Source organism: Talpa occidentalis, unplaced genomic scaffold, assembly GCF_014898055.3.
Source record: "Talpa occidentalis isolate TD23 unplaced genomic scaffold, MPIMG_talOcc4v2.1 talOcc4.3, whole genome shotgun sequence".
Taxonomy (NCBI): Eukaryota; Metazoa; Chordata; class Mammalia; order Eulipotyphla; family Talpidae; genus Talpa; species Talpa occidentalis.
This window is the reverse complement of record NW_023603184.1, coordinates 150,960,725-151,095,580: the sequence shown is the minus strand read 5'-3', so window position 1 is coordinate 151,095,580 and position 134,856 is coordinate 150,960,725. Positions and strand designations below refer to the sequence as shown.

General features: G+C 68.2%; 1 protein-coding gene across 3 annotated transcripts; it reads left to right on the top strand.

Annotated features, from left to right (window-relative positions):
• Positions 1–13,500: 13,500 nt before the first annotated feature.
• On the top strand, positions 13,501–119,290 carry HDAC4 (histone deacetylase 4). Of its 3 annotated transcripts, none has more exons than XM_037524288.2 (26): positions 13,501–13,606; positions 61,800–61,871; positions 75,243–75,487; positions 79,800–79,950; positions 84,719–84,839; positions 86,454–86,575; positions 87,978–88,109; positions 89,711–89,823; positions 90,526–90,642; positions 90,716–90,914; positions 91,178–91,395; positions 94,259–94,516; positions 95,136–95,322; positions 96,885–97,018; positions 99,905–100,025; positions 102,945–102,991; positions 105,624–105,731; positions 106,280–106,335; positions 107,044–107,131; positions 108,869–108,988; positions 109,440–109,537; positions 113,133–113,251; positions 114,364–114,497; positions 117,307–117,391; positions 118,199–118,340; positions 118,599–119,290. In XM_037524288.2, exons 1-26 carry the CDS (start codon positions 13,585–13,587, stop codon positions 118,636–118,638), a joined length of 3,249 nt encoding a protein of 1,082 aa, XP_037380185.1. In that variant the 5' UTR covers positions 13,501–13,584; the 3' UTR covers positions 118,639–119,290. The 3 variants fall into 3 exon arrangements, with proteins under 3 accessions (XP_037380185.1, XP_037380186.1, XP_037380188.1); XM_037524289.2 differs by having other exon boundaries at positions 13,540–13,606; positions 84,719–84,833; XM_037524291.2 differs by having other exon boundaries at positions 13,540–13,606; positions 99,905–100,010.
• The last annotated feature ends 15,566 nt before the right edge of the window (positions 119,291–134,856 follow it).

The following is a 134,856-nucleotide window of genomic DNA, read 5'->3' as shown; positions in this document are numbered from 1 at the left end:
AAATGGTATTCCCGGCTTCCACAGTGACAGTTTAATAATTAGGGGCCTAATTTTAATCTGTTACGTGGGTGCGGGCCCTGCTCGCTGGGGAAGCGGCTGCTGCCGGGGGGCGCTGCGCCACGCTGGCTGTCGGGAGGCGTGGAGACGGGCTGGGGGGCCGCTGCGCCCGGGTGGGAGATCTGTGGGCTCCCAGCGCACGGGGTGCTCCCCACTGCCTCGTGCCCAGGTGGTGCCCTCCGCGGCGTCGCTTCAGCCCGGCCTCAGCTGGGCCCCAAGCTGGGCTTGTGCCCCGCAGCCCTCTCCCCGCGGGTGATTTTGAAACCACTTGGGGACTCCTCCTCTTGCATGTGAATAAAGTGTAAAAAGGTTTTCCTCTGCTTTTCCTTTCTTTCTCAAATTTGAAAAATGGGTTTCAGTTCCCCAGAACTCCCCTGGGCCCACGGCGGCAGGTGTCGGGAGATCAAGAGCCGCGAGAGGGCCGGAGGAAGAGGGGGTGCTGCTGCGTTGTGACCTGAGTTCCAGGCGACGCTGGGAGGCAGCTCCTGTGGCGGAGGAGGCGTGGAGGGCGCTGCCGGCTCCTCTGGCCCTGCCCAGCGCCGCGGCTCTCGCCTGGTGGGGCCGCGCTGTGGGCTCTGGGCTCTGGACTCCGGGCTCCGCGCCGGGCCCTGGGCTGCGCCGGGAGCGTCTCGCGGGCGGGGATCCCTGACCTGCCCTGCGTGCGGGCGGGCTGCTGCTCGGGCGGGCCCCAGGCATGTGAGCAGGTGGCCCAGCGGTGCTCTGCGTGGACCTGCCAGTTGACCGCCCACGAGGCACTTTCCAGGAGCCTTTGGGACGCCCTGGCTGCAGCGCCTGGGCTCCTCCCACCCCCGGCGCCCCGCAGGGGGGGCTCCAGTGTGGCGCCGCAGCCTGTCCCTCTCCTCCCTGAACCACGGGCCCCCCTCCTTTTTCACGGCTGACCTCCCGGGCCACACTGGAGTCTGGGTCTGCACCCCTCTTCTCTTATCCCGGCTGCCCCTCAGTCAGCCTCTGCAGGCTGTGACTGCCCCCCGCACCCCAGCCCGCGCCCTCTGGTCTTGGGTGTCTCCCTGAGTCCTGTGGGGGCAGGGCTGTTGGAGGGAGGGTCTAGGAGCTAGCATTTTCTCAGCGGCATGGCTTTGGGGAGCCCTTAGGAATGGCCTGAGTTTGAGGGCCAGGGCCACTCACTAGGTGAAGGAGGGGCAGAAGGGATGCTCCTCGCGTCTGCGGCTGGTCTCCCTGGCAGAGCCCAGCTGGCCTTGGCAGCAGTGACCAAGCCGGAGGCCCCTGTACTGCTGGTGCCCGTGGCAGTGGCTGCTTCTGAATGAGGGACACCGCTGGGGGCCTCTCGTGAGCAGTGAGGGGCAGAAGCCCAGCCTTCCTGCCTCACCCTCCAGGGAAGCCGCAGCCGGCCCCTCCCCATGCCAGCCCGCGGCAGCCTGGTGCCTCCTGGGTGCTGCGGCTGTACCCCGCCTCCGGCGCTGTCCAGGTGACCGCAAAACGTGTGTGGAGACCTCGTTATTTTGGGGTCCTACTTGTATCCTTTGGTGCTTTTAGTCATTTCCTGAGACAAGGGCGGGTGGATGCTGGGCCTCAGATGTCAAATGCCCTGGCAGGTCTGCCTTTCCTCGCCGCACCGGTGGCGCGCACACCCGTGCAGGACCGGTGGCAGCTGCGAGCAGGCCTGGGTCCTGCGCAGGGGCGGCCCAGAGCAGGTACTCCCAGACCTGGTGAGTGAGGCTGGCGGCGGAGGGGGCGCCCTCCGGCGTGGAGCCCTGCCCAGGCTCTGCCCTGCGGCTCGCAGAGGAGCTGGGCCCGGGGCGGGTGGGGTGGCCGATGTGCGCCGGGGGGTGCCCTGGCCTGGACTGGCTGCCTGGAGAGCTGGTCCTCACCCTGGCTATTGTCAGTCAGTCACTCAGTGAGGGGCTGCACCGGTGGCGCTTCGTGCGTGGCCCATGGTGGATTTGGCTGGAGCCTGAGGGTGACTTAGAGTAGCGCCTGACGAGAAAGGCCCAGCACAGTGCAGAGACTGGACGGGAGGCCCAAGGGGTGGCCTGAGTGCAGCCATGCCCAGCTGCTCTGCCCCTGCCCCTGCCCCTCGCGCTCCCACTCTGCCTGAGCTATACCCCATCCCTGGCCTGGCCACACCCTGCCTGCCCAGACACCCCACCCCATGCAGCCCCACCCCGCCCCACTTTGCCTGAGCCACGCCCACACTTAACCCAGGCCCTGCCCAGGCCACGCCCCTGCCCCTAGGCCTGGCCAGTGCCCAGCCTTCCCAGCAGCTGGCCCACTGGGGAGCAGACAGGAAACAGACCACTCCTGCTGGCCCGGCCCCCACCAGCCCTGCGGCACTGCACCACCATGATCTCCCCCGCACGCCCAGCGCCCCTGGGCCGCCTTTGGCCAGGTTCAGGCCGGCGGCTCTCCTCAGGAGCCGTCCTTCAAATGTGCCTGGTTGGCCTGTCTCCCGTCCCGGTGACCGTCCCCTGCTTAGCGCCCTGGGGAGTGGCGCCCTGCCTGTCTTCCCTGCGGTTTGGGGTTTCAGGCCTCCCAGGACTCAGGGGTGTTCTCATCTGCATGGAGGTTCCGTCCCTCCTCCCTGGATGTGTGTCTTTAAAGGTCTAGGCTTTCAAATCCTAGAACTGTGCTTGTGTTTTAAACCTGTTGACTGGGTGGCCCAGAGGAGAGGTGGGTTCAGCTCTTGGGGAGCTGCCGCTTGCGGGTTCAGGGAGGGCCCATCTGGGAGGGGCGCTGCCCGCCCCACGGCAGATGGTGCTGAGAGCAGGAGGCACAGGATGGGACGCAGAGCCTGGGCTGGGTGACGGGGAGTGGGCCTGCACGTCAGAGGGCCCCCGAGTCCTGACAGTGTCACGCAGGTGCCAGCTGTGCAGCCCCCACCCCTCCAGTGTCGCTGTGTGGCCTGGCTGCGCAGGCCTGCAGGCAGAGGCCCGGGGCGCCCGCCCACGCCGCGGCACAGCCTGGCCGCATGAAGGGCGAGCAGCTGGCTGTTGGCGAGTGACCGGGTGGCACCTAGTGACCCCAGATTTAAGGGGCCCGTGCTCTAAAATGGGGTCCTGCCACCCGCTGAACAAGGGCAGAGGGAGTGCATGCTCAGCGCAAAAGATCCTTAATAGGGTCGGCGTGCGGGAAGGGAAGAGGGTGTTTCCTGTAGAAGTTCACCAAGAAAACACCCCCATTACCCCAGAGCAGGGCTGCCATGGCCCGGAACTCGCCGCAGACAATCCGTGCACCTCCTGGGGCTGGAGGAAAGGGGCTCGGAGCAGGTCCCGAAGGGCCAGGACGGGAGCGAGGCCTCCTGCAGAGAACGGCCATCCCAGCCCCGGCAGCCCTCCCTGCTCGTGTCTCCTCCACCCTCTCCCGCTCCCGGGGGCCAGGCAGCAGCAGAGAAGCCCACGGCCTCCTTGAGCCGCCTGCCTCCGAGTCACAGGGCTTCACCTGCCCCTCCTGCCCCGCGCCCCAGGAGCGGGCCCCGGGGGCCTGCCTGCAGGTGGGGGCAGGAACATGTCACCTCCCCTGACAGTCTCTACCATTTCTATGGTGACTGAGGTCTGGAGGTGGACAGGGGACAGCCTTCTCTGGGGTTCAAGGGTATTCAAGAGAAAATGACCATCAGTCACTGGACTTGGGGGTCACCAGTGCGGCAGCATTCTTCATTTATAGAAAACAGTTGACAGGTCCAAGCTGGGAGGGAGAACTGGGGTCACTGGCCACACTAGGTGCTAAGGAGGGCCTGGACACCTCAGAGAACAAAAAAAAAAAAACAAGGACAGGCTTAAGACAGGTTCTTCTGCTGACCAGCACAGCCCCAGCCCGGAAGACCAGCTCAGCCACCCCAGCCCCACTGACCAGCGCAGTCACCCCAGCCCTGCTGACCAGCGCAAGTCACCCCAGTCCCGCAGACCAGCTCTGCCACCCCAGCCCCGCTGACCAGCGCAGCGGCATCGCATGAGCTCGGGCAGGACAGCCCAGTGGCAGCTTTGCTGGCTCTGTTGGAGCCTTCTAGGAGGAGGCGTAGCTGTGCTGGTCTGTGGGGCTGGGGCTGTGCTGGTCAGCAGAAGAACCAGTCTTAAGCTTGTTCTTGTGAGGTGTCCAGGCCCTCCTTTGCCCCTCGTGTGGCCAGTGACCCCAGTTTTCCCTCCCAGCTTGGATCTGTCCACTGTTTTCTATAAATGAAGAATGCTGTCGCGCTGACTTTGCAGGACAGCCAGCCGTGGTGGGTCTCCCGCCCGCACTGTGCCTCGGGCAGCTTCTCCCCTGAGCCTGCCGAGTGTTCTCTGGCCTGAAGCCTGCGTCAGGTGCTTCCGCCCCTCCCTGGTGGTGTCTGGGCCTTCAGGCAAGCCCGATGGGCCCTTTTCTCTTGGCTCTGCTCAATTTCAGCCCCCAGAGACATTCCAGTCAAAGCTTTGGTAACGAATCATGCCTTCAGTTCTCTGTTTTAAATAGGGAGACATAAAGTCATGCCTTCAGTTCTCTGTTTTAAATAGGGAGACATAAAGTCGCCCCCTGAGAGTGTGCGAGACTCGCTGCCGTGAGCAGGGCGACACTTCCCTCCCTTCTCCAGAATAAGACAGTTAATTTGCAGAAATGCAAATTAACATTGAGCGAACCGGTCAGCCAAAGGAAGAAAAACAGTTGTGCTTGAGTCACAGAAAGAAACCGAAGTATCACGTTAAACAGAAACTTTCAGAATTGTGCTCACGTCCAGCAGCCCAGCCCCGGGCAGGGGATTCTGGGGTCTTTGTCCTATTAATTTCTCCAGACGTAATTTTTACAGATATCAAAACTATCAAATAACCCAAATAAAAAATCTGACCATATAACAGATAAGGAAATTTGTTCAACATTATAACTTAAAATATTACAACAATCAAAATTGACAAGCAATTTCTTTGTCAGACCCTTACAACCATAGGTGTTTTAGAGGAGCAGTGCTCACGCTTATGTGTGCGCCAAGGCCAGGCATTTCTCCCAAGAGCCGGCGCTTCCCATCGAGTTCCAGCTTACTCTGGAAAACACCAAATAGGTACAGTTCATCTAATGTCTTTCCCATCAGGAAGGGGAGACGTTTTATGGGGTGTCTCAGGAGCTCTGCTGACATTCGTTAAAATTCCTCTCATCAGTCAAATAAAAGATGCCCAGTTTTTCCCTTTCGGATTTCTGGGAAGCTTTGTCCTAAGTGTCAGGAAAGAAAAAAACGTGGAGTTGCAATCAGCGCTCTGACGGCTTTCTCATCCCGAAGCGGAGGGTCAAACCTTCACTTTTATGTTGATCCCGGAACTGGAAATTTTCGCTTTCAGAGTACAAACTCCCGTTTTTACCTGACGTTAAGGGCTCATGCGCCTGGCGTCAGCCACCACATAGACAACATCTTCCGTGCAGCTTCGTCGGCACGTGGGTTTCAGACCAACCCATTCAACTTCAAATTAGTTTCCATTATGTTTCTGAGCTCAAAACTTATCGAGCTTCAGAATTTAAAATTTTATTCTTGGAGGCCCCCAGACACGGAGGGGGCGCACCCCGGGGGCCTCGGCTGGGTTTCCCGTGCCACGGAGCCGACCCCCGACTTCCTTACTCAGCGCTGCCTGCTGGAAAGGAAGGTCGACTCCTTCCAGGGGGCCAGGTGGCTCGCTCACCTGGACCGCACAGCCTGCAGAACAGCCCAAAGCAAAAGGGAGGCAAAAGGGAATTGGAAGGCCTACAACAAAACTCCCCCAAATAAAAAGTCTGAAAATTCAAAAGAAAAGCAAAAATCACAGCAGAGTCGGAATCAGCCCCTGCCTGCGACCCAGCATGACGTCCCCTCAGGAGCGAGTGCTCAGAGCGGAGAACCAGATCGCCCAGCCCCGCCCAGTCAGGCCTTGAGTGAGGAGAAGTGAATCGCACGCGGACACGTGCAGGCTCTGTGCCTTTTTCTTTTTTAGAAGTTTATTAGGATTTTTATTTATGCTACAAGAACTGGGGTGCAGGTCCGAGGTGCGGGTTGAGAGGACTTACCAGAGACAGTGGGGAGCAGAACAGGCAGTTCCACTAAAATCCACTGCTGAGGGGAGGGGCAGGGAGACGGGAGGGGTCTGCAGCGCCCTGCGGGTCACCTCCCTGGCTGGAATAGAACTCAGGCCGCAGGGTGATAGCCTGAGACTTAGCCCCCAGGCCACCAGGGAGGCCCTAGTCTCCATACCTCTAATCCAAGTTCATGCAGCGGTGGCCATGGGGCCACCCAGCACACCGAGGAGCTGCCCTGCCTGTGGCAGTGCCTGGGGAAGGGCTCGTTTACCCTCAGGGCTGATCACCCTGGATGACTTTTTCCTGAGTTGAAACCAAATCTGTTAGTGTGTAACCAGGGGCCACACCGGGACCCCAAACTTGAGGGGGTGCATCCTCTAAAACTGCACCTCCAGTGTCCGCCCCCAGCTACCCCCACAATGGTGCCCCTGCCCCCGCGTCACTGTATGGCCTGGCCTGGCTGCGCAGGCCTGCAGGCAGAGGCCCGGGGCGCCCGCCCACGCCTCGGCACAGCCTGGCTGCATGAAGGGCGAGCAGCTGGCTGTTGGTGAGCGACTGGGTGGCACCCAGGGGCCTCAGATTTAAGGGGCCTGTGCTCTGAAACGGGGTCCTGCCACCCGCTGCATGAGGACAGAGGGCTCGCATGCTCAGCGCGAAAAATGTTTAATAGGGTCAGCGCTCGGGAAGGTAAGAGGATGTTCCCGGTAGAAGTTCACCAGTAAAACACCCCCATTACCCCAGACCTGCCCCTCCTGCCCTGCGAGGGGCCCTGGGGGTTTGGGGGCTGCCTGCAGGTGGGGGCGAAGCGTGCCTGGTGAGCAGGGGCCTCCCCTGGGGGCTTGATTATCCCCAGCAGTGTTTAGCAATTGCTTTGCCTTATTCATTAAAATAGAAATACTCCCTCTTTTAACAGCGCCTGCATGGAGGAATGGAAGGCGCCTCTGAACTCTGCCCAGGGGGACTGGCCATGGGGGAGGGACCCCAGCACCGCCCAGCCCCTGCCCTTGTGCCAACAGCCCGGCTTTGACTGTCGTGTCACCCTCCCCTCCCGGGAAGCCGCAACCTTGCTGCAGTGGGCTGTGCCCGGAGTCGCCCGTCGCCAGCCTCATCCGGTCTCTGTGGCCTGGACGGGGCGCATCCCGTGGCCACTGGCCATGCCGGTGTCTTCCTGCTAGCCCGCCAGGCCCTGTGGAGAGCGGTGTGGGGGCGCCTCCTGGCCCGCCCTCCCTCCCCGGACCCCAACGCAGGGGCAGCCTGTGTGTGTCCGTGCAGCGCCCGCATCTCCCACTCCATCTGCGCCCCGCTAGCCGCCTTCTCCCTCTTGGGCGCTGGGCCTGCTGGGTGCCTCCCTGGGGGAGCCTCCTGGGGGGCCTCTCCTGGCTGTGGCCCTCGGCCGGCAGGTCCCTGTGGCCTCTGAGGGACGGGGCTGCCGACCCCTGTGGAGAACAGCGCTGTTGCCGCAGAGGCTTGGCCTGGAGGCACTCGAGACCCTTCTGCATTTGGCTGTTGATGAAGCTCGTTGACCTTTGAGTTCATTTTAAGGAATTAAGGTCAAGGGAAGGGTTGACAGCGGGTGTTCAGACTTGAGGACCGTCTGTGCTTCCCGTCTGCTGAGGCTGCCCCGCCTCCTGGGACGCCCACCCAGCCCGCGGTCCTGCTGGTTCCGGCGCCCCGTGTCCTGCTGGCTGCGGAGCTCCAGCTGCCGGGCGGCGGGACTCACGTTCTTCGTCCACGGGCCGGAGAGTCTAAGTGAGCCCTGACGGGGCAAATGGGCCGCGAAGTGGGAGTTGCTTGGGTCTCTGAAGAGCCAGTTTTTTCGCCCCTTGGACGTGCTGCGTGTGGGCAGCGGTGGGCTGGTGGCGTTGCTGGGCAGCTGGGCGCCCGGCAGGGTCAGCCGTGGCGTCTGGGGGTGGGGGAGGGGAGAGCCTGATGTTCCGGGCCTGGCTGGACCCAAGTTCCACCCGGCTTTTCAACATCACCGTCAGGGACAAGGACCCCGTGACGCAGGGGGTGCCGCTGGGGTGGGAACCCTCTTGCCTCCTGCCCCGCAGGCGCGGGCGGCTTGGCCGCAGCCCTTGGCTGGACCGCCTCACTTCCTTGGGCCCGTGGTGTCGCCTGTCGTGCTCTCGCCCTGGGGTCAGCGCCGCCAAGAGGCCGTTTCCCAGGAAGGTCTGCGGGCTTTGCCCAGCTGTCCGCAGCCTCCGGCCTCCCTTCAGCTCTTGGCTCGGGGCCAAGTCGCCGTCCCCTGGTCCTCAGGACGGGCTCGGTGTGCAGCTGGGAGCAGCTGCCCAGGCCAGGCTCACGGGCCCCGAGCAGCCTCTGCCAGGCCAGGCCTTGGTGCTGGCCCCACCCTGGAATATTCTGCTCCTTCCTTTATTCGTCTGTCCTCACAGCAGCGCCCCGGCTATCTGGGCGATGGTGACCCTGGCGCCCCGTGGCCAAGTCCTCCCCGTCTGTTTTTCTTCAGGATGCGCTTTAGGTCGTCGGAGCCCGTGCTGGGGTTTAGAACACCTGGGGGGACTCGGGTGCACGTGGGGGACAGGGGTGCAGGAGCCGCGTGGTCCGGCCTGGCCCTCGCTGGCTGGCCGCGATTTGCACTCGCAGCGTCTCTAGCTGGCCTTTGGCCGGGGCTGCTGCTGGGCGCTGCCGGAGGAGCGCGGTGTCTGTGTCGAGGCTGCTTTCTGTTGCTGCTGGCGTGGGTTTCTGTCTGGCCCCTGCACCAGCCTCCGTGAGGGCCTGAACGGTCTCCGGGGGTCGCGCTCCTCTGCCGTGAGCCTGTCGTGCCCCTCAGGCCTGTCGTTTCTCGTTCCTGCCCCGTGGCCACCAGCACCCCTGCCCGGGGAAGGAGGGTGGGGGCGCCTGAGTCCTCCCGGCCCGGGGAGCGGCGCCGCGGCTGAGAGGTGCCGGCACCCCTCCCGGGGTGCCATTTCTGGCCCCCCTCTTTGCTCTCTTGGGTTGCTCCGGCAGCCGCAGCCCTGCTGAGCCGGGAGGATGGCCGAGGCGCGGAAACAGGGCCTCCTGATCCGCCACTTTTCTCTGTGGTCACTTAATAGGATTTTAAACGGAATGTTCTCTGAAGGATTTATAGTTTCCCTCTTTGGAAGGTTTATGGTTTATTCTGTGAAATTGGGTCTGTTACAGTTTCCAGGGGCAGCCGAGGGAGGGAAGAACCAGAAGGTAATCCTAGACTCAGCGTTTGCAGGAGGAAGCCTCAGCCGCGCTCGAGCTCGTGGGGCAGGGACTGTGGGCACAGGACCGTGGGGCAGGGACTGTGGGGCAGGGGCCGTGGGCACAGGGACTGTGGGGCAGGGGCCGTGGGCAGGGACCGTGCATAAGGGCTGTGGGGTAGGGGCTGTGGGCAGGGACGGTGGCAGGGGCCGTGGGCAGGACTCTGTGGGGCAGGGGCCGTGGGCAGGGGCTCTGTGGGCAGGGGCTGTGGGCAGGGGCCGTGGGGAGGGCTCTGTGGGCAGGGATCGTGGGAGCAGCACCATCCCCTGGGTGTGTGGCAGAAGTGAAAGTGAGGCCTGACCCTGGGCGTGGAGCCGGTGCCGGCTTGTGCTCCCAGGGTGTGAGGGAGGCGGGCCGCCGGGGTCTCAGCACCGCTCGCCCTCTCCTTGCGGGCTCCTAGTTCAGGGCGCGGGGTGGGACGTGCAGGGCAGGGCGCAGTCGGGACGTCACGGCGTGCGGGCGGGTGTGACGGCTGCGGAGCTTTCGTGGGGCTCTGGGGGTCGCGCCAAGTGCTCTGGGCGGCCTGAGGCGAGGCCGTGCCTTGACGCCGCCAGCCCTCCTGGGAGCAGCCCTCACTGGTTCCCGCGTGTCGCATGGCGTTTGCGGCCCTGGATGGAAGGGGAGGCCTGGATCTCCTTTCCCCGACGTGCTGACTGGCTGCCCCGTCCGTTTAGCCAGTGACCGTTGCCCTGGGTGGCCCAGAGCCCTCTGCCTAGAGAGATGCTAGGGGGCAGGGGCAGCTCCGGGGTCCTGGGGCCTGTGCCCCGGTCTGCACGGCCACCTCGTGGCTGTCTCTGAGGGGCCTGCTCCTTGCGGCTGCTGTCGGCCCGGAAGGCGGCCGGCGCTCTGGGGCTGTGTCCGGTGCTCCTCCCGGCTCTGTGCTGACCCCTCCTCTGTGGCTTGGTCATTGCATTGCATTGGGGAGACGTGAAGCCTCCTTTCTGCAGCATCTTCGGTGCCCCCGGGGCTCGGGAGCCCATGGCCTGGGCACCGAGCGCTGTGCTTGATCTCCCCCGCTCGCGTCCTGCCGTCCGAGGGACGCTGGGAACCATGGCCCTGTCCAGTCTGGGTGCCCGGCTGGCCGGAGCGGCTGGCACCAGTGGGTAGGGCTGGGCATGTCCCGGGTGCTCCTGAGGCCCGTCCGCCCCTGCGGCGCCCGGGCCTGCCCCGTCCTCCCCATGCCCACGATCAGAGGTGGAGCTCGCTCAAGGTCTCCGTCCTGGGAACATGGCAGCGGCCTGAGGTTCCCCGTGGTGCACAACGCCTGGGTCCACGCAGCGGCCAGGGCGCAGCGCTGCCGAGGGGTTCCGTACCGTTGACTTGGGGGTCCGCGGCCCTCCTGAGCAGAGAGGGCACCCGTCGCACACCCCTCCTAGGCGCAGGCGCGTCCTCCCAGTGGACGGCAGCCCGGGCCCGGGCCTCAGCCCTGTGAGTTCCAGCGGGGTGGGTGGGCAGGGCTGGGCCAAGGGAGGGCAGCTGGCGCCCTGCAGGCTGCGACCGCTGACGGCCGGGCTCCTGTGGCAGGGGCTGTGCGGCGCTGCCGGTGCTGGGAGCGAGCGCCCCCACGGGGGGTACCCACCTTCCCAGACGGAAGAGCGGCCCTCGCGGGCAGGGTGTCCGGGACTTTGTGCTGGCCCGGCCTCCCCCTCTCTGCCACCCGCTCGCACTCAGGAGTGCGCGGCGTGTTCCCTCCGTCTCCACGTGTTTTTGCCCCCGACTCTGTAGCTTGGGGGCTCCGATTCTTCCTCTGTCCTCTCACCGCCAGGCTGTCGCCGCCTTCGGTCTCGGTCCAGTCCCACACTTCCTGGGCTTTTAATTCAGCAGTCATTCGTCACGTCTTGTTGCAAGTGGCGGTCATGTTTTTACTAGCGGCATCGATCGTTGACTTGCCCTGGCTATTAAATCGTAGTTTGGGGTCGTCCGCTCCGACTTTGCTTCTCCACACGCTGGTGTCTCGGCGCTCGGCTCTGAGCGTGAGGCTCTCAGAGACACACACCTCGCCGGGCTGAGGGGTCTGTGTGTGCCGCGCCTGGCTGCGCCGCCGGGGGAGCTGCTGGACACGGCGTGGCGCGGGGCTGTCCACGCCACCTATTGGCCCAGCTCAGGTTTGGACGAAGGCTCTTCTTACCTGAGGGTAAATAACAGAAGTCACCCCAGGGCCCTCAAAGAGGCCAGTATGAGGGAGAAGGGAGATACCCCGAAATCAGAAGACAAGTGGACCTCTGGGGCGGGTCTGCTGTTGACCGGAGAAAAAAATTCTCAGACGCCTTGGGCTGGCGGAAGACCTGGCGGCACAGAAAGTCACGGGGGACCAGCCAGCTGAGGGGAGCAGAGGGCGGTCTGGGGGAGTCTGCGGGAGCAGCGCCAAGGGTAAAGCTGACCCGGGAGCTAGTGGCTGGCGCCCACAGTGCAGAGCCACCCCCACCATGCCCACGCTGGCCGAGCCAGCCCCACACAGGCCAGTCTGGCCCCCACTCCCGAGGGCGCGAGATGCGGCTGAAGAATGACCGGGAAGCGGAGCTATGTGTGCCGGTGGGTTCACGTTTGGGGCAAGTGGAGGAGAGCCCCGGTGGATGTCGGGGGCGGGAAGGCCCCGCAGAATCCTGACGTGACAGTGAGAGAGGGTGTCATCAAAACTCAGAGGCCCCCAGGCCCGGGGACTCGAAGGGCTTCTGCACCCAGCCGCGGGGGTCGGGGGCAGAGCATGGCGGTGCCAGGAGCACCCCGCCGCGGAGGAAGCGCTGCTGCTGTCCACTGAGAGAGCATCCTGAATCTGCAAGAAGCGAGCCACACGCTTCCTAAGGGAATAACAGGCAGAGCAGTTGTTCCAGGGCAGGGGAGGGCACCCCGAGCCCCAGACCTGCCCGCTCTAAATGGGTTCTGCGTCTGCTGCGTCCAGGCGAGACAGCCCCTGGCGTAAGACCTGTCATGGGGAGGGACCTGAGTGCAGTTAGTGTACATCAAGACCAGAGAAGAAGGAGAATATAGTTTCCAAATCCAGCGCCCCAAGTCCTCGGTCCCCTCGTGGCTAAATAAATGTCCAGTCAAACAGGGCTGGCCCACAGCAGGGCCGCTGAGGCCCGAGGCCTGCCCACATCGAGTTCACCTCCTGGTGGGGCCCACAGAAAGGGCGGCCCGGCCCGGCCCAGCACGTCTGGGACAGATGGAGCAAAGTCAAAATTGAAGTCAAGGTAAAGGCCGCCACTGTCAGCCTCCCCCGCCGCTACCCGCGGCTCCGCCTCCGTCGGGGTCTCCCTCCGTGCCCCGGCGCCTGGTGCGAGTCCCAGGCCGACACAGGGCTCGGCTTCTTCACTTACCCCTGCTCCGGCCTCCTCCTGCCTCCCCTCCCTTCGCTCCTGCTTCCTCGGGCGGGGCAGGGGTGGGCCCCCTCTCATGGGGACCACAGCGCCTAGCGCCGGAATCCGAGCTGCAGATCATGTGACTGGAAACCACCTAAGTGCCCGCCTCAGGGATCACCTGTCCCCTGGGCTGCGGGCCTGGGGAGGCGCAGGGGAGGGGCGGGGGGGGGGTGCCCAGTCACCGGGACTGGCTCGGGCTGCGAGGCCGCAGGGCGCCTTCTCCGTTCATTTGAGTCTGAAAGTGACACGTGCGGGCGCGGGGCGTGTCTGGGACGGCCCCTGGAGGGGCCCGAGGCGCCCGTGGGCCAGCCGGCCCAGGGCTGGTGGGTGAAGCGCTGGGGTTACGCTCAAAGCCGGGGACCTTGGGAAGCGCCTGTTGTGGGGTCAGCGGGCAGGGGCTTGCCGTGGGCTGGATGCGCCGGGGTGGACAGGGGCGCAAGACGCCAGCCTGGACACCCGCCGGGAGCGGCCACTCTCTGCGACGGCCTCACGGACTTTTCCCCAGAGAGTGAAACAGCCCGAGGGCTGGCGCCTGGGGATTGGGCGCTGGGTCCGGGATGGGAGGCGAGGAGGGGGCCGGGGTCCCGTGCCGCGCCGGGGCTTCCTTGCACGCCTCTCCTGCCAGGACAAGTCAGCTGGGAAGGCCTCGTGTGTGCCCGAGCCCCGCGCAGGGCACCTGCCCCGCGTCCCCGCCCGTCCTGCTCGCGGGGTCTCCGTGGGCCCCTCTGGCGGTCAGAGCCCCAGCGCTGCCCTTAACCGGTCTCTCTCTCTGCCCCGCAGGCCCCCACCCCGGAGCCCGGTGAAGCCGCTGCGCTGGGCCTGCGCGGACCTGGCCGGCGCCTGCCTGTGGCCGTGGCTGCCTCGTGCATCGGGGACTTTGGAGTCTCTGGAGCTTTCGTTTATGTGGAAATTTTGAGCCATTTTGAGTCTCTTCGAGGCGTGGACGCTGCTAGCAATGAGCTCCCCAAGCCGCCCAGGTGAGGAGGGGGCGGGGCCGGGGGAGCCCACGGAGGCTGGGGGCCAGCCTGGGGCTGTGACCCACTCGCCATCCTGAGTGGCCGACGTCTCCTCTGATGCCAGGAGGGTGGAGCTGGGCTGAGCGAGGGGCCAGGGTCATGGGCCTGGAGAGGTGCCTTCGTACCCGGCCCGTGGCCAGGGTGGGTGGGGGTGGCCTCTGGGGCGGGGCCACTGGGCTCAGCTCATCCCATGGGCTCCAGGGAGCTAGTCGGCGGCCAGCCAGGCCGGAAGCCACGTGTCTGGTCTTGGCCTGAGCCGTGGACACGCTCAGGGTGCTCTCCTGGCAGTCACTGAGCGTGGTTGTGACGAGCCTGATGTCCTGCCTGTCCTGCCAGAGGGCCTGGCCCCGAGGGGAGGCCGTGGCCTGCCAGGACAGGTGTGTGGCGGCCCCAGGCACCTGGCGGCTGTGAGGCTTGGCGGAGTGGAGGCCGAGCTCAGGGTCCAGCCTCTCCCTCTGGGTTCACCCAGAGCCTCGGGCCCCAGCCAGGGCCATGTGCAGCTTCTGGTCCTGCCTGAAGGGCCTGTTGACTTGACTGTTCTTGTGCAGCAAATGGGAACACGTGTGGGCCTGAGCTGCACCCAGGGCCCCTCGCCTGGCGCCGGGCCGGGGGTCCTGCGTCCCGGGGCTGAGGTCAGGGGCGTCTGTGGAAACCTTGCGTCTGGCATAGTGGCGTACGTGGGATCTGCCTGCCTGTTTTCTCCCATTTTCACGTGTCATGAGCCTCTCTGGGTGTGTCCGAGACGGGCTCGCCTGCTGACACGCGTGGACGGGCTCTCTGCAGCATCCCACAGAGCGGTCATTTGCTGGCCGCCCGCCCTGTGCCCGCGTCTGTGAGTGTTCCGTGGGGCAGTCCTGGGAGGTGGGACCCTGGTGAGTGGCGTGTGCAGGGGACACGTGAGGCTCCTGTCTGGGCCCTCCCGGGGGCTGGTGGCCACTGTGAGGCCGCGGCTCTGGTGCTGGCAGGCGCTCCTCGGGCTTCCTGCGTGCCGCTTGCTGTTTCTGTCGCGTGAGAGACTCGGCCTCTGGACATGGCGCGTGGGCCTCTGGGCGTGCACGCTCGCCTGCCCCGGGAGTGCCGGCACATGCTCCCGCTTCCTCCGTCCCACCCCTCGCCTCGCCTGCTCGCCTCCGGGTCTGCAGTTAGGCCGTGTGTGTCGTGCCCCCTGGGCGTTAGCGGCTGTGGCTCGCGCTGACCCAGGTCTCAGCAGAATGGGACGGTCTCTCCGGCTTTTCTCTGCCCTGAAGTGCGTTCCGTCCCCCAGACGTCCGGGCCGGGCCCTCTGGCTGACTGACCTCCCTCGCCGTGCCCGGGGCCCTGCGGTTCACCCCTTGAGGGCCGGCTCAGAGCGGCTGGGTTTGCCTCTTCTCCTGCGCTGCCTCCGCCAGGTGTGTGTGCGCGCCAGGAGGCTGTGACCGTGGCCAAGCTGGCTGAGCGGCTCCTGCGCCCTCTGTGTGGGCGTCGGCCGTGCGGCTGTGCTTGGGGCCTGGAGCTGGCTGGGCGTCCCCTTTTCTCTCCGGTGCTCAGGTCTCAGGGGTCACCCTGCCTCCCAGAGCAGCCTCCCTGAGCCGTAGCAGGGGCCTCCAAATAGTGCCTGCCCCTGCCTGGAGCAGCGTAAGGCCCGCAGGACCCACGCCGCCTTCTTGGGGCCTTGGCTGTGGCTCGGGCTGCCTGTGGATTGCGCCCCCTCCTCGGGGTGATGGGACAGCCCCCTCCCCCACCGATTGTCCGATCTGCTGGGCCCCATCAGAAGTGAGTTTTCTAGGAATTCCTCCAAGTTTCTTGTCAGGGTGCCCTGCCCCCGCCCTCCTGACCCGCGGCGTGTCTGTCAGGGCTGGGTCTGGGAGGACAGAGGCCTGCACTGCGAAGGGGGCTGCCGGCCGGGCCACCTTCTTCCCCGGGAGGCCAGTCCCTTCTCGGCAGCCCCAGTGTGGCTGCACTGGGGCCCCTCACCCTGGAGCCCTAGCCCCCCCACTAAATGCCTCTTTGGGGGGCCCCCCCGCCGCTCAGCTGTACCCCCTGGTGTTGGGCGTGGTGTGCCTCCTGGCTTTATGGCTGTTCTTTCTGGACTTTGCCGGAGCCAGGCCCAGGCCCTCTGACGTAAAAGCTGCTAACTGTCGGGGTTTTATTGCTCCGATGACTGCTTCCAACGACGCGAGCGGCCCGAGGAAGGCCTGGATTCATTTAGCCGGAGAGAACTCTCCCTTGATAGTACGAAAAACGAAAGAAGCTTCTGAAGGAGTCCCGTTGCCTCCGCCTTCCCCGGGGCTGGGCCGAGACAGGTCAGGAGGCTGCGGGAGGACACGGCCTCTGCTGGGTGGGCGCCTCCTGGCCAAGCCGGAGGGTCAGGCCCAGCGGGGCCTGTGCCCGTGCATGCGTCTGCCTGTGGGTGCTGTGCCTCAAGGACGCTGGCCACTTGGCGTTCCTCAGCAGGGTTTTGACGCCCCGCCCCTCAGGGCTGTTGGCCGTCCTGCTGGGGCATTTTTGCCTCGCGAAAGCCCCGAGCACCCCCACCAGCGCCCCAGGATGGTTCCCGGGACCTGCCTGTGGTCAGAGGAGCCATGCCCTTGGCAGAAGACCGGCGGGGCGGGCGTGGCATCGACCTCTCATGTGTCCCGTGTGCCCACATCTCAGCGCAGGTGTGTGTGGTGTGTGTAGACACAGTGATGATCTGAGGGGACTCGTGTTTTAGGACCGGTGTGTAGTTCTGGCTTCTCAGTGGCCTGTTCGCCTGAGCTGCCCGTCTGCAGAAAGGGGCTGAGGAGTCTCCGCCAGCACCTGGCAGCGGGGCGCTGCTCCTGCTTAGCTCCCAGTGTGCCCTGGTCAGGGGCGCTCCAGGGCCTGGGCCGGGCTCCGGCCCTCCGTCTCCTTCCTCAGCTCGTGGCCTGGTTCCCTCCGCTCAGGCTGCCCGGGCCTGCCCGCCATGGGGCGGCCTCAGGGAGGCGCGCCCTGTGCCTGTAGAGCTGTGCTCTGCAGGGACCGGCAGTTCTAGGAATGTGGCAGGGTTTTAGTGGAGGAGGTGGGGGGAGGCCCCGCTGCAGCACGGAGAAGCCGTCTCTTCAGAGCAGCTGTGCGGGTGGCTTGTGGGCCCTGAGCCGCAAGAGGCGCCTGGAATGCTGGGAGCCAAGAGTGGCCTTGACTGAGGCCCAGGCCCGGCTTTCCAGGAGAGATGGCGGCCGACAGCCTCCGGAGCCCAAGCTATGGCCAGGAGACAGGCCCGTGTCCACGCCCGCCGGAGACGGGGCGGCCATGACATTGGACATGAGCATCCTGTGACCTTTCTTCGGGCCTGAGAGAGGCCTGGGGCAGGCTGGTCCCTGAAGCAGGGAGTGGACCACCTGCAGACCACAGGCGGGGGTGGGGGGGGCACCCAGGACTGGAGGACGGAGGCCCTGGGGCTGCTCTGTGTATGCTGAACCCTATATCCCAGGGCGAGGCCTCCCGCTTCTGCACCTGCCCAGCCTCTCGCCCGGCACCGGCCTGTCTTCCCCAGGCCCTTGTTATCCAGGATCTTAATCAGTCAGGGTTTGTTCTGGAAAATCACAGAGACATACAACTTCTTTTCAACCTACTTAAAAAAAAAATCCTCAAATTGTGTTTTGTCTTTTAGAAATCAGGACGCCTCATGTGAAGAGCTCTGGAAACTGTCAATGGGGCGTTGATGGTTTGTTTTGGGGATTCTCTGAAGAATTTTACAGTTTGTGGAGCATTTACATTTAGGTTGTGTTTTTCAAAGCCGCCATTGTAGAAATGCAAATTTCTGAGTGCTGAGATGCTGAATGCTGGATGATTAATGGCTCTGAGATTGGGGAGTGAGTGGGGTCCAGAGAGGGCACAGTCACCCATGGCCTTTGAGGGAGGGGCTGGAGCAGGGCGCGGCGGGTGCAGCGGAGCGCTGGAGCCCGGTGGGCGAGCGTGCAGACCCTGCCCGCTGGCGCTGGCTTCTTCCTGCCCGGCCCTCAGGAGGCCAGAGGCACAGCAGCTGCTCTGAACCCAGCTGCGGGTTACTACTTCGTGCAGGTGACCCTCCGAGGGAGTGGGAAGCGGGAAGCTACGCTTCTGTCTTAGAGGTGAGGGCAGCGGGTTGGCCGCCGCCGAGGCCTTGTCCTCAGGTCAGGCAGCTGATCAGAGCCCAGCCTGGAGTGGACATGGCCAAAGCCCCCTTTCTGGGCACCAGCAGGCACTGCTCCAGCCCCCGCATGGGACTCCCAGGCGCGCCCCCTTGGTCCAGTGTGGTTCAGGTGGTGGGAGCGACGGCAGGGGGTCATGGGCCCCAGAGGGAGGGGGGGTTGGAGGAGTCAGCTGGGGGGGGGGCAGCAGGCTGGCGCTCACCTGCGGGGGTGCAGTAGAGGCAGGACTGGGCCTCAGGCTGGAGCAGGGGGGACGCCCCTGGCTCAGGACCACGTGCTCTTGTCCCCTCTCGGTTCCAAACCACCCTGTGGCCTGGAACGCGTCCTGGCCCCATGTCCCCCATCCCCCGTCTGGGGCGCGTGGCCCTGCAGCACCTGTGCGCTTGGACGAGCCCGAGTGTGTCTGGTCCTCAGCCGAGCTGCTCGCCAGTCCCGGGCAGGGTCCGGAGCCGAGTGGACGCTTGGCCTGCCTGGCTGGTGGGAGAGGTTGAGGGTTTTTACTTTAGTTCCACTCAAGAGCCTTTTATTTGCACACTTCACGGGAACACGGGAAAGAGCAGGCGTGTTTAGGAGGAGGACGGCGATGCTGTCCCTGGGACGGGGTCGAGCACCATTGCACAGGCAGAACCGCGTCTGGTCAGCCCCTCGCCTGCCAGTCTCCCGGACGGGCCGTGGCCTCCCAGGGGCCGGTGTAGAAAGACCCGGATCGGCTTCTTCCTTGCGGCCTCCTGTCCCCTCGTCCCGCAGAGCGAGAGGAGGCAGCACAGCGCCACTGGCCGCGGGCTCAGCGCTGGCCCCCAGCAGCCCCTGCGCTCGCGCCTCTGTGGGACAGGCTCCCGCGTCAGGGTGGCCTTGAGGGACTCAGACCCCTGCCGCCTCGGGCCTTGTCCCCTGCCCGCTGTGGCCCTGCCCGGGGCTGGGAACATTCCCGCCGAAGTGCACGGGGTGTGCAGACGGCCCCACCCTGTGCTTGCGCTGCCGCCACTGGGCCGCGGAAAGGCGGTGTGAACCCGACGGCCTCGGCTTGCATGGCGTTGGAGCGCGTGTCCGGCAGCGACTGTGACGTTGGCTTCGGTCCCGACGCGCCCCTGGGTCACGAGTGGGGTTTTCCTCGCACGTCCCCTCTCCTGGGCTGCCCCATGAGCTCCCCTGAGGGCTTGCCGCGGGGGCCGCGTCCCGTGGGCTCCAGGCCAGGCAGGAGCGGGTTGTGCGGGGTCTGCTGCTGAGGGGCTCCGCCAGAGGGCCTCCCTCCGAAGGGCGACAGAGGCCGTCCCAGTCCTCGGTCCGTTCCTGTCACATGCGGGCGGTTTCGCCAGCCGCGGTCCTCAGTCCTCTGGAGACTGGCCTCGGGCCGGCGGGTCTCTCTTGTGCCTGCAGCCGGGGCGTTGGCGCCGCCCTGTGGGATGCGGGTCCCGGTTCTGCTCCTGGCGCTTGGGTGTCTGCTCAGGGCTGGCTCCCACCTGGCGCCTGAGCGGACCCTGAGCGCCGTCCCTCCCTGCGCTGCTGGTGAGCGGGTGTCCGGGCCCTGGATGGGGTCTCAGCGTCCCCCGCCCCGCTCACTCACAGACGCCAGCCTGCTTGCCGGGCTCATGTGCAGCGGCCGCGCTGGCTGCCCGCCTGGCCCTGCTTGCTCCTGGGTGGGGTCTTCCCTGGTCAGGATGCCACTGCCGTCGCCTCCTCAGACGACGCCCTGGCCGCATGTGGAGTCCCTGGGATGCAGGCCCCAGCCCTACCACTAGCGGCTGACCCGCTCTGGAGCCCCATGCCGCCCTGGCTGCTGCGGAGTCCCGGGGCTGAGCACGCCTGCTCGAGGACAGGGCACTTGGCCCACCTCTGGCCGTCCATGCACGGGGCGCGATGGGCAGCGGGTTTAGGGTGTTGCGGCACAGAAGGCAGGAACCGGTTTCTCATACTTTACATCCTGACACCTGAGCTTGAACATCAAGTTCTAGTTTTTATTTACTTTTTTAAAAAAATATTTATTAGTGCATACAAGAGTTGGGGTGTAGGCCGGAGGTGTGGGGGGGGGGGTGAGAGGATTCACCAGAGACAGAGTGGGGAGCAGAACAGGCAGATGACTGAAGACACTGCTGAGGGGAGCAGCGGGCGAGACAGGAGAGAGAGGTCTGCTGCGCCCTGTGGGCAGCTCCCTGGCCGGGGATCGAACTTGTGCTGCAGAGGCTATAGACAGCTTCATAGGTTGCGTCTTAAGCCCTTGCATCCCAGGGAGGCCCTCTAGTTTTTATTCATTCATTTTTTTTTTAAATATTTATTTATACAAGCACTGGGGACAGTCAGAAGCGCGGGAGGATGAGAGAATTCACCAGAGCCAGAGCGGGGAGCAGAACAGGCAGACTGACGAAGTACACTGCTGAGGGGGGCAGCGGGCGGCAGGAGAGGTCTGCGTGCCAGGTGGGACTCTCGCCCGTGGCCAGGGATGGAACTGGCGCTGCAGAGGCTGCGGGCAGCTTCGCAGCCCAGCGCTCAACCGCTGCGCCACCAGGGGTCACGCCTCTGGGTCACAAATGGGGTTGTCCTCGCAAGTCTCCTCTCCTGGGCTGCCCCGTGCAATAGTGCCGCGGCAAGCGGCCCACCTCTAGTTTTTATTTAAAAACAAATATGACTATACCTTGAGCTGGAAGTCAAGCTTGCTGCTTCCTGAGTGCCTGCTGGTTGCTGAGGCTCCCAGCAGTTGGGGTTGGCCCTGTGCATCACGTGGAACTCGGGGGCTCTGAGGACAGGGTGGGGCTGGGGCACGGTTACTGGCATGGGGCAGAGAGTGCGCCTCCTTTCTCCACTCCCCCTCAGCTTGGTGGCAAGGGAGGCACCCTAGGGGGGGTCCCCCAGCGGCAGGCCTGGGGGATGTAGATGTTGATTCAGCTCGTGGTGGGGACCTGCAGCTGAAATTTCACCTCTCTTTCTGGGTACCCTGCTCTCCTGTGGGCATCTAGTCTGTGGGTGGCGCTCACCACATCTGGGGTGCCGTCCGTGTCCCCGAGGGTGCCATGGCTCCGGGGATGCTGTTCTGCTTGCGCAGAGAGCACCCTGGGATCTGGGCACCAGAGGCAGCTCCCCAAAGAGCTCTGGCTCTTTGTCTCCAAGTCTAACCCTGGCACTGGAGATCTGAGGGGTGCCCCTCCCTCCCCCAGCCCACAGAGATGGCACCGCTTGTCCTCTTGATCCACCACAGTCCCCAGCCTGGCCAGTCCTCCCTGCCAGCCTGTCCCTCCGGGATGTAGCCCTCGACCTTTGTCTTCCTGCCGTCTTGTCCCTGCAGCCAGGGCATGCCTGGGGGCCTTGGCCGCCTCTATGCCCTGCTTGGTCGGCGCCCGCCTCCTCCGTGCCCCACTCCTTTGCACCCCCCTCCTCTGTTCTTAGGTGACCGTTGAACTGCAGCGCAGTGGCCCGGCTCCGCAGGCACACAGACCTGGCGCGGGGCCTCCCGCCACAGGCTGCTCACTGCTCCGGCAATGGCCTCCACCAGCCTCAGAGCCCTGGAGGTACCCTCCCCTCCCCACCCAAGGGTGCTGCCTGCCTCCCCGACCCCTGGGACTCGTGTTGCCTCTCTTTGAACTTCGTGTAAATGTAGCCCCGCCACTTGCCCACTCTGCTCTGCCCTCTTCACCCCGCGCCTGTACGTCAGTCAGCGCGCCATGGCTGTGTCCACTCCCTGGGGCCCCGGGGCACCTGGCTGGGCTCTGCTGTCTAGTCCTGGGGCTGCCCCACTGCCCTTGGTGAGGCACGAGGGTTGAGGGCACCGGGGGCCTGCTGCTGCCAGAGCCCTCCTGCCCCGTCCACTGGGCCCCGCGCGTCAGCTGGCATTTCTCTGCCCAGGAAGGGTGTGGTGCCCCCTCTGCATGCTGGACGCGGCCCTGCCCCCGCTGGGCGCGCCTCCTACTGCCAGGCAGAGCCCCCGGCCGTGCTGCCTGCGCCTGTCGTCGCCCCGCGCCTTCTTCACACTCCCCGTGAGCAGCTGCTCCTCACGGCAGTGCAGCCCCCTCTGGCCCCTTTCACTGACCTGTGCCTGCCCGAAGGCCACGGGGCTGGTGTCTCTGCCTAGAAGCTTCCCTGACTTGCCCTCCGCTTGCAGCTGTGGTCCGCGCGGGCCTGATTCTTGCTAAACATGGCAGAGGTGAGCGCGATGGTCACTTGTGGGCTTGGATGGCCAGGTGGCCCAGCAGCGTTTATGGGAGACTGGTCCTGCCCACACCTGGCCCTTCAGCCTGGCTTTTCCGCCTGACGCCCACCTCTGCTCCGTCCCTGCACCGCCCCCCGGCGTGTGTGCTCGTGGTCCTCTGCAGCACCTCCGCTCCATCTGCGCAGGAGCGCCACGTCCTCTCTGCCGGGCGCCCTGTCCTCGCACGTCCGGGGTCTTCGGCCAGCGGCTGGGCCGAGGTGGTGGCGTCCAGGTCTTGCGTGAGTCTCAGGCGCGTTTCTCCAGCGCGCATGCCACGCGAGAGACCTGCCGCGGGTTTGGTGCGCCACTCGCGGCCCGGCCGTGCGGGAGGGCTGGGCGGGCTGGGCAGGCTGGTGGGCTGGGCGGGTGGGCAGGAGGGCGGGCGGTTGGGGGGGCCGGGCAGCCACTGCCACTGTTCTTGGCGTGCCCTTGCCGCCTGAGTGGGCGTGGACCATACGAGGCCGCAGACGTCAGATCTTTCCCTCTGTACAAAAAGATGGCGCGTTCACTGGATCCAGCGAGTCCATTGGTCCTCGGCTACCCCGTCGTGGTTTCCTGGTTTCCCCTCTGGCGAGCGCGCCGCCTTCTCCGGACTGGCTCTGGGGTCATTGAAGCCTCCGTCTCTTCATAAACCCAGCCACGGTTCTGGCGCCGCCAGGCGCTCTTGCTGGTGCTGGGCCTTGTCCCGCGCGGGGTGGGCAGCCGGGCCTGCCCGGCGCCGTTTGCTGCTCGGCCTGCGGGCTGCCGCCGTCGGCGCCATGTTGCTTCAGCTGGTTGTTTTTTGCGCCGTCCTCTCGAAGCGGGCGCGCCTCAGCCGCCTCCCACCGTCGGGCCCGGTCCGCCGGCCCTCTGGGCCCTTCTGGGGCGTCCGTGTTGCGGGCAGTTGCTCTCCCCGTGCCTGGACGAGTCTCTGCGGAGCGTCCGCTGCGTGTCCGTGTGAGATCCGTGACGCCCCCGCGGGCCGAGGCGGGCTCTTTGGGCTTGGTTTTCCTTGCCTCGGTGTTCACGTGCTTCGTTTCCTCCAATTTTTTCCCAGCCCCTGGGCATTCACGAATGTGCGGGTCCAAGCCGCTCCGGCGCGCTGGGCCCCGCGTGACGCGTGGGCGGCGCCCCTCCTAGGCCGCGAGCGCGCGTGGCGCTTTCTCTGCGGTCCCTGCGGTCGCTGCCCGCGGCGTGTGCGTGGTTTTAAAGAAGCAGGCTTGGTTTTTCTGGATGTTCTCCGTTGAACTTCAAAACAAATCCATTTCTGCTCTCTTTCCTTGTGTTCTTTGGAGTTACTTTGCTGTTTTGTTTTGTTTTTTCAAAGCCAAATGAGGTCGGTGTCTCCCCGCTGAGCCTCCCAGACCCCCCTTGGCAGCACCCGCACGACTGGCGTCCCCGTCTGTGCCTCCCGCTGCATCACGCGCGCTGTTTAAGGTCAATTTTCATTGTCACTCGGCTTGGAATGACCCTAATTTCCTTTTTATGTTTTCCTTTGACCCATGGTTCTCTGGAAATGTATTTTGTTCCCGTCATTTGTGGATTTCTTAGTTTCTGCTTGTGTTATTTTAATTCCGGCGTGGCCTTTGAACCACGTTCGATTTTGGACGTTGTTTGAGTTTTGCGTCCCCGCCGGCTGCGCGGTCGCTTGTGGGTGGCGGGGCAGCGCCGGCCGCCGGCCTGGCCGCAGTGCCTGTGCTGACCACCCGCGTGGGGCTCCTGCCGCCCGCTGCCGTCCGTGACCGCTTTTCCCTTCGTGGCAGAGGACGGCACCCACATTCCTCTGCCGTAATCGAGGACTGGGATTATTTTGCCTTCAGTTCTGCCAGCTTTTGCTTTTGTGTGTTTTCACGCTATTTTAAGCGCATGCAAATTTAGACTCTCACGCTCTCTGGCGGGGCGGCTCCTGCTCCCTTCTCGTGAACTGTCTCATCTCAGTTCCCGTGAGGCCGGCCCGCTCCTCGGCCTGCCCCGGTGCCGGCTCCCTGGGCTCCGCGGGAAGCCGCCGGCGTGTTCACCCCCACCTGGGCCGCTCTGAACCCACGTCTATGGCCAAGACACCGGGGCTGCTCACGCCTCGCGCAGATGCCGTTGTTATAGAGCAACCCCGATATTAAACGGGTTCCTGGCTGTGGGTCCTCACCCGCGCGCTTTAAAGGGACTTATGAATACTCCACTGCAGACACACGCCAAAGGGTTCATAAAAGGTTTATTTACAAGAGGAAAGGAAAGAAGGAAAATGTACACCTCAGGGAGAAACTAGGGAAATAAAGTCTTTCATGCGTCCTACCCGAGCCGCCGACCTGGAAACCCAAAGGCCCTCTCCGAGCTGGCCGGACGCTGCGAGCTGGCGGGGAGCCAAAAAATGGAGAGAGCCCCAAAGCCCACGAGTCTGCCTTCTGTACCCACCTGGCTGCTGAACCCCACCCTCAGGTCCCAGCCACCTTCCCTTGGGTGGGGATGGGATGTGGCGTTCCCAGTGTCTTTGGCTTTGGCCTGGGGTGGGGGTGGCGTCCACGAAGCCTGTGTGGGATCAGCTTTAGGACAGCCTTCTCCCCCTAACACCGTGGCAGCACCTGCGCTCCGGTGGACTCGCGTCAGCGGCAGTGGCGCCGAGTGTTTTATGGAGGTTCTCTTGTGAGCCCCCAGCTCTGTGTGCGAGCCCCTTCCAGCCCCCCCGCCCCCCGCCCAGCGTTTACCGAGGGGTCCCCTGGCCCCACGCGATGAAGAATCGTTTCCGTATGTAACTCATGGGCTTGGGCGGGAGCTGCTTTCCCGCCACGGAGGGCGAGGCTCTCGCCCCCAGGGGCTTCACTGTCTGCCGGTGAAGGCTGTGTGGGTGGCGACACCCAAGCCCCGGCTCTGGCTGTCAGCTCCCCAGGCCGGGCGGGGAGCTCCCCGTGGCGGGGGCCCCGCATCTTCTCCCAGCCTGTCCTGCCTCAGCTCCGCCCTCGTGCTGGCCTGCAGGGACCGTCTCTGGGGGCCGGTTTAGAAATGCTTTACTCCATGTAGTTGCTCATTTAAATCACTAAAAGAGAAACACACATTCAGGGACTGCTTGGGAGCGCGGTTGTCCCGGGGCCCCATGACGAGAGGCCCTCGCGGGGTTGCGAGGAGGCCGCTGTTGTGCTGTTCCCTCGGCGGTGACAGCCACGGTGTGAAGGTCAGCGCTCAGCTCTGGTCCAGGGGTGGCCCCGTGCTCTGTGCTGGCCCACACGGCCCTGGAGCCGGGCGGCAGTTCCTGTGTTCCCGTGCTGTGTTCCGGCAGCCCCCTCCCACCGGCCCTGCCCGGCAGACAGGGCAGCGCCATCCACCTGGACTCCAGCTACCTTCGAGGCTTTTCTGCTGTCAGCCGCCTCCCAGCCAGCAGAGGCTCAGCCCTCACAGCCGCCTCTCCCATGGGGAGGAGGGGGCAGTGACAGGTGGTGACGGGGTCGGGGGTATAGGCCGGAGCGGGGTGCTGGCTGGGTGCCGTGGCCAGGTGGGCACTGACCCTGCCTCTCTGTTCCGCGTGTGCTGTGAAGGTGATGGTGGGCTCAGCCCCTCCCCCACCCCGTGGAGTGGGCCCTTGGGGCTCGGCTTCCTTCTCTGGAAAATAGGACTTGTGAGGCTTCACCTTGAGGGCTCGGCAAGGGTCCAGAGAGGCGGGCAGGCAGCCCAGCGCCTGGCGGGCCCAGGATGGCAGCTGCTACCACCCTCACAGGAATCTGGAGCCGTCGGCAGCCCAGGCCGGGCCCGGAGCCTCTGGCAGGGCTCCGTGTAGCCGCCCTCGCAGGCTCTGCCCTCCTGGGCTCAAACACTCGTGTCCTGAGGCTCCACCGTTTCAGGAGAGCTTGGGCGCCCGTCTCAGCAGAGGCCACTGGCCCCGCCGCCCCCGCGTGGGCAGCATGGAGAGGACAGGGGCGGGGGCGCAGGAGAGGGGACTGCAGCCTCTCTCCCCTCCAGCCTGGGCTCGGCGGCTCCTGCCAGAACCCCCTGCAGCGAGACAAAGGCCAGGATCAAACTTCGGGACTGTGACTTTTTGCTCATTTGGTGACGAGGGAGAAGGGCCTAACAGGCTGGGAGTCACGAGACCGTGGCGCGTCCCCAGAGGGGCGCCTGCAGGTCTGTGCGGTGCGGCGGCCCGCCTGGCCCCTCAGCTTCAGGCCCTGCGAGGTCTCGGCGGGGGCTGGGCCGGGCTGGGCCGGGGCTGTGTGCTGGCCGGGCTGCCGGAGGAAGGAGCTCAGCTTACACGCAGCCTTGCAGGCCGGGCAGCCACCGCCGCCGCCAAGTGGTTTCTTAAAAAGAATTCCTCCTCCCTGGATGGATTCCTGGCCTGCGGCGCCCAGAGCGCTCACGTCAGTGCGTCGTCACGGAGCCGGGCGTCTGCATGAGACATAAACACCGCGTCCAGCCCAGAGCGCCTAACGCCGCCAGCTCGGCCGCCCGGAGCCGCGGGCCGGCAGCTGCCTCGGGCGGGCCCGGTGCTGCTCTGTCCAGGGCCTCCTCGGGGCCAGCGCGGGCGCCGCTGTTGTGGGGAGGGTGCGGGCACAGCTGTGATCTGTTTACTGAAACGTTAGCCTCCTGGCCGCATGCCTGAACCGCGGCCCGTGCCTCCGTCCCGGGGGCCGCCTGACCTTTACCGAGGCCGCGCCCTGCTTGGGAGGTCACGTCTGGCCAGGAAAACCTGGCTGGGCCCAAGGCGTGTGTGCAGCATGTGGGGCTCCCCAGGCCCTCTCAAGCCCCGTAGGCGAGGTCAGTGCAGGCCCCCGGTGCAGCCTGGCCTGACCCTCTCCCTCGGAGGTGCTGCCCGCCCTCGGAAGGGCCGGGGCTCCTCGTCCTCCTCAGCCACTGGCTAGCAAGCCCGGCCCCCGCCGGTGAGAGCCCCGTGTCCCTGCTGCCCGGCCCCGGAAAGGCAGGACGGGGCCAGGCTCTTCCTCGGGGCCTGCCCAGGTGGGCGTGCGGCGGGTTGTCTCCAGGAGCTCGCGCTCCTCGTGGCCAGGGGAGGCGATGGCCACCACGGGCACAGGGAGGGGTCCTGAGGGGGCCTGGGGTGACCCAGCAGGAGAAGGGAGGCCACAGCCTATAGGTGCTGGGGAGCAGGCGGGGAGGGGCCAGCAGGGGCGGGGGAGGGCGCTGGGGGATGCAGAGCTGGGCGCTGGGTGGGTTTGGCCCTTGGACTGGCCAGTGGGCCTGCGGGCTGCCCAGTTTCCGGGCCGTTGTAGGTCATGCGCGTGCAGGGGGTCGTCCATCCCCTGCTCTGAATCCCACCTGTGATCCAGGGGCGGTCCCCACAGAGCCCCAGGTGGCCTCAGGGCTGAAGCGGCCGCTGGCTGCGGGAGCCGCCCTTGTGCGTGCCCATGCCTGTGCATGCGGGGCTGGGAGGCGGCCGTGGCTCTGGGGGGTCCGTGATGCCAATGGCCCCGAGGGTGTGCAGCTCGCTGGGTGTGAAATGGGGACAGGCTGCCTCTTCCCAGGGGCAGGGCACAGAGTCCTGCCCCAGCTCGGCTCCCAGGGGCCGGCGGTGCCCGGCTGCTGGTCTCCCCCTGCGGGGGCAGGGCCGCCTGCCGGGGAGGGGAAGGCGTGCCCCCTCCAAGGACGCTCCTCTGCGTGGGGACGCTGGGGGGGACATGCGGCCCCTGGCTTCCCCCGGGCGCTGTCCTGGCAGGTCTGAGACCTTCACTTTAGCAGCAGTTCGTTGACCCAACACTGGCTTCACAGCGTCCCTGCAGTTGTAGGCCGCAGGCACCAGCCCCCGCTGCTGAGGGATGTGGCCCGGCCGCTCTCTGTGCCTACATCCAGGGCGGCCGTGGTCTGGCCACGCCTCTGTGGACACCACCTGCGGCTGTGTCTGCCTGCCTGCCGGCGCCTGGGAGAGGCTCGGCAGTGCGCAGGGGCTGGCCTGGGCAGCGCAGAGGGCAGCAGCGGCTGGCGTGGCTGGAAGCCCACAGAGGCCGCTCAGCCAGCTTCAGCTTCGCCCTTTGCTTGTGAGGCCCTGATGGCCGCCGCACACCGTTGCATGCGGTGCCCTCCGCTCTCAGACCCGGGCCTGTGTCCGCCGCCACAGTGGATGCTGCTGCCTCCAGACCTCCCGCTGAGGCAGAGCACGGCCAGCACAGCCCCGTCCACCCTCTGTGCACAGCGGCAGGAGGGCGTCCCCTGCTGTGCGGCCTCCGTCACCCCAGGTCCAGGAGCGTTCCATTGTCCCAAGCAGAAACTGGCCCTGTCGCGCACGACGCCCCTGTCCCCCAGCCTGCGCCGCGCGTGCTTGGGCCCTGGGCGAGCAGACACCGGGCATGGGGTGGTCGCTTTGAAAACCTGCACGGCTGTTTCCACAGTGGCTTTCCTTCCTGCCCGAGAGGGTCCCGGCGCCCCACCCCGTGGTTTCCTCCCGCGCCGCGCAGTGGCAGGCGTGGTCTTCGTGCACTGCCAGATGGCCCCCGGGGCCTCTCCCTGAGTCTCCTCCGGAGGTGTCTGCTCAAGTTCTTGGGTCGTTTTCTAACTGGGCCGTGCCTGTTGTGAACCAGAGGGTCGCGAGGGACGCGGATGCCAGGACCGCGTGCGGGTGGTGTCTGCGCGCGCCAGGGGCACGCTCCCTTCCTGGGCCAGGGGTGGGGCCGCCGCCGTGGCTCGAGGCTCCTCGGAGAGGACCTGGCTCAGGACTCCTGCTCCCGGGATCGCACACTCTTTCCCCAGGCTCGTGTCCCTGGGGGCGCCCCGCCTCTCCTCCCTGCGATTCTGTCGCGTCCCGGGGCTGACCTGCGTGTTTGCTTATGGCTGGTGCCCAGCGGCCTGCCCTGCCCTCCCCAGGGCCTCCCGAGGCGCGCTCCGGCCTCCGCTCCGTCGCTGGCGAGCTCTTACTCGGGCTCTTCAGGTGTTTTCTGCAGACGCGCTGCGCCAGCCATCCTACTTTTGTTTTCTCTCCCTGGCTGGCGTCCTTCTGTCCTTTGCGGGCGGTGGCCGTCAGCGCCAGGTGGACCTTTGTCTGGCCCTCGAATAGGCTGCCCCCTGCCCCCACGCCCCGCGGGCTGTGAGTTTACTCTTCGTGCGCTTCCTGCACGCGCTGCCTCTCACCTGCGTTTATCCTGGTGTTTTTGGACTCCCTCAACCGGGGTCTCAGAAATTCGGGGGAAACTTTATCCCTAATTTTCTGTTTTCCTTTTAACTTTTTATCATTTTAGACTTACAGGAAAGAGGCAGGAGCGGTGCCGAGAATCACTGCACTTGCTTACACCGCGTGTTGTCTCGGGCCGTTGCACAGTCAGTCACGGCGACCGTCGCCTGCCCCGCCGGTCCCCGGTGTCGCCTGGGACAGCGGGTCAGTGGCTTCGCCCAGATGCGCGGATCGGCTCTGCTCGGCCCCAGCACGTCACCCCTGGGCCGGGGTGGTCACCGCCCTGTCCCGTCTGGCCAGCCGTCCTCATTCTGCTCAGGGCCCAGCCGGAACCCGGGGCCTGCTTGGTCAGTGGACCCGTGTCCCGAGGCTCCCGGGGACAGCCTTGTCATCTTGGTGTTACCATTTCAGGGGAGTCAGGGCTGCTTTGTGAAACGGCCCCCATTGGGGTTTGCTGGTGCTCCTGATTAGATTCTGGGGTTCCTTGCTGGCCAGAGCCCTGGGGTGACCAGCGTGTCGTGTCTGGTTCTGGCGAGGGTGGTGCTGCCAGGCTGGCCACCTCCCTTCGCACTGGATACTGCTCTGGGTCAGTCGGGGCCCAAGCACCGCCGTGAGCCTCAGGGCTCGGGCCGCCTGCTTCTGTGCAGGCCGCGGCCGCCGCGCCGTGTGCTCAGCATTCCCAGGAGAATGCTCGCGCCTGTGGCTCCTCATGTGCGTCTGGGCTGGGCTCCTGGCTTCACTGACCCCTCACGCCTCCAGGCCTGGCCTTTGGGGGCCCCTCCTGCCGGCTCCTCCGCAGGCCCCTTCCTTCCCGATCCCCCCGGCCTCTCTCTGGCAGTGAGATGGACGGGCCCCTGCACCCCCTGCCCAGCCGCGGGGTGCGCCGTCTCGCCAAGGAGCCCCGCTTCCATGTCTGGGGACTGGAATCCGGAGAGCAGGCAGGTGCCTGGTTCCTTCCAGACCCATCAGCTGGGTGAGCAGGAGGCGCGCTCACCGCCCGGGCCAGCCACATCGCACCCGCCCCAGCCCGACACGGCCTGCCTTCCTCGAGCCTGCGCTCTGGCACCCTGCCCGGCAGCTCCACGGCGCCAGCCCCGGGACGCCGGCAGCCATGCCGGCCGCGCCTCCCTGAGGAGGACCCTGCACACTGGGGTTCAGGGTCCGTTTCGGGCGGACTGTCCATCGGAGGCCCTTCTCCCGCCCACTGGGCCGCGGCATCCTGGCCCGTGAGGCTCTCCCTCCCACGCTGTTCACTTTGCACGCGTGTGAACCATGGATCTGGCCCCTCCCGTGGGAGGCTGCACCACGCGGTGCCCGGCCCTTCTGCCCCAGGCCGCCCCGCCCCAGCGGGTGAAAGGACGAACTTCTCTCGCCTTCTCCCGCGGGCTCTTCCGCTCCGGCTGTCCACCCCCTGCGTCCTGACAGCCAGGGCCCGGGGCAGCTCCTTCCCAGAAGCCTCCGGCCAGGACGGCGGACGTCGCTCTGGTCGGCCTCGGGGATGAGAGGTGCCAGTCAGCGCGGCCGGGCTCTGCTGTCCTCGTGCCTTTGGCCTGCTTCCTGCCAGCATTTGGCCGTTGTCCCCGTGACCTCGCGGAGGCCTTTGTTAGCTTCTGTCTCGGAGACGGCCGTGAGCGGCTCCCCAGCTTGTCGGTGGTTTTGTGACGCCTGGGGCTCCGTGCCTCAGACTCCTCCGATGCCACCACTGATGCCACCTCTGTCGAGTCCCAGAGTCTGCTGGGGCCGACGTGCTTTACTGCCCCTCGCTGCCCCTCGCTGCCCTGGCCTCGGGCGCAATCCTGGCGTCCCTCCCTGTCCCCCGCAGTCACGCTTGTGTGTCACCTTGGATCCAAGTGTCCTGTCCAGGGGCTCCCCGACTGCCCCGCGCCCCGGGGGCTGGTCTTCCCTGTGCCGGTGGCGGCGGTGGCGCCCCTGCCAGCGCCTGCCGCCCCCCGCCCCGCTCCGCCAGCGCTTTGCTATTCCCCGAGTGCGTGTCTCCTCCTCCGCCGCGTGCCGGCCGGCCTCTGCCCTCGGCCCCCGGCCCCTGTGCAGCCCTGCCTCCGCAGCGCGCCACGCACTCTGGTTGGCGGGTCCCCACAGTTGGGGTCCGGTCCCGCTCTGCTGTGTGCTGTGACTCTCACCCCGACCCCGCTGTGTGGACGCTCTGGGCTGCGAGTCCATGCAGGGGTCCTTGGTGGGCGGAGGCACGGGCGGCGGGGCTGGCCGTGGGCGCTCTGGGCAGAGGAGCCTCCATGAGAGTGTCCTGGTCGTGGGCCCGGGGCCAAGGGAGTGCTCGCCGGCCCCACGCCTCTGGGGCCCAGCCCCGCCAGGGCCCTGCCGCCACTCCCTGGTCAGCACAGCGGGCCAGCTGTGAGTATGTGGCCACGCTGGGCACTTCCAGGTGTGGCTGAGCTGCCCTTCGTCTGAACTGAGGGTTTCTGCTCACGCACTGCTGCATGGCTCTGGTGGCTTCCAGTAGGACTTGCCAAACAGCCCTCGCCGTCTGTCCGTGCCTGTGGGTGCAGCGTCTTTGAGGGGGACTTGTGAAGTCGCGCTTTCGGAGCTTATTCTCAGGAGCCCGGCTGGGCACAGGGGACGCACCCAGCCAGGTGCCCCCGCGTCCCCCGGGGAGAAGCCGCCTGTGGCTCAGGCAGCCTGGCGGGCATCGTCTCCCGGTGCAGGCCCTGAGGTGTTGGAGGTGCCGTCCTCTCGGTCGTGCACCCCCACCCCCAGCTCCACCTGCAAGCTGCTCACAGAGCCACCCTGTGGGCACAGACCTGTGCTCACGGCTGCTGCCCTTCCTCGTGTCCTCCCTGCCGGCCACACGCGGGCAGCATGCCCTGCAGCTTTCCAGGCGGTGCCGGGTGTCTGAGTGGATGCGGCCAGCTCCCCCAGCTCCCCGTCCTGCTGGGCATGGCCTGTGCCCGGCGCTGCCCAGGCTGCGGGCTCCACAGTCCCAGAGCAGGGAGCCTGTGGCCCCATGGCCAGGAGGGTGCTGGGCACAGAGAGCTGTGGGCCCGGCACCCCAAGGAGCATTGTTTCCTTCCCTGTGAATGGAACCAGCACGGCTGCCAGGAAGCACGAGAGCACCAGCCTGGCCGTGCTGAGCCGAGCCCTCCCGCGGCAGGAACAGGCATCTGGGGACGGCTGCAGACCTGACCACGGTGTGGCCCACAGAGCCCTGCCCTCCTGGCTCCTGGATTAAAGTGTGGCCGGCGGCGAGCACCACTGATGCCACCTCTGTCAAGTCCCAGCAGCCTGCCCGGCCTACTGCCCAGGCGAGGGGCATTACTGCGGCCAGTGCACCCGCCCAGGGCTCTCGGGAGCCGGGGGCTGTGGGGACTGTCGCTGTAGGGACACAGCCCCCGCTCCGGAGAGGGTGTGGGCAGGCAGACCAGTGGCTGTGTCTGTTCCCAGGCTCTCCCCGCCCCACCCGAGCCGTCCAGCTGCAGCTGTGTGCAAGGCCCTGGCTGTGGGCACTGGCCTGGGGATGGGCAGGCCCAGGGCGGCCGTATCCACGTGAAGCACCAGGGAGGAGGCCCCTGGCCCTCCTTGGGGGTCAGTCCCCGGCTCTGAGCGCCTGGCAGGGCCCAGCGTCTGGGAGCTCCTGCGGGCCTGGCCGTCTTCACGGTGCGGAGCGCCAAGCCCAGGCCCAGGTAACGCACGTGCGTCTCCCACCTGATGCAGAGGGAGAGAGTGAAATGCGGCTGGTGCTGTAGCTGGGCAGGGCCAGGCGTGCTGCTCCTGGCAGACGTCTGCCTGCTGGCCCACGGGCGCGGCCCCACCACCTCTGGCCTTGGGACGTCCAGCGCGCCCCGAGTCCTGTTGCCACGCGTGTCATCTGCCTGTTCTGTAACGTGGCAAGCCGGGGTGAGATTGGAACCAGATGTCGTGGCAGAGCACAGGGCTCTTGGTGGTGAGCCCCAGGAGGGCAGGACGGCCCCTCTGGCGCTGCGGGGGGCTGGGCAGACCGGCGCCAAAGGGGCTTCTGGGACCGCTCCGTGCCTCAGCTGGACGGCATGTGCTGGTGCGGTGCCGTGAACCCCTGTTCTGGAAAGCCGGGAGGGTGCCTGTGCCCTTAGTAAGTGCTGGTAAGCCGGGGTCTGGTGCCTGGCTGTGGGACCTGGCCGTGGGATCCCCCGGCCTTTTACTCCCCACGGTGACCTGTGCGTGGTGCTGACTTCTCTGGCTGCCTGGGCCCGGGGAGGGCTTGGGTGAGGGGCGGGACCCGCGTGGGCTGGTCGTGGGCCGGGTGGCGCGGGATGGGGGTGGGCAGAACGCGTTCTGGGGGCACAGGCCTGGGGCACCTGAGGCAGAGGCACTCAGCGCAGGGACGCAGCTGCCCGCTCCTGTGCCCGGCTGCCTGGACCTCAGGCTGTACTCATGCTCCTCGTGGACTGCGCCTCGGATCCGGGACAGGAAGTGGCTGATCCCGGGCAGCTGCAGACCGAGCAGGCGGAGGCCCCTGGAGACCGTGCCACAGATGTGGCCGTGGCCCCCCAGGCTGCCTGGAAGCCCCATGGGGGGTTCTCAGGGAGCAGCTGGGCTGCAGCGGCAGTGTCCCGGGGCAGCCTGTGGCCCAGGGGCTGTGGCTGCCCAGCCTGGAGGGCGGTGGCCTCACTGGCTGCTCCTCGGTGGGGTGACCATGACGTGCCTGTCCGTGGCACTTCCAGGACCAGGCCTGTGCTGAGCGTGTCCACGCATGCGCTTACGTAATCCCCGAAACTCACCTGTAATGCTGATTATAAATGAACCCCACTTCACAGACGAGGAAACTGAGGCCAGTAGGGGCATTGCCAGGGGACTGCTCTGGGGTCCAGCCCTGGCCAACCCGCGGGCCTGTGTCCGTCCCCTCCCGGCTCGTCAGGCTGGGCGAGGGGCGGCGTCCTTGGTGCAGTGAGAGCGGCCCAGGGCAGGCCCTGATGCTGTGAGCAGGGCTCTGGCCGTGGTTGGGCCTGTCGCGTCCACCACAGCCCCCACGGGGCTCAGGGAAGGCTTGTCAGCCAGCAGCTGCGGGGCTGCGGGAAGGGGTCTGAGCGCAGACAGCGCCTCCTGGAGGCCCACAGGGGGAGCCAGGAAGCAGCAGCCGCGTGCGCCTCTCCCACCTCCCCCACTGGGAGCCTCTGGCGCAGCCTGCGGGGCCCGCCCAGCTGTGCCCCCGGGCATCTCTGCAAGGCCACAGTCCTGTCCAGGCCTCAGCCACTGTCCTCTGTTGCTGAATATATCCCTTCTGCAGTTTCCAGAAATAGTGCCAGTGTCCCTAGGGGTCCCTAGGTGCCTCAGGGGGGCTCCCCTCCTTCTCTTGGTCCGGTCAGGGCTGGGCGGGGAGGGAGCGGCGCGGCGTGGCCTGTGGGGGAGCGCCCTCTGGGCCTCTGCCGCGGGCACACTCGAGGGCCCACAGTGCCCTTCCCTACTCACAGACTCTGCTGCTCCCCTGTCACGTGGGATGCAGCGCTTCCTGGGCTGGGGGGCAGGGGGCTCAGTTTCCCCATGTACCCCAAGTGCCCCATGTCTTGCACAAGCACCCTCCAGGAGGTTCTTTGCCAGGAGGTGGGTAGGAAAGGAGACTGGGTTCGCCTGGCTTTTGCCCGGGGCCTCGGGGGCGGGTCCTGCCTTAGTTCTGCCACCGACTCACCCTGCTGGGGCAGCAGCGCGTGGGGCGGCGGCACACCTGGGGCCGTGGTCCTGTGGTCCGGGAGGCTGCAGTGCGTGGACGTGGGCGTTGCCCAGGTGTCGGCGGCTGGCGGAGAGCGTCTGCGGGATGGAGGAGCCTGCCCCGGGTGTTGTCGGCACGGCCCGCTTGACCGCGAGAGAGGAGCAGGCGTACGCCCCAGCCCGTGGTGACAACGCCGGCTGCTCCTCCGCGGGGACACTCCCCGCGGGAGGTCCGTGTCCCTGGTGGCCGGGTCGGGGTCTGGCTCCCCGGGTTTCGGCCGTGGGGAATCCGCGGCCGGCTCATCCGTGCCTCAGCGGCCCCAGTTCTAGTGCCCTGGGGCGGTGGATGTTAGAGGAGCATGCTCGAGGGGGGGCGCCTGCGAGAGTGTGATGGTGAGTGTGTCTGAGCGTCCCTAAGTGCGAGGTCCACGCTTCGAGGCCCGGAAGACAGTGCCAAAGGCCGCCCTGCTGCACTGTGCCGAGCCGGGAGCCCTGGTTTACTCTGTGTGCAGATCTGGACCTCACTCTGGCGTTCTCTCTGGTAGTCGTTGGCGCAGAAACTGTAAGTGAAAAAAATCTGTTGCCCTTTGCTGGGCCCCGGTAGAGCAGGGCCGCTGGCCGCCAGTGCCTGGTGCTGGGAGGGGACACTCCAGGAGCCCTGGCCCCCAGAGAAGGAACTCCTGACCCCCAGCCTGGTGCGCTGGGGCAGGCTGTCTGGGCAGAGGTGTGAGCGGTGCCCGCAGCAGCACCAGTGTCGACCCTTGAGGCCAGGCTTCGCCTCAGGCCCACGTGTGGTGGTGCGGGAGTGGGCGCTGGGCACAAAGGCCGGGTGAGAGCACAGCAGCGCCAGGTGCCCACGGCTGGGCCCGCAGTCCTGGGCCTGCTCGGGGTGGGGGTGCTGTCCGCGCTGGGCCTCGGCCGGGCACTGAGCACGGGCCACGCCTGCCAGGGCCTCGGCCGGAGGAGGATGCTGAGGTCTGGGGACAGGCCCCGGGGCTCCTAGGCCACAGGTCACCTCCAGGCCTGGCTCAGCCCGGTCACATCTTCACGCCATGTGGTCGCGTCCCCACCCTGCTCAGCAGAGGGGAGCGGTCGCTCGGGATTTCAGCCCTGAGGAGCGACAGCACAGGGCCGGCTCCGGCCTCGGCTCTGGCCGGGGCAGCAGGGGCCTGGCCTCAAGCCAGAATCTCTGAAGAACCAAGACGTTTTCACACAGAGGAACAGTTTGCTTCGCGGTTGACATTGAGGTGTTGTCACCCCGTCGTGGCGCCCGAGACCGGGCGCCGAGATGCCCGCAGGCCGGCCGGCGGCGAGCCTGCCTCTCTGAGCCTGGGCAGCGGGAGCTGTGGCCTCACCGCGTCCGTCTTGCATGTCTGTGCACCCGGCAGGCCACGAGGGCCCAGGCCCCAGGGGCCGCGCCGAGGAGCCTCTGTGCAAGCTGCGGGCGGCACCCGTGGGCGCTGGGCCCCTGCGGGACCCGCATTGTGTGATGCAGCTTCCCGAGGGCAGGGCCGCTGAGGTGGGCCAGACGCCTGGCGGGGCCTGAGGCTGGCGTGCGGGACCCGGGGCTGCCACCTGGGGCCTGGAGGCCCCGCTCTGGGGGATGGGGGGCGGGTGCTCTCTCACACGAGCTGCTTCTGCAGATAGCTGGGCAGCCTCGGGCCAACGCGAATCCTTTCTCGATCAGCAAACCATGGGGCTGCAACGCGCTGGTTTCCTCAGCCAGACCCGCTAGGGGGGCTTTGGGGGAACAAAGTGTGTGCCCCCTCCCCATCCCCCAGTCCTGCACCCTCGCCTGTCTCACCCCCAGTCTCGCCCCTGGGGTCACACACTGACCCTCTGCCTGTAAGTCAGGCACCCGTGGGGCCCGACACGCCTCCCCCCCCAGGGCCTCCCAGTCCCCTGCCGGGAGTGCCCTGCCAGCACCTTGTGGGTCTTACCCGCACCACCCCACACACCCGCAGCCGCAGCCCTGAGCCGCCCCCAGGATGTTTGGGGAAGGCCGCAAAAGGACCAACCCGTCCCATTGCCTCCTGGGAGTGGCCGACGGCCGTGGCTGAGAGACCGGCCAGGACAGGCCGCGGGTGACGTGCGCGTCCCGGCCGGTTCTCTTCTCCAAGAAGCAGCAGTGTCCTTCCCACGTGGCGACAGCCGGCCCAGCAGACCCCGGGGCTCCGTGGGCCTCTCCCGTCTCCATGATGGAGCAGGCGCCCGCAGGGCCCCTGGCCTGGCTACCGCCCGGGGTGGGCTGGGGAGGGCTGGTGCTGCCTCTGGGGCCCGGGGGACAGATCCGTTCCCTCCGCCGGGGGCGCGGGGGTAGGCCTGTGGCCGGCCCTGAAGTCCTCTGGGACTCCGCGCGCCCGTCGTAGGTGAGTCGGAAGCCCCTCCTGCCCGCACCTGCTCCCGCACTTCTCCCCTCCCTGGGGCCGCTCACGGTCCTGGGAAAGGGGTGCCCGCGGAGGGCGTGGGCGCCCTGCTGGGTGTGCAGCCCCAGGGCATCCCCCCTGCTGGAAGCCCGTCCTCTGCCAGGGCGCCAAGGCCCAGGCACTGCTGGCTTCCCAGGAGAGGCTCCGGGGGTGGACGGCGGCGGCCTCCAGAGCGTGGGTCACCCGCATGTCGCTCGCGTGACCAAGGGGCTGAGCATTTTGTTTCTTTTCATTGAATCCTTGCTGCGTACCCCCGGAGGCCGCGCCGCCCACACGCGGACTCTCCTGGCGACGTGCAGCCCAGCACGAGGTGCAGGCTGGCGCCCGGCCCGCACTGTGGGAGGAGAGGCCCCCCGCCTCCCTGGCCGGCTGCGCGAGCGCACCCCAGCTCCCTCTAGCCGTGGCTGGCGCAGGCACAGTGCAGGAGCTCAGGGGTCCGTGGGCAGGGTCGCCTGTGCCCCCGTGGGGGGGCTGCACCCGCTCTCAGCCGTGACCCTGTGGCGTGGCCTGTCCCGGGCTCCTTAGGCCTGTCTGGGGTGTCGGCTCTGCTTAGGGGTCCCGAGAGAACAGAGGCCAGAGGGGACGGGGCTGGGTGTGCGGGCCTTACTCAGCGCAGGGTCGCAGCCGTCCTGGTGTCCGCCAAGGTCCCGCCGGCCTTCTTCGGGGCGACGCCGGAGCATGTGCCGCCCCCAGCCCTGCAGCGTGGGCGCGAGCCGCTGCGCCCCTCCATGCGGGTCTGTCCCGGAAACTGAGAAGAAGCTTGCGCTCCCATGGGGGAGCCCGCCGGGGCCTGGCCCTCGGGCAGCTCTCAGCTGAGCTGTGTGCCGTCCACCTAGCGGGACAAGCCCCTGGGGAAGAGCCGCGCCCGTCCAGCTGTCCGGGGAGCTGGGAGCTGGCTGGCCCCGTCCTCGTCCTGCAGGCCTGGGCGTCCCTTTTGTTTCGGCAGGTGGGGGGCGGGCGGCGTGCACGTCCTCTTGATTAGAAGAGTGAGTGGCTGGTGGTGACTGAGTTTGGAAAGGCCCTGCCCGAGGCCGAGTGCAGCATGGCGCTGCCGGCTCCGGACCTGTTTCTAGAATATGCCGTGGACCTTGTCACAGCCTCAGACATGCAGGCGGGGCGTGCAGGGTGGAAAGCCCCCAGGAGGCGCCTCCAGGCCTCCCCCCACCTGCCAGTGCTGTAGTCATGAAGCTGAATTAGAGATAATTGTCCCGCTAATTGCAGGTTGTCCTCTGGCTGTTCGGCGGTGCCCGCCCCGGCCCGGAGGCTGCTCTGCCATGGGGTGCAGGGTGCAGCCCTGCGCCCGCCACTCAGCCACGCACGTGGCGCCTGAACCCCGCCTGGCCTGGCGGCTTGACTGCCCCACCAGGCCCCTCTGCGCCCGCTCGGTGTCCTGGCGGCTGGTGCACTCGCTCTTGTCACGGCCAGAGACCCCTTCAGCGTGGGAGACGCGGCTGCGCGAGGAACACGCCACACCCGCTGGCCCACCAGTGACCACCGACGCTGTGACAGGCGTGGTGCTGGCTCTGTGTGTGTGGTGTGGTGTGTGTGTGGTGTGGTGTGTGTGGGGTGTGGTGTGTGTGTGGTGTGGTGTGTGTGGGGTGTGGTGTGTGTGTGGTGTGGGGTGTGTGTGGTGTGGTGTGGTGTGTGTGTGGTGTGGTGTGTGTGGGGTGTGTGTGTGGTGTGGTGTGTGTGGGGTGTGTGTGTGGTGTGGTGTGGTGTGTGTGGGGTGTGGTGTGTGTGTGGTGTGGTGTGTGTGGGGTGTGGGGTGTGTGTGTGGTGTGGTGTGGTGGGTGTGGGGTGTGGGGTGTGTGTGTGGTGTGGTGTGTGTGGGGTGTGGTGTGTGTGTGGTGTGGGGTGTGTGGTGTGGTGTGTGTGGGGTGTGTGTGTGGTGTGGTGTGTGTGGGGTGTGTGTGTGGTGTGGTGTGGTGTGTGTGGGGTGTGGGGTGTGTGTGTGGTGTGGTGTGTGTGGGGTGTGTGTGTGGTGTGGTGTGGTGGGTGTGGGGTGTGGGGTGTGTGTGTGGTGTGGTGTGTTGTGTGTGTGTGGTGTGTGACTCCTCGTGCAGCCACATCCCTGCCTTCCCTGCTCCCTGCTGTCCCTGCACCCCTAGGCCATACATAGGTGCTCGGGTGCCTGGCGCTGGGGGGGCCTCTGGTGTGTCGCTGGCCATGTCCCGCAGCCCCGGCCTGGCCTGCCCCATTGAGGGTCAGTCCAAGGTGGCCGCCAGGGGTTGAGCTGGGGATGTGCAGCTGGAGTGGACCTGGGCGGGGCCGCCATTGAGGGTCCACCCTGCGGTCGAGTTAAGCGCCTCCCATGGCGTCCGGCTCTGGCTCAGCGCGTGGACGTGTGCGGGCTCCAGTGTCGCAGCCCTGCTCGTGCTGGACGTGCCCACTAGATGAGCAGCCTGGTAGCGGGGGTGGCAGGGCATGCTCAGCCGGACTAGCGGCGCTGGGGTTCGGGATGTCGGGCAGTCGTGTGACGGGAAAGGCATGCTCCCGGGCGGTGTCCTGGGGGTGCAGCCTCCGTGTGCCCCACCGATGCCCTGTGGGCCCACCCTGTGGGCCGGGCAGCTGGCGGAGGTCCCTCGCTTTCCAGCACAGGAGCTCCCGCCGGGAGGCCAGGCCCAGGAAGGGCAGGTCCCGCTTTCGTGTGCAAGGCGGGCTGGGCTGGCCCCCGAGAGTGGTGAGGTCTGGGGCTGGCCTGGTGGCGGCCCGGGGCTGTTCTGAGGGCCCCTGACCTTCTCCCCAGCCTCCAGGCCTTGCGCTTCCCGAGAGCCCCTGGGCAGTCCTGGGCAGGGCCTGCAGTGCGGGGAGGGCAGTAAGTTAAAGGGCCAGGTCCCCTCCCCCCACACAGCTTGCGTGGCCACACCGCGCGACTGGGCTCTGTGCTCAGCAGAGGGGTGTCCTCCTGTGCCCATCAGCTCACGCGTCACCACAGCAGCCTCGTGTTCCCGTGTGCAGGCAGGGGCCTGAGGCCGCTGCTCCCTGCCCCCACCACTTTCTTCTCCGCGGCCTGGGGTGTGAAGGGGTGCTTGCGTGTGGAGTTCTCCGAACCCCAGTATCCAGGGGCCTGGGTTGGGTGGGGTGGGCTGGAGGAGGAAGAGTGCCCCGAGCCCTCCTCGGGGCCACCCTCTGCGAGGCGCGGGTGCAGGCGGGGCGGGCTCTGCCTCAGGGCTGTGATGGGGGCGCCACCCTGTGCGCCTAACCTCTTCTGTGCTACCTCTCTGACCTCCGACCTCGCCTGTGCTCCCCCCGCCCGCATGCAGGCCCGCTGGAGCCTGCCCTCCTGGCAGCTCCCCCTTGACCTCCTGTCTCCTTGGGCATCGCGAAGGCTCAAGGGGACAGGAAACATGGGGGAGTTGTTGCCACTCCCGGGGCGCCCGAGGGTGCGGCTGCTTGAGCTTCTGGGGGCGGCTCCTTCCCTGCCCGCGGGCGTGGGCGCTCCAGGCCAGCTTGGCCCTCCAGCACCTGGGACGCCAGGGGCCCGCAGCGGCTTCCCGAGCCGTGTCCCTGCGGGTGGCTACCAGGGTGCTGGCTTGGCTCTCTCGGGGTGCTGTGACCATGGCCTCGGCTCTGGCCCCTCAGTGATCTCACCACCGGGGCCCTGGCCAGGTCTGGGCCCTGCCCGCCCTCAGGTCAGCCCCGTCCCCGGTCTGCCTGGTCTCTGCTTGGCCCGTCCGCGCGAAGCTCCCCTGGGGCGGCAGCTGAGGCTGTGGGCCCTCCCCCCCCCCCCCCCCGTGCGGTGGGGCATCGGGGGCGTGGCGGTGTGGGCAGCACCCGTGCAGGCAGCTGAGCCCGGGCACGAGGGAGGGGCAGAGATGACCTGCTGGTCACACCCTCAATCTTGGGGGCGTCTGCACCTCCACGTGGCCCTGGGCTCTCGTGGGGTCTGGTGCGAGGCCCCGAGGTCCGCCCTGGGGGAGAGAGCGTGGCCCTAGGACGGTTGGCCTCCAGCTGCCCCGTCCTGGCACCGGCCTGAGCCTACTGCCCCTCGCTGCCCGGAAGGAGCTGGCGCGTGCCTCATGGGGCCCTCCGTCCTCAAGCCCCCCCGCTCCCCGACTCTTTCCCAGCCCAGCCGGGCGCCGGGCCGGCCTCGCCCCTTCCATAGCCCCTTGGGGGTGCTGGGCACAGGGATTCCCAGCCTCCGGTTTCCTCTCCTCCCTGCGAGCTTCCCAAGGCAGGGGGCCCTTCCTGCGCCTTGTCCTGTACCGCCCTGGCACGCCAGGCCCCGCCCCGGCCAGGCTGGGACCAAGGGCCCCAGGACAGGCCCTGGGCGCGGGGAGCCACAGCCAGTGCGCCCTGCGTGGCCTGCGTGTCCGTGCCTCTGCCGCCACCACAGCTGCCGCGTGTGCGCCGCGGGAGGCCCCACACCGGGCCGGGGCCGGTGCTGCCAGTGACTCAGCAGCTCCCGCCCACCCTGGGTTTGGCCGGCTCGAGTCACTCGCTCGCTCCTGATTTGCGTCAATCAAACCACATGTGAGGAAAGCGGCAGCGCGGGGCCCGCCAGGGACAGCCTCGGCCGGTGGTCTGGGCTGCAGGCCCAGGGTGGCTTCCAGCCTGGCTGCGCCCCGCCCCCTCCTGAAACCTCCTCAGCCCAGCGGCCAGCAGGCCCCCCTGTCCCCTCTGGCGCCCTGGGGCGAGCAGGGCCCTGAGCTCCGGGAGGGGCAGGTGCTGGCCAGCGGCTCGCGCGTCCTCTTGGTAAACAGTGGGGGGGACAGGCTCGGCGCCCCGCCCCCACCCGCCACGAGGCTGCCGTGTGTTTTTAGAGGAGCCCGCCGGACTTCTGAGCCCCTGCACCTGGCACAGCCCCAGGACGGAGCTCGCCGCTCCCCAGGAAGTGGGTGGCTGGGTGCGGGCCCAGCGCAACGTGCCTTGGCCTGTGGTTTGCTGCGTTTGTCTGAAGTCGGCGGATGGGGTTCTCGCTGCTCCTGCAAAGGCGACTTTTCTGATGACTGAGTTTAGACAGTAGCTGGTGTCCAGGCTCCCCCAGCCAGGGCCCCCCCCGAGAGCCCCGTCACCATGAACCCAGACCTTTGCCCTTAAATGGGGTGGGACCCAGGGGCCCTGGTGTTGAGCCCGGTTTCCACCCGCTTTGGCCACGCCCGAAAGTGGACTTAGGTGCACCACGTGGTTCCCAGGCACCCACAAGTTCAGCGCCCCCATGGGCCCGGAGGGCACCGAACCGCAAGCACCTGCGTGTGTGCAGCAGCCTGCATGAGGCCGCCGGCCGGCCCGGGCGTCCAGCCCCAGCTGTGCCGGAGGCTCTTTGCTGCAACATTCCCGCTTGTCCAAAGAAAGAGGCGGCCCAGCAGCCCCCGCACCGCCGCCCCCAGTGCCTGTGGCCCACCCCCGCGGCTGAGGATCAGCGCCTGCTCGCGCCAAGTCCGGAGGCTGGGGCTGCCCGGCAAACCCGGCCTGCCCCGTCCCGCGAGCGGTCCTGCGTCCCGGTCCTGGTGCGGCGAGGCCGAGCCTCCCCCTACAGCTGGCCAGCAGGGCGCACGTGCCCCCCCCCCCCGTGCCCCTCCTCCTCACCCCCTTGTTGAAGACTGTGACTGGTTACCCAGGGGGCGCCAACCCCCAGGGCCACGGCGTGGCCCCCGGCCTGGGCTCCACACTGGTCAGAGGAGGTGGACTGGGGGCTGGGCAGTTCCAGTGGTGGGACCAGCCCTGGGGGTTGGCGGCTCCGATGGCTGTTGCCAGCCCTGGGGAGACAGCCCCTCGCCCGAGTGTGTGTGGACGTCAGGCCACGGGTCCCCGGGAAAGAGCCTTGTCCTCTTGGCCCTGCTCGTGGCTCGGAGGGGCAGAGCTAAGCTGCGCGCTGGGAGGGAGACTGTGCTGGCGAGCCCAAGCGCTCAAGTCCAGGCACTGGACTTGCTGCCCTGGCTCTTCCCTGCCCAGTCCTGCCCACCCTCATGCTGCCTTCCTGCTCCCCACTGTCCTGCCGTCCCCACCTTCTGCAGGTAGACAGCTCCGGCGCTGGAACGGTGCCCACACCGGGGGAGGGGAGCTCCTGCGGGGTCCTGCGAGCACCACCTGGCTCACGTGTCCCCTCTGCACTGTGGGTGGCATTGACAAGGTCAGAGGTCAACCTGCAGGCTCTGGGGGATGGCACATGCGCAGGCATGCAGGCCCAGACTCCTCTCCACCCTGGCTCCAGCAGGACAGGGGAAGGGGAAGCTGAGGCCGGGCAGCAAGTGTGGCCCAGCGCCCTGGGGCGGCTGTGACAAAGGCCTGGCTGTGGGCGAGCCAGGGCTCCGCCAGTGGCGGTGGGAGCGAGGGGCTGGGCTCGGGCCGTGGCTCGGAGCAGCCTCGCCGGGCATGCTCCACCAGCTTCCGGGCGCGTGTGGCCACAGGAAGGCCGCATTGGCCTTGGCGCCCGTGTGCCTGCCCACCCAGCCCCGGGCACTCTGCGCCACTCCGTGTGTGCTCCGGTGTGTCCGGGGTTGCTCGCTGGATGGATGGCTGGCGTGTGGCCCCTCGTGGAGACGTGCTTGTGGCCCGTGCTGCCGGGACGCCCGTGCTGCCGGGACGCTCGTGCTGACCTGCCTGTCAGTTACTGGACATTAGCTCTGTCTGTCCACAGCCAGCAGCAGCCATTGGTCCTGCCGCGCAGAGCTCGAGGGTTGCGTGTCAGCCGGGGGGCGGCGGGGCTGTATGGCTCGTGACCTCACGCTCCACTGTCGGGGCCGGCGGGCTGATCCACAGCGCGGCCCCTGCCTTCCCACTGGCGGCCAGCCCTCGAGGGTGCCCCCAGCTGGCCCACGGGGCCCGCGCTGGAGCTCCCGCAGCCGCCACCTCACGCGCTAGGCCCGGGTGTCTTTGGGAAGAGGCCCGCGGGGCACTCGCCTGGTCCCGGCGGAGCGGGAAGGGGCTGTGTCCTGGAGCTGCGCTGCTCTGAGGGGCCCGGGACGTGCAGCGTGCTCTGTCTGTTTCTGCGGCTGCTCCGCCCCTCTGGTGGTTTCCTGCCCAGCACAAAGCTCTCCACTCTGCAGGCCCCGCGTGCGCTCCTGCTCCGGGCCCAAGGGCGCGGCCGGCTCTCCTCAGGCTGGGCATGAAGGCCAGCATCCTTCTGGGTGCTGCCTCCGGGTCAGCAGGGCCGGAGCCCGGGCTGGTGTTTCCCGCAGGAGTTTTTAACTGAATGTCGGAGGCGGCAGCCGAGAGCCCTGCGGGCTGCACGGAGAGAACCGGCTGTCCTCGGCTGCCGCCCTCCCCCGGCTGCGGCGGGCTGGGGTCGTGTCGCGGGTGTTCATCGAGGGTGGCCTTGCTGGTCTTCCAGAATATAGCCCGGCGTGGGGCGCTCTGCCCTCCCGCACCCCCTAGATGGTTTTCCAGGACAATGGGGAGGCCGCACGTCAGGGCCCCATGGCCTGCACCGATGGGTGGCCTGCTCGGGGCACGCGCCGTGGCCACGCCCAGTGGAGACCCCACCTTGGGGGTGGCCGCCTCCGCCCTCCAGGGCCCAGCGTGTGCTCCTCGCCAAGAATGCTGCAGGCACCTGCATCCCTGCAACGGTCACCCGGCACCCTGACGCCTTGGCCGAGCGGCTACTCCATCCAGCTGTGCATCCCTGGCCCTCAGGAGTGACCATGTTGGTCTCAGGTCTCAGCTGGGCCCTCAAACAGCATGCTCAGGCACGAGGCCAGGTCAGCCAGAGCCCAGCCCAGCAGGTGTTCGGTCTTCGGCTCCACTCGGCCTTGTGCCCTGGGAGGCCCCCCCTCCCGGCCGCCTTGTCTCCGCGGCCCCGCCTCCACGCCGCAGCAGCCTGCGCTCTTCCCGTCCCGGGACGGCCCCGCCTCGGCCGGGTCATCATCAGCTCCTCGGTGCCACCCGCATGTCGCCCTCACACAGCCGTGGGACAGATTCCTGCGAGTGGTTGCCCACAGTGTCCCCCAGGGCCCGGCCCTTTCTCAGCGTGGCCGTGTGTGGTGCCAGGACGTGGCTACGAGGGCAGGGGGCGGGCGCCACCGGTGCCGTGAGCCTTCCTTTGGCCGCCCTGAGCAGCTCCCCTTCAGCCCCAGCCCGGGGAGGGGAGGCTCGCAGGCCCTCGCCCCTCAGCTGGCGGTGGCCATGGGGCGCAGAGGATGGCCTTTCAGGGCAGGGCTCTAGGGACCCGTGCCCCCCCGCCCCCACTCCCCCACCTGGCGCCTGGGGAGCTGGGCCTACATGGGGGCGCTGTGCGGGGCCTGGCTTCCAGAGTGCAGCGCCTGTGGTCAGCGGGGCTTTACACCCACTTCGGAGAGTCTTGGTGCCCTGGGGTCTTCCCTGCCCTCCTGCGGGGGCGCCTGGGCTACCTAGGCCGTGACGTCCCCTGTACCCGCACAACCTGCTGCATTTCCAACAGGTCAGCACGTCCACAGGCGCCTGGCCTGGATGAGAGGCCACTCGGCCAGCGGGGTGTGGGCTTCGTGCGGGCCTCGTGGTCTCCAGTGTGCGGTGAGCTGTCACGCAGCAGCCTTCCAGGCCACTGCTGAGCCCACCCTCTCCTGGCCCAGGAAGGGTCCCACGGTCTCCCCCAGGGTCCAGATGGGAACCTGAAGGCTAAGTCATGTGCCCAGGTCACTCAGGGGTAGGTGGCCAAGCCAGCCTCCCGTACAGGCATGACGACCTCGCTGACAGCTCGGTCACGTGCTTCCCACGCCCTGGCCTGGGGGGGCGGGGGCCGCCACCGTGAGCCCAGGACGTGGGGCGGGGGTGGTGTCTAGGTGCTCACGGACAGCACTGCTTTGTCACCTGAGTTTAGGGGACCTCACAGGGCGTTGGCCCTTGTGCCCTGTGCCCTTCCGGGGATGCCGCTTGGCAGGTGACAGGACAGTTGTCCCAGGAGCTGCAGGGCATTGTGGGACTCACCTGTGTTCATGTCAGCCTCCACGCCAGTGCTGGGCAGGACCTGGACGACCGGCTCTGAGGCCTGTGCAAGTGGACAGATGGAGACCTGGAAGCCACTCGGCGCCCCCTGGCTGCAGAGATCAGGCGGGAGGGGCTGACCGCCCACCCGGCGGGCTCTGGAGGCTGTTTTTGCCGCCCAAGGCTTCCCAGAGAGCGGTTTCCGTGAAACCACACGCGGAGGCCGCGCCTGACTCCGCCGAGAAGGTCGTTGTCAGATTCCTGTGAGCCGGGTCTGCACAGGAAGCCATGGGCGCGGCGCTGGAGGCCCTGGAGGCCCTCCTTCCCTCCGGAGGCCTGCGCCTGGGCTGTGCACCTGTGAGGTACCTGCCCGGTGCGCCTTGCGCCCCACGCAGGTCGGCTTGCCCCTCTGCACCTGCCTTCCGTGGGGGCCTCGGTTGCACCGCAGCCCTGCCCACTGCAGAGGCTGCACCCCAGCGCCCCACGTCCTGCCTCCGCCTGCCACGGGGAGAGCGGCCTATCTGGCCCTGGGCTCCGCGACAGCCTCTGGCTTGTGCGCCAAAGGAAACAGATCCATGCTGCAAGGGGGGCCAGTGTCCCCAGACAGACACCAGGAAAGGGGCCCACCCAGGCAGGGCAGCCCCTGGACCCTCGGGCCTGGCCACCTGGGCCCACGCCGAGGGCCTCGCCATGCGCTGAGGTGCGAGCACCCCTGTTCCGTGGTGGGGCTGTCCCGGCCCTGCCTCCTCGGCGGGGGGGATGCTCAGGGGAGGTGGGCCATGGTCTCCTGCCTGCGCCTGGGCACCGCACCCCTTCTTCCAAGACAAGGCCTGGGTCTGCCGCGTGGCTGTCCTTGGGGGTCTCGTGTGAGCACGTTCTGCACAGACGCTCAGGGCCCGCCCTGCAAGCTGCTGCTGCCCGCCCCGTCGTGTGCGGAGACGTGGGTTGCGTCTGGAGACGCCTGGCCTTGAGTTTGCAAACCCAAGCCTGCGTGACCTGCAGTGGGCTGGCGGCTGCATGCGGGCGGGGCGGGCGGGCTGCGGGCTGCTTCCCGCTGTGGGTTCTGGTCTGGAGCAGGAGGGAGCGCCCGGGTGGGAGCTGAGTGGCCGGGGAGGCCGTAGGCACCGCCTCCAGGGACCCCAGTGCAGGCCCAGCCGCACCTGCTGAGGGGCCTGAGGCAGCAGGAGGCGAGGCGAAGCCCCGGGCCGGCCGCCTGCTGGGGCCGTGGAGTGTGGGCCTCACTCTCTGCCCTTGGAGGGCAGGGGTGGCGCCGCGTGGGCCCTGTGTCCTCTCCCGGCCTTCTGGAAGCAGCCCTCCAGCTGACTCCGGTGAGCTGGTGCCTGGGGCCTGCCTTGTCCCCCTTGCTGCTCCCCTCCCCTGCCCCTGTGCCCCGGGCCCTGTCTCCTGACAGCGCCACCAGCAGGCTCAGAATTCCATCCGGGCGGCGGCGCCCAGAGCTGTGCTGCAAGAGGCCTGGCTGCACTGCCGAACCCTGACCTCTGCTCCGGGGTGTTCTCAGCTCTGGTGGCCTCTGCTTGGGGGGTGGGCGGGGGCTGGCCAGGGCTTCTTGGCTTCTGGCAGTAGGACAGCTGGTCAGTGGCCCCCAGTGTCCTGACAACTCTGCTTTCTAGGTGCAGGGCCGGCACTCAGGGCACAAGGCGAGTGTGAGGACTGAAGGACGTAGAGCGGGTGTGTGTGCGCGCGCGCACATGTGTGTGCACATATGTGCATGCGTGTCCTGTCTGTGAGGGCACGTCCTGATGCTCTGGCTCACGTGACTTCATCTGCAGAGAAGCATCACCTGCCCCCGCCCATCCTGGCTGTTCTGGGGCTTTCCCTGCGTTCTTTGCTGGTCACAGAGGCTTCTAGAGCCCCAACCGGCCTGGCCTTGCCGTGAGAGAGCCCCAAGTCCAGCCTGGCTTGCTCCGCCTGGCGCCTGGATGGTGTGAAGGCAGATTCTGAAACAGGCCGCCTGGCTCGCTCAGAGTCTGTCCTCCCCAGTGCCTGTGGACTCGGGGGGGCCCTTGTCTGCCACTTGGGGCAGAGCAGGTGTGACGGGGTCACGGCCTTGGCTCCCGTTGGCACAGCAGGGACACCAGGCCTGGGCGCTCACCTGCTGCTGGTCCTGCTGCGGCCTCTGCCCCGCCGAGTGCTCCCTCTTCCCGTGCGTCCTTGTCTGGCTTGCATGGAGTGGGGGGGCCAAGGGGTCACTCTGTCGCTGAGCCGGTGCCCAGGGCCTCTGGTTTGGAGCCACGGCCGAGTCCCCGTGCCCATCTACCTCATGGCACGCCAGGGCTCCCACCAGGAAGCACTGCTGTTGAAGGGCGCGTGGAGCCCCACCTCTGGCAGCATTCCTCCGGGTCCCGAGTGCCCACCCCGGGCCACAGCATCCTGGCCAGGCTGGCCTTTTTCTGCAGCGGACCCTGAAGGGCACCTGCAGGCTCATGCTGGGCTCTCGTCAGCAGCTGCAGGCCCGGCACCCGGGCCCCACGAGGGCTCAGGCTGCCATGCCCCCGCCGGGCACGATGGCGCCTGGCTGACTGAACGCGGGGCCCCCCTGGCCCCTCGGTCTCCCCCCGGCCCCTCGGTCCTGCCCCCGGAGCTGCCCTCCCCTGGGCCACCGCGGAGCGCCCCCGCCGCGTCTCCCGGGGCCGTGCTTTCGCAGGAAGGCCGGCGCGGCTCCGGGGCCGCGGAGGAAGCAGTGGGCGCTCCCTCGGGGCCCGCGCCAGGCGTCTGACGCTCCGTGGCTCGCGGGCTGGGGCCGGGTAACAGCTGTCGAGAGTTTCGTCACGTCCCCTCAGGGCCTTTCGCGGAGTGGGCGGCCGCCCCAGGACCCACGTGGCCAGACCGCCCTCCCGCCTGCTCTGCCGGCCTTGGCTCTGCCCCGCGGCCCAGGCGGCCTCTGGCCCAGGCACCCCCGGCGCCCCCCTCCCTGTCCTCACCTCGGCGCCCCTGGGCCTCCTGTGCTCAGCGAGTCGAGTTTCTGACGTGAGCGCCGAGCCCTGAGGGACGTCCTGGCACCCGGCTCTTGCCTTTCTTGACCTTTTTGGGTGGCCTGGGGGACCGCCAGGAGGATGGAGGAAGATGCCCACGTGAAGCTTGGTGGCCGCCAGTTCCGGTGTCGAGGCCGCGGGAGCTGTGGCCCTTCACTGAAGGGGGGAGCCCTTCCTGGCCCGTTCTCTGCAGCGACCCCCGGCTGTGCCCGGCCCTCCACATGGGGAGCAGGCTGGCTCAGGGCTGCCCGCTGGACAGGACCAGTCCCCTGCCTGGGGAAAACAGACCCATGAGCACGGCTCGGTGGAAGCCTGGAAGGGGGTGGGGCCAGGTGAGGCCACCAAGGGTAGGGGCCCGGGCACCCCGACTGGGCAGGGAGCTGCTTTCTCTGCCCACCAAGGGCTCCTGACTCAGTCCCACGGGTGCTGGGAGCGTGGGGCTGGGTTCTGAGAGGACCACGTGCCCCGTTCTGCAGGGGCATTGGGGGTGCTGTTGGGGTGGCAGCAGGGTGGCCAGCAGGTGCTGGGCACTGTGTACTGGGCCCTTCTTGGGACAGTGACAGCCCCTGGCAGCTTCACGTGCGGAGATGTCTTTCATCCTCCCATGAGGCCCAAGAACCCCATTTTATGAAGAAGATATTGGGCCCCGGAGGTGAGGTGGCCTGATTAGAGCACAAGGGGGGCTGAGGCCACGTCTACCCCCTCGCCCGTGTCCTGCCCACCAGGGGACAGGTGCTTGGGTGTGTGCCCGAAGGGTCTGTCACTGGCCCCCAAGACAGGCCTGGGTGCTGTCAGGCCGCTGACCCCTGGAAGCCCAGCAGTTCCAGGCCCTGCGCCCGAGGGTGGCCCGGCGCACCGCCCCGGGGCCTGCTGGTCCCCTCCCTGCAGTCAGGTCCTCCAGACCCTCCCTGCGGAGACCTGAGCCTGTGGCGAGCCGTCTCATGGCGTCACCAGCCCGAGAGCAAAGCCCACGCCCTGTGGACAGGCCAAGGTAGCGCGAACGGGGGTCCTCGCACAAAGGGGCAGCACGGAGAGCGCAGCCTGCCCACCTCCCTCAGCGTCGGTGCTGCGGCCAAGGCAGCCGGGGGGTGCCGGCGGACACACTTGCTCGTGAGGCTTGGGGGCGTGACGCTGTGTGGGTGCGGGCCGTGAGCTGCGCCTGGGAGGGGCGTGGGCTCCGGTGAGTTCCTGAGCCAGGAGCGAGGGTCACCCCGTCTCTTCAGGCCCCCCTTTCTTCAGCTGCGTTTCTCTGTTTGGCGCAGACTGTCCCTGTCGTCTGTGACATCTGGTCTCAGGTGTTTGATGCTCTGATGCTGCTGTCACCGGCAGCTCTCGGTGATTTTCGTTTTCTTATGGTAATTATTTTAGTAATTTTTTATAGGTTGCTGGTACACAAAAATACAGCAGGGTTTGTATACTGACCTTTGATTGACCTTGCCGAATTCTAACCTGGCTCTTCTGGATCCCCCTAAGCTGAGTGCAGGTGACATTGTCTCCCTTTTCCTCTCCCCTTCGCAGTCCTCTGTTTCTTTTCCCTGCCTCAGGGCACCCGCGGGGCACTGGCCTGGCCAGTGTAGGCTCCTGGGCCCCGAGCGGAGACTGCCCTTGCTGAGGCGCTTTCCGTGGCTTCTGCTGGTTCTGGAAGGGCCGGTCATTGGGTCAAGAGTGTGCCGTTCTGTTCCTAGTTTCCTGTGAGGTTGCTTTTTTTTTTGCTGCTGAATTTTATAGCACTTCCTGGTCTCTGTTGATGACATAATGCTTGTAATTTGGTTTATGTGGTTAAACTCTCCAATTTAAAAAAAAAATTAGACTAACCTTTAATTTCTGAACTAAACCCATGTGGACCGAGATACAGTGTCCTTTTTATGTGTTGTCAGATTCAGATTTATTTTATGATACTTGCTTTTGGATTAGAGTTCGATTTATGATTGCTTGTTCTTATAATTCTAGTTTCATTATATATCTAATATTGTCAATATTTGCATGAGGTTTTCCCAGGATTCCCTCGTTGCTGTTTTTACAGGGTTTTTTCACCTTGCTCTGCTGACCCTTGGCCAGGCTACTGTTTGTTGGGGTGCTGGCCTGTGCGGTGTGGGCCTGAAGCATCAGGTTTGCCCAGGAGACGCCAGTAGCCCCCCTTTTGCCCGGGCTGACCATCCAAGTCTTCCCCTTGCATTCTCACTGGCAAACTTTCCATTTTCGTACTCTTGTATCTTCTTTCTATTTCATTAAATTATGCCTTTCGTTCCTTCTTTTTATTTTGAATTTGGTTTGCTGTTATCTTCTACCCTCCTGAAATGAAACCCAAATATGTGCATTTTGAGGCCCTTTGTGTTCCATTGTGACTCTAGCTTTTCTGCCCGTCTGCGGTGAGACTGGACCAGGTGCCCTATTTCACCTTTATTTTGCATTTGTGTTATTTTGAAATCATGTTTATCCATGAAATATTGATGTTCACCCACCCATCTAGCTACCCGCCCCCCTCCTCCTCCTCCTATCCACCCATCCACTCATTTAGCTGTCCAGCTGTCCGTCCATCCATCTTCCCACCCATCCATCCAGCCGTCCACCCACCCATCAACCCACCTACCCAGTCTCCGTGGTTGCTGAACTGGTCATTGTTTTAGGGACATAGAGACAAAGAATATCAAGTTTTGTCCCGATCAGAAGCGCCAAAGCTCTCTACCTTGTGGTAGAGGCAGGAGAGTCTTGGTCCTATGGCCTTAGTTGCCAGTGTTGGCAGGACTGGCCCAGGAGGGACTGCACCAGGAGAACACAGCAGGGTGAGGTCCAGTTCCCTGAGCGGGGCCAGGGCAGCTGTGGCTCTGGGTCAGGCCGATGATGGCAGCCTGATGCTTCCCAGATTTTCCCTCCCAACATGTGCTGTTCTTCTGAGTAGATTTTCCCAGCAAAGGGAATTTTAAAAAAAGCAATCCTTATTTTCTCCTTCAAACTATTAAAAAAAGAAAAATCTCACACAGAGAGCCAAACCTCTCCAGAAGTAAATTCCGGAATTCATTCTTGGATTTGTTTCTTTCTAATCTCAAAGATGAAGGAGCCTCCCCGGAACCCCACCACACTTGTTCGTGCTCTGTTCTCCTCAGTGAACTTCTTTTGTGACTGGGGCTCTCTGGAAATCTGTTTCAACTCTAAGAAGCAGCTGGAACACACTTGAGCTGCTCAGCACAAACTACAAAGTGATGGCATTGACGGTGCCAAACAGATGCTGTTTGCATTCAAATAAAAGACAAACATAATATTTGCATTAATAGAGAGCCTTTGCAAAAGTATTTGCATAAAGTGGTTTATCCTTTTCCAAGAACTGGTTACTTTTAACTAATTTCTGAGCATAGCGAAGGATAAGCAATCTTTTGCTGATTATTTCTCACAAAGAGTTGCTTTTGCACAAGTGTAGCTGATTTCAAAGAAGGGCTCTCCGACATGCAAATGTGGTGTCAAGTGGAAGGCTGCGTGATTGCTGTCAATCAGATTCTTGGGAGCTTTTTGTGTTAAATAGTGGGACTGATGAGCTATTACCCTTTTCTCAGTAGCACTAAACTCCCTTTCTTCAAAGACTTGCAGAGCATTATACAAACTGGACCACATTTCCGCAGTCACCTGCGGCTTATAATGCAAAGAAGCTGGGTGGTTGGTTGTGCAGAGTGCTTGGTACCTGTGTGTATGTCATGTCACAGGCAACGGTGCTGCCTCCTATTTCATTAATGTGGAGTTATTTAAGAGTAAATCTAATAAGTCAGAGCAAAGGAGAAATGATAGTCTGTTACACAGAATTAAAGCCAGAAATACATGTTGTAAGTCCTGCATAGTTATTAAAAAAAAAAAAAAAAGAACCAGTTAGACCATAAGATTCTTCACTGCAGCTTGTTTAATTTTAGGGTTTACATTGTTGTACCCACAGGCACATGAAACCAAAGTTTGAGGAGACAGTGTTACACATAATGAAAATTACACTCAGGAAACCTTGTATTAACTTAATATTCAGTACTTACATTTCCTTACAAGTTCACTATTGTTTTAACTCACTGGTGCTTCTTTAATCTTCCACTTTGAATTTGCTTTCATCTTTCTGATGAAATTGTTAGTTGTTGGTTCAAGCAGTGGTTTCTGAGAGGTAAAGCCTCTTGATTTTTTGTTTGCCAGAAAAAGAGCCTTTTCCTCCCTTGTCTTGAAGGATAGTTTAGCTGGGTATAAGTGACATGTTTTTCCATCAGGAGTTCAAAGCTATTTTACTGTCTTCTGGCCTTTTGTTGCTTGGAAAAGTTAGTCATCTATCCAATTGTTGTTTCATCCTAGGTAACATGTCCTTCCTACTTTGGCGCTTTTATAATCTTCTCCCTCAGATGGATGTATTCACTGTTTTGTTGAGATGTGTGTAGAGGTGGATTTGCACATATTTATTGTGTTTGGGGTTTTGCATCAAGTTTAAATATAAGGACTCTCAATGTCTCTGGAATCCTGGAAAAGTCAATTCATTATCTTTTTGAGTATTATCTATTCTGCATTTTCTCCACTCTGTATAGAAGCTTCTACCACTTGGATGTTGGATCCTTTCTTTCCTCCATGCCTTACTCCTCTGCCCTCTTTATTGTGCTGCATTCACATTAATTATTTCAATCTATCATCCAGTTCATTATTTCTGTCTTTTGTTATATTTAATCCGCTATTTTGAATTCTAGAAAAAAATTAATTCTATTAAATAACTTTTCATTTCTGTTTCCAGGGCTCCTTTCTTTCATTATAGTTTCTTCCCTTCATTTAATTAAATTTCTTACTTTCTAACAAACAGGCATGTTTCGTAGTCTTTTCCATGTTGTTTTAATATTTATAGATATTTTGGACTCATTTCTGTGTTTTGTTCTGTGTTTGGCTGTCCTTGCTTAGTGGATTGTTTCCATCTATCATTTGTAATTTTCAATTTTCACTGTAAACTTGTCTTCAGCAAGAGAGTTATTTCCCTCTTTCTTTGCCTCCCCCCTTCCTGTTTCTCTGCCTCCTTTCCTTGGGTGTCTCATCTGCCGTGGATTGTGGATGTAACCCTAGAAAGTCATTTTTCTTTGCTTTCCTGGGCTTCAAGGCTTCCATATTCTGTACTAATTCAGCCCAATTTGTACACCTGGGATTCCAGAACTGTTCAAGCGAAGTGACTCTGGAGGCCACCCCCAATGGGCACAGGCTTAGGGCTCAGCTTCCTGTGAGACTCTTCCCAGCAGCCGCCTTGCTTGGGGGGTGGAGCTGCCCCGCTCCCTTTCAAAGGCCAGTTAACCTTATAGAGCCCTGTCCTTATGCAAGCTCTGGGTCCAGCTCTCTGCCCAGGACAAGTGCATGGCCACCTCTCCTGCCACCCTGGCCTGGTTCTGTGATCTGGCCCCAATACTGGCACCCGGTCTCAGTGCCCATGGCAGGGTGTATATCCCTTCTCGTAACTGGGGTCTTTTTCTTCTGAGCTCAACTCTGTATCTAAAATTGGGGTGGGGTTTGATTCTGTCTCACAGCCGCCATTTCTGTAGGTCTGCAGCACAGGTGCCGGGGCCTGCAGCCATGACTCACCTCATATGTGGCCAGGTCTGCTCTGGACTTCAGCAGATCTGTGTTTCCCATGGGTCCTTGCCTCAGGTGTCCTCGTGCCTTGCAAGCCTCAAGCTGTGCCACTGTTGTTTCCAGGTGTCCTCTCCACAGGCTGCCCTGCTATGGCTGTCGGTATTTTGATGCTGGGTTACTCTTAGCCCCGGCAGGGCTAATCTTATGTACAGGTTTTTCACGACTGAGGTTTTGGGCATAATCTGTCAACACAGGTGTAAAGCCAAAGACACCAGTTGTTGATTGAGAAAGGCTGCTTGTTAGGGTGTAATTCGGATTTTCATTGTGACATTGTGGCAATTCTACTCCTTGTTGCAAACTGACAGAATGGGGGACCCTCTGGGGGCCAGGAGCCGGTGCAATAATCTGCTCCAGACGCGGCCGAGTCGTAGGAGGGCCTGGAGGTGTGTCGTCAGCAAAAGGCAGCAGTGAATCCCAGACGCCGTGTCTGCTCCCTCTCTGCCCTGGGGAAGAGCGAGGGCCTTGCCCGAAGCAAGAGCGGCCGGATTGCCCCTGAGCCGCAGGGAGAGTAGGCCTTGCGTCCCTGTGAGCAGAGGGGAGGAAAATGCTTTCATTTCACTTTTTATCTTAACTTTAAATCCCTCATTACAAGGCGTATGAGACAAGGGCGGGAGGCTGAGGCTCTGGACAGATCTGTCCTTGGACCTGTGACGCTGCCTACATTTAGGAAGTGTGCTTTTTCACGTCCTGGCTCCTTGACCACGGCAGGCGTTCCTCAGTGTCCGAGGACCACATCTGTCCAGGGAGGAGGGCAGGGAGGGCGCCCTCCACATTGCTCTCTGAGGCCAGCGCTCCCTCGCTGGCTGCCCACTCCTTTCAGCCCATGGTCTTCCTCTCACTCTCTGAGGGAACTGGGAACTGCCCGCCCTGTGCCGGAAGCCAGGTGTCCTCTCACCCAGCCTTGTGCTGTGGGCTGCGCTGTGGGCAGCATCATCTTGCCCTCTCGGGCCAGGGAGGGGCGAGCATCGTCCCACCCGTTTCCCAAACGGGGACGATGAGGCCCCGTCCGGCAACTCCTGTAAGGGCCAGGCCCGGACTCTCGGGCCCACAGCCTGTCACGGACGTCGGCGTCACACAGCAAGTCACTTCTCCTGGCGGCAGCTCTATTTTTAGAAGATTAAAATAGCACAGGAGCCGCTCAGTCACCCTGTTTTAGGAGCTGAAGTTTGTCTCGCATAGAATCAGTCACCAAGGACGTCGTGACCCGCTTTCGTCGTCTGGACATGGGGGGAGTTGGGGTCCACAGGTGGCGAACCCATCCCCCCACCCAGCTGGCTGAGCAGGCTGGGCCCCGTGGCCAGCAACGCCGATGCGTGACCTTGAGCACGCTGGCACCTGCCGAGGCCACGGCTGCTGGGGGCCAGTCCGGGTGGCCCTGCTCCGGCGGGGACGTCTGTGCGCAGGGGCCGAGGCACTCCCGGAGGCCGGGCACGGGTGGTGTGGGGTGACATCTCGGCGGGGGCACATCCTGCTGTGCAGGGTGAGGGGGACGCGGCTGCAGTGAGGCGCCCCCTGGCAGGGCAGGTCCCCGCACTCACCTGGGGGTGCTCCTGGCCGGGGTCTCGCTGGCGTCTGGGACGCCACCGCCGGGCCTCTTCCCTGGCCCTGCGGGCACAGCTGAGGAGACGGACCAGCCTTTCAGGGGCCTTGAGACCCTCCGAGATGCCGCTGCGGGGAGCGGCTGGCAGAGGGCCGCCGGCCGGGAGGGCACAAGGACGGCCAGGCTGGGGAGACCCGCGAGGCGGAGTCAGGTCGGCTCCCACCTGGAGCCAGACGCGGCCCTGCCGGCTGGGTGTTTCCCTGAGGAGGTTTCCAGACCGTGACGGGAGTGGCGGCGCGGAGGGGCTCACGGCCACGGCCTGCTCGGGCCGTTTCCCGGAACACGCGGTGTCAGCGACCCCCTCCTGCCCGCGGGCAGACCCCGTCCTTCCCTCGACTTCCCGCCTGCCTAAGTGGGTCTGCCTGGCAGCAGCCCCTGCTGCTCCGGCCCAGAATCGAGGCGCACCCCGGTGGGCCGCCCCTCCCAGCTCCCCGGTGGCCGACCGCTGCCTGGCGTGGCCCCGACGTAGCCTCTGGCTCTGTCCCTGCTGCCGCTCTCCCTTTTGGCCCTTCCCTGCCATGTGGCGGCTGAAATGAGCCTTTAAAGCTGGAGCCGGAGTGTAAGCCTTGGGGAGTCGGGGGATGATGGGGGGGGGGGGGGGGGGGGAGCCGAGCCCCGCCCGCCCCGCCCCACCCCGCCCCGCCCCGCCGCTTCTGCCCGGAGCAGCGCACTCGGTGCCCCAGAGTCCCCCCGAGCTGCCCAACGGCCCCCTTCCTGAGCTGCACTCTGACCCCTCAGCCCGCAGGAGAGCCGGCTGCGTCCTCCCCTGACCTTGCCTCCCGCGAACGGCGTCTGTGTTCCCCGTCTCCGGCCCTGCCCGCGGGGTCGGTGTGGGGATTCCTGTGCTGCTGCTGGGCCCCGGACCCGTGACGGTCACGCCTTAGCTGCTTCAGGGGAGTCGCGGGAGGAGCGAGTGGCCGACGGAATGGGCAGTGTGACGGGCCCTTGGCTGGGCCTGGTGGTCGCCCGCATGTCTCTGCAGCAGCCTCGGGGGCTGCAGGACGCGCGAGGTGTGAGTGAGGCGGTGCCTCCCCAGAGAGAGTTCTGGCCTGCGCCGTGGCGTGTGCTCTGGTTCAGTCCAGACCCTACCACCGCCACCCCCGGCCCCGGGCGCTCGTGCTGCCCCGCGGTGGGGCGCGCAGGTGGACCTGCAGCCCCCTGACCCTTGAGCTGGCGGAGCCCTGTGAGAGCAGGAGGCTCCCTGGGCCTTCCTGCCCGGCGCCGCGCCGAGCGGGCCCTGCCCTGCGGTGGGGGGCGCTTGTGCAGGCCCAGCGGCGCGGGATGGCTGGCCCAGCCGCACTGTGCTCCATGCGCGGGGCCTCTTGGTCCAGCCGGTGTGGCCGTGGGGTTAGATGCGGGCGGCGGCGGCGCTGGAGCTGAGCGTCAGGCCCGTCTCTGCTCTTAGCACCGCCTGAGAGTGTCCCTGTGAAATTCCAAGCACGTGGGGAAAGAGAGACTCATTCACGGTGTGACTGCCCCCCCCCCCTTCAAACATCCCTCGCCGCTGCTCCTCCGCCTTTCATTTTCCCGAGGATCTAGGCCACTGCCGCCAGCGCAGACCGTCCCGACCCCTCCACAGCTCCCCGCAACTCCACGCCCCGGCTGCCGCAGGTCAGGGTGCACACAGGGCTGGTCCCAAGGGGCCCCCAGCTCCTCGTCCTGCTGCCCGCCCGGGGGGCAGGGCCTCCCAGAGGCTCTGACACGTCCTCGCGCGCTTGCGGGGAGCCGGGAGCGGAGCTCAGGCCAGGCTGCCTCAGGGGCTCGCCTTGGCATTTTAAAAGCCGGCCTGACTTTCCTGAAGGAGAAAATATTATTCCTCAGAAAACAAGGGTGTCCTTCCTCTTCCGCGCGCTCGCGGCACACAGAGGCGGCGCTGGGCACGCCAGGACTCGGCCCTCACCTCGTTAAAGTTTAATTCTCATCAGTGGACAGACACGGCTTCACCGTGGACTGGGGCGCGAGCCAGTGTGCACGCGGAGTGGGTGGGGGCTGGGCTGGGCTGGAGCCGCCCAGAGGCGCCCGCTGGGTGGGCGCTGCTGTGGGTGCTGGTATCTGCACCCTGGGACACTGGCAGCGGCAGCCACGGGCAAGAAGCATGGGGGGAGGCCTGGGGGCTGAGTCTGGGACCCTCGTGCCTCCTTGAGGGGTGAGGCGGGGCTGTTGTGTGGCCTGCTGAACCCCGCTCACCTGCGAGCTGGCCCTGAGGCTCCTGAGCCCCCTTTAAATGCTGCTGCCCCACAGGTCTGGTATCCACTGCTGGGTATAGCAGGGCTGGACTCCCGCGACCCCGGCAGGTGCGGCCCGAGTCTGTGGCACCTCACCATGTGGGGGGCTACACACCACCATGCCCTGCACTGACCCCCAAAGGTGGGGCGTGCAGACCCTTCAGCAGACTGGGCTGGACCTCCCACCCGCCCCCCCCAGAGCTCACACCCCTGCCTGCGGTGCTGGCCATGGCCTTAGGCATCCTCTTCTCGCACTGTCCACTAACCACAGGCCCCACTGCGAACACCCCGCTGGGGTGGCTGCTCCCAGCTGGGGGCCCTGAAGGCAGGAGGTGGCCGCTCAGCAGTCCCCTCCGACGCGCCTCAGCACTGTGCGGGTCTGGGGAGTGGAGCCTGCCCAGCTGGGCGCGGCCTCCCGAGGACAGGGCACAGCTGTCAACAGGAGCAGCCTGACCTGGGCGCGGCCCGGCCACCCGTGGGGACACCCACACCCTGGTCCCCGCGGGCTTCTCTGGCCAGCGCTTGCAGACTGTGCCTCGGGGCGGAACTCGGGGGCTGGACTCGGAGCCAGCGGCCATCCTGTGTCACGCGTGGACTGGGGCGCAGCCCTTGCTTCCCTGCGCGGGAGCTGTTGTCTGGCCTGGGGTTGGGTCTGGGTGTCGCTGCGAGCATCGCCCGGCTGGGCGCTGGCCTTGGAAGAGGAGGCGCGGGGGCTGCACCCAAGGGTGTCGTCTCGGGCTCGCTGCCTCCCGCGTCCCGAGGCTTCGCTTTGGCGGGTTTCATGTCTCCGCTGGCGGAATCACTACGATCGCAGCTAACGCATCCTGGCTTCCCAGCCTGGGAGTGGTGTGGGCTCAGGCTGGACACCAGGGCCGCAGCCGTCTGGGCTCCTGGTTGGGTCCTCCCGGGGAGGGGGCGGCCCCCAGTGGCCACGGGCCCTGGGTGAGGCAGTCGCGCTTGCTCTGTGGGCGCGCGTGGGCTCCCACCGCCACTCCTGTGTGCCCCGCCTTTCAGCAGAGGCAGAGAGCGGGACCACGGCGCCTCTGTCTTTTCCTGGCAGCTGGCCGTGGGCCGGGCGCCACGCCTCACAGCATCCCCCCGGGAGCGACTCCTCCCGAGCGGCGGGGTGGGGGCCTGCGTGGGGTCCCGTGCTCCCAGCCCACTGCCCTGTGCCTCCTGGGCTCCACCCCGTGGCCCGCCGCAGCTCGTGGGGAGAGCGAGACCTGGGCGGGGTGTGCCAGGCCTCCCTCCGTCACTGGGGCCACCCGAGGCGCTTCTCTATGGTGAGATTCGGCTGCTCCTGGGCTCGAGGTCGCTCCGAGCCTGGGTCTCTGTCTGAGTCGGGCCCTGCCCGTGTGCCCAGGGCTGGTCTGGCGCCCTCTGTGCCGCGCCTGTTCATGCGTGCCGCCTGCCCTCGCCGCCCTGTCGCCTGCCCTCTCTGACGGCACCGGCGTGTCTTGGCTCCTGGACGGCGACGCCGGGCCGAGGGGACGAGGGGCCTGCTGGCGGCTCCGCCGGCCCGGACAGCCCTGGGGCCACAGTGTGGCGAGCAGGCAGCCCCGGCGGCCGTGTGGGGCAGCTCCCGTGGCTCGGAGCTTGGGCGCGGTCATCTGCGCCGTAGTCTCGGGGCCGCCGCTCCCGGGGCCGCCGGGCCGTGTCCCTCCTGCCCCGAGGGGGCGCGTCCCGCCCCGGCCCTGCCGGGGGTGGCGGGGCTCCTGGTGTGCGGCTGGTGCCACGTGCAGTCCATTTCTCCCCTGGCCCCATCCAGTCCCGGAGTTTCCCGGGTGAGCCGAGACCCAGCCCAGCCGTCATGGCCTCCAGATACCCGCGGGGCTCGGCCCAGCCCCAAGGCGCCGAGGCGGCTGCTCTGAGACGGCTGCTCTGAGACGGCTGCTCTGAGACGGGCAGGGAGCGGTTGTGAGCGTGGCTTTGGAGTGACAAGACCTTGGGCTCCCTGGTGCCCAGTCCAGGGCCCAAAGCAGTGTCCGGATGGGCTGGGGGCGGCCCTGCCCTGCCGGGGGGCCGGCTTCCTCCCTCAAACGGGGCTGGCCGGCTGCGCGCTCCTGGCTGCTGGGGCTCTGGGGCTTTCACTCAGGCGGACGCTTGGGGGACACGGGGGAGGTGACTGTGGGGGACAGTTCTCGGGGAGTGGATAAGCGACGCCCCAACTGTGCGGCCTTGCTGGCGCTGTCCCGGTCCTGCCGTGGGAGTGGCCGCTGGGGGCTGCCCCAGGCCTGTGGTGCTCCGACCTGCCTGTACTTCCCGTGTTTCTCTCGGAGATGAATGTCTCATCTCGGTGTGCGTGAACCTGGGAAGATGGGGCGCCGTGTCTCCCGCGCCCGAGGCCCTGTCCAGGGGGCTGTGGCGGGCAGCTCAGTGGCCTCCCGTGCGCGCCGGGCCCTCCGGAGTGCCTGGGGGAAGCAGCGGGCGCCTGCCTGCGCCTGATGGCTGCTTCCCCGCGAAACTGTGGCCACCGGGCTTTGCTCACTCAGGCACCTGACCCCACCGTGCCTGGGTCTTCTCGGCATGGCCTCGCGCTGCCCGCCGGGCAGGGCCCCCTGCAGTGCTCGCTGAGCCAGCATCCCTGTGCGTGGGCGATCGTGGGGCGGCTCTGCCCGCCCCTCCCCGGCGCCCGCGGGGCTCCCTGGCTGTGCTTGTCCTCGACTTGGCCACCTGCGGCGTCCCATGGCTCCCCACGTGGCCTGGCGTTCATTGGCGTCACAGCTCCTGCCAAAGGGGCCCGGGCCGCCCTGGGCACGACCCGCTTCTCCCCAAGCCAGTGGAGCCGGTGCCACCTCCACGCGGGACCTCGCAGCCTGCCGGGCTGACTCTGCGGGAGCAGCACGAGCCCCGCCCGCCGCCCGCGTGCTCTTCCTCCCGGGCGAGCGGGCGTGGCGGCCGGGCCCCTCTGGGCTGCTGGGGGGGTCCTGGGCCGGCTCCAGCATCTGCAGGGGGCGGGGGGCCCCTGCAGTCTAAAGACAGGTCGGGAGGGAGAGGCTCTCCCTCGCCAGCGCCTGCCCAGCGTTCTCTAGACGTGGGCGTGTGTCCTGGTTCCCGAGGCGGCCAGCGCAGGCCTGCGGCCGTCTGGGCCTTGGGGCTGCTGGGCTCTTGGGCGGCGGGGGCGGGGGCGGGGGCTGTGCTGCTGTTTCTGTTATCTGAGTGCATGTGGGCCCAGAAAAGCTGCGATAACCCCGTGGGGATAGCCAAGAGCCTTGGGCCGAGTCCCGGCGCCCAGGGTGGGGCTGCCGTGCGCCAGGCCGCCTCGCTTCCTCTCAAGGGCCCTGCGTGCTGCGGTGCCTCCCCACGCGCCCGTGGCTGGTCCAGGCCGTCCTCCTGAGAGCAGGACGGACGCCGCCCGCTGGGCCCGAGTGTTTGCTGGGGACCCGGTCGCTGAAGCCGATGCTCTCTCTGTCCTGCAGATGGACTGTCTGGCCGAGACCAGCCCGTGGAGCTGCTGAGCCCTGCCCGCGTGACCCACATGCCCGGCTCGGGTAAGTCCGTGCTCGGCGGCTTGCGTGGTGAGGGGTGGGCGGGCCCAGGGCCCGGAGGGTCCAGCACTCCCTGATCCCGCAGGGCTGTGTCTTGGGGTGAAAAGGTGCGGGCCAGAGGCGCCCCCTGGGCCCTTTTAGCCCCAGCTCCAGGGGTGTCTCCTTCCCGTTTTGGGGGTCAATGGGGTCTCACCCAGGGCACAGCATGGGGCCACGTGGCAGAAGTGCTGCTTGTGCAGGCTTTCTGTGGGTAAACCGAGTCCCCAACACCGTCTCCAGGGGGCCCACTCTCCCTGGCCCGTCCTTGGCCAAGGACATCAGCGTGACCCTCAGTCTCGGGCTCCACCCAACGCCCCTCGTGGTGCAGACCTACGAGGTGTGGGTGCGCCCCCTCCTCGTGCTGTAGGACTCCCCCGCTGTGGCCTCTGACTCCACCTCAGAGTGGGGGTGCTCCTCCCTGCAGGCCAGTTCCAAGGATGAACTCGAGGCTCCAGGCGGCAGGGGCTCTGCAGCGGCCTTTGGTGGGCAACCCTGCCGGCCCCTCCTGGACCCGCCCCCCAGGCCGCTCTGTGCCCCTCCGTGGGCCACCGGGGCAGGGAGGCCCCCACCTTCCTGCCGTGCGCTGGCCACGCTGCTGTCCCCACCCACCCACTCCGACAGGAGGCCGCCCGCCCCAAAAGCGGCTCCTCCCCACGGCCAGCGTCTCGCAGAGCCCCGCCACACTCCCGTCCCTCCGCCCATGGCTAGGCAGGCACCTCTGGACCCTGCGCCCCAGGCGGGCGGGCATCAGTGCCGCAAACCCCGTCTCTGCGCCCAGCTTGCAGCCCGCAGTGACGTCCAGCCTGTGTTCCCCAGGCTGCTGGCGTGGCCGAGAACGGGGTGGATGTGCCCTTCCAGGCGCCTGCGGGGTGGGTGCCCAGGGCCTCAGGCTTCGGGACAGACCCTGGGTTCCGGGCTGGGGCAGAGGGGACGCCTCCTGGCCAGCCCCCTCCCTCCCCACCACGGCCCGTGCTGAGGCCGCAGCTCCTGTGTGTCCTCCGCAGGCCGTGCCTGGAGGGGCCGCCCTCCCGTCCCTTGGAGATGGCGTGTGATGCCCAGTGGCCAGGACCTTTGGTCAGGGCGGCCCCCGTGCCGCTCCCTCTTCCTCAGGCAGAGCGCCTGACCCGAGAGGCCGCGCATGGGCAGGTGCCCGCGAGACGGGGGCCCTGTGATCTCTTGGTGGCCAGAGCCCACCGGGCGGAAGGACAGCACTGCCGGGGGTGCATCCGCTTGGGCTTGGTGGCTGTGCCCTCCTGGCGGGGCAGCGAAGCCCCGGGGAGCTGCGGGGCAAGAGGCACGCTCTTTCGGCTGCTCCCACCCGCGTGTCGCGCCGCGGAGAAGTGTCAGCCGCATGAGGGCTGTTGCATGAGGGCTGTCAGTTGCACGAGGGCTGAAGTTCAAAGTGAAGACTCGGAAGCCATGCTTTATGCCGTGGGCGAGACTCGATTTCTGAGGCGTTTGCCCGTCCCGCTGCCCGTTGCTCGGTTCGCAGCCGCGCAGTCCCGGCGCTCAGCGGCCGTGGGCAGGGGAGTGCCCCGGCCGCCCACGCCTCACCCCTCGCCTCCGGCCCTTCCTCGTGCCCCTGGCCCTGGCTCCCGGGATGCCGCGGGCCTGCCCGCCCCTCCAGGCGCTTCGGGCGCCTTCTCATGCCGTCTGGACGGAGCCCCCAGCTGGGGCATGAGGTCACCGGTCAGAAAGTCCAGGCCGTGGACAGGAGCAGCCCGCGCCGCCCGTCTTGAGGCCTAGGGCCCCCGCGGACCGCTCTCTCTGACGGCCGCAGAGTCTTGTCGTGCCAGATGGGAACGGTCACCCTTGGCCCCCCAGGCCGGGCAGGCTCTGAGTGTGGCTAGTGTTGGCACCCCCGCTGGCTAGCGCCCCCTTCTCTTTGCGGAGCAGGTGTGACGTCGTCTGCTGGGACTCGTCCTCACCGGTGCCCGGTCCTGTGCATGGTGCCGCAGCTGGGGCGGGGCGGGCGGCCTGGGCACAGGCCGGGGCTGGGGGGTGAGAAGGTCACCAGGAGGGGCGACTGTCGGGCCCACCTGGGGCCGTGAGCTTGGATAACGGGGAGTGTTTTGTGTCTGGGTCAGTGTCGCTTCTTTTTAAGCACTAGACCTTTTCCCGCGTCTTCAAAGGTGGGGGCAGCAGGGGGGTGCAGCTGGACGTGGGCGCCAGCACGGCAGGGGCGCTCCCGCTGATGGGGTGCCGGGGTGAGGGCAAAGCTCAGGGGATGGCGGGTGCCGGCAGGGCGCTCCTCCCCAGCACCCACTGGTGCCAGGGGGCGTGCCCAGGGCTGCCCTCGGTCACCCACTCACTCCTGCCAGCCTTAGCCGCTCTGGCAGAGGGGGGTCCTCGGAGGCACAGTGGCTTCCCAAGCTCACCAGCCTGTCCACTCGGGGGCAAGGACCTACTTCTGTGTGGGGGCGTGTCGGGAAGAAGTGGCCGCTTCGGGGAACGTTGTGCACCTCCGGCCTCAGGGACAGGGCGCGGCCCTGAGCGGCATCTCCGGGGTTCTCAGGCGCAGAGGCTGCCGTCTCCCCGTGCACGCGCCGCCCTGCAGCCAGTGGCTTTCTCTGCAAGGATCTATGCCAGAGCCGGACTTTTTAAAAGAAAACACTGGAATCCTGCAGGAACCGGAGAACTTACCCAAGCCGATAGAAAGTGAGGTCTGGCTGGGGCCGCAGGACGCACGTACCTCTCGGCCGCCCGCGTGGGGCCTGAGCTGCTGGGCACCCCAAGTCCTGGCGCAGGTGCCAGCGGGGCCTGCGCTTCCCGGCCCAGGCCTGCTTTGCTGTTGGGCTGGTGTGGGGGAGGAAATGCACAGCCAGCGGGCGCCAGACGCAGGGACGGCGCGTCAGCGCACCCTGGCTGGCCCGGGAATGCGCCTGGCCCTCCTGTGTGTTTCCATGTGAACCTGGCATTTCTGGGCTGGGGCGGGGGGCGGGGGGGGTGCAAGGTGGGATCGCAGTCGCCTCTGGGCCGCCCCTGCATGGTGCCCCGCGGCTGGCGGGAGGCCGTCCGTGTCTGCTCGAAATCGAGAGGAAGTGGACGTCTGGGGCGTAAAGGCATCGTGGGAAGAGACGTCCACAGCTGGAGCGGCTCAGTTTAAAGGAGTGTTGAGTTTCCCGCTCCCCTCCTGGGGGCTGGCTTGGGGTCTGTGGCTTGCGCCCCATCCCCCTGGCCCGCAGGAGGGCGGCGGCTGCGGCAGCCTCCTGTGCCCCGGCCTAGCAGCTCTGCGCTCCTCTCCTGGGCCACCCTGCCCTCCGCGGGCCCCGCACCTGTCGCCGTGAGTCCATCCGTCAGACACGGGGCTCTTCGCCGGGGTTTGGGGCTTGAAGTCGGAAAGCGCGGGCTCCCTTGGAGTGGGGCCTCGCCCCTGCCCGCAGCCCTCTCTGGGCCGTGGCGCCGGCCTGGCTGTGCCTGGGTGCGCGGGAGTCTCTGGTGCCCTCCACACCCGCCCGGGGTCGCCACGAGAGCGGCTCTTGCCGCTGCCGCCCGTGTTGACCCTGGCTGACGGCAGCTACCGGGGCGGCTCTGTGCCCACCCCACCCGTCCCATCCGCTCTCTGTTCCGCGCCCCCTGTGTGGTCCTCCCGGCACAGCAGCCGGTGCCCCGCAGGACTGGCCTGTCGCCTGCTCGGCGTCTGCTCGGGGCCGGCCCTGGCCAGCTGGTGTTTCGACCTCAGGCTGTGGCCGGCTCCTCCCACCCCGGCTCTTGGCTCTGGCGCTGCCGGTGGCACAGGAGGACACTGTTGCTTTACTTCCTGCCCAGCCCCACTTCTGCGCCTATTCTCGGGCAGGCATGTGCTGAGCCTCAGGCGCTTGCTTCGGGCTCCCTGCGGGCGCTGCTCTGCAGCGCCCCGGCCTCTGCTGGCCCCTCGACGGCTCTGGCCTCTTGGGCACCTGGCAGGGATGCCATGTCCACCTGCACGGCTGCTCCCGGGCTTGGCGCCTGCGCGGGCGGCTGCGGCACGCACCCTCCCACCCCTCTCAGCTGTCTGAGTTTGTGAGTTGTGGGGTTATTTTTGGTTCAAGGAAATAAAGTGCCCACGCTGCCACTTCCCGATCCAGTCTCCTGACGCGGCCCCGGCGCCTCCGAGACGCGAGAATGTTGGGGCTCTGGGCTTCTCGGTTCTTACCCCATGCTTTGGCTTGTTTCTCCACGTGTAGAGGATTTAAGCCGTGTCAGGTCGCACGGTCGGTCCCGGAGGCCCGTCCGCGGGCAGCACGCGCGGCGTGGACAGGCGCGCCCTGCAGCTGCCAGCGTGGTCTGCAGGCTCCACCACCCTGCAGATCGCCCAGGACTCTGCTGGGTAGACAGCGTCTGGGGCCGCCTCCAGCCCTCGGCAGCGAGAGCCTGTCCTCCAGGCCAGGGCGAGGCACGGCCCCACACGCGCGCAGATCCTGCCGCTGCCGCGTCCTCCGGGTCAGGCGCTGGGGCATCTTGTGGTGGTGGAGGACGAGGTGGGTAGACCCTGCGCCCCGCAGCGCTTGTGCCTGCTGAGACTCGGATGCGCGTGAGGGGGCTCAGAGGGCGCCTCTTCTTGGGAGCACCGCGGTGAGCAGGTGGCAGCGCTGCCGAGTCCTGGCCTCTGTGTCTGCTGCTGGAGCCTGGCCAGCCGCCTGCGCCTAACGCGGCCCCAGGGGCAGCCTTCTGGACGCTGGTGGGGGGCTACGTCGCCCCGGAGTGACAGGGCAGGGTGAGGCGAGGGCCAAGCCGCGGAGCATGGCCCTGGGGCACATTCCCCACCGGAGCAGGGGGTGTGCGGGCTGGGGCGCGTGGAGCCGGCGTCTGGGGGAGCACGGGGCGTGGTCCTGCTCTCGGAGGCGGCGTTCAGGTCGCCGCGACGGGCGCAGGCGTGGTCCGCGTGTCCCGCGTGCGGGGCGGGGCCGGAGCAGGCATCTCGGCCCAGACCCAAGCGCGCCGCGGACACAGGGTGCGCACACACCGAGGGGCTGCCTGGCTGTTTAAGCAAATTAGGGTTAAGCGTGTAAAATGTGCTTAAGACGGAGTCTGGAGCGGCCGGGGCAGGCCATGCCGTGGTGAGCGGGTTGGGGGCTTGGCTATCGTGCTGGGGGTTCAGTGCACGCCCCCAGGTTGCCTCCTGAGGGCTGCACCCCTCTTCTTGGCCCGTGGGGGCTTCTGATACTCCAGTGACACTGGAGTACCCTCACCGCCGCCTGACCAGCGGCCCCTGGGCCGGGCATCGGGGCTCCGGCCTTGCCTCTGTCTCTGTGGTGGCGGGAGGGGACGCGGATGAGGTCCTGGCACTTGCCTTGCCTTGGGGTCCCCTCTCCCGGTCCCCACGTTTCTTATCAAATCTCGGCCGGAGCCGCGGGTCCAGGTGCCAGGCACTCACCTTTCTGCCCCTCGGACTTGGCGCCTCCGCCGACCTGTCCAGCTCTGAGGGCCTGAGAGCCGCGCCCGGCCCGCGCCTGCTGCTCTGGGACCTGCTGGCCTCAGACAGATGTCCCCCCGATTTCACATCTCAGGGCTGGGGTTTCCCAAGGCTGTGTGGGGATGCTCCCCATCCTTCTTGGCTGGGCCCCCGGTGAGCTCGTCCGTCCTGGCCCATCAAGCCCAGCCTGGCGCCTCCTGACCAGGGCCTCGAGCCCCGCCCATCCAGGCGTCCACTAGCTGCTTACCAGGCACCTCAGCTGAGATTCGTAGGATGGGGCCCCACTCGCCCCAGCCTGCTCTCCTGGACACAGGGGCGCACCCTCTGCCTGCAGAAGCCTCGAGGCGTGGGCCTGCTCCTCTCCCATCCCACACTCGGCAGATGCTGTCAGGAACCCCTTAGACTCTGCTAGGGGGGCTCGGGCCTGCTCTCCCGGGCCTGACCCTGGGTTGCGCACAACTCGGCAGGTTTCCCGAGTGCCCCTGGGCCGCTGCTCAGCGGGGCGAGACTCTGCGGTGGGCCCGGCCAGGTCAGGAGCCGAGTGCCGAGCCTGGTGGCCTCCAGGGCCTGCTGCCCCTCTCTGGACCAGGCAGCGTGTCCCACCCCCACCCCCGGGCCTCTCTTCTGGACCCCTAGCCTGATCTCAGTCAGGAGGCCAGGGGTGCTTGACAGCCCCCCACCTCCCTGCCCTGGTTCAGAGCCTGTGATGGTGCGACTGTGGCAAAAGGTCTTGTCCCTAGGATGGGAGCGCGGGCGGGCCGGCTGCGGGGGTCCAGTGGTGACGGATCCTCCAGCGAGGCGGGCGGGCATCGGAGTCGGGGGCCGTGAGTGGAGTCAGAGGTCACACGAGGCCTGTCCCCCGCCGCTCCCGTCCCTCAGCGCCTGAGCCTGACTGGATGGCGGCCTCCGTCAGGGAGAGTGGCCTTGCTGTGAGCCCCTGAGGGTTAAGGTTGATCTGGGCTCCCTTCCAGCCTTGCCAGGCCCTCGGGGTCTCTGGCCTAGTCCCTTGCTTCAGACACAAGGGTCATCCCCGCTGGGGCCCACTGTGACCTTGCTTCACCCTGGCCCCGGTTATCCGCTGACCTGGCTCCAGATGCATCTTCAGCTCCAGCCTCTGCGTCTCCCAGAGCAATCCGTTCTTTGGGAAGGAGCTGGTTTCGGGAAGAGGCGTCGGCTGCGTGGGGTCCTGGTAATGCTCAGGGCGCAGCCCTGGCCCTGGCTTCAGGCCGAACCCCCAGGAAATAGAACTGTTGTCTCTGGTGATTTGAGCGGCTGTTAGGGCCTTTAAGAGCATTTTTGTCTGTAAAAGAGGTTTTATCCACACGACCCTGGACTCAGCGGCCCCGACTGAGCTTTATCTTCTGCGCTCGGTGCCCAGAGTGGGTTCTCTCGCCAGGCCGAGGGTCCTGCCTGCTGTAGACTTGTCTGGAGATCCACTTGCTTGTTTTGAAAGACGAGGCCTGCCGCCCTGGGAGATGTCCCCGAGGGGCGCAGGGCCGCTGGTGTCTCCACCCTGACAGCAGGGTCGCCCCAGCCCTCCCCGAGCGCAGCTGCTGATGGCAAGGGTATGGGGCTGGCGGACCCTGGGGCAGCGTCTCCACGGGCAGGGGTGTGGGGCGGGCGGACCCCGGGGCTGACGTCTCCATGGGCAGGCCCAGTGGCCCAGGCTCCTCTTCCCAAGGTTGGCATGTTGGTAGCTCCCCTCCTCCAACCCCGCGGGGCAGGTGGCCGGGGCAGGTGGCCCGGCCAGCCCCGAGCCTTCCAGAACCCCGCAGCCTCTGGAAGCCGGACTTCCCGTGCTGCAGCACTGAAGAAAGATCATTGCTTCCGCCTGTCAGGAGTTTTCATTTCAGGTTACTCTTGGGTTGGTCAGTTTCAAGTGGAATCTAAACGAAGGTCCTGAGAGCCGTGGCTGAGGTGACGAAACCCGGAAGATTCACCATCACGGAGCCGTCTGTCCTGGCCGTGCGGCGCGGAATCAGGGAGGTCACGGAGGTCACGGCGTCAGGGGAGTCACAGAGTCACGGAGGCCACGGAGTCATGGAGGTCGTGTCTTTTTTCTCCAGGGCCTGAACTCGCCTTGCAGCCCCTTTCTGCAAGGCCTGTCCACAGAGAGGCCTTCGGCTGGGCGTGCGCACGGCGCTACGGTGGGCTTCCGCAGACCTCTGGGCCGGGGCTGGCTCTCACGGCCCCTGGCCCGTGGGGAGGGCTTGTGTGTGCTGACCCTGCTCCGCGCCGCGCAAGCGGGCAAGGTGGAAGCAGAGCGGGCCCCGCCCTCGGAGGTCAGGGGACAAGCAGGGAAGCCCGCGCAGCCGCGTCTGCAGGCGACCGGAGGAGCCGGAGGGAAGAACATGCCTCAGCGTGGACGGGAGGAGACGGGACGTGATTCCAAAGCAGACATGCCTGCCTGGCCCGCGGGCAGCTTTCCCCAACAGGAAGGTTGTTTCTGGTGAAAATATGAATTCGGGAAGCACCTACTTTTCTGGGTAGTTAAGGGAGGATAAAAACGTCTCGTGAGCCTGCAGGGCCTCCACCGACCTCAGCTGGAAACAGCCACGTGCCAGCGCCACCGTCTCAGGAGAGCCCCTGGCTACAGCTCGGGAGGCCGGTGCCCCGGACTGCGCAGCCCCCGGCGGGCCCTGCTTGGAGGCAGGGGTGCGGCTTTCCCGGCCCTCGCTGCGGCCCAGGTGGCACTGCTGGGCCGTTTATTTCAGCCGCTGGAAGGATCTGCCAGCGACCTTTCCTGATCTGCCTCCGACCACCTCCTGTCTTCCGTCAGACCTGCTCTAGGACACTGGTTCTCTGGCTTCGGGCGCGTGTCCAGTGGCTCCTGGGCATGCTGCTTCCTGCGCCTCTGCCGCGAGGCGAGTCCAGAACCCGTCGATCCTTCGGGCTTTTGAAATGGACAGGCCAGAGCTGGCATCGGCGCCCACGGTTCCACAGGCATGACTGCCTAGCGCGCCTCCGGCCTTCCTCGCCGGTGCTTGTGCGCTCACAGGGCGGCTCCGCCGCGGCGGCTCCGAGAGTGCACGGCGCTGGCTGCTCCTGTCCCGTCCAGCGCAGGGGTCTGCATCCTCCCATCAGCACCGGCGCCAGAGGTCGCGGCTCCCGCTCAGCGCAGGCGGGCGGCTCCCGGGCCCCCGGGGCGGTCTCCTCCCCCTCCGCTCTTGCTGCCCGTGGGTGACGCTTCTGGTCTCCTCCTGGCCTCGGGCGTCTAGGAAAGCGCGCCAAGGAGCGGTCACGCTCATCGCCAGAGCGTCTCCACACGCCTGGAGGTGCGGGAGTGGAGCCGTGTCGGGCCGCCCCCGGGAGTCCTGCCCTCGCCCCGGCCTGGGCGCCGCCGGCCCGCCCGCATCTGCCACCCTCGCGTCCCCAGCCGTGTGCGGTGCCATCCTGTGCGCCCGCTCGGTGACCCCGGCCCTAGGGGCCCGCGGGCTTGCCCTGGCGCATCTCGCGGCGGTGCTTGTCCGGGGCTCTTCGGCCCTCCCCGGGCACGGCCCCGCGACTCCGCACCCCTCGTCCCGAGCCCGCCGTGGATGTCGGGACACGGGCCGTGCACCCGCGGAGTCTTCAGCTGCCCTGCGTGCCGCTCGCTGTCCCGTCGCGGCGCCCCTCGCGGGTCTCCCCTCCTTCCCGGCGGGCTGCGCGCAGCCCCCCACCCTGCTTGCAGGGGTCCTGCCCGCGCCTCCCTCCCGTGGGCCCTGCCTGCGCCCGCCCTCCTGGGCTCTGGGCGCCCCGGGCCGGGACGCGGGCCTGGACCCCAGCGGCAGGACAACCGGCAGGTCACGGTGGGCGACCAGGAGAGCGGCCTGAGCGCCGGACGCCTTTGTGCTACCCGGGGCCGTGGCCGGTGGGTGAGAAAGGAGAGGCGCAGGCCAGCGCCGGGACAGGGCCCCTGACGGTCCCGTGAAGAGGACCACTGCCTCCCCTGGCCCACAAAGGGCTTTTTATTTCTTTCACAAGGGAGCGGGAGCCCCGCCGCGGAGGAGGGCGCGGGGCTGACCTGAAAGCCCGGGAGCTGCAGCTGGGGGAGGCGGGGCCGCGTTGTGCCGCCCTCCGGGTTGGCAGCGCTCAGGGACTCTCCAGGGTGCTCCCGGGCCAGCGAGGACGGCCAATTTGCAGAGAGCGGGCGGCCACGGTGCGGGCAGGCGGGTGGGTTGGGGCCGCGGGGCGACGGAGGGGCCATCTGAGGGGGGCCTGGGAGACGGCGTCTGCCCCCGGGACTGGGGTCCCAGCCGGCGCTGCCTCCCGCCCGCCTCCCTTCCTGTGCCTCGCGAGGCCCCTCGGTGTTGGGGCTGGTGTTTCAGCCTGAAGTGAACAGCCTGCCCCTCCCTCCCTCCCGCCACGAGGGGACACAATGCCCGTCCTGCCGTCCACCCTCGTGGCCTCAGTGAAAGCGCACAGTGGAATCTTCCAGATTCTGTGTCTGGCCGGTTTTATCCTTTATGCCCTCAGAGGTCTGTGATTGATTTTGCTAAAAATAACTTCTCTCTGGTGCCGGCAGGCAACTCCGAGCAGCCCCTGGGGGCGCAGGGCCATGGGAGACCCTCGCTGGTGTGGGGAGCACCCCCCCCCCAGGTGACTGAGACACAGGCTGGCTCTGAGCTGGGCCTGGGCAGCCCGCGGGGCGGGGGGCTTAGACTTTCTGCCCGAAGAAGCTTCTTGAGCTGCAACATCAGGGTGTGGTGTGAGTTGGGTGGAGGCGAAAACCGACCCGGCGTGGAGACACCCGAGGAAGGGCCCCACATCCAGCAGCCTCTTGCGTGCCACAGGGAAGGTGCTTTCCTGGGCTGCGGCCGCGCCTGGCCGCGCTTGTGGGGCCCTGGCGGGCTGAGCCGCCACCCCAGCCCCGGAGCTTCAGTGCACAGGGCTGCGGCGTCTGCGGCTCCAGGGCCGAGACCCAAGCTGAGCCGGAGGGGAACCCGGGTCAGCCCCAGCGGGACGCGCTGCGGGGGCCGCCGGAGCCCACAGACACTACAGGAGCAGGGCCTGGGCCCCGCCATCCTTCCGAGGCCCCGTGCGCAGACGCCGCCCGGCCCCAGCCTCCCCCACCTGCTCGGGCCAAGGGTGCCCAGCGTCTGCCCCGCCCCTCCAGGCGCTGGGCTGGAGGAGTCTCGGCCACGCCGGGGCGGCCCCTGCTCGTCTGAGTGCGTCATTCCCCCCGGGCCTCGCGCCAGCCTCTCCCCAACAACAGCCGTCCCTTCATTCCCACCAAGGGCCCGAGCGGCCCGCAGAGGGCCTGACCGCGTCACGGGGGCCCGTGCCCCCTCTGACGGCCGCGCATTCAGAGGAGCGCGGGGCTGGCGGCTGCCGCGAGGAGCTCGTCCTGCTGGGCTGCCGTTCCCGCCGGCTGAATCCCCCTTTGTGCCCTGCTGACGTCAGCGCTGCTCCCGGGGCACGGCCTGGCCGCGGCTCCCAGGCCGCCCAGCGCTCCCCGGGGCCTGTGCTGGTGGGCTGCGTGCTTTCAGCGGGGCGGCCGCCACTTACATCGGGCCCTTTGCGTCAGATGCCCCCGCGGCTTCTGCCCGGGGCCCCTGGTGTTTCAGCAGCTTCGGCTGGGAAGTGGCGGGGGTCGCGGTGGGCGCCCGCCTGGTGAGCTGGCGTGCGGGTGCGCGGGGCCCTGCCGCCTGCTGGGCGCCTGGGAGTGCAGCCCTTCTTGGGGACCCTCTCTGCTCCCCGCACACGCCCCGTGTGCGGAGGGTGGACATGGCTGCGGCTGCTGTGGCCAGAGCGAAGAGCCGGTCATGCTCTCTGCCTGCTTTGTTTCTGCTGAGCTGGAAGTGACAGACGCGGGCTCCCTGCCCACCTGACGAGTGGGCATGGGGGCGAGGCTGCTACAGAACGTGGGCGCCCCGTTGGCCTCAGCACCCGCCTCCCCTCTCCCTGGACACCCCATCTCTCAGCAGACTCGACTCACTGACGGGGCCTCGCCTGGGAGGAGGCTGTGGGTGGCATCCCTGGAACTCCCAGGATGGCACGTCGCAAATGGACCTGGGTGGGTGCTAGAGCGCAGCCTGCCCAGGGTTGGCCTGGCCACCTGAGCTGCTGGTCAGCCTGCCGTGTCCGGCCACTGCCCTGGGCCTACCCACAGCCACCACTACAGGTGGTCAGCGCCAGCCCCCCACTGTCAGCCCAGGCCCTGTCTAGCGTCCCCCTGAGCCCCCACCTAGACCCGGGCCTCTGGGGCACTCACGCTGCACCCCCTGTCCCAGGGCATGGGCCGTGGGGCCCTCCCACCTCCATCAGCCCCACACCCGCTGCAGCTGGACCGGGAGCTGCCCCACACCTGTGGTGGGTGTGCCCCTGCAGAGTAGGTTCATGGTCATTCAGAGGTGGCAGCAACTAGGTGTCTCTGGGCCTGGCCCCTCGGGGCCAGGAGCAGGAGGTGCTGAAAGGAGTGGGCTTTGTGGCCAGAGACCCCGGACCTTGGTGCCCTGCAGGACTGGGCCCGCCGGGCCCCCGCAGTGCAGGCAGCAGTTTTGGGTTCTCGCGCTGGTGCCTTCGCTGAGCCGTCGCTGCCGGACAGACAGGCAGCTGGCCGGGCCTGTGCGCACCAGCACCACGCTGACCCCTGGCAGAGCCCACCGGGCCTGGCGCCTGTGGGCCCAGGACAGGCAGGCTGCAAGGACCCGGCCCGCAGGGGGAGGTTTTGTGGCACTCGGCCAGCCCCGCCCAGGAGGTACCCGGGGACCCACGGCCCTGTCCCTGCCCTCCGCGACCTGCCCGGCTTGTCTGCCTTAAAATGCCCCTCAATCCTCCAAACGCCAAGTCCAGGACAGTCACAGGCTGAGAGCAGGGGCGGGCAGAGCCGAGCCGGGCCGCGCTGCCTTTTGTGATGAAGCGAGCCCGGGCCTGGCGCTGTGGACTTCACCATCCCGGGCACGGCCGCCGCACAGGGCTTCCTGGGGTGTCAGACCTATGCACCTCCTGGCGTGGCCCCCCCGGACGCGCAACCGGAGGAGGGTGCGTTTGACAAGTCAGGGGTGGCGCCTCCTGCTTTTGGGGAGAGACGAGAGGTCAGGCGCCGCTGGGTGCTGCTGCCGGCTCTCAGAGCAGGAGGGTTTGAACTGCAGACGAGCAAATACCGAGGCTTCCCCGTGCCCCGGCCGATCTCCCCCACCGAGGCCTCACGCTCCTGGTCACAGCTGCGCGCCGGTGTCGGTAGGTACCCAGGCCAGTGTCCGTGGGCCCCTGGGGCGCGGCGGCGATTCTGCCTCGAACCAGGCACCCCCCCGCACCAGCCACGCCAGCCGTGGGTGCCCTGACCCCGAGCCCCACGCCCACCCCGGGCAGGCATGCCCCTGGGGACGCCTGGGCAGGTGGGGCTCTCGGGAGGGGGTGCAGCGGAAGGCAGGCTGCCCCTACTCAGCTCTTGAGGGCCCTGGCAGAGCCCCGGGATGGTGTGTTTGGGGAACTGGCGGGGCGGGGGTGGTGTCCTGGTGCTCGGGCTGTCTCTAGCTGCACCTCTGGTGCCTCCCCCGTGTCTGCGGCCGGGAAGGGGCGTGGCTCTGGGCCAGCAGGTGCTGTGTGGGCTTCGCAGCGTGGGCTCGCGGCCTCTGGGTCCACTGTCCTGCGGGGCCCAGCCGCGCCGCCCCGCGGCTCTCGCACTCAGTCCTCGTCAGCTTGGCGTCCTCGTCAGCCTCGTCAGCCTCCCCCAGCCCAGGTCCCCCAGGCGCCTCGGTCTCTCCCCCTCGCCAGCTTTCCCCAGTGCTCTGCGGAGGCCAGGGGGCTCAGGCCTGTGAGCACATGGGGCCTCCTGGGGGGCGGGGACCAGCCCCCGGACCCCCCGACCTTCTGCGTCTCATCCTTGAGGAGAGGAGCCTCTCACGCCCGGGTCGCGCCCCTGACCTGTCAGCAGAGCGGGGCCCCGGCGTCTGAACTGCGCAGACTCGTGCCACGCAGGCCGCGGTGACCCCGTCTGTGCTGTGCTCTCTCTGCAGTGGACGTGGCCTCGGCGCTGCCGCTGCAGGTGGCCCCCCCGGCCGTGCCCATGGACCTCCGCCTGGACCACCAGTTCCCGCTGCCTGTGGCGGAGCCCGGCCTGCGGGGGCAGCAGCTGCAGCAGGAGCTCCTGGCGCTCAAGCAGAAGCAGCAGCTGCAGCGGCAAATCCTCATCGCCGAGTTCCAGCGGCAGCACGAGCAGCTGTCGCGGCAGCACGAGGCCCAGCTGCACGAGCACATCAAGGTGAGCACCGCCCGCCTCGCCCGGGCCGGGGCTGGACCCTCGGGGCAGGGTCCCGGGCCGGTCACCCCACCATGGCACCAGGGGCCAGAGTTGGGGCACCCCTCTTGATGATACCGGGGGCCAGAGCTGGGGATCCCCCTCAGTGGTACTGAGGTCGAGCTGAGGGGTCTCCTGGGGGGTGCTGGGGGCCACAGCTGGGGCAGCTCCCTTAGTGGTACTGAGGTCCAAAGCTGAGGGGTCTCCGTGGGGGTACTGGGGCCCAGAGGTGGGAGATCCCCCTCGGTGGTACCAGGTCCAGAGCTAGGGCACCCCCTTGGTCACACTGGGGTCCTAGGCTGGGACACCCCTCCACTGGGGACACTCACATGAGGCCCTGGACTCCTGAGGTCCGGCAGCAGCCGCGGTGGACGGCCCGGCACAGGGGCGGTGCGTCTGCGGGAGAAGCGCGTCTCCGGGTAGATGCACGCACAGGAGGCCGCGACAGCGGGACACCCGGGCCTGTCCGAGACGCCACCGCTCCTGGCTGGGGACGCTGCTCAGCCTCCCACCGGCCTTTTAAAATCAGAGCCATGTCAGGGCTTTGTTTACGTTGAGATGGAACAAGAGAGAAGGAACATAGGTTTTTTTTTTTAGTACTTGCTCTCTGCAAACACCTGATGGTCGGATTGGGCTGGAGAGTGGCCCGTGGGCGGGTGGGTGGTGTCGCGGCTGCGCCGTGGGCCTGGCTCTGGGTCCGAGGCCGCGGGCTGGCGTTGCCGTGACCCCCAGAGGCAGCTGTCAAGCCCAGCCCTCTGCTTCCCGGAGTGCACGGGCCGCCGGTGCCTCCAGCCGCGGGAGACTGGGCCTTTCTCCCTGCCGTGCCTGGCTCCTCCGGACCCGCGGCTACCACCGGGCCGGGCTTCCCCCTGTCACCCCCGCGGGGCGCGTGCACACCACAGCCCTGTGAAGCGCTGGGGCCGCTGTGGCCCTCTGAGGGCAGGCCCGGCAGAGGACAGGCGGCTGTGGGTCTCTCCACGCACAGTTGCGAGAGCAGCCAGGTTCTGGGGCAGCGACATTGGGGTTTATGTAACAAACGGGGAGCCCAGGGAGACCGAGGCCCCGAGTGGCCGGCTGCCTCACCCAGATGGAGTCCACGCGGTATGCAGAGTCCCAAGCGAAAGCCGCTGCTCCAGAGGGCACCCGTGGGCCGGAGCGCATGGCAGCCAGAGGGGCTGGCCAGGGCAGGCAAACCCCCATGCCCCGGGGGTGGGAGGCCCAGGGATGTGCAGCCTCCAGGGGGACCATGCAAGGAGCAGCCACACCCCAGTGCAGACACCGGGACCATGCTTGGGCCCCGTGGGGTGCAGGGCCCCGTTGGGGCGCAGGCCGGAGCCCCGGGGCCGTGATCTCCCCTGCCCCCCTCAGGCTTCTCCATGCTCCGCCAGGGCCTGTGCTCTTCCCAGGGCCGCTGAGTGCCTGGAGCACCTGGACGGGCGCAGCTGCACTCACCTGGCCTGTCCCCGGGGGCCCCCGCTGGCTGTGGGCCTCCCAGAACCCGAGACGGGCTGCCGTCACCCCTGCTCGTGCGCCTCGGGGGCTCGTGTCTCCCTCCCTCTCAGAGCTGGGGAGAGCAGAGCGTCAGCGCGCTTGGGGCCACATTTCAGCGGGAGTCTCCTGAGCCGGTCGCCACCGCGGCCCCAGACCTCCGGAACCCCGAGGAGGGAGGCAGGCGCCCCGGGACCCCCGGGACCAGGGCGTCGCCCTCGCAGTGTCCTCTGGCCTGGACGGTCCCGGGCTGGGTGGCCGACAGGGTGTGCAGTGACAGGGGCGCGGCTCGGGGAGCTGCTGCCACCTGGCGCCCTCGCTCTCTGGGTGTGGCTGCGTTTGTGGAGTCGGGGTCATGTCACGTTGGCCGTGTGGCTCGTGTGTCCTGCGCCCTCGCGTGTCCTCCGCGGCCTGCAGGGAGCTGGGGTGCGGGTCAGCTCTGCTCCACGGCTGCCCCCACTTTCTGCTCCCCGGCGGCCATCCCGACCCGCAGAAGCGCCGGGTGGAGCCCTCTGGTGCCGTGGCCCGGGCCCCATCGCGGCCCCATGGCTGCCGGAGCACAGCTCTGACGTGTCAACTTTGCCTGCGGCCAGTTCCTGCAGGGGCCAGAAGCCGCCCCTGCGTGACCAGGGGTTCCCCGGGCCCCGCGGCCCCTCCCCCCGCAGCCCGTCCCGGCCTGTGCGCCCCGTTGCTGTGGGTCTTTCTGCCACATCCTCAGCGGCGTCCTGGGCATTCAGGACACTGGCACGGTCAGCGTGTGACAGGCCACGGCGCCTCCGCTTGCCGTGGATGACCTGTGGCTCCTCCCGTCTATGCGAAGCTTCAGTTTCTCCTCAAGGGCTTCCACGGGGTTTCTGTCTGTGACTCGGAGTTTCACATCTTCGGTGATGACTGGAGTGTCTTCCTGTTACTCCCCTGGCAACACCTGTTACTCCCCCGGGACACTGTGTGGCGTGGGCACCCACTTCAGTTCTCCAGTGCTGGACCAGGGCCTGCGCTGCCGCTGTGGTGACCCAGCCTCTGTCTGAGGAGCACCGAGCCCCGGCCTCCTCTCTCGTGGTGAGACAGACGCAACGGAGGCGGCTCAGGCCTGGCAGTCCCTCCCGCCCAGCTGGAGCGCGCCCGTCTTCCCACAGGGACGCTGACCCCGCCCCACCATGTGTCGGCGGCCTGGGTCCCGCGGTCAGCGGCGCCGTGTTTGTCTGGATGACGTCCTGGTGTGGGTTTGGGCGACATCGAGGTGTGGGCGGTGGCATAGCCCCTGGAGGTGGGCGGGGGTCCCTGCAGCGGCATCCCCACCCCACCTGGCCCAGCCACCCCGCCTGTGCCCCCACGTCTGTCTGGGCAGAGGCCCCCAGAGCCGTGGTGTGGTGCCAGGGCTCTCCTGTTCGGCCACTGTTGGGCGTGGACGCAGTACCGCCCACGGCTGCAGATGAGGGTCCTCGCGAGAGAGCTGAGGCCCAGGCACCGACACCGACCACACCGTTCGGGAGAGGGGGCCATGGCATGGCCGCCTTGCAGGGGCGGGGCCCAGGGTCCTGGTCAGGGGCAGCCGGTCAAGGTGAGAATGAACAGGGGGACAGCAGCAGCTGACCTCCGGCCAGCCCTGCAGCGTCGCCAGGAAGGGGGCTGCAGTCAGGAGGGGCCTGGACAAAGCAGAGGGGGGTCGCGACCCCACCCAGCGTTCCATCGGCAGGACTGTGTGTGTGTGTGTGAGTGCGTGTGAGTGTTAGGCGAGTGTGTATGGGTGTGGTGTGAATGTACACGGGAGCGTGTGAGGTGTGTGTGGTGAGTATGAGTGTGGCTGTGGCTTGTCCGCGACCCTCGGAAGCGTCCGGCTTGTTCCTGGCTGAGGGCGCCTCTTCCTCGCGGTGAGGGTGCTGGTGGGACAGCCTGGGTGCCGTGACCTGCTCCTCTGCCCCCGCCCCCCACCCCCGCGGCTGAGGGACCCTCGTGCAGGCTCTGGGCTTTCTGGGTCGGGTCAGGCCTGGGTCTGCGCCCAGGGCCACTGCCTGCGCTGGCCCGGGGGTGTCTAGGAGGCGCCGATGGCAGAGGCCTCCAGGCCTGCACCTGGCCCCAACTCGCCGGCCCCATCTGCCCAGCTCCGCAGAGGCTCAGCTCGCGTCCACCCCCCCGAGCCGCTGCAGAGCGCAGACGCGGGCACCTGCGTGGGCCCCAGGACGCCGTCTGCTCTCCTGCCACCTCCCTGGCCTTGAGGTCAGTTGCTGCCAGAGCCGGTCCATCTGGAGCTGCCAGCATGAGGCCTGGGAGAGGACAGGGTGACGCGGCTGGGGCAGTGGGCGGCGGGCGGGATCCGCGCCTGCTCCCAAGGGCCCCTGAGGCCAGAAGGGGCTGATGCTGGGGGAAACCACCCCTGGGCTGGCCCTGTCACTCTCCCATGCGCCCGGTCAGCACCGCCGACGGGGCCTTCTCCTCTGTGCGGAGGGACGGGGTTGGCCGTGGGCGCGCTGCCTGTGTGCGGCCAGAGCCCAGCGGGCGTGTCGCAAGCCGCGCTCCGGGTGGGTGGCTGGCGCCTCTTCTCCCTGGAGTGACACCAGGCGGCACGCGTGTTTCCCTCCCGCCCTCAACAGGCTTTCTTTTCAGTCTTGACGTGGGGAGGCCGGGCCCGGGCCTCGGGCAGCCCTGCCGGGGAGCAGGGTGGACGGGCTGGTTCCCGGGAGCGAACACAGCTGTGCTCACGGGCAGGGCCGCCGGCCAGTGGGGCCGGCGCTTCACGGGGCGGGGCGGCTCCTGTGCAGCCGAGGCTCATGGTCTTTGTCCCCCACAGCAACAGCAGGAGCTACTGGCCCTGAAGCACCAGCAGGAGCTGCTGGAGCACCAACGGAAGCTGGAGCGGCACCGGCAGGAGCAGGAGCTGGAGAAGCAGCACCGGGAGCAGAAGCTGCAGCAGCTCAAGAACAAGGAGAAGGGCAAAGAGAGTAAGTGCCCCCCGAGGCTCCCTGCCCCCCACCCCCTGAGGCTCCCTGCTCCCTGCCGGCCCCAGGCACAGGGGCAGCCACGGCTCTCTGCGTGGGGCTGCAGGGGCATCTGCACGCGGGGTGGTCTGGCGTTGGCGTTCTCTGTGCCCTGGTGGGCTCCTGCGGGCAGGGGCCATCCCGGCGCTTCCCACAGCCGCTGAAGCACACCCGTGTCCGCGGGGCCTCCGAAGCCCCTGCTAGACAGCGTCCGTCTGGTGAGCAGGTCCAGGCAAGGCGTGGGGGCCCCGGGGCAGCCCAGAGCGCTGCGCCCTGCAGACAGCCCCGGCGTCTCCTCCAGGAGCCTGCGTGAGAGGCAGCGGCGGGACCCAGGCAGGGAGGACAGGCCCACAGCTCTGGCCCTCGGGGTGCTGCCCCCACAGGGACCCCTGCCTGCCCGCCAGGCTAGTCCACCCCAGACTGAAGTCTGCACGCTGGCCTGGGTGGGCTCCAGGGCCACTTGCTCCCCGCCTCACGGGCAGCGGCGGAAGTGGGCACCCCCGTGCACACCCACCTCAGCCCTCAGGTCCTACACCCACCCTGGGGCCGCCGCCCTGCCCCCACCCAGCAAGTGCCACCTGTGTGTGCCGACAGCTTAGGGTGTGGCGCGCCCCACGTCATCCCTCCCCTGGGGCGCACCCGTGCACCCCCACCCTGGAGGCCGGGGGCTCGGGCGTGGCCATGTGCAAGTGGACCGAGGACGCTGGACACTGGGACGCGTCCCCAGGGCAAGGGGGCTGCCCTCGGGGTGTGTCCCGCCGGCACAGTGGGCTCCAAGCGCTGACCAGGCGCGGCTCCCGCGCCCCTGCTGGTGTGTCCTGTCCTGCTGTGGACGCCGCTTCCCGCTGAGCGGCACCGCCGGGTGCAGACACCTTTGCTCGTGCTCACTTGGCGGGCGAGGCCTCTTTCTGCCACGGGGCTCCCCTTCCTGGCCGGGAGCTGCTTCGCTCCAGCCCCTTCCAGGCTTCGCCTCTGCGACCGTCTCCCTCCTCGGGGCTGGCGCCGGCCGCTTCCCCAAGGCTGTCCCGCTTGGGGCGTCTCTGAGGAGGCACGTGGCCCCGGCAGCCCGGTTTGCACACAGCCTGGACACTCGGCTCCAGGCGGCGGCTCGTTCCTCCAGACCCACGTGGTGCTGCCTCGCGCCCCAGGCGAGACCCGACAGGCCAGAACCGGCCGGGAGAGCAGGGCCACTGGGTTTCAGCCGCCCTTGCGCCTGAGGGCCCTGCCCCCAGCTAGCCAGGCCGGCCCTCTCCTCCGCCTCGGCCACGTCCAGCATCGGGCCTGGAGCCTGCAGACGGCGCTGTCTGTCCTCGGCCCCGTGGGGCCACAGGGCGGAGGCCCGGCCGGACTCTCCTCGGGCCGAACTCCTGGCCTTTAGGTCTGTGTGGGTTTAAGTGCAATTACCAGGAGCAAAAGCCTCCGGGCTGTGTCGCGGGAAGGGAGCGTGCACAGCCTCGCGCCCTGCGCCGGCTTCCCTGGGGCCGCGTGGCGTCCGGCGTGGCGGCCGGAGGGGCCTGTTCTGGCTGGGTTGTCCTCAGGCGGTGTTTAGATCGCAAAATCGACATTTTGCCTTTAATTACTCCTCATTAGATGTGAGGTATTTCCAAATGGGATTTGTGCTATTTTGAAATCCTCCCTTCTGAAGGGAATTAAGTAGCTATTAAGCAAATTCGGTTCTTCAGTTGATCTTCAGCGTAGTGAGCGCGTCGCACCAGCTAATCCTAAATCAGGGAGGCGTTTATAACCTAATCTGTATCATTAAGTCTATTATTTTGTACATTTTAACAATATTTTCCCTTTGGAAGAGAATCTCGCCTTCCCCGCAGCGCGGGGCTCGTGTGCTCTCTCGGCGCTGCCGCTGCTTTTCCTTCCTCTGTAACTCGTGAGCTCTCGGCGGTGCTTCCCTCGCCAGGAGCGGCGCGGGGCGTCGTGCGCCCTGTGGGGGCCGCCAGCTCGGGCCGCGGGGGTGGGCAGCCCGGCGGGAGACGCTCCGGGCGGGTTTGGGTTGGGGACCCGCTGCTGGGCTCCGCAGGCAGGGGCCGGCCGCGGTGCCCCGTTCCCTCCAGGTGCCTCGTGTCCAGCCCCGCTGGGCAGCCAGGCAGGGGCGCAGCACGTGGCCGTGAGGGCAGCAGCTCCAGGGTGGTCATTGGGGAAGCCCCTGCTCTTCTCTGCACGGCAGGCTTGATGCCCAGTGCAGGGGAGCCCTCTGCACCTGTGTTAGGGCTGGGGGGTCCCAAGGGGGCGCCCCCGTTTGGGAGCTGCCCCCCCCAGCACGCTGCCCAGGGACAGCGGCACCCGCCCTGCAAGGGGCCTGGGGGCCTCGAGGGTGCGGGCGGGGGCCGTGTCCCGAAGGCCCCGCTGAGCGTCTACTGAGGCCACGCACGGCCGGCGAGGGGCTGCTGGGACGGGCTTGCTCACCAGACCCTGCCGGGGACGCCTCGCAGGCACGGAAGACACGGCTTGAGGAAACACCGGCTGTGCACGTCAGAGCCACCTCGGGCCTCCCCCAGGACAGGGCCGCGCGGCGTCGGGTGTCCCCTGCCTTGCTCCTGCCGCCGGCGGCCAGGCCGTGCGTCGGGGCGCATGGCCTGCGGCCCTCGGTGGGGTCTCGCCGGAGGCAGCCTGGGCCTCAGGTGAGCGGCCCTGGCCCCCGGGGCCATCGGGGCCATCGGCGCCCCATGCCGGGCGTGGGCTGCGCCGGTCGTCAGCGCCTGGAAAGCACCTGCGTTCAGTCGTGGCTTGTCATCGAGTTTCTTCTTAAACGCTTAGTGAGAGGTCCCGTTACGTTTGTCAGCGCTTACCGTGCTTCCCCTTCTAAATGTTGTGCTGCTTCCTCTACGCCCGAAACCAGCTCGTGCTGCTGTGACAGGCCGCAGGCCCGGCGTCCCCAGCTGGTTCTCGTCAGGCCGGCGGCGCCCGGCGGCCGGGTCCCGTGGGGCAGCTGTGACCAAGGACCGCGGGGATTCCGATGCACGTTGAGAAGGACAGTCCGACGGAGGCTGTCCTGCCCGGAGCTCTTGGAGCTGACGCAACTGGCCTCCCTGGGGCTAACAGCTGGGCCACATGGGAATCGGGGGCTGCTCCAGGGACCCCGGGGCCAGGCTGGGCGGGGTCCTGGAAGTGGGGTCCATCCACTGGGGAGGGGCCCCTTCTGTGTGGGGCGTGAGGCAGAGACCCTCCCAGGCAGCAGCCAACCTGTGTGCGGCCAACGGGACCCCGCCCGGCCACCTGGCCGGTTCCTCCAGCCGGTGTGCTGGCCCTGCCTGGCCCCACTGGCCCTTCCCGCCCTGCCGCGGAGGAGCCCACAGGTGTTGGCGTATGTCCCAGGGACGCTGACCCCCGGTTCCCCGGAGCCCCTCGGGCCCTTTGAGCTTTGTGCTCGATATGTCCGGGCTGCGGGGTGTGCGTGCCAGGCCTGGTCCTGCCCACCACCCAGAGGCCACCCTCCTCTCCCTGGCAGAGGGGCCTGGAGGGACCACCCTGGGGCCTCGTCACCACTGTTGACTTTGATTGGGAAGGAACATTCCAGGTGACTTGACGTGCGGAAGCCCCGGGCTGTTTTCTCTTGATTCAGTGGGAGCTTGGCGGGGCGCTTGCACCCACTTGGACGTCTGGCCACTGGGGCTGCCTGCAGCCACCCCCGTGACTCGTGGCAAGGGTGCTCCCTGCCTCGCGGCCCCACACATTCCCTGCCCAGGTGGCCAGCCCGGGAGAGGGTGAGGGGGCTCCTGCGGCTATGGCTTGCTCTCTGCAGAGCCCTGACAGGGGTGGGGCTGCCCTCCCCGAGGAGAGTGGCCCCCGTGCCAGTCGCAGTGAGCTGGTATGTTCCCAGCAGCCCTGCCGGGGAGCGGAGGCTAACACGGACCATGGGCGCCGTGACAGCAGGCGCTGAGAGCGCGGCGGGTGGATCTGCCCGGGTTGGGAAGGACGAAGTGACGTAGTTTGGGGACCAGCGTGGAGGACAAGCAGCCCCTTTCCTGGCCGAGGCGCGGAGGGCTGGCCTCGCGGCCGTCATAGGCGGCGTGACGCTTCCTTCCTCGCGCTCGGGGTGTCTGCGCAGTGCCTGCCCCGGGCCCCTCCCTCCCGCTCGCGCAGGCCCCGCTGCGGGACTCACCCGGGAACCCGGTGCGCCCGGGCTGTGTCTCGGCAGGTCAAGCCCCGTGGTGTGGTGGCTCACGCTGCGGCCCTGTGGCCCGGGGCGCTCTCTCCATGAACCCCGGGGCACGCGCGACACTGACAGGGGAAGCCTCCTGGGTGAACTCGGGGTCACATGGTGCCCCCAAGCTGGAGGGTGGAGTCAGGACCAGGCCCTGAGCTCCCGGCGTGAGCTGCACCTGCACCAGCATGTCACGGGACGCCCTGGTCAGTCCACCGGGGGAGGCCCCGGATGCGTGGTCTGAGCAGGCCTCGAGGAGGCAGGCGCCCTGTCTGGCTCGCATTGCTCTGTGCCCCGACGAGCATCTGCTCTCAGTGCCCTGGTCTCCAGCTGGGCCGAGAGCAACCGCGGGGCATCGGGGGCCCCGGGAACCCACCGTCCCTGCTCTGGGGTTGTAAGACAGGCTGCCTACCTTTGTGGGAGAAGAAACCCCTGTCAGAAGCAGATTTTGTGTCACGTGCCAGGTCTCCATGCTGGGGACACCTGCCTCTTAGGTGTCACACCTGCTGTCCTGGGCAGAGGCCCGTGCGCCCCTCCTGGCGCCGCCGCTCCTGACCCTCGCGTGCCACTCCCTAGGCGCCGTGGCCAGCACAGAGGTGAAGATGAAGCTGCAGGAGTTCGTGCTCAACAAGAAGAAGGCCCTGGCGCACCGGAGCCTGAACCACTGTGTCTCCGGCGACCCCCGCTACTGGTACGGGTGAGTGAGGCGCCGCATTCCCGGCCTGCAGCGCATGCACGGTGGAGGCCAGGGCCGCCCCGTCGGGGCCGAGAGACGCCCGGGCCAGCAGCAGCCACGGGGGCACCAGAGCCTGCGGCCCGCGCCCTGGCAGCCATCCAGAGGTGCAAAGGCTCACGGGCCCCGCCTGGCCAGCGTCCACGGCCCGTCCCGAGCGGTGTGGCGACTGCTGGGGCCACCTCAAGGGGAACTCGGGCCGGGGCATGGTCCCGGCTCTCAGGAGGGTCTCCAGAGTCTGCACCCAAATGGCCCAGGCGCCAAGCCCACCTCCCTGGGGACCAAGCCCCGAGGCATGGGGGCCATGTCCAGGAAGCGGTTCTCTCCCACCTCCAAGGCCCCGGGTCCTGGGGGAAAGCCGGAGGGTGTTTCGTATCAGGAGGTGCACGCCTCGCTGGGAGGAGAGGAGCGACTTTTGAGCCCCAGATGGACAGTCACGGCTGAAACCCCAGCAGCCCGGGTCCAAGCGCCCTGGCTCAGGAAGGCACAGCGTTGGGACCACCGTGTGGCCTGCAGGCAATCTCCGCACAGCTGCCCAGCACGACAGCCCGCGGGGCCTGCCCCCAGGGGGGGCCCTTGACGTGCTGGGGGAGCGCTGTGGCCACTCACGGCCGGTGGACCCATCTGGCCTCCTCGCCCGGGGTCATCAGCCCTGGGGTTAAAGGCGGGGAAGCTCATCGTCCCCGGGGTTGCAGCAGAGGGCCAGAGCTTGGGGAGAGGTGAAGGGGGCCCCCTGGATGCTCGCTGAGCACTGCAGAAGAGAAGCTGGGTGGGGGTTCAGCCTGGGGACAACGAGGGGCCAAGGAAGTCCCTCCTCAGCTGCGCGAGATGCCGGGGCAGAGGGTCCGGGCATGACCAGCAGTGGGTGCACAGGAGCTCTGCGAGAGCACCCGTTCTAGGGAGACAGCTCTGGCCAGGTGTCCGGGCGCCGTGGGAGGCGGGCCTGGTGGGCCGGGGTGTCGGGCGTGGTGCCCATGTCGCTGGCCTGGAGCGAGACTCAGGGCTGCACTGCGAGGATCTCCGAGAACGGGCAGGAGGTCAGGCTGCCGGGAACCAGGACGCGATGATGGGCTTGGGGGGTGGCCTGGGACTCCCTGGCTGCGGCGGGGGGGGGATCGGTCCCGGGCAGAAGCAGGCTCTGAGCAGGAGGAGCAGCGGCGCGCGCCTGCCGAGAGGGCGCGGTGAGAGGAGGCCTGTGGGAAGGGGTCGGCAAGGAGCCCCTGGGTGCAGGAGGGCAGGGAGCCGCCGCTTGGCACTGCTGCCCACAGAACCTGGGACGCCGGTGGAGCGGGGCTGGTGGGCGGGAGGGCCTGTCCCCCGAGCGCCCGCGAGTCTCCCCCGCTCCCTTGTCTGCATCGACGCATCACGGCCGGCACGTGCCGGTCATCCCAGCACCCCCAGGGAGGCCCAGGACCCCAGCACACCTGTGGCCGCCCCCCTGTCTAAGCCAGAGCCAGGCGAGGCCGCGCCAGCCGGGCACAGGACGGTCACTACCATGGCGCTGGCGGCGGGGAGCTGGGGCGCGGCGGGGGTGGCTGGGGCGCGGCTGAGTAGCCTGCCCGTGCCCTTCCCCACCAGGAAGACGCAGCACAGCTCCCTGGACCAGGGCTCCCCGCCGCAGAGCGGGGCGTCGGCCGCCTACAACCACCCGGTGCTGGGCATGTACGACACCAAAGACGACTTCCCTCTCAGGAAGACAGGTCAGTGTGGCCCCCGCGGCGCTGCCGAGCCCACGGCCTCCAGAGCCGCTTCCGCCGAGCCCACGGTGCCAGGCGGCCTGTCTCCGCGCGGGGCGGCCGGGCCTGGGCTGCCAGCCGCCTGGGTGGGCTGGGTCTGAGCTGCAGTGCCAGTGAGCGCGGGGGCTGGGGCGGGGCTCAGCTGTGGGGTGGCCGGCTGCGCGAGGTCCAGGGTCTGGCTGCGTCCAAAGCCGTTGCACCGGCCGCCCCGTGGGAGGCCTGGGGAGCCACGGCCAGGGCCGGGCTGGCCATTGGTGGCCCCTGGAGGACTCAGCCTGGCCAGTGTGACGTCACCAAGCCGTGGGAGACGCAGTGGCCCCTGCTGGGCCCGTGTCTGGAGGAGCACATGGGGCCAGTGGCGAAGCTGCCCTGGGCAGGGCTTCATTGAGGCGCGGGGGCCTTTATGAGACAGTGGGGGGCGGCTTGGCCCCCAGCTGGTGCAGCCTCTTGTCCTGCTGGGTGGCTGTTCTATCTCGGGAGCCCCGGCCGCAGGGCCGTCTCCCCGCACCGCCTGCCCCTCTGGGACGGGGCTGTCACACCAGACGGGCTCAGCCAGGGTCCCTTGGGGGTAGCGGGCCGGGAGGGGGCCTGGGCCTGCTTCCCCTCCCCACAGTGGGGCTGGGCACGGCCGTGGGGCCTACACCAGACGGGGCACCTTCTCCCAGTGCCCACGGTCACTGTAGCGGGGGACGCAGGGAGGAGGTGGGCGGAGGGCCTCACCCCGAGTCCTTCCCAGCGAGGCTCAGGAGTCACCGCTGCCATGTACTCACACCCCACCCAGAGCCGCACGGGGCCTCCCAGGACAAACCAGGCCCAACCCCCCAAGCCCGGCGTCTGCCACCAGGACCAGAGGTGCTCTGCGCCCGTCGGGGCGCCCCCAGCACTTGGCTCCTGTGGGTCCGCGAGGCAGCGCCTTGACCACACCAGACCCCTGTGCCCTAGGGCAGGGGCAGCAGCCTGAGGGGCGCGCTGGCCAGCATGCCCGGAGGCTGGGGCGCCCGAGGGGCCTGGCTTCCAGTGGCTTCTCCAGGAGGAAGTCTGCAGTCAAATGCTCTACCACTGAGCTGTACCCGCTCCAGGAGGAAGTCTGATTGGTGGTGGGCTGGGTGGTACAGGCATTGGGCCTGTACGTGGACCTGCAGGGCCACGCCCGACACCGTGCCCACACACCTGTCTCCTCGCCTCCTGGCAGTGACCGCGGACACCCCCAGCTGCAGGAGGCGGCCGGGCCCGTGCCTCTCACCCTACAGTGGACGGAGGGCGTTGCCATGGCAGCGGGGCCCGCGCGGCCGAGCTGGGGCGTGGGGCTGGTCTCCATTGCCTGGGACCGGCGCGCTGGCCCTAATGGTGCCTCCCCCTCACGCAGCCTCCGAGCCCAACCTGAAGCTCCGGTCCAGGCTGAAGCAGAAGGTGGCCGAGAGGCGGAGCAGCCCCCTGTTACGGAGGAAGGACGGGCCGGTGGTCAGTGCTCTGAAGAAGCGCCCGCTGGACGTCACAGGTTCGTTGGCCCAGGGGCCCGTGTCCCCGGAGGCCCGCGGGTGCCCGACGTGGGTGCCTGCAGCTGCTGTGCGGCCCGGGGCGCTCGGTCGCCGGAAGCTGGTATCCACCCGCCCGGGGCGGGGCCCTCTCCCCCGGCTGGCCGGAGGAGCTGCGGAAACTGGAGCTGAGGTTTCCCTGAAGGTGCCTCTTCAGGGGTCCCGCCCTGGGGGCGCTGAGCCCTGGACCTGCCCCTGCCTGGGGCGGCTCTAGCTGGGTTTCTCTTTGCTCTTGGTCCCCCCCTCGTGGCGACTCGCGGAGCCGGCGCTGAGAGGCCCGCCCTGCCCGAGGGCGCAGCTCTCCTCCCGCACTTCCCACACCCCAGCAGGCCCCGCCCCCACCCCCCCCAGAGGGGCCACTTCCCGAGGGCGCATGTCCCTGTCTGAACACTTCACCCCAGGGGGGGCTCGGGGCGGGGGTGCGCAGAGGCGCCTGCCCTGCCGCGGCGTGACCTGCAGAGCCGGTGCAGGAGGTGAGAGTGTCCTCCAGGCCGCGTCCCGCCGGGGCTGCCCCCCCGCGGTGGGGTGGGCGGGAGCCGCGTGTCCTGGTGTCAGGGTTGTGCTGTCAGGTCTCCAGCGGCCGTGCCCACGCCACCTCCCCGCGCCTCGCCCGAGTGCTGGGCTCGGGCCTCCCTCCCTGGTCACTGGGGCTGCAGGCAGTGGCCCGTGTTCCAGCAGAGGCTCTGGAACCCGCAGGCCGGGCGCCGTGCGTGGCTCCCCCACCCTTCGCCGCTTCCACCTGGCTCCTCCAGGCACCCGCCCGGCGCACGGTGCTCTGCACTCCCGCCCGGTGCCCTTGGCCCACGTGAGCCCCGGCCACTCAGAGGCGCGGGGCCGCCCGGCCCCCAGCTCTGAAGGGGACTGTGTGGCGACTCTCCAGCGCCCGGCCTGTGTCCTGGGCGGAGGGCCAAGGCCAGGCCCCGTGACCGTCAGGGCGGTGCCGAGAGAGGCGGGGCTGCTGCACAACGGCCGAGGTGCCTTTTCTTGGGAAACGTCGTTGCTGAAAGGCATTGACCCAGCAAGAAGGCAGAGGGCCGGGCAGACACGCTGCTGGCGGCCGGGTCTCCTGTCTCCCCCAGAGAGGGTCAGCTGGCAGGCTCTACCCCTGCCCCCGCGGGTTTTCACCTAACGACTGGTCCAGCCTGGCTGTAGCACCTCACGGGAAGGCGAGAGGGCGTGGCCCAGTGCACAGAAGCAGCAGGTGCTGGCCCAGTGACCACTCCCCTGACCTGCCCTGGTCAGCATCACTGGGCTTCCCTTTCCAGTCTTCTGGAAACACAAGAGGGCTCAGTGTTTAAGGGCTCCCCCCACTGGGCTTTGTGGCCATTTGAAGCTCCCAGGCGGTGTCGGGCGGTCTGGTGAGTGCTGAGCAGGCTCCTGCCGTCCGGCAGTGGCCAGTGAACAGCGCTTGCCCAGGCCTCACGTCCAGGCCGGGGGCCAAGGCCGAGGCCTCCACGCCAGCATGGCTGCCGCCAGTCAGCTACGCGCAGGAGCCGCGGGCAGGCGGGCGAGGCGCGGGACACAGTGGCGGGCCCCGCCGGCTCACCGAGGCGTCCCTCCGCAGACTCCGCGTGCAGCAGCGCCCCGGGCTCCGGGCCCAGCTCGCCCAACAACAGCTCCGGGAACGTCAGTGCTGAGAACGGCATCACGCCCCCCATGCCCAGCCTGCAGGCCGAGGTCAGTGCCATGCCGCCTCTGGGCCGGGGCGACGCGGGGGCCAGGGCGGGAGCGAGGGGTCGCCTGGGTCCCTCTGGCCGGGCGGTGGCGCTGCTTGGCCATGGCTCTTCAGCGTCCTGGACACCGAGCGGCGCCGGCGGCAGCAGGGGAGCCTGGGCACGGGCGCCTTCTGTTTCAGGGATTCGTGGGTGAACAGGCGCTTCGGGGCCGAGCTCCGTGCCCCCCAGGCTGCCCCCCGCTTTCCCTGCTCCAGCCGCGGCTCTCCTCCGCCCCGTCCGCTGTGCGTGCTGCGTGGTCCCGGCTGCGCTGGCCGCCGGCCGCCCGCAGGACTCGGCCCTCGCCTGGACACCAGGCCCGGAAGTGTCTGGCCCGGTCGCCGAGTCGCCTGCGGGGGGCTGCCCCTCCCGCCGCGGTGGTGCCGTCGTGTTGTAGGACGCGCGGCGGCGGCTTGGCTGGCTCCCAACGTGACCTTGGGCGGCCGACGTGCCGTCCTCCTCCCTCGCGCAGTGGTCAGCGGCCGCGGCCCTGTGCCTGAGGGGCCTTGCGGGGTCAGTCCTTGCCTCTCCGGCCTCCACTGCTGGCGGCAGGTCCGGAGCTGTTGCTGCTCTGAGTTGGCTTAAAGCCTGTCGCCCTGGAGCGACCGATGGGGGCGCGCGAGCAGCGTGGCGTGTGGCATGACGTGGCCCTGCGTCCTCTCTGCAGACCGGCCTGGCGCACAGACTGGCGGCGCGGGAAGGCTCCGGGGCGCCGCTCCCCCTCTACACCTCGCCCTCCTTGCCCAACATCACCCTGGGTCTGCCGGCCACCGGCCCTTCCGCGGTGAGTTCGCCTGCGGGGCCCAGGGTCTGGGCAGCAGCCGCCCTGGCCAGCCCTGAACACCGCTCCTCCACAGGGGGCGGCCGGCCAGCAGGACGCTGAGAGGCTCGCCCTCCCCGCACTGCAGCAGCGGATCTCCCTCTTCCCCGGCACGCACCTCGCGCCCTACCTGGGCACAGCGCCCCTGGAGCGGGACAGCGGGGCACCCCACAACCCTCTCCTGCAGCACATGGTCTTGCTGGAGCAGCCGCCAGCCCAGACACCCCTCGTCACGGGTAAGCAGCGGTGCTGGCCGCTGCGGTGTGAGCAGCCCCTCCCGGGCCGGCCGCAGGGTGACGCGCAGGCTGCTGGGGCAGGGAATCTCCCGCACTGACCCGGGCAGGGGCTCCCGTCCCGGCCACCCCGTCTGCCCACTGGCAGGGCTCACGGGCAGTGCCTGGCGGGCTGCAGGGAGGGGGCGCCCAGCCAGCGGGTGTCTGGTAGCTGCCCTCCTGTCACTTAACGCCCCTACCACTGCCCTTCCGCGTGTTACCGCCAGGCCTGGGCGCGCTGCCCCTGCACGCGTCCTCTCTGGTCGGGGCAGACCGGGTGTCCCCCTCCATCCACAAGCTGCGGCAGCACCGCCCGCTGGGCCGTACACAGTCAGCGCCGCTGCCCCAGAACGCGCAGGCGCTGCAGCACCTGGTCATCCAGCAGCAGCACCAGCAGTTCCTGGAGAAGCACAAGCAGCAGTTCCAGCAGCTGCAGATCAGCAAGGTGGGCGCCGGGCGGGGGTGGACACCAGGGTGGGTGGGGGACGGGGGCCATCCCGCCGCTGCCAGCGAGCCCTGAGCTGGGGTCTGGTGCCTGACCTGCGGGGTCAGCAGGGTCTCCTTGGCGCTCTCGGGCCGTTGGCCTGGCCCAGGCAAGCCCTCAGCAGACTGCCAGGTCACCTCCCCGGGGGCCCCGCGGGGGCTGTGCCCACCCTGGGGCCTGCACGCGGGAGAGGCTGGGGACACGGCGACCCCAGGTCATTCCCAGACCTGATGCTGGCAACGAGCCCCTTCACTTTGGAGGACAAGGGCGGCCCCGGCCCTCAGCCCCCTCTCTGCCCCACCGTTGTCGGCCAAGAATGGGCCTTTTGGGCACACAGCGCCTCACCCCTCACGCCCTGGGGTCACCCGCAGCCTCGCCCTGGCTGTCACCTGGGCCCGACTGCCCCCGCCTCTGGGTGCGCCGCTCCCCATGCCGCCTCGTGCTGTCTGCCCCCGAGCGTCGCCCTCGACGGCGTCCCCGTGTGGGCCGCTGGTGGCCCCGCGGTTCGCAGGGCATCTTGCAGAGAAGGCCGCTCTCCTCCCGGCGGCTGCCCCCAGGCCAGTCAGCTCTCGGGGCGACGGATGCGTCGTCTGCTGCCCAGCGGGCACTCGGCTCAGCACCAGCACAGCTCAGCCTGTGGGCCCCGGTGCCGGGCGGGGCGGGACCGGGAGGGCGCCAGCACCTTCACCCCCGGTCGCCCTGGGCCCCGCTCCCGGGCCGTTGCCTGCCACGGCAGCTCTGGGGAGACTGGAGCACCCCGGCAGCGTGCTCGAGCAGCCCCCAGCACCAGCAATCGGCGACTGTTTCTGCAGCGAGCGGCGGCTGACTGACGTGTCTGTGCAGCCCCCGGCTTGCGCCTCGTCTCTGCCTCCCTCCTCTCCCCACCTCCCTCCCCTCGTCTCGTCTCAGGGACGCGCCTCCTCGCGCTGCTCTGGGCCCTGGCACCATCCACGCCTCACACAACCCTCGTGCAGCTGCGCCTTCCTGGGGTCACCGCCGGGCACCCTCCAGAGACGCCAGGGCCCTGCCGGCAGCGATGCCTCACAGGGAAGGGACTTTCTGGGACCCTGAATGCCCCCGTCCGGTGCATCCACTCCTCCCGCCTCCTCTTCCCGCTGCCCCCATGGGCGGGCAGCTCGAGCCTGGAGCTGCAGCCCCCGCACGGCAGTGCGCCGGCCAGGCCTCCGTGGGTCTGTCTGATGGAAACGTGTTTGCTTCCTCTTGACCAAGACGTGGCGGCGGCCTCCGAAGGAACAGGCACGGAGGGCTGGCCATGGGCCCCAGAGTCCTCTGGATCTGGCTGACGGAGGCCTGGGCCGTCTCTTTGGAAGGCCTGCCTCAAGCTTCCCCAGAACTTCTTAGACTCCAGCATGTCTGAATTCCAGTCTGGCTTCTAGAAAGCTCGCGATCCCATACAGTTGCGTTTCTTGTTTAGCTGGTGAGGCGCCCCCGAGGCCCAGAGGCCCCTGGAAACCAGCTGAGTGGGGTATCCGGCTTGCGGCCGTCACCACTGTGCTTGCCTCTGGCACCTCGGGTCTTGCCGTGGCCAGCCTCAGCCTGCCCGGTGAGCAGAGCCAAGGTCAGAGGCAGGACAGGACTGGGGGCAGCCAGGTGGGGCGGCATCCTTCCCTCGCTGGGCGCTGTCTTGAAGCCCAGAATGCCTGACTCTGCAGGCTGGAGGGGCCTGGCGGCCTCTGCCCAGATGCCCTCCTTTTCCCAGGGGCCGAGCAGGTGGCGCGGGAGCCTGGGGAGTTCGCACGAGAGGCGCTTCGGTCCCGCTCTGCAGCTCCCCCCTCACCGGCGGGAACCCCCCAGCACCGGCAACCCCAGGGGCCACACAAAGGGGGTGGACTGCAGGGCGGCTCCCGAGAAAAAGAGGCTGGACGCATGACCCTCCCAGCCCATGGCCTGGGCAAGGAAGGCTCCGCATCTTGCCAGTAGGGTGGGTGAGCGCGGACACAGCCCCGCGTGAGCTCCCCCATGGAGAGGCACGCCACCCGCCTCCACCAGGACAGCCACCCCGGGCATGGCCCCGGCCCTGTCCAGCCGCGCACCCGCCCCCCGCCCAGTCTCCCCGGGATCTGGCTGCACCAGGGCGCTTAGCAGAGGACCTGCTGGCACCTGCTGGGCCCTGGCCACACACGGGGCTGTGCTCACTGGGGCTCAAGCCCCTCAGGCACAGTGCGGGAGCTGAGGAGGACACAGCCACGTGGTGCAGAAGGCGCAGCCCCCGAGGGAGCTGCTGAGCCCCGGGCCTGTGGAGCGTGTGGCCGCAGCCTAGTCCTGGGCGGCCAGCACTGGACCAGCCTGGCGTCTGCCATGCCAGCTGTTGGCGCCAGTGCCAGGCTCCCGTGCTCAGCCTTTCTCTGGGGCTTTGAAGAGCAGCAGGAGACTCAGGAAGAAGCCAGGACCCCCTAAGCCCCTCCAAGACCCCCCCTCCCCCGAAACGCCTCACTTCCGCCCAGCCCCGCTGCAAAGCCCCCGCCCCACCCGGCCTCTCCCCCAGAGGGCTGCAGACACCTGCCTGCTCCGGCCGGAGCTCCCGGAAGGCCTAGAAAGACCCCGTTTCCAGCTCTCGGGTGGCGAGGCCAGTGCTGTGGACACGTGTGCTGTGGCGTGGGGGGCCTGCAGCCAGGATGGGCCCCTGTGTGTCCTGAGGCCAGCCTCCGGCCTGCCCAGTGCTCTTCTCCTAGCCCTCGGGGCCACTGCTGGGGACCGGACTCTGTGTCTCTTCTCTGGCTGGACCGCGCCGCCGCTGGGGGGCACTCGGCCCTGCAGCCCCAGGCGCAGCCCCTGAGCGCAGTCCCCCGCCCTCTGCTCACAGATTATCCCCAAGCCCAGCGAGCCGCCCCGGCAGCCCGAGAGCCACCCCGAGGAGACAGAGGAGGAGCTGCGCGAGCACCAGGCCCTGCTAGAGGGGCCCTGCCGGGACCGGCTCTCTGGGCAGAAGGGGGTGCGGGCGCTGGCCGGGGTGCAGGTGAAACAGGAGCCGGTGGAGAGCGACGAGGAGGAGGCTGAGCCCTCACGGGACAGGGATCCAGGGCAGCGCCCACACTCCGAGCAGGAGCTGCTCTTCAGACAGGTGGGCACGGGGCCTGCCCCGGGCATGGGGCAGAGGCGGAGGCGTCTGCGTCGCGCTTCCGGTGCCTGGAGGCGAGTGGGTACGGCCCCCAAGCCCTGGGCCCCACCACCGTGCCCTGGGCCCCTTCAGCCCCACTCACCCTCCTCCAGCAACTCGGGGGGGCACAGGACTCGGCGCGGCCGGGAGGGCCGGGCCTGTTGGGTGAGGCGCTGGGTGGCTGCGAGACACTGGTGACCGGCCGCTCCGCCTGGGAGGCCTGGGGGCTGTGCGCAGCCCATCCAGCCCCGCTCTGCGGGAGACTTGGACGGTGTGCGAGGTGGGCTGCGGGCAGCGAGCAGGAAACGCCGTTGGCAGCCTCGGGCCTCCCGGCTGCGTGTCCCCGGGGCGGCGGGCCGTGGCTCCAGGGCCCCAGGGGACGCTCTGGGCTGCAGGCTCTGCCCCTTGAGCCCCTCAGGCCAGTGACCGGCCATGACACACATGCCCCCGGGGCTGCTCAGGGCCTCGCGGGTGGGCGGCAAACTGCGCTCGGGCCGTGGCCTGGGGGGCACGCGCGGGCAGGGCACACGACCCCATGGCCGGAGACGGCCTGAGGCCACACGGTGGCTGCCTTGCCCCCCAGCAAGCCCTCCTACTGGAGCAGCAGCGGATCCACCAGCTGAGGAACTACCAGGCGTCCATGGAGGCTGCCGGCATCCCCGTGTCCTTTGGCGGCCACCGGCCCCTGTCCCGAGCACAGTCCTCCCCGGCGGCGGCCACCTTCCCCGTGTCTGTGCAGGAGCCGCCCCCGCAGCCGCGCTTCACCACAGGTAAGGTGTTGGGGCGCAGGGCGGGGGTGGGGGCCCGGTCCATGTGCCTGTGGGAGTGGGGGCCCACTCGGGGCACCCTGCCGGCAACCAGCTCTGAGGCTGCCGGTCCAAGAGGCGAGAGCCCAGGAGGTCCCTCACAGCTCCTTCCCCCCGCGGTCTGTGCCGGGCGCGCAGCCCCTTCTTCGCCCCCCACGGACAGGCCCCGCGAGCCTGCCCTCGCCTTCCCCGCTGAATGGCGCCCGCGTCGGGCCCTGACCCAGACCCGGGCGGCCCGAGCCGAGCACCGTGCAGGAACAGCCCAGAGGCCGCCTCTGAGGCCCCTTGGCCACCCTCTGCCCGGAACCTCTGCGCTGTCCACCCCACCACCCCGGCTGGCGCCTCCGCCGGGTCTCCTTGGAAGGCACGGGAGCCGGGGAGGAGGGGACCAGCGGCTGCCCGGGTCGGGGCCTGCGGCCCAGCTGGGCTCCCGCTGCGGCCGGGCCTCCTGCTCGCCCGGCTGTGTAGCGCCCGTGGGGGGAGGTCCCCGAGCCCCGGCCGGCTGCCTCCGCCCGGTGACATGTGGCGAGCAGACAGGCCGCGCTCTCCTGGTCACGTCCCGGCGTCTGCCCAGCCCCGCCACCCACACGGTGCCGCCTCTGAGCTGCTGTGTCCCGGCGGCCGCGCCCCCCGCCAGCGTCAGGGCCCGGCGCCTCCCCTTCACTGAGCTCCTGTCCCGTCGTCAGGGGCAGCGACAGCGCTGTCGCCTCCGCTCCCAGCCGCCGCCCGGCTTGCTGCCCCCTCCGTGGGCCCAGCAGCTCTCGGTTGTGCCGGGGCGCCCGGAGTTCCTCCGCGTGAGGCCGACTCCTGTTAGCCCGCCCACGGGAGACTGAGCAGGGCGATGCGGGAACCAGTCTGCCGGAGGCCGGTGTCCCTCCGCCCTTCAGAAGCCTCCTCACCCCACAGCAGCCGCCGTGTCTGGCTCCCACCGTGAGTTTGCACGGCATAGCCGGCCGTCCTCACCCCGGAGGCTGGCCTGCCGCAGTCAGGGCGCTGGGAGATGGGGGTGAGGTGAGCGGACCGGCCCCTCCCCTTACAGGAGGACTCGTTGCCCGTTGCCCCCCCCCTTCTGTGCCTTGGCCCTGGTGTGCAGGCGGGTCCACCCCGCGGCCCCTCCCTGACTGTGAGGTCGGTCACTTGGATGGGCCTGGGTGTTCCCCTGGGGCCTGTCCCGGGGGCATCGAGGCTGCAGGTCCCTGAGGGCCGGCGCTGAGCCTGGTTCCCTGGGACGTGCAGGCCTGGCTGGCGGGGGCTTTCTGAGCCGGCCAGGTCAGCACTGAGGCGGTGACCAGTGCCTCCCGGCCTCCTCGGGAGGGCTCCGCGTGGGGACTGGGTCCTCTGTTTGCTGAGCCCTAGCACCTGGGATCAGACAGACCCGACTCTAGGGCCACAGTCCCTGTCTCAGGACATGTGGGGAGCCCTCCGTGCGGCCCTGGGCCCACGCGGTGCCAAGAGGAGCCCCGGCCGTCGACTGGGCCCACCCAGGCAGCAGAGCCTCTGACCCCACCCCCCGCCCCCACCCGCAGGCCTCGTGTACGACACGCTGATGCTGAAGCACCAGTGCGCCTGCGGGGACACCAACAGCCACCCCGAGCACGCGGGCAGGATCCAGAGCATCTGGTCCCGGCTGCAGGAGACCGGCCTCCGTGGCAAGTGTGAGGTAGGTCGGGCCCAGGAGGGCGTCTCCAGTGCCTGCCTGCAGGCGCCCCGGGCTGCATCCCTAGATGCCACTGCCCGCCTCCGCCCCACCTGCTGACCCGCTCCCACAGGAGGGCCCGCCCAGGCGCCACACGTGGGGCCGGCCACACTCACCTGGTTATCGGAAGACAGCAGGCCGGGCCGGAGAGCCTGCCATGGACACAGCCCCAGCCCCAGGGTCCACCTGCTCCCCGCAGGGGCTGGGACTTGGGGAGTCCCGCCACCCCAAGTTCCCACGCCCTGGCTGCTCCCCAGTGTTTGGTCGGGCATGCCCCAGAGGGAGCACCTACAGCCCTGACACACACTGGGGGCCCTGGGCACCTCCTCAGGAGGCGGGCAGGAGTCGGCACCACGGGGCGCAGCGTCGCCCAAGCCGCCTTTCTGTGGGGAGACCCTCCTCCCCTCCCTCCTGCCCCCAAGGGGCCCAGCCGCAGCACAGATCGGGGGTGAGTGCACCTGGAGGCCCCTGGAGCAGTGCGGCCCCTCTCGCTCCCCGCCCTTGGCCTAGGGGCGTTGCTGGCTGAAGGAGGGCCCTGGGTATGGGCTCACACCCAGGAGGAGATGCCAGGAGGGGATGCCTGGGCCTGGCACAGACCCCAAAGCAGGGGTGTTGGGAGGAGGCGGGTGGCCGCATGCTCCACGCAGCAGATCTCCAGGTGCAGACCCTGCCATGCGGGTGCCCCCCACGAGGGTGCTGGCTTGCCCAGGGGGTGCACGCCCTCTGCCTGGTTGCGCTTGCAGGCCCAGCACCCCCCGAGGCACCCAGGATCCTGGCGGGGCGCTGTCCTGGACAGGGAGTTACAGGGACCGACCTTCCCAGGAGCAATGCCGGGCTCTCCCGCCCGGGCCTCAGCCGGGACACGGCAGTACCCGCAGTGGGCTGGCCGGTGCAGCGGGTGAGGCACGGGCAGCTGGTGACCTGTCGAGCGGCATCCCGGCAGCAAATGGGACCAGAGACGTCCCCCAGCCAATTCGCGCCAGCAGCGTCCCAGTGTCCGCAGGAGCCCGGCCTCACCCGGGACGAGCAGGCCCAGCAGCCCCACCCACGGCCGCCCCAGGGAGGGCGAGGGCCTGGTCAGACCCTGGCTGCAGCAGGGGCGCCTGCCGCAGACCCTGCCGGCCCTCAGGGAGCCGCCTGTGTGCCCTGGGTTCAGGGCAGAAGGGCCGGGCAGAGGGGCCTCGCAGCCGGGGGCTCGAGTGGCTGGTGCCGCTCACTCGCCCAGCCGGCTTCCCTGCTCCTCCGAGGACGGGCTGCGCTGGCGTCCCGCTAGGGGCAGGCGCCCCTCCGGCCTGGCTGGACGCTGCTGCGCTCCTCCCAGCTGGCTGAAATGAGAGGGCAGGCGGCCCGGGCCTCCCGCCGGACACCACGTGGCATGTGCTCCTCGCCACCCAGGCGGCCCAGACCCCAGGGCGGTAAGCCTGGCACTGGCCGCGGCTCTGCACCACCTCAGGAGCATGGGGGAGCCCGCGGTGAGCAGCAGGAGCAGACCACAGAGCAGCTGCACTGCCCACCACCGGCCGCCGCCGCCGCCCTGCCCCCGGGCCCAGCCCAGCCGGCCAGCGTGCACAGCACGGTGGGGGTCAGGCTCCTGGGCAAGGGCTCCCCCATCTCACCCCGGACCCAGCAGCCCCGCCTGCCCCACCTGGGCCCCACTGTCACTCCTGGTGCAGCGGCGTGCCGTCCAGCAGGCAAGGGTGGCTGGGGCACAAGGCCCCCACCCCGGGGGACAGTGAGCCGGGCACAGAGAACCCCGATAGCAGAGGCTGCGGGAAGGAAGAGCCGAGTGAAAGCGCGCTGGGCCCCTGGGCGGCCAGCCACGCCAGCCTCTGCTCCCCGGGCCCCTGGTCAGCACGAGCCAGGCCTCCGCCTGGTCAGGAGCGCCATCCACAGGGCCAGGCGGCACTTACCCTGCATTCTGCTCTGGGCCTAGCAGCTGGTCATCAAACTGCATGGCGCCCCCTTCATGCCCCGGGGCCACCCAGCCCCACGCTGCCCGACCTGTCCAGGGACTGTGGGGCTGCCCGCGCCGGCTTGGCCTGACCGCTTCCAGGCCCCATGGCGCCCGGGGTGTGGCAGGGCTGAGGCTGAGCTGCTCGCCGCGGGGCTGGAGCTTTCCTGGCAGGGCGAGGTGGGCAGCGGAGAGTCCAGGCCAGGGCCAAGGGGAGCCCAGGACAGACCTCCTAGGAGCTGCAGGGCTGTGCCCCGTGGGGGGCCTCATGGGTGTCCCGGTGACCGCCCTGGGTGGTGCCGGCCCTGCATGGAGCAGCTGCCGGGAGAGGGCAGCTTGGGGGAGCCTATCGGCTCTCAGCACCCCGCCCCGGACCCCGCCTCAGGCCTGGGCTCCGACCCGCAGCAGGTGGGTGTGGGGCGGCCCCAGCCAGCTCTTGGGCCCCCGCCTGCCCAGAGGGCAGCCCCCCAGCCACCACCAGCCCCAGGGGGCCCCCCACTGTGCCTCAGAGGCTGCCCTGGACGGCAGGACCACCCCTTAAAGGGCAGTGGCGCAGCCCCCGAGGCGAGGCCCCCATGAGGCCCCTGGGAAAAGTGCGGAACGCCCTCCCAGGTGTGGCTTGAGGAAGTGGCTCGAGGCGGCGCCCGCTGGGCCTCTGGGCTCACAGCTCCCAAGGGGCGGCCTGGCCGTCGGACAGGATGCTGCGTGGCGGGCGGAGGGTCCCCGCCCGGAGGCTGAGTGGTCCCGTCGGGGGTCTTTAGTTAGGCTGCGTCCCGAGGCGAACTCACACGCCACTGCGGGCCAGGTGCTGGGGGCGGCGCTGACCGGTACCGGGCACTGTGGGCGCGGCCCCCCTGAGCGCCCGTCAGGAGCACATGCTGAGCCCCGTGTCCCCGCAGTGTGTCCGCGGACGGAAGGCCACCCTGGAGGAGCTGCAGACGGTGCACTCGGAGGCGCACGCCCTGCTCTATGGCACGAACCCCCTCAACAGGCAGAAACTGGACAGTAAGAAACTCCTAGGTACTGCTCGGCCTTCCTCCCCAGCCGCGCCCCTTCCCGCCTCCTGGGCGCGGGCCTGCTGGGAGACGGGCGGGCAGGGCCTGCTCCGTGGTGTCCACCAGGCCCCTGGGCTCCACGCAGCTCTCAGCCGGCTGCCGGTCCCTGCGGCCTTCATGGGCTCAGCGGAGCTTGGCTGGCCCCAAATGCTGCTCCTGCCCAACCTGGCTGAGTGAGGCCGCTTCGGGCTCGGGCAGCGCAGCCGGTGCTCGCTGCAGAGGCGAGGCCTTGTCGGGGGAGTAGGGGCCTGTGAAGGAACTTTCCGACCGGCACATCCTGCCCTGGACGTGGGGCGTCCCCTAGGAGTGGGGGTGCAGGTCCCGCACACGCATGGCCTCCAGGCTCAGCCAAGGCCCGCCTGCCCAGGGCCCTGATGGCCCCGGCCTTCCTGGGTCACCCCCCGACTGGCTCCTCCCCGCCTGCCTTTGCCGCTGCTGACCCCCAGCCCAGCTAGGCAGGTGCCAGGTGCTGAGCGGCCTGTCTGGGTGCTCGGTCCTCCCCTCACGTGCTGGGCCCTGTGCCGTCCCCGACCTCAGGCTTCCCCGCCACGCAGCCCTGCATGCCTCCACTCGCCCACACGCACCGCACCAGGGCTGTCCGGTGGGCTGCGGCAGCCTGGCCTCGGGCACCAATGGCTGGGCTATGAGGTCAGGGCTCCAGCTTAGGGCCCACTGCACGAGGCCGTGGCCCCACAGATAGCTGTTGGGTGGGAGGCCGACAGAGAGGGTGGCCCCCAGGCCGGCGCTGGAACCACCCGCTGGTTCGGGGTTGGCAGGCCTGGGCCAGCAAGAGCAGCCTCCCGGCGTCCAGAGGGCGCAGCACCGCAAACACCTCAGCTCAGGGCAAGCGAGTTGAGTGCGTCTCCCGGAAATGGGAGCCGACGAGTGACGAGAGCCAGGAGCAGGATCCACCGCGGAGGCCACGGGCAACGCGCTGGTCACGGAAGCGTCTCCGGCGTGAAGGCCCCGGAGCAGGAGCCTGCAGGGAGGGGCTGGGGTGCCAGGAGCAGGCCCAGGCCGCAGGGCGGGTGCCGGCCCACGGGGCCATTGGGGGCTGCGTCTGTTGGCCCACGGAGGGCAGGTCCAGAAGCGGGGGATGCCTGGGGGAGGGCCTTCCTCTGGAGTCTTCACCCCAGGCTGCAGCCGCAGTGCCTCCACCACGCCCAGCCGGGCTGCAGGGAGGAGCCCTCAGACCCAGGCAGTCTGGGAGGACAAGGCTGTGTGCAGGTGACCGCAGCATGGTGCGAGGGCCAGCGTGTGTTCCCGGGATTCCGCTGGACCGTCTGCTGCCCGTGGGTCCCAGACGTGCCCGGAGCTGCTGGGCACCGCCCACCCCTGCCCCCCGAGGCTATGCCAGCCTCGGGGCCGGGTCTGCCTGCTCAGCCAGCCGGGGCGCCTGTGTTGGCCGAGGGGGTCACACCTCCAGGGCTGCGAGCTGCTGCCCGAGGCCCCCGCCCCGCCTTGAGGTCTGCCTTGAGGTCCCGCCCCAGCACGTCCTCGTCGTTCTGGGGACGTGGGGTGGCGTGCGGTGTCTCGCTGTGGCCAGCATGTCCGGCCAGGCGCTCAGGCTCCCCCGCTGAGTCGCAGATGTCCGAGCCAGTGCAGGGGCCCGTGCGGTGCGGCCTGGACAGTGTGCAGACGGCACCCGCAGTGGACGTGGGCTCCGGGGCTGCCAGTCACCCTTAGCTGTCCCCAGAGGTGAGGCCTTCCCTGGAGCCTGGACTGGGCTGGGGCCCCGGAGTGCGGTGCTGCCTGGCGAGGCCAGTGGTCCCGCAGAAGCCCAGCACTGTCCGGCCTGTGGCAGCGGGGGGCGTGCTGCAGCGGGGGGCTCAAGTCCTGGCCGCGCTCCACCCTGCGCCCGCCCGCCAGGCTGGGCCCCCGAGGCGCGGCACCCTCACCTCGCTGCAGCCTGGGCTCCCTGGAGAGCAGGAGGCGGAGAGAGGTCGGGTGAGTCTGGTTTCAACAGACTCAGAGGCCCAAGTTCAAACACAGGGCGCACCTCCCGGCACGGCGCTTGCCCACCACTGCTCACGCGGGCATCGAGCACCTGGAGCCCCCGGGAGCCCTTTTGGTCCCCAGGGCCCTGATCTGCTTTGGATCAGGGCTCACCAGCGCTCACCTCGTAGGCCCGGCTGCCCGCCTTCAGTCCACAGGGAGGCCATGGGGGTGTTGGGGCAGGGCACGGGGCAGGTCAGCGGGAGGCCCGGCCCCTGCCTGCCGCTCTGTGCAGAGCCCACCGTACACAGTGGGGAGCTCAGAGGGGGCCTCTGTCCAGAAGTATGTCCACGAGCGTCTGAACACGGTCCACGCCTGTGTGCGGCCATGGACGCCAAGGTGGGAGCCAGTCAGGCACGGCTAGGTGAGTGGCCTGGCTGGAGAGCGGTGGCCGGAGGCTCTCAGGAGCGGCTGCCGAGCACCCCACGGGGGTGCAGCCAGGCTGGTGACTCGGCGCCAGTGAGAGGGAAACAGGCTCCGAGAGCACTGCCTCCAGGGGCCCGCTCGGGCCGGCCGGCTCATGGCCACCAGCCCCCAGGGCAGGCCTCCCGCAAGCACTGCGCACCTGGTCTCAGGGCTGTGGCCCCGTCCCACAGCACCCACCCACATCAGGCCTGCCCAGCCTTTTGTTCCGGGCCTGGTGTCCATGTTTCAGAGTGTGGCGGCCAGCACTTGGGGGTGCAGGAGCCCTGGACCCTAGAGCAGGCTCCCAGGGCGGCCCTGAGTGCCCACTTGTGCCATGCCGGGTGCGGGGGCTTGGGTGGCCTGCGCTGGGCTGGCTGCTTCCTGGGTGCTGAGTGAGGGGGCCTGGCGACACCTGTGCTGTGCCCCACCCCCCGCACAGTGCCCCCCTGTGGCCTCACCCTGACCTGCTCTCCTGTGCCCGCAGGCTCGCTCACCTCCGTGTTCGTCAGGCTGCCCTGCGGCGGGGTCGGGGTAAGTAGCCGTGTGCGTCAGAAGCGGACGTTTGTTCTTGGGCGCAGACCCCACTGGGGGGCGGCTGCCGCTAGGCCTTCCCCGAGGGGTCTGGCCGTCCCGGGAAGCGGCCGGCACTGGATCCTCTCGGAGCCGGGACCTGATGTGGGGGCCGCGACCTGGTGTGAGGGCCGCGTGGCTTGCGGGGCAAGGCGCACCTCGCGGGCACTGCTGTCAGCCATCCAGGGTGTCTGCCGTCCTGTGCCCTTTGGCCACCCGAAGACACAAGAAGGCCCAAATGTGGAGCCGGAGGCCACTGGGCTATGTGGGGTCGGGCTGGGCTGGGCTGGGCTGGGCTGGCTGCTCTGGGGGCCACGCTGCTCCGGGGCCGGTGGGTGGCCATGGGGAGGACCAGCACCTCCAGCAGGCGTCCTTGGCCCGGCCTGGCACCGGGCTGGGGGTCTTCCCTGCCGGTGTCCACTCCGCCCTCAGGGCGGCGCAGGGCAGCTCTCGGAAGCCAAAGCTTCTCACGGCGCGGGGGCTCCTCTTGGAGCGGGGATGGGGGCGGCAGTAAACGGAGGGTGAGCTGGGCCTCCTGCCCACAGAGAGGCAGGCAGCCGGGGCCCAGCGCCGGGGCCTGAAATTACAGGGCACGGGTGGGGTGCTGGGTCTGGATTCTGTTATGAAAATGAAACAAAATTGTTTTCTTTCTGAGTCTTTACAAAATCGCCGCTTTGAAAATGACCCCATCAGAGCGAGAATGAACGGCGTGTATCCACGCCGCCCCGGCCTCCCGGGCGGGCGCGCGCGCGCGTGCTGCGTGGAGCCAGCGGCTCTCCATTCGGGGCAAGTTTTGGGCAGACTTAAAAAGGTTTGCTTCTGCACTACCCAGCAGCCCCGCTGCGCGAGGCAGGGCTTGTAATTTGCAAAGAAAAATTACATGGAGACCCAGACCTGGGCCCCCGAGCCACCCCCCGCCCCCCGTGATGTCAGGCCCGCAGAGCGCGCCGCGGCCCAGCATCCACCGAGCGCAGACGCTCCCGAGCGGGATCCGGAAGGGCTGGGGCGTGGGGACTTCGCCCACATCTCAGGGATGGGGGGCTCCTGGTGGCGCGTGGGCAACGCCCTCCTCGCCGCGCCTCGCCCCTGCCTGTGGCTCCCGCGAGACTGACGCGCCCGCGTTTACATCTGTCCAAGGCCAGCCCCTCTCCCCCCACCTGCCTGTCTCTCCTCGAGGATGTGCGGGGGGCACGAGCTCCTGCGTCCGTCGTTGCATCGCTCCCTGCCCAGCGTGGCCCCTCCGGAGGCCCCTGACCCACCCAGGCCGGTCCTGCTGGAGCTGGTGGCCCACTCAGGCCCAGACCAGAAGCGGCTGGAACGTCTCCTCAACTCCAGACTGAGGCCTGGGGCCTGCAGCGTCGGCGTCTGTCCCTCACTGGTCAGGGTGTCACGGGACCTGCACCCTGGGTCCTGCAGGAGGGGGCGCCTGGCAGGTGGGGGCGCAGAGACCCTCCGGAGCACCTGGACAGAGGGTCTGTGGCCCTGGATGCTGGTTCCTTGGGCCTACACCAAGTCACATTCTGAGGCGAAACAGCAGAGTGGCCCTGCCCAGCCCGCAGCCTCAGGCAGGCGAGGGGTCTCCGGGCCTGCAGCTGCCGTCCGGGGCGCCACCGCCCCCCGCCCTCACCCCGTGTCTTCCTGGAGCGGCACAGAGCGCATGTCCCCATGATGGGACTGGCCCAGACTGGTTCCACTTAGCGGGCACGTCGGCGGGTAGCAGTGGAGTGTCTCGAAGACCAGAGCCAGGCTCCGAAAGTGGAACGTTCACGCAAGCGCGTTCTCCGGACATTTGGAAGCTATTTAAAGAACACAGAGGCTTGGTTGCTGAGGAGAACGGCCTTGAGGAATGACTCCCCAGGAAATGGCCGACCCCCCATGGACTTTAAATCATCTTGCTTTGAAGATGAAACATCAAGACTTCTCGAAAGGCCCCCCCAGTTCCCCGGGATTAGTGTCTTTGTCAGGTGCTGCCTGTCCGCAGGCCCCGCCCCGGTGCCGGGAGGCCGTGTGGAGACTTGGCAGGCCCCGGGGCGTCCCTGGTGGCCCCTCCGGCTGGCGTGGGGCTCCCTGCTAGTGAGGTCTCAGAAATAGGCAAGAAAACTTTTGCAGAAGCGTGTCCCTCTGCGTTTGCGCCAGGCACGTTCTGTTTCGGGATGAGCCGCCCAGCTCTGTGGGCGGAGCGGATGCCGGTCCCCCAGCGCGTCCCCGGCGGTCCCCCCAGGCCTGGCAGTGTTCTTGCCGCGTGTCTGGAGCGTCTCATTAAAGTCAGCACAGAATAAAGGCCTGACTCGGGGAGCCCTCTGCCGGTCAGCCTCACGCTCCTGCGCGCTGAGGGCAGCTCTTACCTTGGCTGCGGGGAGCCCGGGGGCTCAGCCTGGTGTCACAGCAAGGGAAGGAATGAGTCCTCAGGAGGGGCAAAGTGGCTGCATTTCACACCGGGGCGGTATTTTTGCCATGACTTCAAATAAAACCCACGCGGCTGTGGGCCAGCGTGTTCTAGAGGTGGAGACGGGCAGGTGAGGGCCTGGGGTCTGCAGACAGGAGGCTGCGGCCGGGCCGGGGCGCGGCCTCACCTGACCTGGCGTCTCTGCAGGTGGACAGCGACACCATATGGAACGAGGTGCACTCGTCGGGGGCGGCCCGTCTGGCCGTGGGCTGCGTGGTGGAGCTGGTGTTCAAGGTGGCCACGGGGGAGCTAAAGGTCAGTGAGGCCGTGGGCACAGGCCCCGAGGTCCGCGAGGAGTGGGGTGCTGGGATAGGAGACATGGCCTGTGCCTGGCGGGGGCCTGTTCACATGGAACCAGAAGGCTGCCCTTCCCCACGGCCCTTGGGGGTGCTGCCCTGTCTTCGGAGTTGCTGAAGAACCAGAGCTGTTGCCCGTGGGAGCCTCACGTCCACACTGCGGGTGGTCAGGCCTGCAGCGTGGCAGGCGACCGGGCAGCCAAAGAGGCCTGGGCATCCATGGTTTGTTTCCTGCCGTGTCCACTCCCCTGGGGTTGGATGCAGCAGGAGCTCACATTAAGGACAAATGCTGGTCCCTGCCCCCTCACGGCCCTCGGCCTAGGGGGCCTCTTCCCCGGGTGGGGGCGCAGGGGCTTCACGGCCAGCCCTGCCCCTCGCCCACCTCCAAGCGCGGGGACACGGTGTGGCGTGCCCTGGGGCGAGCCCTGCACCGTGTCGCGCCCCGTCTCAGTCTCCCCCTGACATAACCAGCCTTTCCCGTCTCTCCCCACCACCCGTGTCCGATAGAATGGCTTCGCCGTGGTCCGCCCCCCAGGACACCACGCGGAGGAGAGCACGCCCATGTGAGTGCCGGGCGGGGCGGGGCCTGGGGGGCCGGTGTGCGGCGGCTGCACGCGGGGTTGGTCCCGGGACCTGCTCTGGGCCTTCCTCTCCGGGTCACCTGGCCCCAGGTCGGCCGCACGCTCTGCTCTAGGGCCAGTCGCCGTGAGGAGGTGGCACAAACGGGCTGCGCGGGGCTATCCGCCGCGTCGTCTAGAGAACTTGCCTATTGTCAGGGTCGTCCAGAAACCTGGGAGAGGAAACTCGGGGGGTGGCCCCGGAACAAGTCAACGTGGCCCTTCCGCTGGGCACACGGAGGAGGGGGCACGGGCTCTGTGCCTGGGCCTCGTGGGAGGGGCCCCCCCGAGAGGCCCAGCTCACCTCCAGGCTCAGATGTTGCTGGGCAGAGTCAGGCGGGGTGAGGCTGTCGCTGCGACGAGGGGCCATCAGGCGGCAGAGCAGGGGCGCAGGCCGCTGCCGGGGAGGGAGAGCCAGGGACACAGATGGGTGGTGGGGCTGGGCCTCCATGTCTGGGCACAGGCTGCCCCAGAGCAGGCCCTCCCGAAGTGGACTGCAGGGGCGGGGGGCGGTTGGGGGCGGCAGTGGGCCTGAGGGGAGAGGGGAGGAGCCTCTGCCGTGACTGCAGGCGAAGGCTGGGCCTGGAGCTCCTGGGGCGCAGCCTGGCCCGTGGGGACTTCGGCTGCTTCTCCATCTCTGTGCTCCGCCTGCAGGGGCTTCTGCTACTTCAACTCCGTGGCCGTGGCCGCCAAGCTTCTCCAGCAGAGGCTGAACGTGGGCAAGACCCTCATAGTGGACTGGGTAAGTGGGCGACCGTGTGGAGGGGGTCATGGCCATTTCTGCTTCTGCTGACTTGCATTGGGGTGTTTGACTTTCTAGAAACTCTCTTGAAGATGCAGAAAAAAATGCGTAGTTTACAGCTTCAGTCCACCAGCCCAGCCAGCACCGAGGTCCCTTGCGGGCCTGAAAGCGTCGAGTCCAGGGTAGCTGCCGAGGCTGTCCTCGACGTGGCCTTGTTGGAGGGGGGTTCAGGGCGGGTTGTACCAGCCTGGGCTCCCAGTCTGAGAGCTGGGGTGTGCTGGCCAGATGTGTGCCTGCCGGCCCCCGGCAGAGGGTCTTTGTGCTAAAACAGAGCTGATCTGGCTGGGGGGGGGGGGTGCATGGAGGCTCCCCTCTCCCACAAGGCATCTTGACCCTCAGCAGGCGCTGGGAGCACATCTCGCCCCTGAGGCTGCCACCCTGGGCCCCTGCAGGCCACCCAGACTGCCCTGCACCCCAGGCACAAGCCTTGGGCCCAGGTCAGCCCACGCTTCTGACCAAGCAGCCTAGTTGGGGGGTCCAGGACCCCACCCCAGACTTGATGGGCCTGTCTGCAGCCCCAGGTCACTACCTGTGTTCCTGAAGGGCTGGTGCCACCCAGAGAGCCCCAGGGCCTCTGGCTCACTGGCTGGAAGGACTCCTTACAAGGGCCGCGAAGGAACAGGAAGCCAGCGCGGACAGGGGCGGGGCCTGTCTGCAGGAGCCCGGCTCCCAGGCCCTGCAAGGAAAGTCTGGGAGCCCCTCCGTTTGGGGTTCTGTGGGGGCCTCCTAGACACAGCTGACTGGGGGGGGCGGGGTACTGGCAACTGAGTTCAGCTTTCAGCCTCTCTACCCTGGGGTGGCGGGGAGGCTGGAAGGACCCCCCACTTCAGGTCGGTTTCCCTGGTAACCAGCCCAGCCCTCAGGTGTTCCCCACAGTCGCTTCATTAACATAACAAGAGACATCTTAGCGCCCGTTCTGGGCCATCCAAAGGCTTTAGGAGGAGCTGTGGGCCTGGAGGGGGTGCAGGCCAAGCATCTCCCCCAGTCATGGTCGTCCTCATGTCCCCCGCGGGTCGGCCGCTGTGAGCAGGCCTGGTGGCGCGGAGCCGAGTGCTCAAGGACTTTTTGATAAAATTTTTAAGGGATGTGGGGGTCTTCCAGGTGGGGTCCTGGCTTGCGTTGCAAAGTCCTCAGTTTGGAGAAAGAAAAACTAACCTGAGGCCTCCCCGGTGGCGCAGCGGTTGAGCGCTGGGTTGCGAAGCTGCCCGCAGCCTCTGCGGCGCCGGTTCCATCCCCGGCTGCTCCCCGGCCACCGGAGGAGGGTCCCACATGGCGCGCAGACCTCTCCTGCCGCCCGCTGCTCCCCTCAGCAGTGTCCTTCGGTCCCTCTGCCTGCTCTGCGCCCCGCTCTGGCTCTGGTGAATTCTCTCACCCTCCCGCGCTTCTGACAGTGCTTGTGTAAATAAATAAACAAATCTTAAAAAAAAAGAAAAGAAAAACTAACCTGGGGTTAGTTAGGCCCCCTCCCCTTCCACAGCCTCTCCTGTGCCCTCAGCAGCGCCTCATGGGTGGGCGGGAGCATAGTACCCCCACCCCCCGCTGCCTCTGGGGCAGCATCCCAGCCCTGCTGTGGCCCTGCTGTCCGCGCCCGGCTGTGTGGCCTGAACTTCCCTGGACTTCCCCCACCCCCACCCCTGTCCCCCCGCAACCCCGCGCTGAGCCCCGCCCTCCCCCTAGGACGTGCACCACGGGAACGGGACCCAACAGGCCTTCTACGGGGACCCCAGCGTGCTGTACGTGTCCCTGCACCGCTACGACGACGGCAACTTCTTCCCTGGCAGCGGGGCCCCTGATGAGGTGAGGGAGCAGCAGGCCCGGGAGTGGGTGGTGGGGGAGCCTGCCTCCTCCAGGAAGGCTGCCTGGGGCGGTGAATATGCACCTTGGGGGCTTTCTAGACCAGGCCTCTGTGGGCTCCCGGGGTAGACACTTCTGCCCCCTCCACCCGTGCACCCGCTGCAGACCCCTGCGCCCACAGCACTGCCCGCAGGCTGGGACAGCAGGACCCGGGAGGGGGGTCTTCACCACAGGGTCTCCCCAGCCCGGTGGGAAGAAGCCGGCCATCGCCGGGTTTCCAGTGTCCACGCATGGGCAGGGCTGGCCTGGCCCCCAGGGCTCGCAGGTCAGAAGGACAAGACCCTGCGTTCCGTGAAGACGCTCATGGCTGTAGCCCCGCAGCAGCGACTGCCGAGCACTGGCCTGAGGGGGCTCCCGGCGGCCCCGGGTCTGAGGGCGCGTGTTTCTCGTGCAGGTGGGCACGGGGCCGGGCGTGGGCTTCAACGTCAACATGGCTTTCACCGGTGGCCTCGACCCCCCCATGGGAGACGCAGAATACTTGGCGGCCTTCAGGTGAGTGGCCCAGGCCCTCTCCCGCGGCCTGGGTCTTGTGCTCGCTCCTGGCGGGGGGCCCTCCGGAGCCCCGGGGACCTCTCCTGGAGGCCTCGCAAAGTCGCGTCAAAGTGCGGCCCCTAGCGTCGCAGGCCCGTTGGCCTCCCACTGCCCTTGGGCGGGAGGCGGGGAGAGAGAAAGTCCTGCCCCCTCGGTGTGGGCGGTGCCCACCCTGGGCCCACAGGCGGCTTCCTGCACGGGCTGGTCATCGCCTGCCTTTCAGCCTTGCTCGGGCCTTCGGAATGGTCCCTGCAGAGGGGCGCCCGGCGGGGCTTCCTGCTGCTTAGAAGCCAGCCCCTCATCCCGGGGGGCGGAGCTGCGAGGGCGCCCACCCCGGGCCCTGCCCCACGGCCCGCGTCAGAAAGCGCTGGGTGCGCTGGGCTGGAGCTCTGAGAAGGCCGGGGCGGTCTCTGCCTGCCCCTGCCTCTGCTCTCCGCCCATGGGTGCACGCGGCGTGCGGGCCTTGAGCACCCGCGGTGCGGCCACGCTCCTGCACATTCTCTGCACACGTCTCCAGCAGCAAACGTCCAGGGCCCTCAGCGGCGCGCACCGGGCTGGGCTCACCTGACCCCTTACTGCATCCACTCGCTCACCTGGGCGCGGGAGCAGGGTCCTGGTCCCCGCCCTCAAAACGTGCGGGCAGGTGATGTCGGAGTCTGGCCCCACGGCCGCCAGCATGGCGACCTCCAGTCTTCCCGAATCTGCTCCTCCAGGCTCGCTGACCACGTCCCCTTGTCTGTCCTGACACTGACCCGCTTTCCAGGATAGTGACCCCCACACAGCTCCACTGTGAGGGCACGGGCAGACGGCTGCCCTGGGAGCCGGCCTCAGCAGCGGGGTGTCCTGCCTGTCGGGGGCGGCCCTGGCATCTCTCTGCTCCCTGCCCGAAGCCCTCGCGTCCACAATCTGGGCACACGGTGGACCAGCTCGCCCACAGGAGGCCCGGGGCCGGTCTGGACTGACAGGCGGCGCAGGCGTGAGGGGAGGCTGTCTCGGATCGCTGCCTCGCGGCCGGGCCGGCTCAGGGTGAGCTGCGAGAGGAGCCGCTTCTGGCCGCTCTGGCTGCTCCTGACATCCGGCTTCACCCTCCCGCCGAGCGCGCCTGCTGCCTCATGTGGTGAGCCGGCAGGGCCCACGGAGCTGCTTTGAAAAGGAAAATCGTTTCAGGGTTGTTTTTTTTATTGATTTTAATGTGAAAATAGCACTTTGAAGTTGACAATTTACGGCTCCCAGGGCATCGATGGAGAGGAGCGGCCCGGCCCCCTCTTCCGCCCCGGCCCCCGGGGACGGGCAGCCGTTGAGCAGCACCTCGTGGCCAGGCCGTCACCGCCACCTCGGTTTCAGGAGATCAAGCTGCAGAGATAAGAGAATCGGCCTAATGCAGTCCAGAGCGCGGCCCTGCTCCCGACTGCAGGCGGGCGAGAGGGGCCTTAATTCAAACCAGTCTCGGCCAAGCCGCCTTTGAAGTCTGCAGCCGAGCGGCGGCTGGGCAGCGCCCTCACCCTCCGTCACCTGCGTCCGCCCGCGGCAGCTCGGGGAGGGAGCTGGGGGACTTGCTGGTCAGTTCGCGCAGGCGAAAATGCTCTTGTTCATGAAGCCCTCGGGGCTGGGGGGCTGGGCCTTCCCCGGCAGCTGCGAGGGGCTGCGCCTGCCTCAGGGCCCCGCCAGTGGCTCTCACGGCAGCTCCAGGCCTTCGCCCATGCCCTGGGGTGTGCTGTGGCGCGGCCTGGTGTGCACTCGGGTGACCTTGTCGTCTGGAGGCCGCCGGGACCACGCGGCGGCTCTGACCGTCCAGGACGCTGTCGACCCGGATACCCCGTCGGCCCGGCAGGGGCTGGCTTCACTGCGACTGTCTGAGCAGGAGCGAAGCCAGAAGCCAGTTGGCGCTGGGTGGGCAGGGCGGGCGTCCACCCCGAGGGCTGTGAGCACTGCGCGGCTGAGTCCTGACATGGGCCCCTCTCGGGTTGGGCGAGGGGGGTGTGGCCAGGCCCCGCAGTGGCCTTCGTCCTTGTGGCTGTGGACCTGGGCCCTGGCGGGTGGACCCAATGGAGCCGGGGCGTGGGCGGGAGCGGGTTGGCCCAGAGTGGGCCTCATGGCCAGTGTGGCCGCAGGTGGGCTGGGCCAGCACCCCACAGGTGCTCGGGGAGAAGCTGCAGGGGCCCCGCTAGCTCGCAGTCAGGAGGCCACTGGCCGCCAGGAAGATGGAGTCCCGCAGGAGGCGGCCCCCGCAGGCCCAGGCCAGCCTCGGCGCAGGAGGTGGGGGGCAGCCCGAGGTTGTATGGAGGGGCCCCCATGCAGTCATGCACCAGCCCGGCACCCCCATCCGTGGGCCTGGGCAGCCGCAGCAGGCATCGACCTGGCGCTTCATTCCCAGGGGCACATGAGCAGGCAGGGGTCTGGAGCGCTGGGGGAACAGGCGCCCTGGGAAGGTGCCCCTCCCGGAGGCTGCAGGCAGGAGGGTCTGAGGGAGCACCGTGCTCCGAGAGCCTGAAAAGGAGGCCTGAGAGGCCGCGCGAGCCGGAAGCGCAGCCACAGCCACACAGGGCCTCGGGCCCTCCCGCCCGCGAAGCCGTGGGCTGAGGGTCCCTCCGACACGCAGGTGCTGGGGAGGCGGAGGGCGTGGTCAGCCCAGGGCAGCCAGCCCGTGAAGGGGGCGTGTGGACCCGCAGTGCTGAGGCTCGCGGCACCGGGGCCCTGTCGTCGGGCGCAAGCCTGACCCGGAAGGCGGCACGAACCGGCGCCGGCCGGGAAGCGGGGATGGGCAGCGGGTCCGTGTGGCCGGCGCCTCTGGGGCTCGTGGGCCAGAAGGAGCAGGGCACCCGCTGTGTGCCTTCTGGACGGAGTTTCCCGGGGCACAGCGACGCCGCGGGCCGGCCAGCCGTGCGCACCCTGGCCAGGCCAACCCGCCTCCCAGAGCTCGGGAGAGAAGGCCGGGCGCTGTGTGCGCGGCAGCCTGGCCTCGGGGACGCCCGCCGGAGGTTCCAGAAATGGGGCTCTCGCTGGGGAAGACGTTTGTTTCCTGCGTCCCAGTGGGCGCCTGCGGGCCGGCTTACCTGCTGGCGTACCGGCGCAGCCGCACGGGCCCTGGCGGCTCCCAGGGGCCCTCTGAACTGGGTGAAGGGAATGGCGATTCGGGCCGGTTGGCGTGGCCCCGGGGTGCAGGTGGCAGCTGTGGGAACCGAGCGGCCCGCGTGGGGGCAGGAGTGTGGTTGAGGCCAGGGGGCTGCCCGCCTGCGGGGAGGCGGCAAAGCAGGACCCCTCCCGGGACTCGGGCCGGCCGCTCGGCGCGGGGGAGCCTGCGGTGAGGCTTCTGCGGAGCGGGCGCACAGCTGCACCGGCGCCAGGCATGGGGCCCGGTCATCCGGGAAAGGGCCGACTCGGCTGCCACCCCCGCTGGCCGGGGCCATAGGCCCTGCCCCCTGGTGTCACCGCTGGGTGCCGGGCGGGTCCCTGCTCTTCAGACGGGTGATCTCCGGTCTCCCTGAGGGGACTGGCTGGGCCCGTGCCGGCTCCCCAGGCCCCTCTGGAGGCCCAGTATCCCCTCTCTGTCTTGCAGGACAGTGGTCATGCCAATAGCCAGTGAGTTCGCCCCGGATGTGGTGCTGGTCTCCTCGGGCTTCGACGCGGTGGAGGGCCACCCCGCGCCCCTCGGCGGCTACCACCTCTCTGCCAAGTGTGAGTCAGCGTCGGGCCCGTCTGCACGGCCGCCCTGCAGCCAGGCGCCCTGCAGCCAGGCGCCCTACAGCACGTGCTCCCCTCACGTCTCCCCATCCCCTGAAGGTGCTGGGAGCTGGGGTCGCCTAGAGGCGGGGCCCCTGGAGGGCATGCTGGCCAGTGTGGTGGTGCAGCCCCGGCTGCCTGCTGCTGCCCCGTGGCCCCCCGAGGGCACCCGCCACGATCAGGTGCCGGCCTCTGCGGGGCCGGTAAGCAGCGCTGGAGGCCGCTGGGACTTCGGGGGCTCAGGAGAGCCTGAGTCAGCCCCCCGGGTGCCGTGGCTGCTGCTGCCCTGCCTCAGCGCCTGGGGCCACAGGAAGGCCCTGCGCCTGACCCAAGGCCCTCAGTGTGGTCTGCACACCCTGCAAGGCCTCGTCCTGGAGAAGATGCGGGCGGCCGAGGAGGGCAGTGCCCTCACCCCAGAGAGCGAGCCCCGCCAGAGCAGAAAAGTCGGCCCAGCGGTGGCCGCGGGACGGCCGTGCCCGTGCCAGGCTCTCAGAACCCACTGCCCTGGGTGTGGGGCCTCATAGCCCATGAAGTGACCGCCAGAGGATGGAGCATGACCGCCGGCCTGACGCCATCGCTTGCATCCATCACACAGGGCTGCTGGTGGCCAGCCGAGAGGGGGCTGCAGCCCGTGTGGCACATACGTCTCTGGGTCAACTATTCCGGCAGAGGTGGCGGTGCTGGTGACCCAGTGGCCAGCACCTGGGCGTGAGGGCACCACGGGCATCAGGAGAGCCAGGCGCCGCAGCTGTGGACGGGCACGCACCTGTGCCCAGCCCTCTAGGGTGGAAGTGGCTGAGCCCTAGCAGCCTCGGGTGGGCCCCGGCTCCAGCCTCCTTGGCCTCTGGCCTCAGTGCAAGGGGCAGGGCCATGCTTTGGGCCCCGCCATGATGAAACCAAAGCACCGCAGCCGTCTCCACTGTTCTCGGGCAGCAGGGGCCCGCAGAGGCCTGGCCGGTCTGTACTCGGGCCAGCTTCTCTCAGTGCTTGGTGCCAGCCTGGAGCTCTGGGTGGCTGTAGGGCCTTGGGCGCTGGCCGCTGACCCTCACTTCCTCCCGCCCCCGCAGGTTTCGGGTACCTGACGAAGCAGCTGATGGGCCTGGCCGGCGGCCGCGTCGTGCTGGCTCTGGAGGGCGGCCACGACCTCACGGCCATCTGCGACGCCTCAGAGGCCTGCGTCTCTGCGCTGCTGGGGGTTGAGGTAGGAGTGGGGCGGCCGGCCAGGCGGGAGTCTCTCCTCGGCACCCCCTTCACAGGAGTGCCCAAACTGCCCGGTCAGGGCCCCTCCCTCAGGGAGACACTTCGGCACCTGGCTTCGCGGATACTGACCTTCTATGAGGGTCACGTGAGTGTCCGGGGTTCTGAACCACTGTCTCGGGGCATGGGTGGCCGAGTTGGGGCCGGGCCGTGTGGCCTGCGGGTCCCTGTACCCCTCCTGTGTAGCACCCCTGTGGCTCAGGACCAGCCGGGGTCTTCTCTGGCCTGTACAGTTTGGGCTCGGGCTGGACTGCCCGGGAGCTTTTGTGGGTACAGGGGAGAGGAGACCTGGGCCGTCCATTCCACGTGCCCTGGGCCCACCTCCGGCTGCTGTGCGGGGGGAGCCAGGGGCCTGCAGGCAGGAGGTGCCAGGGTGGCAGGGAGGTGCCCAGACGGCCCGCAGGGGAGACTGGTTTGTGGCTCCTGTTTGGAATTTCCAGAGTTTCCCGAAACTCACTCCGCCAGGCACAGTGGGCATGGCTGCCCAGCCGTCCCCGGGCCTGCTCCTCCTGTGGCTCTCAGTGGCTTCCCACGGGCCCAGGAACCCGCTGGCGTGCAGGGGTGGGGGATCTGTGTCGCGGGTGGCGACAGCCGGTTGGGAGGTGGGCGCCCAGGCCGTGAGGAGCACAGTGGGCACTGCCCTCCTGCCAGTCACCACCTGTGGTGTGGGGTGAGGGTCGGAATCCGCAGGACCTCCTGCGTGAGCCCCGACGTCCAAGGGAGAAGCGGGGAGGGCAGGAGGACTCCAGAAGCCACATGGGGCAGCTCGGGCCTGGGATCTGGAGGGACCAGGCACCTGCTGGCTGGCCTGGGGTGAGGGACCCCTCCCCTGACCCCGCTGAGGCATTGGGGCACAGTGGCCCAGGGGGCTGCCCACGAATGGTGCTGGGGCCCTGTGACCTCTGGCCCCACGCTCCACGCCTGCCTGCACCCACTCCGGGCCGCTGAGGATCTCCGTGCTGCGGGCCTCAGGCATTCGAGGAGGGCGTGTGAAGCCGCCGTCAGGGAGCCCACAAAGCCGCTCATCGGGCCGGCTGCGTGCAAGCCTGGGCGGAGCATGGCCGAGAGGGCTCCGGTGAGGTGCCGGGGCTCCCTACAACTTGGGGCACCAGCAGGGGTGCATGCTGAGTGTGCAACAGCAGAGGGCCCTGGAGGCCCAAGCCCCAGCAGTGGCCGTGCAAGCTGAGGGCCAGCAGAGGCCGCTCGGCCAGTGAGAGGGTCTGGGCCTGGCGGTCTACACCCGGCGGCCTTCCTGGGGTCTGGAGGGTCAGGAGTGGACCCTCCCTGATGCGGTGGCCCCTGGTGGCCTCAGCCTTTCTGCTCACCGGCCTTCTCTCTCCCTCTGTGGAGCTAAAAGGTGTCTGGTTTCTTTGGGCACCTTCCTGAGACTTCGGGGCTCTGCGCTTTAAAATAACCCTAGAGGACTGAGCTTTGAGCACAGCCTCTCCTGGCTTCCGGGGCTTCTGCTGTTCAAACAGGACGCCCCCTTTGACGTAGACACGTCAGCCGGCTGGAAGCCAGGATTTGTCAAGGTCTCCATCTCCTGGTGCTGAGAGGGTGGCCGGCGCCCCTGCCTCTGCCTGGGGGCCTTGGATCAGGGGGCCTGGGGGCTGGAGGCGGGAGAGGGTGGGCAGGACGTGGGGGGTCCAGAAGGGCTGGGGTGTAGGAGCACGAGCGGCCCCCAGGATGCTCGCGGGAGCTCCACTGTGGAGCCTTGGCCTTGCTCCTCGTGGCCGAGGCGCCGGCTCATGGGCCTCACGGGTGTCGGCCCCAGGGGCTCGGGCCTCGCGCCCCATCTGCGGGGGCCGCTGCCACGCCAGGTGGGAGAGGCCGGGTCTCCGAGGCGCCCACAGCACCAGGGGCCAGGGCTGCCGCCTCCTCGGGTGTGGCGGGGCCGCGCCCCAGTGACCGCGTGCGGCGCCCGGGGCGCTGGGGAGGACGCGGTCGGGTGAGCCACGTGTTGGGGCTGCTCCAGCCCGGCCGCCGTGCGTCTTCTGGCCCAAGCGGGGACCGGGAGGCTCCCTCGGGCGCGGCCGGCCGTGCGGAGTCTGTGTGGGCGCGTGGCGGGGCTCGGGTGCCTTCAGCGTCCTCTCTTCTCGGCGCTGGTCCCCTCTGTCCGCGCGGCTTCGCGCAGGGGCATCTGCTCTCCCGGCACCTGCCCGTGGGCGCCCTGGGCGGTCGGCGTCACCTGGCCCTTGTCCCAGCCGTGTTTTCCTTCCCCGGGGTCCCTGCAGCGTCCAGCCCCACGCTGGGGATCGGCACCCGCGGGCGGGCGGGGCGGCATGTCCTTGGCCCGGAGCCGCGGCCGTCGCGTGTCCCCTGCGCCGTGGAAGTTGGAGCCTGCCTGCCCCTGCCCCGCCCTCACCGGCGGCCGTGCCCCCATCTGGCTGTGGGGCCGCCCCCCAACCCCACGGCGCTGCCCTGTCTGCCGCTGTCCTTGGCCTCCCTGGCTCCTGCGGGCCGAGCCCCCTCGTCCGCCTGTTCCCCCGAGCAAGCGGCAGGCTCTGCGGCCCACGGCCTCTGCGGTGGGGGCTCTCGCGCTGCGGGCCGCCCAGCCGCGTCGGGTCTCCGGTTCCAGGCCAGGCGCCCGTGGGCTGTGCCCGCGCCCTGTGCGCCCCCGGCCTCGCCCGGCCTCCCCGCGTCTGCACCTCACAGCTCACGTGGCCTCTCGGCCGCTGTGCCCCGCCCCCCGCCCCGCCGTGCCCCGGCAGGGGTGACCCCGCGCCCCCGGTCACTGCCGCCTCCTCTTCCAGCTGGACCCGCTCCCGGAGAAGGTGCTGCAGCAGCGCCCCAACGCCAACGCCGTCCGGTCCATGGAGAAGGTCATCGAGATCCACAGTGCGTTGCCGGGGCCCGGGGCCCCCGGGGGGGTCAGCGAGGGGCCAGCGAGGGGGCAGTGAGGGGGGCAGCGAGGTGACCGCCACCCCAGGCTCCTCCTCAAGCTGCTGCTTCCAGGCCCTCGGGACAAGCGCGTGATGCGCTGGCAGCGGCCCCCCTGGTTCCCGCCTGCTGAGGGGGAGGGTCGGCCGCAGTGGCAGGTCCAAATTATTGGGGCTCCAGGTCCCTGTGGGTCCCCCGCCCCAGGGCCCCCTGCACAGGGTGGTCCTGGTGCGACTCTTCCCGGACCAAAACATCCCCTTCTGCTGCTGGGGCCACCCCACCGTGCAGAGACGTGGGTGCAGGCCCCCCACTTCCCAGCACTCCCTCAAGCCGCGGGTCCTGCAGGCCCCGGGGGCTGCACACTGACCCAGGCGTCCCCGTCACAGAGCTGAGTGCCTGTGGCCGCGGGGTGACCCAGCCCCCTGCAGCCGTCTGTAAGGGGGGTCTGCCTGCCCTGCCCAGGCCTGGCTGTGACCTCAGCGCTACCCCCGCTGACTCCGTGAGAAGCCCCATGGCAGGAGACCCCTCACGTGGCCAGGCCCGGCCTGGAGGGTCCCTCTGGAGACCCCCAATGACACTGCCCCCTGTTCACCGGCTCCCAGGGTCGGCCTGGCTCGCCCAGCACCCCTCGGGGGAGGGGGTGGGGTGCTGAGTGGCCCCGGGGCCCCCAGCCCGGTGGCTGCACGGCCCGAGCCCCAGCCCTGAGAGCGTGGATGAGCCGGCGGCGGCGGTCAGGCGGCGCGGGCTGACGAGGCTGTCCCGCAGGCCAGTACTGGCGCTCCCTGCAGCGCTTGTCCTCCACGGTGGGCTCCGCCCTGGTCGAGGCCCAGAAGTGTGAGAACGAGGAGGCCGAGACGGTCACCGCCATGGCCTCGCTGTCCGTGGGCGTGAAGTCTGCCGAGAAGAGGTGAGCCCCGGCCTGGGCCGGCCCCACCGGGGGAGGGGCAGGACAGATGTCCCCCAACCCCAGAACCGGGCGCCCCGAGAGATGTGGACATCCACCTGAGCGGGCGGCTCGACACCCGCCTTTGGGTCAGGCCGCCCCGGGTGGCGCGGGGGCTGTGGAGGGGCAGCCCAGAGGTGGGTGGGGCCCCACGTGTGCCCCAACCCTAACGTCCTCCTTTCCCCCCCACCCTTGTCCCCCCACCACCCCCCCGCCCCCCAGAGCCGAGGAGGAGCCCATGGAGGAGGAGCCGCCCCTGTAGCCCTCCTGGAGCGCGTTCTCTTGTCTGTCTGTCTGTCTTGAAGCTCAGCCGAGAAACGTCCTGCCGCTCTGCGTCCTGCCGGCCGTGCCGTCTCTGGACGCGGCCTCAGGGGGAGGCAGGGCAGGGCTCTGCAGACCCGGGGCGGCGCGCGGCCCCCCAGACCCGGGGCGGCGCGGGCGAGTGGACAGACGCGCGCCCGGATGCGGGGCACCCGCGGCCTCCTGGGCAGCTGCCGGTCGCGTGGACACGAGGGAAGGAAATCAGAGATCTGGCGACACGAACTGACTCGACTAAAACTGGTGCTGACCGTTGATTCTGACCCACGATTCCAGTCTCCGCGTAAACCACTCAGCTCACCTGGTAGCTTCCCTTTTTGAAAGAGGACGTTTTCTGGGGCGCCGGCCTGGCCCGTGCACCGGGCGGCGGGGCTCGCCGCGGCGGGGGACACGCGGCCGAACATTTAAAGAAAACTGGACCGACCCCGAGGCGGGAGCCGCGGGCGTTGCGGGGTTTCCTCGAAGCCATCGGGAGACGCGAGTTTGTGCCTTTTTTTATTGCTCTGATGGATTTTTGTGGCGGGTTTTCTGCAGCCTGAGGGACGATGCCTTAAGAGCCGCCGGGCAGGGGAGCGGGCGCGCGTCCTGGCGGGCGGCGGGCAGGCCCCGCCCGCAGCCGGCTCCGCTGCGCTGCTGGTGAGGGAAGAGGAGGGGCTCCCCAGAGGGGCGGGAGCCGCTGGGGCTTCGGCTGACGTGTTATGGGAATCCAAAGTGCTCTTTCTCGCGGGCCGCCCGCCCAGCCCCGCCCGCCCGCCCGCGGAGCGCCGACGCTTTTCATTCAAAGCAGGTAGCATGGAGTATTGCTTAAGTCTTAGGTATAAATAGATATATATATGTATAATATATATTCCAACGTATTCCGAGCTAAGAAACTTGATACTTAGGAAATCTTGATGAAATATTTATAATGCACTTACAGAAAAGTATATCTCTAGCTCTCTATGATGAATGCAGATTGTAGAGGCCCTGGGTGGCTGGCGGGTCACGCACAGGTGCTTCTGGAAGGGCCTCCAGCCGGCCGGCCCCTGCCCGGCCCGGCGCCCGCACACTGGCCCGGCCGCCCCCGCGCGTCTGTGCTTCGGTTTTCCTTGGTTTCGAGCGCGGTGCCGCCCGCCTCGCCGCCCGCGCCGGGTGAGTTTTTCTAGCAAAGATTCTAAATTTGCTGTTGATTTTTTTTTCTTTTGTATGAATTTTTCACAGACACGTTTCCGAATAAGCCTTGTTTTGTGAATTTTACGTTTTTTCTCTCCCTTTAGCGGTTTTCTGGACGGACGTAATGGTGAAGCCTCTTTCCTGCCTACACTTGGGCTTAGCTACCATTTTTAACTGTTAGAGGTTTTTTTACTCTTTTCTTTTTGTTTATTTTTGTACAGTGAGCCTTTTCCTGCGGCTTCCAGAGCTGTTGCCACGAGTTTATTTCGCCCAAGCAAGGGCCCCCCGTGGCGTCCACCCGGCTCTGGGCGCAGGGCCAGCCCCCAGGCAGCAGGGCCCTCCCCGCCGGGTGCTCGGCAGTCGGGACGCACGTGTCCAGGCTCCGCTGGCCACGGGTCGGGACGGGACTTTAGCTTCGGTTTTCCAAAGACCTTTCGGCCACCGGCAGCGGGGTGCTGGGGTCTCCCCTGAAGCCATGGGACCGGGCCGTGGCGGGAGCCGCAGGCCACCTGGGGGGACCGTGCTTTTCACTGGTTCCCGCCGCCTGAGGCCGCTATGCGCCCAGCGTGACCCTGAGCAACTCTCACCGCCCCCAGGGGAACCCAGGCCAGGTTCCGAGCTGGGCGACACTTGTGGGGGGGCCGCTGAAAGAGACGATGACGCAGCTGGCCTCCCCCGGTGAGTCCAAACGTGGTCGCCGGCACATGGGGGTCAGCTCTGGGTCGTGGTTGGACGGGAAGGCCCAGGGTGCTTGACCCCCTCCACCCCACTGACCACTCAGCTCGGGAGCCCAGCTTTAAGGGAGCTGCTGTGGGGCCACGGGCGGCCCGCGTGGCCCAGGGCTCGGAGGGCTCAGTGGCCACTGCCTGCCTTCACGGCCGGGCCTCTGCGTGTTCTGCCCAGCGGCGGCTCCGGCCCGGGGACCAGGTCACCTCATGCTTTTGCTTTTGCAGATGAGGGGCCACGGCCGACTGGGGCGGGGTTGCCCAGGGGTGAGGGGGCGCTGGCCAATGCTGTTTGTCAGCCCCTCAGCTGACAGGCCCGCCGGGCGCCACCCCAGCACGGAGATGTTACCCTTCTAGCCTTTTCTTTGAAGACACCTCTGGCCAGGGTGGACGGCGGAGGCCTGCCCCAGGGAGGACACCCCCCGCCGGGGCCTGGGGCCTTGGGCCTCTTTTTTTCCTTTTCAGAGGCCTTGGGGCCCTGGCCGGGGTCAGCAAGTGAGCACTTTAGCCTCTGCGGGAGCGCGAGGAGGCCGCGGGCACGTGGGGCCCCGGCTTCGCAGCCACGCCCTGGCCCCCCCAGCGGGCCGGGCTCTCGGGCTGGCCACCCTCACAGTGTTCGGCTTTTCTTTCCTTTCAGAGACCCGCTCGCGGGGGCCGTGGGCGGCTGCGGCTTCCACAACATTCCTGTGCGCTGGCCGGCCGCGAGCCCATTCCACTCTTGTTTTTGTAGACTTTTGGGCCCGCGCGTTTCCCGGGCTTTGATACATATATAAATATATATATAAATATATATGAATCTATTTTTTTAAGTTTCCTACGCGGAGGTTGCATGGCCTGTGGGACGGCATGTCTTTGCGCCGCGTGACGCACCAGCGCGGCGGGGGCGCCTCCGGCCCCTTCCGAGAACGGGGATTTTTCTGTAAAACGGCCTGGAGGAGGGGGGCGTTTGCGCCGTCTTGGACTTATTCTTAAGAAATTGTACTTTTTATTGTAAGGAAAATAAAAAGGACTACTTACACATTTGTCATATTAAGAAAAAAGTTTATCTAGCATTTGTGACCTACCAATACTAGAGTTTACTGTATTTATGTGGAAACAGTGTTTTAGGGGAGCTCCGCAGAATTCGGGGTGAGCTGCCTGTCCAGAGAATCGGAGGTTCGGTTTGGTTTCGCGGGCTCATCTCCCCGCGGGCCTGCTCGGGCCTGCTCGGCCCCCCTGGGGTCGCGGCGCTGCGGGGGGCCCTGCTCCCACGCCGGGCGGGGCTTTGCTCGCCTTGTCTGACCTGATTAAACGTCTCCTGTTGAACAAAAGAGTGGACGGTCTGTTTTCTGGGTGCACGGGCTCCGCAGTGGGGCCAGCGGGCGGGTGTCGGGCTCTGGGGTGCGGTGGGCCCCTCACGCAGCCTGTCTCAGAGTGAGCAAGGCTGAGGTACCCAGCTTTGCCTCCGCCCGGGCCACCTCACCCACACTTCTGGGGCCCCAGACCCCAGTCGTGGGCGGGGGCGCCTCAAGCTGAGGGGTGGCCCAGGGACCTGGACCCACGTGCCATGATGTAAGCCCCGGTGCTGCTGCCCTCCCATCACCCTCCACCGCTTGCCAGCCCCACACCTTGGGCTAAGGGATGGGGGTGGGGTGGGGCCTCAAAGGGCCGCCCAGGCCACACCCCACCGGGTGGGGGACTCCACAGCGCTTTGTCCCGCTCTGCCCCTCGCCCACTGCCCCCCTGGGCGCGCCTGATCGGCCTCGTGAGCCACCCCCATCTCCCTGCCTGCTTCCTGGGCCCTTGGGTCCCCGCCGCACTGGGCCCTTGGGTCCCCTCAGCTGGGCCCTGGAGTGAGACGTGTGGCCCAGCCACGCTGGTGACCCCCGGAAGTGTCCAGTCCCTGCAGCCTGGAGGCGGGCTGGGCGCTCAGTGTCCAGTGCCAGCCTCCTCGGGCTCAGGACGGTACGTGGCGTGCAGCTGCACCCCGGCCAGAGGCTCTGCGGCGGGACCCTGGTGCCCGGAGCCACCCAGAGGGGCAGGCCATTGCCCCAGCAGCCCAGCGTCCCCCTCAGCCAGCGGGGAGCAGGCTGCGCCCCGGGCGGTCAGGCGTCCTTGCGCACACCCCGCGTGAGCCCCGTGGACGGCCGTGCTGGGCAGGGAGAGTCACAGCAGCTGTCCCTGCCCAGGAGGCGACTCGAGGCAGGTTTGCTCCTTCCACCGTGAGCCTCAAGTAACTTGGGGTCTCGGTCTCCCCTTCTTTTAATGGAGAAATACAAAGGTAAGAGACAGGACAGTGCTGGATGCCACGTGACCCGCAGCCCCCCACCCAGACCCCGCACGGCTGGAGCAGCAGCCCCCAGGAGGGGATGAGGGCGTGGCGGACCCCTAAATAAGCCAGACATGAGGGAAGGGAGCAGCCCCCCGGGGGACGGCCCGCCCCGGCTCGCCTGAGGACGGGTGTACGCTCCCGCCTGTGGGGCGCCAGGTACAGAGGGGTGAGCGGGGGGCGGCCGCCTTGCCCGGCTCTCTCTGCTCTGGGCCGGTTCGAGCCAGTGAAGCGGAAATAAGTCGTCGCCAAGGAAGGAAGATCCTCGGTGCAGGACGGACTCGGAAAACCCGGCGCCGGCGCTCGCCCAGAGGCCACAACGCGCGCGGGCGCCAGTCCCCCCAGCACCGGCCCCCGGCACCATCCGCCCAACACACACTCCACACACACACGCTCCACACACACACCCACACACACGCCCCCCACACGCACACATACTTGTTTGTACTCGGTGTCAGCAGAGAGAACACGTGGGGAGCAGGCGCGAACCCCAGCCTCTGGGCCTGGCGGGTGGACGGGCCCCTCACGCAGTCACGGGGCAGGGGCTGTGGCCTGCGGGACGAGGCCAGGTCCTGGGTGGTCCGAGGCTGCTGCACTGAGTCGCTGGGCAGTGAGCCCCGCGGCCCTGACGCCCCACGTCCCCGACACCCCACGTCCCCAGGGCCCCCTTGCCTGCAGCGCGCCCTGCGGAGACCCCGCCGCGTGGCGGGCCTGTCTGTTGGTCCCTCCGAGGCCCGGGTCAACGCGCCGGGAAGGAGGCACGTGGGGAGCAGCCGTCGGCCTTAGGGAGACGGCCGGGGCCTCGCGGGAAGGGGTGGCAGGAAAGGACCCCGGATGGCGTCCAGGGGATAAGCGAGGCCCGCCGCCCGCTGGAGGACACGCGGGCCCCTGGGTCCGGTCGTGCAAACACGGGCGCCGCGAGAACACCCCCACGCGGTGACGGCCCGGCCGGCGGCCGGGGTCGGGCTGGGCTGGGGCTGACCCGGGGCTGACCCTGGCAGCCTCACGCGCGGGTCAGAGCGTTTCCACTCCTGCCGCCGCCCACTGTTCTCCGCAGCGCACCCCGCCGGGGCGTCTCACGGGGGGGGGGGGGGGGGGGGGGTGCGGGGTTCACTCGAAGGCACCTGCCCAGACGGGCTGCGGGCTCGGCCACGCTCAGGTTCGGCGCCAGGCGCAGGCGCTGCTGGTCAGCAGCGGCCGGGTCCCGCTCGGAGCTTTTCTGGGGGTCGTTGTGGGTTGGGAGTGGTGCTCCTGGGGCCGGGGTACATCGGGTCTCAGACAGGAGGAGGGACCGGCCCGGGGCCCCAGCCACACCCCGCTTCCAGCCCGGGCACCCGGTGCAGGAGGAACTGGGCAGGGGCTGGCCCCAGAGGCCACGCTGCCCGTCCATCTCCTCCAGCATCTAGCCGGGGCGGCCACAGAGGGCTCCAGAAAAGTTTGCTGATCGACTCTCTGATGCTCCTCTGCACCTCCCCCGCTGCCGCGCACGCCTGGCGCTCTGGGAAAATGCAGCCCACGCGGGAGGGACAACAAGCCTCTGCCCAACCCAGAACTTTTCCCACAAGGAAGGGGCTCCGCGGGGGGCCTGGGCTTCCTCACGCTTGCGGGGGCCCCTCAAGGTCAAGGGGGAGCAGGAGGCAGGAGGGCCGTGGCTGTGGGGGCCCGCTGGCTAGGTTGGGGCTCCGCAAGCCAAGACAGGTGGTGGGACCTGCGATCTGGGTGTCGGGACCCCTCCAGGGCCCGGTCTCAGGGGCACGCCCCTGCCTCTGGGACCTGGACCCGTGCCCGGAGGGGCTGGTGCTGGGCGTGGATGGGGGGGGCGGGGGGGGGAGGCGGTGGTGGGGCGGCAGGCCGGGCTGGGGACGCTGCCAGACTCCTGGCGGACCTTGCGAGAGCAGCAGCGGGCCGGGCCGAGCGTCCTCCCTGGAGAGGCGCCGGGAGGAGGGAGGTGCTGGAGGAACGAGTGGGGTGCGTGGGGTGCGCCGGGCTCCTGGCGGCCCTGGGGTCCGGAGGCTGCCGGGCTCCTGGGGGGGGGAGGGGGCGGGGTCCGGACCCTCTTCAGCGGGAGGAGGAGGGAGCTGGGAGAAGGGAGGCCGCAGGGCGATGCGATGTCGGGTTAGAGCCTGGGGCGCAGGTGTCGCCCCTCCCCAGAGGGCCTAAGGTCCACCCCGTGAGACAGACGGAGTCTCCGGGCCCCCCTGGGGTCCCCACCGTGGTACGGCCACGGTTTCACCGCAGTGAAAGCCAGAGGCAGCGGGCGGGCGGGCGGGGCTCGCAGGAGGCCGTGTCCGCTGGGCCGCGCCTGCCCGGGGCGGGGTGGCCTGGCTCCGCTCCAGCTGCCCATCCGCCCGGCGTCCCAGCCGCCGGCGCCCCATCCCGCTCATCCCCCCGGGCTCCTGGCTCTCCCTTCCTCCACTCGGCTTCCAGCCAGCCCCTGTGCATCTGCCCAGCCGCTGACCTGGGCAGGTCTGGCCAGAGCGTCCCTGAGGCTCGAGTGGGGTCCTGGGAAGGGGCGTGTGCGGGGGGCGGGAGTCTCAGAGCCCAGCTCCTCACCGGGGAGGTCCCTCTGTGCCTGGCACGGCTCTGTCCAAGAGAGGTTTGGACAGAGAGGCCAGCCCGGCACTGGCCACCAGCAGGCCGTCCAGCCTGGCCCGCGCTGACCTCCTCCCCCAGGCCCATGCTTCCTGCTCCCACCCCGGGGGGCCCCGCAGAGCCACGGGGCAGCCAGCCGGAGGCCTCGGGAGGGAGGGCCCTTTTCTGGCCGACAGCTAAAGCCACGACTTCAACTGACCAGAGAACGGATGGGAGCCCACAGCTCGCTGCCCAGCGCCGGCACCGGACAGGCCCCCAGGCACCAACTGCACCCAAGAGGGCCAGTGCCCTGGCACCCCGTGGCCTGCACCCCCTCACCCTTGCCCGCCCTGTCCCTGCCCTGGCTGCCCCCACCTGCCAGGCCTGTGAGCACACACGCCCCCAGGCAGGGGCTGCTCAGGACGCAGCAGCCGTGCAGAGGTCGGGAGGGGTGAGCTCCTGTGAAGGTTGTCCAGGAACAGGGGTGGCCATGAGGAGGCATCACCGGAACCTGCTGCTGGGCAGCTGCTGCCCGGGACCTGCTGGCCCCTGGAGAGCCGGCCAGAGCTCCAGGGGGTGCCAGGAGGCCGTCTGCACAGCGGTGCCACTGACTCTGGGGCCCCACGCCTGCAGGGAGGACTCCCTGGAACCAGGGAGAGCAGCCGTGGCAGCGCCCCAGCACCCCACCGACAGCCGCCATCTGCGGCCATTCATTCAGTTTCTGCATCTGTGACAAGCGAGTGAGATCAGAGGGTCTTTTCTCGCTCCGTTGGCTTATCCCGCCTGCAAAACACCCTTCAGGCGCAGCCATGTCGCTGAAAATGGCAAACCCACCTTTTTCAGAGCCGAGTAGTATTCCACCCTGGCTGGGCGGGGCGCACGTGCCCAGGCCTGGGATGTTGTACATGACCAGCTGTGCGGAGTTCGCCTCTTCGGGAGACAAGGTCTAGAGAGAAGGCAGCGTGGGGGCTGCCCCCCTCAGCCACAGAAACAAGCTACCCCAAACCACTACCCAGGACAGCATAGGAAGGCCCAGCCGCGCGTGCTGAAGAGCAGGGGCTCGAGGCCGTCCTGGCCACTGCTGTGGGCTTTGGGTGGGGCTCAGGGCTGTCCTCACTTGAGGTGACCCAACCCTGTGCACCAGGCCGCCCCCCAGAACTGCTGCTCCCCCCGGGGCCGCCCCCTCACCCATTTACCGGCCCTTCCGGGTGGAGGATGGGGCTCCAGGGACGGTCAGTCTCCACCCGCCTCCTCCCTGCGCCCTCCAGCAGATCACCCAGAGAGCTGCTCGTTTCTTGCCTCCAGGACTTTTGCTTTCCAGGCGTGAGGCCAAGGCAGCGAGAAGCCAGGCTCTTTCTGTCTTTTGTAAAAGGCCAGACCCAGCATAAACCCTCGGGCCCGTGAGTGGGAGGCAGAGGCCGGCAGGGCTGGGCAGGGCTGGGCAGGCCCCAGGGGAGAGTGTAGAGCGGCAGGTGGGGCAGGGAGCACAGGCCAGACCGGGGCTGCCTCCTCTCCTCCCGGGGCGCCCCGGCGCAGACAGACACTGCCCCCCGGTCCCCCCGGGGCAGGCTGGCGAGTGCCTGGCAGTCCGTGTGAGCACCAGGGACGCCTGTTGACTGGGGTGTGGCCCTGGGGGCAGAGGGTCCCCGCGGATGGCCCCTCCACTGGGTTCCTGGACAGGGCGGACAAAAGTCACAGCTGCACGAAGACGCAAGGCAGACTTCCCAGGGACGGACACACAGACACAGCGCGCGGGGCACCGGGCTCCGGGTCCCCGCCACAGAGGCGGTGACCGTGACAGGCGGGGTGAACTACGCCCGCTAGGCCCACCAGAGGAGGCGAGAGGAGGCTCCAGCGGACACTTCTGGGCCTCAGGGTGGGCAGCCCGGGGGCGGGAGGCGCCCTGGACCCCAGCTCACCTGCCCGCCGTCCTCTGCTGCCCGGCTCTGGCTCAGCGCTCGGGGCTGTGAAGGAGTCCTGCTGGGGTGGGAGAGACGCCCGGCCCGTTGGCCCCAAGATGTTTCTGGAGCCAATAAATAAACTGTAAACTCAATAAATATATAACTGTAACGATATTTATATGTGAATATAAACTGTGAACTCAATAAATACATGCGCAGGTGCAGGGAGCCCCTCAGGCCGTCCGCCACGGGAGGACAGGGCAGCCTGGCAGACAAAGCCCAGCCCCAGCTGGACCCAGCAAGGGAGTGGATCCGGACCAGACAGAAGCTCCCGCAGGCGGCACGGCCGCAGACCCGGGGTCACTCTCAGGGGAGGTCTGTGGCCAGGCCTCTGCGCCCCGATGTCACACGGGTCCGGCCCTGGGGCCCCGGGGGCCTCCAGGGAGGCAGAAGGCGCTGCCCGCTGCCTGGTGACCGCCAGGGCCTCTGGGGAGGAGCAGCCAGGACTTGGGCCCGCTGGAGGGTCACCCCAGCTCCTCCAGGGTCCGGCCTGGGCCTCGCGCAGGGGCCCCCCAACCACGCACGTAGCTGCGAACCACCAGCAAATCGAAAAATCTAAGAACGAAGAAAAGAGTCAAACTCCCCGGCTTCGCCTCCTTCTGGGAGGGAGAGCGGCTCCCGCAGCCCCGGTGGCCTCTTCTCCTTGGCCCCCCGGCCTCCCGGCGCCCCTTTCTCAGAAACGGAGGCGAGGTCGGTGCTCCCGTGTGACAGCGGCCGCGCCGGGCAGCCTGCGGTCACACGCGCTGAGGCCCGGGCCTCGCCCCTGCGGCGGGTCGGGCGGGTCCGGAGAGCGCCGCCCTCCTGCACGGGCCAGCCCCGCGCCGACCGGCAGGACCCTGGGGTCCCCCTCCCTGGCTGGCCCGGGCCGGTGCTGGTGAGCGAGATGGTGGCCTCCCTGCCCTCGCCCAGCTGAGCCCCCTCCGGGCCCCGCCCCTGGGGCTGCATTTCGGGCTTGACCAGTGGGGAGCCCCGGCCAGGACGGGGCCACAGGGCTCCTGCACATCCGGGGGCGCCACGGGCTCCAGGGCCTCTGGGCGGCCCCGGGCTCACTCCTCTCCCTGCTGCTCGGAGCCGAGGACAGCGGCTTCGGGCCGGGGGCGCCTACCGGCTCCGGGAGGTGTCGGGGTCCCGGCGGTGAGCGCCTGGCCTCCAGGGAGGTGCGTCGGAGGCCCCGTGGCCTGGGGAGGTGACAGACGCTGGGGGGCTCCGGGCGGAAGCGCGGGTGGGGCTGGGCCCCAGGAGCGGGTCTGCGCCGCGGCTGCCCCCCCAGGTGCTGCGAGCCTGGACGGCCGGGCCTTGGCGAGCACAGGGACTGGCAGGCGCAGGAGCCGAGGGGTCCGTCCTGGGACCCGGCTTCTCCGGCTGGGTGGGGCCCTGGCTTCCCGGCGGGGGACCTGGTGGGCCCCGGGGGGTGGAGGCGGCCCGGGTGCCGCTGGCCGGGTCTGGCACCAGAGGGCCTGCCCGGCCGCCCCTGCTGAGCCGCGCGGGGCGAGGGAGGAGGGGGGCAGGACCGGGCCGGGAGCAGCTGCACCGCCCGAGGCCGCGGGCGCCCGGCTCAGCGTGTCTCCCCGACGGGCCGGCCGTGCGCTGCCGTCCTGGGCGGACAGACCCTCGGTTTCCGGCCGGGTGTCCGCGGGGCGGCGGCTGGGCCACCTTCTCCTCGCGGCTGTGTCCCCGCGCCGCCGTCCTGTTCTGACTTTGATGCTGGGCTTGCCTGACCCCCGAGGCGCCCTCTCTTCTCTGCCCGGGGGCGCCCCGGGGCGGCAGGGACCAGCAGGCCCAACACCTGCCCGCACGGGGTGGCCCGTCCTTGCGGCGAGGGGGCCGCCCCGGGGACAGGGCACTCTGCTCCTCGCATTCTGCTTGACCACAGACCCCAGAGCTCCCTGGAGGACAGGAGCATCATCAGCTTAATCCTGGGCCGACCGGGGTGTCATTACAGTCCCCCCGCAGGGCTGCCAGCCCCGTCCCAGCCCCGCTGAAGCCGCTCATCAGTGCAGCCGCACGCACCGGCCCCGTGAGCCCGGCCTGGGCCTTGACCCCGCTCCCCGCTGGGGCGGGCGGGCAGCTACAAGGAGCCCCAGGCCCCTTTGTGTGCGGAGGCGGGGCGGGGGCGCCCTCTGGCTGCTGCTCTCGCCTCTCCCTGAGCACCCCTAGAAGGTCCCGGGCAGCACCGGGGGTGTCTGGAGGGGGCAGTGTGTGGAAGGGGGCATCTGGGGAACACTGGGGGTCATCTGGGGGACAGTGGGGGCTGTCTGGGAGGCAGTGCCGGGGGCGTTGGGGGGGCAGTCTCCGATGATGAACCCCAGGATGTCAGACTGTTAGGGGGAAAAGGATGTCCCAAAGCAAATCCCATACAGGCTTTGTGGACGCCACCCCCACCCCAGGCCAAAGCCAAAGACACTGGGAACTCCACATCCCGTCCCCACCCAAGGGAAGGTGGCTGGGACCTGAGGGTGGGGTTCAGCAGCCAGGTGGGTACAGAAGGCAGACTCGTGGGCTTTGGGGCTCTCTCCATTTTTGGGCTCCCCGCCAGCTCGCAGCGTCCGGCCAGCTCGGAGAGGGCCTTTGGGTTTCCAGGTCGGCGGCTCGGGTAGGACGCATGAAAGACTTTATTTCCCTAGTTTCTCCCTGAGGTGTACATTTTCCTTCTTTCCTTTCCTCTTGTAAATAAACCTTTTATGAACCCTTTGGCGTGTGTCTGTAGTAGAGTATTCATAAGTCCCTTTAAAGTGCGCGGGTGAGGACCCACAGCCAGGAACCCGTTCAATATCGGGGCTGCCCTGTAACAAGACGGGTGCCCCGGACGGGGCCTGTGTCCAGGAAGCTGCTCCGTGCTGTTCCGGGAGGCGCAGGCGGTGGAGCTTCGCACGGGACCAAGGCACGTTCCGGGCACGGAGGCGCACACCCCCATGCCCGACGCCCCGCCCCACGGCCGGCTGGGTGCCCGGGGAGGCGCGCCCCGGCCCCGGGTCCTGCCTGCGTGCTGGAGAGGAGCGCGTGGCCGGCCTCGGGGTGGGTCCCCCAGCGCTCGCCCGGATTTCTCTGAGGCCTCGTCCCCTCGGTCACGCGGGCGCGCTCTGGGGAGCCAGGCCCGGACGCTCCAGCAAGCCGGGCGAAGCGGCCGCCCCACCGCGGAGCCGTTGGCCTCGTCCCGATGTGCTGAGGCGGCGGCGGGCGCCAGGCCTCGGGCTCCGCCTGTGCTGGAGGCAGAGCTGCGCCATCTGCGGCCGCCGTCCCCGGTCCCCGGCCGGCCCCCACCGGGCAGGCGGGCCCCTCCTCCCACTCAGCGCCCCAGAGGCGCCCCGGTCCCAGGCACGCCCCCTTCTCGGGCCCTCGTCCCGCTGCCCCAGGCAGTGCCCGGGGGCCACGAGGACCCCCCTCTGTCCCGTCACGCTGTCGCCGCCTCTGCTGCCCGTGAGCCTCGGCCGGCGCGGGCAGTTGAGACCCCCCAGGGGGCAGGGCCTCCCCCGTCTTGGGTTCGCCGTCCTTGCCTGTGTCCGCAGGGCAGGCTGCCCGGGCGGAGCTGGCCCCGAGCGGCGAGCTGCTGGCGGTCCGTGCGCAGAGCCGCCACATCCAGGTCCAGCTCACGTGTCCACTGGCCGGGCCGTGGCCGCCCCGGCGCGCGTGCGGGTCAGGCGCTGGCAGAGCCCTCGCCCTCCTCCGAGTCGGCCCCGCCCCCACTGCAGCCCCGGCCCCCCCACCGTCCGAGAGACGCCCCCTCCCCCAGCCCCCGCCGGGGCTCCCTGTCCCTGGTGGGCACGGCCCGGGGTGCCGGGGTGCTCCCTCTTCTCTGTGTGTGCCCCTCACGCGGGGCAGCCGGCGCCGGCCACGGTCTCTGCTGGTGGCCGGGAGAGGAGCTGAGGCCCCCTCACCTCAGCTGCGTCGTTTCTTCTTGATTTCCCAAAATAACTCTCTTTTTCACAGATTTGTTTTTATTCACGTATGCGCACAAGAGCTGGGGCGCAGGCCAGAGATGCTGGGGGTGAGAGGATCCCCCAGAGCCAGAGCGGGGAGCAGAGCAGGCAGAAGGACCGAAGGACACTGCTGAGGGGGCAGCGGGGGGCCAGGAGGGTCTGCTGCGCCCTGTGGGCAGCTCCTGGCCAGGGATGGACTCAGGCTGTGGCCGTGACAGCCTGAGACTGAACCCCCAGGCCCTCAGGGAGGCCCCAGAATAACCTTTCTCTTCCCTGGGAGTCTCTGTTTGGCGAAACAAAGTTCTCGTATCCTTAAGTTTTTAAACACATTAGAAACAGACTCGCATTCTTCTCCTGGGAGCCTGACATCGGCTCCCTTGGGGACGCCCCCCTCGAGTGCCCCCCGGCCCCGCCACGCTGCGGTTCCCCGCCTCACACCGCGTTGTTGGGAGCTGAACGGCGCAGCAGCGCGCAGGGGGCCCGGGAGCCGCTCTCCTCCGCGCTCCGCCCTGCTGCTGCTTGTCCGCGGGTCTCTGGGGGACCCCGGTTCCCTGGAACCACCCCCCGTCTTGGCAGCTCCACGGGCAGCTCACAGGGAAGAGCTTCTCTTACCCCTGAGCCAGGGGTCTCGGGCCGGCTGGGGCTCGTCTGCGTTGGGGACCCCGCGGCTCTTGGGAGAGCGGTCACAGGCCTGCATAGGCCCCCCAATCCGCCCACAGGGAGCCCCGGTACACAGAGGGGCGCAGCGCCTGGTGCTGTCAGTGCCGCGGCCTCCAGCTTCCAGGCACAAGCTGGATCCCAGAGGCCCCTCCGGACGCCCCTCTCCGCTTCTCCCTTTGAAGTCTCGCGATCATCTTGTGGTGCACCCTAATTTTCACCGCACCCCAAGCTGCTGTGGTGTGGACACTCGCCCTCTGCGGGCTCTGGAGAGCCCCCGATGCCGCCTGCCCACTGTGGCTGCTCCAGGCTGGTGTTGGCGGGTCCTGGGGCTGCTGCCGCGAGACCCCGCAGGCCGGGGAGGGGACGGCAGGACGTGACTGGCACCAGCGCGGCCACTCGGGGAGACCCCGGAGCTCTGGGAGGCCGGGGCCGGGGGGGGGGACTCCGCCAGGGCTCTCACTGCCGGTGGCCGGGAGCTGCTCTGTCCTGTCTCTCCTGCTGACCCCGCGGGCAGCGAGGGGCCCCGTGGCCCGGCACCCACCAGGGCCCAGAGCAGCCCGGGCTGCAAGCCCAGCACAGGAGAGGGCGCCACAGTGTGCCCCGGCGTCCAGTGCCCGGGCAGCCGGCCCAGACCAGCCCCTGCCAGGGCCACGGCGGCGGCTGGGGAGGGCTCGTGGCTGGGGAGGCCCGTGGGCCTCCGCCCTGCCCGCGGGAGGGGCCGCAGCCCTCCAGGACCCTGGGGACCGAGCGTGTGGTGGGCGCCCCAGGGCGCGGACTGAGCGGAGCCGGGACCCTCACCGAGTGCTGCGGGCAGGCGGGCGCGCCCCGTGGGGGCCGAGAGCGTGGGCGTCCCCGGCCGATTCCTTCTGGTGTCCGCGACGGGCCGGGAGCTGAAACGGCAGGCGGGCGAGCCGGGGTGACCTCCTCGGCCTGGGGGCCCGGGGCAGAGGCCGCAGAGACCGGGGCACCCTCTGCGACCGGCCCGGGCAGAGAAGGGCGCCCACACGGGGCATCTCTCTGTGTGGTTCGGGAGGCGGGGGGCACAGAACTGTCCGCAGACAGGCACAGGCCAGTGCGAGTGGGGGTGAGCGGGAGCGTCCAGGTCCCGCGGGGGGTCTCTGCGGGTGGAGGGAGTGAGCAGGCGGGTCAGCGTCCGGGCGGGTGGGCGCAGGGCGGCGCAAGGGCGGCGGGCATAACGGTCATCCTAGCGGCGCGGCTCTGGCTCTGGCGGGGCTGGTGCCACCGTCACGCTGGCCTCAGCCCACCGACGCGCACGTCCTGTCTGGGCCGGGCAGGCGGGCCCGAGCCCCCGCGGCGCGGAGAAGGGGTGCCCAGCCCTCCCAGAGCGGGGTCTGCCGCACGAACAGGGGCGGGCACTGCTCCGCTGCCCTCCCCTGGCACCACCTCAGCCCAGCTGGGACCTGCCCCTGGGGTCTGGGGCCCATCCCAGGGGTCCTTTCTCCCTGGGTGGGGCTGCTCTGCGGACACGGGGCCCAACGGGTCCTCTCCCTTTGGCGCTGACCTGTGGCCTCCCCTTGCTCTTGCGCCCAGCACCCAGGCAGCCTGGGGCCTCCAGCGGGCCCAGCCACCCAGGTCTCTGGGACCCAGTGCGGGAAACGCCAGGTCTGGGGGGCCCGGCCCAGGCAGCGGGCCCCAGTGGCCAACGTCCAGGTGGCTGCCCGCCGGCACCATCCTCCGCCCGCATACGGCCGGCCTCTTGGTGTCCACCTCCCCGAGCTGACCCCTTCCTGGGGTTGCCCAGACCCCTCCCTGCCCAGCACGGCGCAGCGGCCCTGGGACACACCGGCCCTGCCACTCCCCCAGCGAGGGCGTCTCCGCGGCCAGCGACGCGCCTGTGCGGTGCCTCCTGCCGCCTCGCCGGGGCCTGGGAGGGACTCCGGGACTCCCGCCTCCGCGGGTGGCAGAATGGCTGGACTCTGTGTCCACCGCCGCCGGACGGGGGATGCACACGCGCACACACGCCACCGGCTCCGACCGCGCCGCCCAGGGTGCCCCCACTGGCCTGCCCCTCCTGCCCGGGCTCGGCAAACAGCACCCTCCTCTGCGGGGTGTGGCTCCTGTGCCGTCTGCGGCCAGTGCCAGGCAGCTTGCGTTGAGCTTGGTGCTGAGTCTGCGCCCGGCCTGGAACGCGGCCCGGGGGACAGAGGCGCGGGGTCTGGGCCAGCGCGCCCTGGCGCCCCAGCCCCCTCCTGGGCTCAGAACGCCCCGCCCGGGAGTCTGGGGGCGGCCTGCGCTGGCCGCCCGCACGGGAGCGGGGAGAGAGCCCGGAGGCGGGGGCTGCCGCGGGCGGCCGGGACGTGCCTGTTTGTCTTGGCAGAGCTGCGCCGAGACCACTCTCACCTCGGATGGCCGCGAGGTAGGAGAGCGCGGGTCAGCGGGTTTAGAAAAACACTCCCGGCTCGGCTGAGAGCGCAGGGGCCGCGGGCTGCTGGCGCGCAGGGAGCAGACAGGACGTCCCTGGCCAGCCGGCGTGCGGTGGCAGTGGGGGGGCGCGGGGGCGCCGCAGGCAGAGAGAGGGGAGAATGGGGGCTCGGGGTGACTGACACCCATGGTGGGACGGGGTGGGGACCCCGAGTGCCAGAGGCCACAGGCCAGATGGGACGACAAGAAGCAGCACACCCCAAACCTGAGGCTCCCACACATGCCCAGACAGCACCGCGGGGCCTCAGGGGCTGCGCCTGCCCACATCACCTGTCTCAGGTGCAGAACAGGTGCCTGCACGGCCCTCGCGGCCACCTCTAGGCAGGCAGGGCCAGGCGGTGGCTCCTGTCCGGGCGTCTACGCTCCAGTGAGAGCCACACTCCAGTGCACCCGCCCAGCAGGGGACACGGGCAGCCTGGGCAGCCC

Excerpts from the sequence above, each read along its gene's own strand:
- HDAC4 (XM_037524288.2), top strand. The coding sequence starts at position 13,585 with ATGAGCTCCCCAAGCCGCCCAG. Across the intron at positions 94,517-95,135 it reads AGGAGCTGCTCTTCAGACAG|CAAGCCCTCCTACTGGAGCA; the intron begins GTGGGCACGGGG and ends CTTGCCCCCCAG. Across the intron at positions 95,323-96,884 it reads GCAGCCGCGCTTCACCACAG|GCCTCGTGTACGACACGCTG; the intron begins GTAAGGTGTTGG and ends CCCCACCCGCAG.